General features: G+C 41.4%; 1 protein-coding gene and 2 pseudogenes across 1 annotated transcript; 2 read left to right on the top strand and 1 right to left on the bottom strand.

Annotated features, from left to right (window-relative positions):
* Positions 1 to 33,926: 33,926 nt before the first annotated feature.
* LOC147606656 (uncharacterized) lies at positions 33,927 to 34,689 on the top strand. The gene is made up of 2 exons (XM_086792247.1): positions 33,927 to 34,264; positions 34,305 to 34,689. The coding sequence occupies exons 1-2, from the start codon at positions 33,927 to 33,929 to the stop codon at positions 34,687 to 34,689; spliced, it is 723 nt and encodes a 240-aa protein (XP_086648373.1).
* Positions 34,690 to 34,878: 189 nt separating this feature from the next.
* LOC147606655 (uncharacterized) lies at positions 34,879 to 36,638 on the top strand (annotated as a pseudogene).
* A 1,659-nt stretch (positions 36,639 to 38,297) lies between these two features.
* LOC147606654 (V-type proton ATPase 16 kDa proteolipid subunit-like) lies at positions 38,298 to 141,733 on the bottom strand (annotated as a pseudogene).
* Positions 141,734 to 144,179: the final 2,446 nt, after the last annotated feature.

The raw sequence follows: 144,179 nt of genomic DNA, 5'->3' as shown, positions 1-144,179 counted from the left end.
ATCCAATCACATCATATTATATCTATTCCCATCATCCTTAATCCATTCTCATCCAATCACATCATATTACATCTCATCACATCTACCGACATCACATCACATTCATCCACATCACATCACATTCATATTACATCTCATCACATCTACCCACATCACATCACATTCATCCACATCACATCTTATCACATTCATTTACATCTATTCAGATCCTCGTCACATCGTGTCGCATCCATCCTCATCACATCTCATCCATTCATATCTTCCCATATCCACATCACATCCATTCACATCACATCTCATCCATTCACATCTACCCTGATCCACATCACATCCATTCACATCTACCTAGATCCACATCACATCCCATTCATCCACCTTACATCTCATCCATCCATTCACATTACATCACATCCATTTATATTCTTCAGATCCACATATCATCACATCTCATCACATCCACTCACATCTCCTCACATCACATTCACATCTTATCACATCACATTCACATCTTATCTAATCGCATGGCATTCATTTACATCCCATCACATTCATTTACATTCATTTAGCTCCACATCACATCTTATCACATCCACTTTTAGTATCGTTTTCTACTTTAGATATACCGATAGGACTTCTAAGTTTTTGCAAATTGCTTGGCCTAGTTAAGGGTAATTTTTCTCGATATATATTTTCATATTCTTTCTCAAATTTCTCAAGTGAAATATATTCAATATTCTTCTTTTGAGTAAAAGATTCATGGGATTTACAAAAATCAATTCTACCCATATTTCCTAGTAAAATTAATAATGCTCAAATTTCACTTTTGAATTATGCCAAAATTTTCTCTTTTACCATTTAATTACTTGGATCTCCATTATCATGGGAATTCCTCTTTTTGGATAAAATAAATTTACCAAAAAATTCTCTTTTTTGCATAAATTTTTTCCCCAAAATTTACTCTTTTCTCATAATCAATTAATTATGCATAATTACAAAAATTTATTTCTCATGAATATGATGAAAATCATTCTTTTTGCATAGGATGTCCAATCCTAGAATATGGTAGGAAGTCCTCTTTTAGCATTATGCATAAAAATAAGATGTATTTTTTTCTGAAAATTTTACCATAGCTTTGTTTACTCATAATTCTCAATTTTGTCTAAAGAATAAAAGCTTGTAATGAAAATAGGATAGTAGATCCTCTTTTATGCTTAAATTCAAACTATGAATTTAAATCATAATTTTAATCATAATCATAAACTTAATTATGATTATCCTACTAGATTAAGCTAATTCCATTATTTCTCTTTTCCCAAATTGACAGGGTAATCTATTTCTAATTTAGAATCAATCAAAGTAGTTTTTAACTACTTATAAAAAATCTAAAAGAATTACCATTATTTTGTTAACACAAATTCATAAAAATACCATTTTCTTAATCTGTAGCTTATCAAGCCTAGAGTTTAGCTTTGAATTAAGAGACTATCATTGAGACACATCCTTTTTCAAGGGATTAATCCATAAATATGGCTATTCTTTTAGAGAGAGAGATTTTAAAGAAAGCATTACAAATAGGCATAAAGATTAACTTTCTCTTAATTAAGCATTAATACTTTAAGGTAAAGCTTGATTTGAATTAAAATAGTTATTTAGAAAGCTTCTCAAGCTTGAGAGGGGTTGAGAAGAAGAAAGTCATTGAGATAAATTGGAAAAAACCATAATTTGATTTTACCTCCAAGTTTGGCTTGATTCTCTATTAGAGCAGTGAAGCCCCCAACCAATCAATTGGTCCACCAAGAGGAGAAGACCAACTCCAAGAGTTGTTGTAGAGAGAGAGAGCTCCAAGCTCCCAAGAGAGAGAAAAATTTAAAGAATAATAGAAAATATGATTATTTTAATATAATACTAGCATGGTATAGCTCCCATATTCTTTTACAAATGACTAAGGGTCTATTTATAGGTGAGGGAGGCCACTAACCAAGTCCAACTGGGTTCTAGAATTTTTTGGATTGTATAATTTTCCAGGTTCAGTTTGACTCAATTTGGACAAGATTTGGACCAGTTTGGCTCCCTTTTTTATTTGGTTTGATCCAAGAGAGAGGATAGATAAAAATATCACAAGATTTTTGAATTAAAAAACCTTCCACACATGTGAAATAGGCACCTACCTCAAGAGTCCCCCTCTCCTTACCAAGGTGTCAAAAATGCATCATTATTTTAAAATATCTTATTTTTTTAGTGATACCTTAGGTTCTTTAATTAATAAACCTTGTACTCAGTCAACTCTTCATCTTATGTGAGAATTTACTCTTTTTTGGGTATTTTATTTTATTCTTTTAGATTTATCCCATCCCAACACTTAGATTAATCCAATTGGCCCATTAGAGCCTTAATTAGACCATAATCCAAAAATTATCTGAAAATGTAGACCCTTAGGCTAAGGTCCCTTATACCATTTTCAATTAATTCCTAATGCACATTGGAAAGTTCATTTTGAGCTTCTATTTTAGGGGAATCCATTTTAGACACTAGGAGGATTTTTATATCCAAATATATCTCAATTTTGGATTATCTCTCTCTAGATATTTTCTCTCTCTAGGCCAAAACAGGGTAAAACAAGATCTTTCTTCTATTTCAGAGAGGGGAATAATTACAAGAACAGAAGGGGAGGTTCTTACACCTTTACACCCCAAAAGGTGGAGGGAGGAATCTTACAAGATGGTACATCATGAGATTCATGTAGGATTTGATATTTTAACTCTCTATTGTTTGGTATACACATCCTTCGTTGATATAATAAGCATCTATCACTAAGTGTAATCCTTGATTATCCTACTCTCTTTCTTAGAGTGAATTTTTTGGGCCATGAGTTGTAAAATGTGTCCAAAGTACTCATCCAAATCCATTTTTTTATTTACTTCCGTAAGTAAAGGGTTTTGTGGCATAGAGATTGTGGCTGGAAAGGATTTCCTACTCAATGCATTTGCAACTACATTATATTTTCCTTGTTTGTAAATTATTTCAAGGTCAAATTCTGATAAGATCTCTATCCACAACACCTTTTGTCTCATGGTTGAGATCTGACTGAGTAAAAATCCGCTTTAAGCTCTTATGATCTGTACTAGTAAGTATGAACCTTCTACCTAGTAGGTAGTGTAGCCATTACTTAATAGCATGAATTACAACCAAAAGTTCTAGATCATGAGTAGCATAGTTCCTCTCATAATCCTTGAGTTTCGTTGTTTGAGTACTCTACCAATAGCCAAACCACTATCATCCGTGATTACTTCAAAATCTGCATCAAAATTTGGTAGTTGAAGGATGGGTGCAGTTGTGAGAGCCACTTTGATTTTATCAAAACTTTGTTAATGCTCCTTGGTCTAAACTTTTTTTATATTATTTTTAAGTAGTTTGGTTAAAGGTATGGCTATCTTTGCATAATCCTAAATAAATATACAATACGACCCTGTAATCCCAAGAAATCCTCCAATATCCTTGATGTCAGATGGTTGAGGCCATTCCACTATATCTTGTACCTTTGCTGGATCTATTGAAATTCCATCCTTGGAGAGACAATGAATCCCAAATATTTAATTTTATCTATAAGGAAGGTACACTTACTCTTTTTAGCAAAGAGTTGGTGTTCTCTTAGAATTTCTAGAACTTATCTAACTTGGGCTTCATGCTCTTTCTCATCCTTAAAGTAGATCCGAATATCATCAAAGAAGAAAAGACATAATTGTCAAGCTGCTTCCTGAATATATCTTGCATTAGCCTATTAAATTTTGCTGGGGCATTAGTATATCCAAACTTTCTCACGATGTATTCGTAATGCCCATATCTGGAGTTGAATGCTATATTTGGGATGTCTTCCTCCTTGACACTAATCTGATAGTACTTAGATTTTAAATCAATCTTTGTGAAGGACTGACATTTTATATGTTTGTTTGCCACCGGTTGAGCTCCATGAATAAGCTCAATCTCATAGTCAATTTTCCTTTGTGGAGGCATTTGGGTAAGCTCCTCTAGAAAAAGATCTTTGTAATCCTATAGCCAATTAGGTTCATTCACTATAGCATCTTTCTCTACCTTGTTGAGCTTTCCTCAGACCCTTTAGTAACTTACTACCCTTTACTAGCTGTAAGTTAGGCCTACCAGTCCTCCATGAAGCTGTGAACTCCTCGTTTTTGGCATCCTTGAATGAGATTTGTCCAGTCTCACAATGGATAGTGGCCTTTTTTTCTTTTAGTCAATCCATTCCAAGAATATCATCAACATAAGTTCCCAGGGCCATCACATGGAAGTTGCAGTTGGTTGGTTTACCATCGAGGTCAAACTCTAGATCCTCTATGGTGTGTCGGGAAATTACTTCTTTGTCACTAGCTAGCTCAATGACCATTTTCTTGGATGGTTTTTGATTAAGACCCGAGAATAGACTGATCAATGACCTCCGCCCCAGCAGTGTATTCACTTTGTCGACAGTGGTGGCCAGGGCCGTGGGTAAGTCCTTTGCTAAGCCCTTCAAGAAATAGTCATTCAAGACATCCTGGGCTAGCCACTGCGCCTGAGAGGAACCCGCTGCAACATCACTTGGAATTTCATAGCATAATCCTCCGCTGTGCGCTTGCCTTTCTTGAGGAGCCATAGCTGCTCCAGCGTTTGGGCTACTGTCTTCTCCACACGGAACTGGCGCAGGAACGACAAACCCACCGCATCATAATCCTGAAAATGCCTGACGAGGTATTCTGCCAGCCATCTAGATGCTTTTCCGCCGCTGAGGGTAGACTTGAAAACTGGTGGTACTCTATCGCAGCATGAACATGGGCTCTAACTTCATCTTTAAGGGTTGCTTCTTCCTCTTGGATCATAGTAACTCTTTATCTTCCATGACCTCGTCCATGATATGCACCCCTGGTGCTTTGAACTTTGTTTCTTACTCGATTGGGTTGTTGAATGGAAGTAGCTCTCCCCATAGGATTAACTTGAGGGTTCCTAGGAGAGTGTAGGGGAGGTAATTTTGAAAGGTTAAGAACCTTGGGTGGATGAGGGCATTCAGCATGGCGATGACATGGTTGATGGCAATTGTGGCATACTCCACTTCGCCATGCTAGGTCATTTTGTAGGGTCTTCAAGCGAGGAAATATTGGTCATGAGTTTTGACCACTGATTGAACACTTAAAGGATAAACCAGAAGCTCTTCCTGAATTGGGTGATTTGGGGTAAGGTCTCTTCCTGAAGTTGTTGCTATTTTTATCCTTTAGTTCTTCTTCTAAAGGTTTGGCTCGAAAAAGTGCATCATGAAGGCTAGTGAGCCGCATGGATTCTAGCCGATGGTTGAGGGGAGGGTTTAGACCTTGCACAAATTGACTAATGGATTGAGCCAAGGCCATAATTGGAGCATACTTCTTGAGTTCAACAAACTGGGAGGTCCGCTGATGAATTATTTTGGGTCAAGCTATAGAACTCATTCATCTTTAGAGCTTCAAAGTCTAAGGGCAATTACCTTTCCTTGACATCTCCCTTGATTTGTACCTAGGTGATAGTGCTTTCTTGGACATCCTCTACCCTACATCATTATTTTCACCATATCGCTTAGCATCCCCACTTAGTTGAAAATGGGCCAACATAGATTGGTTGGCTTCACTAGTACCAACAAGAGAGAAATAATTGGTCATGGACTCTATCCATGCCCTGCATCTTTAGCCACATCTTTTACTTCTCCTGAGAAGGAAGAGAGTTACATCTAAGCAAGAATTTCCTTTCAGCTTCGTCATCTTGTTGGCGTGAAAAGATAGAACATGCTTTAATGCCAATTTAAGGAATCCCAAAGAGAGGAAAGAGATAATATTCACTTTTTATTACATTTTGTGAATAAAGTTTCATGTTGATTTACAATACTTAAATCCTGAAGATTGTTTATCCTCCCTAGGACAAACTTGGGAGGTTATTTATTAAGATCCAATGCATATTTTTTTGTGGAGTCAATGATCCCTGAGAATCCTGGGTGAAATCTACCACAACAATAAACTCTACTCTTAGGGATGAATTTAGTGATGAGATCGTAGATATGCTCAGATGCGTAACGAGGCTCTCCATCTACAATGATAGTCTGATTAGGGAAAAGAGTCCCATATAATACAAAGTATTTTAGTACTCTAAGCTTCTCAAAAATCTGAAGGATGCACAGCTCGACATCCATAAGTTAGAATCTACTAGTGAATATACATTCACGGGTAGTGAATATACATTCACGGGTAGAGGGAAACTATAGAAACTTCATCCTTGATACTTTCGGTCAATAGAAGTCTAAAAAGTGACTTCCCAAGATCTCCATTCATCAAATTTTTTAACTCTAGAAAGTCAATTTGAGTATTTCTATTGTTTGATCAATTCCCAATATAGAGTCCTACCTCTAATTCGATTGTCTCAATTAATTATAACTATTATTATTACTTTCTACTCCTAGCATCTCTCTGATACCACCTACAAGATACCTCCCATTCCCTTTGATCCTTCGCAGTAGAGAGGAATCTCAATGGTAAGTAACAACCCAAGATTTCTTATGAAGGTTGCCTAATCGGGAGAACTCCTAACTATCCGATATACGAATACATTCATGGTCTTGGGAGTCTTACCTAATGTCTATCTATTATTTTTTTCATTGGAAAGCACCCAACTAACTGAGTCCAACCTACCACACACTTTCCATATTTGGGATATGATAAACTATGAGGTTTTTTAATTACTAAGCACATTTGTTGGTACACAGATGCATCACATAACAGAGTTCCTTAATTTAATTTCCTTCACAGGTTCCTTTATCCTTTAATGCCAAAAAATAATTTTAAATACAATACATATATAATCATAAACTAGAATTACAACACAATCGAAAAGAAAGACATCCCTCAGTGCACCGAGTTACATACAATGTAGTGCTTGTAACCGTCGTGGAGCGATAAGTTACCACGTACTAGTAAGGTAAAATGTCCCCTCACTCACCTACACTAACATGAAACATATCAAGCTTTCGTCTACAATCCTGGAAGGAACCCTTGCCCTGCTTTGTGGTGGGTTAACCATCATAAGGACTTTCCCCAACTCCATAATACTCAAGAGTTGGTTGCCCTGGGTGGGAGAATACCCAGTTGCCCCAAACCGATCACTTTGGAATGGTTATTCACAAGAGAACATGTCCCTTGATTTAATTTTACAAAAACTTTAAAATATGTTACCAATCTTGTCAAAATCTTGCATCCACATTTCCCATAACAATCATGCAACAAACATACTCACATGAGAGAGATTTACTTTGTCTATTTTCTTCAAGAAAAAGTTTCCTAGTTAAATGCATCAGACAATTCTCTTTTCTTAATCAAAGCTTCTAGGGTTTGTCCACTTACACGACGAGGTGGAGATCCAATATTCATGGCTACGGGAAGGCGGGCTAGTCCACCACTTCCTTGGGGGACATTTATAACTACCGATTTTTGAGGTTTAGTGGCATCCTCATCACGAATTACCCTAGGACACCTATGTCCTCCGCGTTCTGCACATCCTCGATGAGCCATTATTCTTTGTTGTGGTTGAACCTTTTCTTGGTGCCAAGAATAAACTCATACAGCTTGGGAGTTGAATGGAAATCCTCTCTTAGGTAGAATATATTGAGAACCTTGAATGACTGAGAGAGGAATATGGGAGTGAGACAAAAAGAGGTGTGGAAGTAGTCTAAGATGAGATCAAGAGAGGGAGAGATATGGTAGTAGGAAAACAAGGGAGGTGGAGGTGTTTGGAGAAGATACCACGAGAGGGAGAGTGGAACTAGAGATTAGAGAGAGAGAGAAAAAGATATTAAGACCAAGAGTTTCGGAGGGAGAAGGAAGTATGTGAGTGGTAGTGATGGGTGGTAAGGGAGGTGGGTTGGTGGGGGGGTTCGCTATAGCAATAGAGTATAAGGGGTGTAAGTGTTGTTATAACCCTCACTATATCTACACTATTTTCGTCGCTCAACAGCGTTGTCCAAAAAAATTAGCATCGCTATTTTTGTCTGCAGATCTGTTAAAAACATTAGCGTCCCTATTTTTGCTACTCAACAATGCTAAAAAATAAAATCTACGTCATTATTTCTGTTGCTAAGCGAAGCTGATAAGAAATATGAAGGTCGTTATTTCCGCTAGTTTGTAAAAAATATTTTTTTGGGGTAGATTGGGGCGAATGCCCCTTATCCCCAATTTGCCTCCCAAAAAAATTAATTCAATATATTAAAAACATTTTCAATTTGTATGAATAGACATATCCACATATTAAAATACAAAACAAAACATAGTAACTCGTGAAATCTTAATTGTATTAAATCTTAAACACCATAAAAGACGAGCTACATAAAAAATGCCATAACAAAGGAGTTACATTAAGTATGAAGTTACAAAACACTAAACACAATAGGCTAATCTCTACTCATCCTCCTTCTCCTCTTCATCATCATCATCCTCCTCATCCTCCTTGCCTATTGCCTCTTCATCATCTTCCTATATCACACAAGATCAAGTAATGTTAAAACACAAACTAGTTAAATTTCTAAAAGATGATAAAATTAAAATAATATAAACTTACCAGCAGTAGACATAGCTTCATAGTTCAATGTGACACCGTGTTGTTGCAACCATTCAAATGTGGTGGAGGTCCCATTGTGATAAGAAAAGTCGTACTCCTCACGACAAGGAGAACGGCCCACCACATTTTCCTACGTTAAACATATATTTAAAAATGAATAATTTATATAAGATTTAATTCTTTGGAACCATAGTTTTGAATACAAAATCTTAAGAGTTCAAATACTTACAAACTATGCGAGGAAAGATGGTCTTCCACCTTATCCACAAGATGAGACGCCCCTCTTTTATGCATGCATACTTGGGATTCTTCTCTTTGTTGCTTGAATAGATCGGGATTTTCCTAGTACGTCTTTTTGGCCTTCTTCCAATCCTTTTCTGATTCTCCTGGTGGCTTGATGCCACCATGCTTTTGATGGCCTTGGAAATCAATGATTTCTTGTGACTTACATGACCTCGTATAGGATCCAACATCTTAAGGTCATTAAATTGTAAGGAAACTCTGTCTTCAATACTTGCACAATGTATTTCTTCTTTGCATTGTCTTGAGTTCTCTAGTTAATTCCCTAAATGTTTCTGAACTCAAGATTTACAAGGTGATGCATGCGTGCTATAACATACTTCCCCTTGCTATACTCAATGATTTACCCATCTATACTCCTCACACGGTAAGGAAGCGTCACTAGGTCGTAGGCATTTGGATCCACCACCTTCTGTACTGACCTATCCTCTGCTGATGTGGAGAATTGGGAGCAGCTCTATTACTATCGCCAAAACAACCCCCGCATCCACTCCCACTAGAAGGATGAGAAGAGACCTCGGGGGGGTCACTATATGTAGAATACCCCTATCGCGTGCGTTCAAGGCCTATATTTTAAATCCTTTATCTATGAATTTTTCTATCCATATAATGTCCCCTTTTCTTTATGAATCTGTAAATTTTTTTGAAAAAATTCTAAATCATACCCTTATGTATATATATTTCTGTAAGTTTCATAAATTAAAAATATGCTTCTGTTGAACACACGTGATATTTACATTTTTTTGTGAGTGACCCCCCCGAGGAAGAGATAGACTTCCTATTTGATGAGGTCGTGGACTAGGTGCCACAGAAAAGAGTGGAGTGGCCTCGTCTCGTCGCAACCTCCACATGAAGTCCCAGGACTAGATCCTCTAATCAGAGTGGACATGGGTATAGGAGTGCATAACCTAGGAGTAGAACCACCCATTGGAGTACCCCCCATTGGTGTAGGGTTAATTGTGGAAGGAAGAAAGGGTGGAGCAAAAATGTTCCACACACTCTCTCTTTCATACCTATGGGACAGTCTAGCGGCCAACTATGAGAGATTCTCCATGTTCGGTACATTGGGCTTCTCGACTCTGGATCATCCCCCCACATGCCCACATTATAAAAATAAGGCATGCTTAAACTTAAATAACACAAGAACACATTAGAAATATTATACCTTATGCATGCGCAAACTTAGAATTATTATACTACTCATGTGATATTAGAAATTTATTGAGTCCTTCTAGAATATGTCTTAGACAAGCAGGGTAGACAGTGCCCCTTTTTAGATGATAGCCTCTGAGGACTTTCCACATGCTCCCCACTATGAAAGCCAAAAGCAACTTCTCTTTTAGAAGAGAAGGATAGTGAAAAGATCGAGGAATCCCCGTCTACTATAACCACCTACTCGTGAATAACCACTCCTTACTCTATGTGTTATTCTCTAAGTTTAAGAGAATAGAAAAATTGAAACCCGGCAAAGCGAATAAATGCGAAGAATAAGAACATTGGAGAGTACCTCAAGAGGTGGAATGAAACTGGAGTCGTTCTATGTAGAAGGATGGTATGAGGAGGCCACCACAAGCAGTACCTATAAAACATAACATGAAAAAAAAAACTAACACATTTATGAGCTTAAAAAACATAACATGCAAAAAACGCTTATGGTCTCCATCTATGCATAGAGCTTAATGCATTAATGGATGCATAAAGCTTTAATGCATTGAGATTAATACGTAAACCTTATGCATTGAGCTTAATGCATGAATCTTTATGCATTAAGATTAATGCATAAGCTTTATGCATTAATATTAACGCATTAAGCTTAATGCATGAATCTTATGCATTATGCTTAACGTATTAATAAAAAAGTGTTATGTAGAGATGAGGGATAACACAAATCATCCTATTGTTCACAGTAGGAATTTGCCATTGGCTATACATGATTACAGGATGAGGTACTTGGCTGATTTACTTCACGTGCCTAAATTAACTTACTTTTTTGTTGGGAAGGTTATTGAGTAGGGTTTATAGGTACGCTTTAACCCTCAGGGCTACTATGTTAAGGAATTCAATAATAAATGTTGTTTGGTTACAAAGGGCAAAAGAGGGGGCCAAATGTTTACTTTGGATGTAAGCATGCATGAGGTGAAAGTTGCTATGTTTGTACAAGGTGCAGGTGTTGTGGCTGATATAGATATCTAGCATAAATGTATTGGTCATGTGAATGAGCACAACAATTGAAGTCTATAAAAAATGTTACATGTAAAGTTTAAGGTGGATAGATTGCATAATGTATTAATGTGAAGCATGTTAATTTAGAAACCAACAAAGAATTTATTTGCAAGTAAGAGAGAATTTGATGTTGTGCACTCATGTGTATAGGGGCCAACAAAGACAGCAGCAATTAGAGGATGTTGTTACTATGTATCTTTCATTGATGAACATACAAGGTGTGGGTCTATTTCATAAAAGAGAAAACTCACTTTCTAAATTTGAGAATGTTGGCTAAAAGGAAAATAAGTTTACAAGTTAAGTTCCTAAGGTTATATGGAGGGAAGAGTACTTCTCCAATGAGTTTAGTGGAGAAAGCATGGAATTTAGAGAAAATTCACATGCAAGTAAAATGGTGTTGCTGAGAGGAAGAATAGGCACATTTATGAGGTTTCTTGTGCATTAATGATCTACAAGAGCATGCCTTACCATTATTGGGCTAAAGTAATTGCGAGAATGCAGTTTACATTATTATGAGCACGATCCTCAATAGTGTATGGTGTGACTCCAGAGGAGAATACTTCCAAAAAACTAGATTTATCACATATGAAAGTGTTTGCATATGCATTGTCTATATACACATTCCTGAGATGAGCTACATGGTAAGTTCAATACTACAAAGGTTGAAAAATGTGTATTCATTGGTTACTCCCTTGAGAAAAAGGGGTATAGATGTTATAACCATGTCACACATGAGACGAGGGTAAGCAGGGATGTTGTCTTTGATGATATAAGCACTTGGTATGCTAATGTAAAAAAGTCGATTGGGTCTAATGATGCTGCACACGTCTAGGTGGTTGTACAAAATACATGCCCATTTAAAGAGACACTTACCAAGTCATTGTCTTTCACTAAGACATTAATTTATCTAAGGGATTCAACAATACCATTCATCTTGAATGCATACTCATCGATGTGGCATGTTCTTTTTTAATGTATACTTATTGATTGTGGATGTGTTCTTCTTTCCACTATATGCAGCTTCTATTCTAGCTGTAACTTCATTGCCTTTATGTTTGTTTGAAAAACTTTCACTAGGTTTCTCTATTCAACTACTAGAGTGTTGGCATCCTCTGTATATTACCTATCATAGTGTATATCATACTGATTGAAAACTAATACATAACTTTTCTTGCACCTTGGTTTTGGTATTTGCACGCCTTATCTCTGTTGGAGTTGCATTCTCTTTAGGAAATTCCAAAGGCTCCTCTCATTGTCTCCTTCAACAAATTCCCAAAATCCTTTTCTTATCAAGAAATTGATCATTTTTAACTTCCAAGCATAGAATTTATTCTTGTCAAGATTCCCACTGACGATTTTCTTGATGTTTTCCCAAATTTTTAACATCTCTAAACCACTCACCATGACAGGTCGTGGTGGTTAGAGGCTCCCAAATCTATATACCATACATTAACCACATTTGTGAGTACATATATAGTCACAATAAATTCAACATGTACTGTATAGCAAATAAATTCAGCATGTGATGTATAACAAATAAATTATTGCATCTATATTCAGCATACTTGCTTGAAGATGCATAATTATTTTGTAGCTTCGTACCACTTTTTATGGCACTCTACTTCTTGCAACATTTTGATCTATAAAGTGACTTGGTTTTCCCCCAATAAAAGCAATCCTTTGAACCTGATCCTGCTTGTTGTCTTTGGCAATCGCTTGAGCCTTTCTAGCTCCCCTTTCCTTGAGAGTGGCCTCTTCCACTTGTGTGTGTTTGCTATTGTGAATCATTGGACTGTTTGCTGTCCATAATTCTGATTTCTAAACTTGCCACCACCTTGGCCTCAATTGCACGACCTCTACCTCTTTCCCTACCTAAATTTGAGTAGAAGTCCTATTTTTCTAAAGTGTTCTTGGCTTTGGGAGAAAGATTCTTCACCCAAAGATTTCACTTCTATGATTAACATAGACACCAAATCTTGAAACCTGGGAACATTCTCTCTTACATTAATGTAGGTCTTGAATTACTTGTATAGACCATGGAGTGGCAAGCTACGTCACTAAATCAGTCCTGCAGGTTCAACAAGTGCATCACACAAAGGTAAAGAAAATGTTAATGAGTCTCTTGGTATGCTTGGCATTTCAGCAGGATATTCATATGTTGAGATAGACATTCTAGTGGCTCAGAGCAGAGCCTGGATGAGGAGTTTGGGATTCCAGCTATCAAGACACTTGGTGCAAGGAAGGCTAAGGCACTTCAAGGACAACAAGGATAGATCCAACACCACACAGGATAGGTAGGGTAAAAAACTATGAGGGAGACCCCCTCCATAGCTGTGTGAGGGAGAGAGGAGGTAGCCAGGTCAAGTTCACCACCCTTCCATAGAGGATAAGATTGGTGTGGTTACACACACCTCCCACTAATATGTGACCTACCATCCACATTTTCCCATCCAGTCACCTGGTCGCTTAGCTCTACTACGAGCGACAAGCTAATGCTCCGATTGAGTTATCCTAAATCCTAAACCTTGGATGAAATTACCATTTTCACTATGATATTCGGGCTCTACGACTAGACAATGCTCCGACTTAGTTATCCTCACCCCAAAAGCCTGGTTGAACTCACCGTTTGCACTACGATATTCGGGATCTACAGTTGGTCGAGCTCTCACGTGCCATTATAGGCTACATGACAAAAATTAGATTAAGAGTTTGATGTATGATTGTAAGCTACATAACCATCACTCTGGATTAACACCAATCTATTGTGGTTTGTGGTTTATCTTTGCTCTTTTTGGATCAACAACTCCAAAACTTGAGTTTATTTTAAAACCAATATGTTCATCCCTAACAAAGACAATCGTGGTTTATAAAACTACATTGTCTCCAGAGTTTAGTATTTCTCACTTCTCATACTGGTAACGCTCCACTCATTTCCTAATGCCTTAGAACAACTGGTAGGTTCTACAAGGACATGAACTTTGCAAAACTAAATATCCCAAGAAAAATAAGAAATTACTTTCTTATTCATGAAAGTCATTATGATTGTTATGTAGCTCACCATTATACATACATGGAAAAGGTTGTGTAGGAGGTTAAACCTACACAACCATTATACATACATGGAAAGGTTGTGTAGGAGGTTGTAAAAGTCATTATGAGTGTTATGTAGCTCCCCATTATACATACATGGAAAAGGTTGTGTAGGAGGTGAAACCTACATGTTTTAAGGATGATGTTGGTCATGTAAGTTGGGAGAAATCCATGAATGAATAATTGGCTACAATGGATGCAAATAAAACATGGGAATTGGTGTCTTTGCCTCAGGTTAAGAAGGCTAATAGATGTGAGTGGGTCTACAAAGCAAAGTATAACTTAGATGGAAGCATTCATTTGGTATAACCATGAGACATATGGCATTAATTTGTATGAGGAGACATTCAGCCTAGTGTTGCTATGATGGCAATAATCATGATAGCTGTTATTATAGTGGTGGTGCCTAAAATGGAATAATTGTATTGATCATGTGAATATACAACAACTAGAGCCTATAGAGGCACAAATATTGTGAAAGCATTGAGTTCATCACCTAAGAGTATATGGCTATCACAAAGACAATATTGGATATGATTTACAAATATGGTATGGTTGGTTGTAAGTCCATTTTTGTACCATTGGATCATACACTATGTAAAGGAAGATAGTGGGCATCTTGATCTATATGACAATCACACCTAGCTAGACATAAACTATATAGTTGGGTTTGAGAGCTATTTTATTTAGGTTCCTTAAAATCCATGCACATTTGGATAGTGTGAGGTGCACACTATGCTACATGTCCACAATGAACTATGGCCTCTTCGATGAGGGTGGTATATAGTTGCAGGTGGATACACTGATGTAGATTGAGCTCGTAGCATCTTTAACAAAAGATCCACTATTGGGTTTATGTTTTCCTTTAGGAGTGGTTGTCTGTTACATGGAGAAGCTACCACCGATAATTTTCTTCTCGAGTATATAGAGGCAAAGTATAGGGAGTAGCTTGGTTATGTAAGATTCCTCCCTCAAGATTTTGTGACGTAAAGGTGTGAGAACCTTCCCTTCACTCTCTGTAATCATCCCCTATTTTAGAATGCAAGAAAATATTGTTTTCCCTTTTGTTTTGGTCTAGAGAGAGAAAATATTCTAGAGAGAGGTAATTCCAAATTGAGATATTTCTGGATATAAAGTTTCTCCTAGAATCTAAGATGAATTCCCCTGAAACAAAAGTTCAAAAAGAATTTTCCAATGTGCATTAGGAATTAATTGAATATGTGTATTAAAGGCCTTAGCCTAAGGGTCCACATTTTCAGAAATTTTTGGATTAAGGTCCAAATAAGGTTCCAAAGGGCCAATAGGATTAATCCAAGTGTTGGGATGAGAAAAATGCAAAGAATAAAAGACCATATTAGATAATTTGGGAAAAATCCCATTCCCATTTGAAAAATGGGAGCATGGTGAACTTGTCAAAACCCCCTCATGTGACATATCATCGGAAAGATCTTGAAGAGTAGAATCTAAATCTATGATCTCCGACAAATTTGGAGTAAGTGTGTTTAAGATATGTCCAAAACTATATGGAGTAATTGATTCCCAAAATGTGAGAGTTTTTCCAAATTACCTAATATTGACTTATAAAAGAAAAAATCCCAAAAATGAGTAAATGCTCACATAAGATAGAGTTGACTGAATACAGGGTTTATTAGTTAAAAATTAAGGTTTATTAGTTAAAAAAAAGGGATATTCTAGTAAAATGATAAATTTTTGACACCTGAGTAAGAAGGGAGAGACACATCAAGTAGGCACCTTTTTTATCATAAAAACTTATATTTTTTAATTCAAAAAAAATGACATATTTTTATCTCTCCTCTCTCTTGATGCAAACTAGATAAAAAAGGGAGCTAAACTGATCCAAATCTTGTCCAAATTGAGTCAAACTGAAGCTAGAAGCCTCTAGAACCCAGTTAGACTTGGTTAGTGGCCTTCTTCACCTGTAAATAGACCCTCATTCCTTTTTTTTTCATCTTTGAGTAATTACATGCCAATATTATCTTCATTTTAGTGTAATTTCTATTATCCCTCTATTTTTTCTCTTCTTTTGAGAGCTTTGGAGCTTCTCTATTCTCCATCCTCTCTTGAATATTACCCTCCCCCTCTTGGTGGCCAAGGACTTGCTTGTAGGCTTCACTTCTATCCAAAGAATCAAGCCAAAATCAAAGATAAACCCTAATTTAATGGTTTTTTTTTCTATTCCTCTCTCAATGATTTTCTTCTTCTCAACCCCTCTAAAGCTTAAGAAGCTTTCAATGGAATGGTTTTCTCTTGAAATCAAGTTTTCTAATGATTCATAATGTTTAATTAGATTAATGCTAGTCTTTATGCTTAATTATAATGTTTTCTTTAAGAAAGTCTCTCTTTTCGCAAGATTAATCATCTTTATGATTAGATACTTGTTAGAAGGATGATTCTCAATACTAATCTCTTTATTTTAATCAAAACTCTAGGCTTGACAAGTAGAGAAAGAGATTAGATATTTTTATGATTTTTTATCTAGTAAAAATGATGGTTAATTATTTTTAGCTTGATTATGAGTAAGAAAAATCATACTAACTCATTCTAAATTGAAAGAGGGTTATGCTAACATTTTTAGAAATGAGGAATGGTTACTTTAGAATAATCAAGAGATTTATTCATAATTATGCTTATAAATATGATTATAATCATGTTATGTATGCATAATTTAATTTTAGTCTAAAAGAAGAATTGCTATCATATTCCCATTACAAGTATTCATTTTAAAATAGAAAATTGAACATTCTCAATAATTGTAGTGAAACTATGGTAAAAATTTTCAAAAAAGAAGATAAATATTATTTTTATGCATAATTTGAATAAAGCAAAAAGAGGAACTCCTATCATATTCTAGGCATAGATATTTTATAAAAAGTGGAGCTCTTAACATTATTAAATAGTAAGAAACATAAAGAAGGTTATGCACAAATTATATAGAATCATTCAATTTTTGATAACTATGTAAATGATTCATTTAGATAAATGGATTAGTGTTTATACTAAAAGACAAAATATGGGTATAATTTTGTAATCCCATGAATCTTTTATTCAAAAAGAAGAATATTGAGCGTATTTTATTTTGAAAAATTTGAGAAAGAATGTGAAAGTATTGAATGGATGTGAATAAATGTAGGGATGATGAGAATGAATGTGAATGAATGTAGGGATGATGAGAATGGATATGAACGGATGTGAAGAATGTAGGAATGATGAGAATGGATGTGAATGAATGTAGGAATGATCAGAATGGATGTGAATGAATAAAGGAATGATGTGAATGAATGCAGGAATGATGTGAATGGATGTGAATGAATGTAAGAATGATGAGAATGGATGTGAATGAATGTAGGAATGATGTGAATGAATGTAGGAATGATAAGAATGGATGTAGGAATGATGTGAACAGATGTAAATGAATGTGAACGGATGTGAATGAGAATGGATGTAGGAATGATGTGAACGGATGTGAATGATTGTAGGAATGATGTGAATAGATGTGAATAAATGTAGGAATGATGAGAATGGATATGAATGGATGTGAATGGATATAGGAATGATGAGAATGGAGATGAATGGATGTGAATGGATATAGGAATGATATGAATGAATGTGAATGGATATAGGAATGATGTGAACGGATGTAGGAATGATGTGAATAGATATGAGTGGATGTGAATGGATGTAAGAATGATGTGAATAGATATGAGTGGATGTGAATGGATGTAAGAATGATGTGAATGAATGAGAATGGATGTGAGTCTATGTAGGAATGATTTGAATGGATGAGAATGGATGGAAGTGGATGTAGAAACGATGTGAAGGGATGTGAGTTGATATAGGAATAATGTGATTGGATCTGAATTAATGTAGAAAATATGGAGTAATGAGAAATGACGTGGAATAATGCGAAATGACATGGAATGGGATGATGATAAACGATGTGGGATGGGGAGATATGATAAGGAATAATGTGAAAGGATGTGGGATGATGAGAAAAGATGGGAATTCTGTTTGGAATTGTAATTGTAGATGAAACCTATTTTTTTAAAGATTGTTTTATGTCAAGAATGCTGGGGAAGCATTTTGACCATCTTGTGAATGAGCTCGTGTGGACCTAAGTAAAAAAATTACAACAATTAGAGTCAATGAAGGACGTCTCACGTGGCAAAGGTCAACCGAGTTCTTGACCAGCCTCGGTTCGATTAAAATGGTGAGCTTCCGGCATGGTGGATGAGGGACCAACAAGGAAGCGGCCTATGAGTGAAGCGCTAGGTCACCTACTAAAAGGAACCTAGAGAGTGCTGACCATATGGTGCTTGGGCTCTGGGTCTCACCCAGGATACCCACGCATGCATCTAGGAAGAAAAAGAGTTGGAGCTGTTTTCTGAACACAAACATGGATCTGGTTGATGGGCCTTCCTGGTCTTCAAAATGGATGAGTTCATGGCTCTTTACATGGATCTTGTTGGTTGATCTTGCTGATCTCCAACTGAGAGTCCATATGGTTTTTATGTGATTAAACTCCTAGGTACTATGGGCTAAGAACTATTGAAAAGGCCCCTGAGTGAGCAGGTGGGTTGCGTTCTGGTCGATGATGCCATAGGTACGCTGAGGACGGAATGACTGAAATTTGATTTTATGGTTGGAAAGTGGAAAAGTTGGAAATTGGATCTTGATATTTTGGAGGATTATGATTCGAAATACTCAAGTTTCATTTCAAGTCTGCTTTAAAGATAGTTGAATCTGTAAAAGGCAATTTCATATTGGGTGCGTAAGTGGTGTGTCTAAATTGTATTTTGCATGAGTGTGATAGAATTTTGTGGTGCTCATGCTAGATCATTATGTGGAGGAGAGAGACTCACAAAATACAAGAAAATATCTTGCTTATTAAGTTGCTCAAAATACAACTAGGCTTCTTGCTCAATACAAAAATGCCTCCTAGCTTCACCTTTAAATAGGTGAGCTAGTGGACCTTAAGTCCCTTCACACACACACCCTTCTCCTCCCCTTTTACATAACCTTAGTCTCTTAATACCCCCCCTCAATACCAACTATGAAAGAAATTGGAATAGGTGGTATTGGACATAGGATGCCTTTATAACATTAGGCATACAAGGTTAGGAATATAGGTGGTATTGGACATAGGTGGTATTGGACATAGGATGTCTTTATAACATTAGGCGTACAAGGTTAGGAATATAGGTGTGGTTACATTGAGATTTAAAACAATTTCTCAGTGGAGTTAGAGGCTGATACAAAGTTAGCCTCTGACTCTTTGCTAGGACATTTAGAAGTGATATGTCCCATTTGTTTACACTTGTTACATTTAACTTTGTTGGGATATTTGATCCAACAATTATTTGCCAAATGACCCACCTTTTTGCAATGGACACATCTTACTTTGATCACTTGATGTGACAAAGCTTGTTCAATATTGGATGAAGTTGTTCCATTTGCAGATTCAGCTCCTCCCTTTGGCCTCTTTTCTTCATCAAGACAAGATTGAATGACTCCTTCAAGGGTGGGATTAGGTATGTTCTTTAGGGTGGTGACTAAGGTGGGGTACACCTTCTTGACTACTTTTAGCAAAATAGCCACTGCATCATCTTCATCCATTCTCGCATTCACTGATGCAAGTTGAGCCATAAGGCCCTTCAAGTGAGAGATGAAGGCTCCAATGTCGTCTCCCTCTTTGAGTTCCAAGCTGAAAAATTCAATTTTAAGTGAGATCTTGGAATTCTTACCACAAGCTCCATAGAGCTTATCAAGCTCATCCCATTTCTCCTTTGTAGTCGGAAGCTGGTTTACATGGTGAATGAGAGCCTCATCAAGATGAAGCATGATGATGGCTTGTGCCCTCTCATCATCTTCAATATCTTCAGCCTTAGTTCGATCTATAACCTTAGTGCCGGAGATGAATGGCCAAAAGCCTTTGGACATCATCTTGTACTTGACAAGGACTTGCCAAGTGTGGAAGCCCTCTCCTGAGAACTTCTTAATTTGGGTGTTGCCCTTTGACATTGGGTATTGAAGGAGATTACTAGAGAATAATGGGCTGATTTATGAAGAGGAAAAAACCAAAAATTTTTGATATTTTGGCTTAAGTAGAAAGAGAAAGGCTTATGAGAGTGTAACAACCCTTAATCAAGCCAAGGATGTTGCATAAAAAGGAGATTAAGATGGTTAAGCTTATGGTTTAGCACTTAGGGTTTGTGCCCAACCACTAATTCTAATGGGGAGAGCTTCATTAGTGTTAATGAACACTTTGTTTGGTGGTTAAGATTACCATTAATGTTTTAAAAACATGATTAGTGCTTAAGAGCACATTTTTAGCATCTAATGACACTTGCATTGGTGATTAGATTAACCATTAGTGTTTAAGAACACTCTTAGTGTCTAAAAATACTTTGGAATGACTCCCCTTTGCTGGATTAGAAGCCTCATTAGTGTTAATCAACACTATTAGTACTCATAAGCACACTTTGAAAAGCTTTATGCACTTAAAGATGATGTTGAAGATGGAGCTTGATGAGATTCAAACTCAAAAATAGGATCAGTAACAACAAGCCCTCACAAGAGCACTTAGATGATTAGAGCAAAGAAGAGGAGATTAGTGAAAGAGAATCACAATTAAACAAGCTTAAGAAAGCTTTCATGGAGAAGTGAAACAATAGGCACCTGGTTTTTCTCTTATTGTGAGAGCATGGAGCAGCCATTAGGGCTAAAAATGAAGCTGTAGACTCCTGAGGCTATGGGCTTCAAAAGCCCTAAGCCCACGCAACCCTATTATGTGCTGCCGACATCGAATTCATGTACGATATCGACGGCAGCCAGGAACTATCGTCGGCTTGCAGAGGCGGCAATGCCGCGACGACGGAGAGACGGCAATTCGGCTGATGAGCTGTACATGTCCGCTCGGATGTCCTCTTCACTTTCTTAGTTGAGAGCTCCCCAAGATTTTGCCTCCACAAGCTGCTAGAGCTCCTCCACTGGCAGGAGGTTCAGCTCCACACAAGAAAAAGTGATAAATTTGACCTAGTCTACACCACAAAAAGGCCTAATCAACCAAAGCTCTCATACCATAATAGAATTTCGTGGTACTCATGCCAGATCATTATGTGGAGGAGAGAGACTCACAAAATACAAGAAAATATCTTGCTTATTAAGTTGCTTAAAATACAACTAGGCTTCTTGCTCAATACAAAAATGCCTCCTAGCTTCACCTTTAAATAGGTGAGCTAGTGGACCTTAAGTCCCTTCACACACACACCCTTCTCCTCCCCTTTTACATAACCTTAGTCTCTTATAATAGAGTGCCACCTAGGGGGCCTAGGAACTCTTTCCCCTGGTACCCGAGACAAAATATAACCAAATTTTCATATTGGATCCTATCAATATAGTGGTTAAGTGGTTGCCTAACCCATGGAACTCGATGGGGTTACGCTGGACTGATGGATCCCTATAATTAAAATTCAATTCTGTTCAAGTTACGATAGTTGAAGTAAATCACGGATAATCCTTGTTCTATGGAGAAGAATCAATGGCTGTGCCTCTTTGACAAGGAAAAAAGCGTTGGTCTCTATGATCCAAGTACAAGTTCCTCGCTTGATCCGGTCATGTAATCTGCGAGTTGGGATAAAAAAGGGAAGTTAAGGCCCTTGACTATGTTAGAATAATTCTCCTCAAGGAATCGCCTATGCTATTTGGATGAACCGAGAGATTAGTCTCTTGACCAGACATTCGTGGGTGAGGCCCCGAGTGGGAAACTCTACCCTGCGTGTAAGGTTGCTACTTTCACTGCTAGCTCCCTGGATTCCGGTGCGCGGAGGGGTCATAGGTCTCATAGTTGGTATCAGAGCTTTGTTTGAAAGCTTAAGAAGGAAAAACAAATTTTTTCAAAAATTCACAATTAGAAAAAAAACTCAGAAAGAGCATTTACATGTGGGTGTTTAGATGGAAGTACCGCAATTGTGTGGAATCCTTAACTTGCTTGAGGCCTAGACATGATGGTATTTACCTTATAGCTCCAAGGACTGTGATTACCCGTAAATACCATGGGTATAATTGCAACTCTTTATTGATAGTATATATGAGTGAATCTAAGACCTTGATAATGTTATAAGCAAAAATGCTATCCTAGATGATAATTTCGGATGTTGGTTGATATGATTTTAGAATTCTGGTTGAGAATTGATGAAATGATTTGGATTCTGATTAAAAGATGATGATTTCTGAATTCTCATTGAAAGAAGATAAGTTGAATAAATCCACAATGAGGATGAATGGAGAGAATCCCAGTAATGATGTTGGTAACTAGGAAGACGATCAAGTCTTTCAGTAGGAAGACGATCAAGTCTTTCAGTAGATCACTACTATGAGATTAGTGGATTGTGCTGACAGATTGTTTGCAGCTTGACCTTTGGCCCAGTAGACCCAATTGTGGAATGACAAATTAAGAACCTGTATAACTGAAATTCTCCTGGGGAATGTCCAAATGATAATTGGAAATTACTGGTCTGATGGAGCATTTTTGTGTTAAGGATATGAATGAACTATTTTCTGATGATGAGTTCTGAATGTTTCTTCTTGTAGAAGGGATATTTATCCTAGGATTCTCTGAGGGTTGACCAAACTTTAAGGAACCCCAAAATCCATTGGATCTAAAGTTTAACTCCTTTCTGATTTGAAGTGATCTTTTCACTTGAGCGTTTTGGTTAAGTTGAAAAAAGGGAATTAATAAGGAATTTTTGTATTAATAAGATCATGGATCAAGGTCGTCGTAGTAGAAATGTTAGCCCCCAAGGCGATGAGGAAGAGCTTGACCTGGATGTTCATAAAGCTCTTCATAGATCTCAGCTTAGACCTTTCAAAGGTGAAGGGGAGCACTTGGGAGAAACAGTAGAGAAGTGGATCAAAGCTATGGAGGAATTCTTCGATGTCTCAGGGTACACCAAAAAGAGTAAGGTGGCTCTTCCCATGCTAAAGATCGTAGAAACAGCCAGGGTAGTGTGGAGGAACCACTGTGAGACAAACCGTTTGGATCGAAACACCCAAACGTGGAATGATCTCAAAGCTTACCTCAGGAAGAGATTCTATCCTCCTGACTTCCTAGAAACAAAGATGAACGAGTTCTTGGAGCTAACCCATGGAAGCCAAACCATGGAGGAATATCACCAGGCATTCGCTCTCCTCCTCAAATACTCGCCACACTGCTGGATGAAGAACAACTGATGGGCCAGGTTCATTCAGGGAATGAATGAACCCTTGGATACCTTGGTGAAGAATGCTAAGCCAATTTCTATGGCTGAAGCAGTGCGGATGGCAAAGGATTTTGCTAAGGCCTTTGATGTCAAGGTCCCATCAAAGCCAACGCCATCATCTTTCAAAAGATTCCTAGCTCTGGAAGGTGATTCCAACTTTCCACCTCCTAAGAGACAACAAGGTCAAACTCAGGATACGGGAAATTCTAGAATGGAAGAAAGGTCTTTTTTCTGGAACACAATCCCCTGGAATTCAACTTCAAAAGTTCCACCCTTGAATAAATAAGTTAAATGCTTTAACTACCAAGGATATGGTCATCGTAGTATGGATTGCCCAACTCCTTTTGGATAAAGGTTTTCAGGACAAGGAAGTCAACGACCAAGATTCCAATGCAAGGGATAGCACAGTTATGTGCTTGGGCAAGAACCAAGGAAGTGCTGAAAAAGCCAGCAAGTACACGTCAATTTTTTTCTCGGAGGAAAAGTCGTGAAACCAAGGTGCATAGAGGCCAGCCAAAAGCTACTCTGCCCCCAGGTTAGTGATGCGTGGACTGCCCCTTTTATGTTCCCCTGCTACTCTCACTTTTATTTACAATATGCTCTAAAAATAACAAGCATGTATTCTTAAAAAAACACCAGGTCTTTAGATCAGCTAATTTTAACTTAAATCTCCCCCAAAAGCTGGACTTAGCTGCTGTAAAAGAGATCTTGCCAAGTCAGCATAGACTGCCACATATAAAAGCGGCTATGCCATGCCAACCAACTTTGTTGTTCTACTGTCCATACAGCCTTTTCCCACGCCTCAGCTGCCATGGTTGAGCCTGATGCTCATCATGTTCATGATGTACATAGACTTCATGTTTACCATGTCCAGGAAGTACATGGTCTTCTTCCTCGCGCTCCAACACTATAGCTGCTCTAGGTTCCAATTGTGCAAGATGCACCATGTGTACATGCTCTCTCTCAGTTCCATGTATGCTGGCCCTTCATCCTGTATAAAGATGTCACCAACCTGTATTAATCAAATTTAATACATACATTAAGGACAATTACTAGAAGAATCATGGATGGACACCAGAAGCTCCTAAGCTATTTAGTGAGAGGTAGTCCTAAAGATATTGTAAGGCTCTGATATGAGCACAAGTACAGCGAGATGGTATGGCTACAAGTAGCTAGTGAAGGATAGATAAGTTCAATACCAGCCAGCTGTGGATTGCTGAAGAGACGGAAAACTCTCTCACTTGTAGCAAGAGTAGTATGATCCACATGTAGCTCAATCCAGCCAGCTGTGGATTGCTGGAGAGACGGAAAACTCTCTCACTTGTAGCAAGAGTAGTATGATCCACATGTAGCTCAATCCAATGGGATTTGCATCCCTTTCGGAGCTAGGGATTCAAAACGTACCGGTGCACAAAAGCTTATCCATTTGATGGAGAGAATGCCAAGAATACTACTACCATTGACATAGACTTAACACACACACAAGCTTAATCTTGCCATGCTCACTCACTCATCATTCCACTCATTCATACATTCAACACAAGAAGAAAGCTAAGCTATTGCATACACAAGATCAAAGCATTCTTCATTCTCAAACACTCACTTCCCTAGCATGCACACAAACCTTGAAGCTATCAACAAGAAACATGCACACTAGAGAATAGACATGAGAAGAGAGACAAAGAAACATCATCTCATTGCATTGCATTGAATTAAAAAAAGAACATTGCATTGAATTAAAAAAAGAACATTGCTCATACCATAATGTAGATGGGGAGAGAGAAGAGCTTGCACCTCTATGGAAAAAGAGGGAGACTAGTCTCAAGAGAGCTTAAACATGAGTTTAGCCCAATGTGTCCATAAGCTCTCAAATGAGCCACTTTTTATACAAAAACTCTAAAACTCCCAAAAGTTCCCATGTGGCATTATTGTCAAGCCCACTCCCACACTCATCTACAACTTGGAACTCTTTACAAGAGCCCTAAGCATATTTTTGTTGCATCCTTGCATTGATCTTCACTCGTCACGCAACACTCCCTCCTTCCTATTTTGCGCATGTCCTCGAGCGCGGTAGAAGCAAAAGCTGCAAAAAAAAAACAATGGATACAAGTAAAGCTTTTTATTGAAGAAAAGAAAAGAATGAGCAATGATAATCTCACACGTGAGCATACAAGTGAAAGGCTGATTAGAGTTTTAAAGAGTGCTAAAATAGGTGAGTAAAGACTAGTCAAACAAAATAGCTTGCACGATACCCATATCCATCTCCTTTGTCAACCTTTTATGCATGGAGGGTATCCTCAAGGTTTGAGAACAGTTCTCATATTCTCCCAAATATGATGGTAAGGTTTTCATTGTATGCTTACTTCTAGGAGAAACAATTGTTTGAACTTCCTCCTGGATGCTTGGGCGTCTAAAGTTGTTTTCTGTGCCCCTGGTAAAATCCACCTCAGAGAATGGAGGTGAACTAATAGAGGACATATTCTCATTAACTTTCTCATGAACTGCTGCCCACATCTCATTTGCCATGTCCTCGTTAGCATCAATAACTTCATCATTGCATGGGAAGGCAAGGCTAGGTGGTGGCAGAATACCTTCTTTCAATGGGGTGGCAATTGGTGCAGACTTCTCGCTATGAGATTGTGAGATGAGCTCACTTTTCATTTCCCGACTTGATGACACTTCTGGTATGGTTTCTAATGTTGGCTTAAGAGAGGTTGGGCCTCGACGAGGGATAGGTGGAGGTGGTCCCTCAAGTATTGATTGAGCTTCCCTAATGAGTTACTGATGTACAGCTAGATTGATCTTCTCCTCACGAGGGTTTGGGTATTCTTGAAGCTTCTTGGGTAGCTCAGATAAAGCTGCAATGCGACTTCTATGAGCATCAATGATGGCATCTAGAGTCTCATTCACCTTATCCACAAAAATAGAACCCCCAGAACTATCCTCTGTCGTACTAGCCTCATCTTGTTTAGCACTAGTCCCAAGTTGAGGTTGATGCTCCTCATGCACTTCTTGGGATGTAAAAGTTTGATCCTTCATGTTTTGTTTAGAGACTTCTTGAGAACTAGTGGATGCACTTTTAGTTCGCTTGTTTCGGTTCTTTTTCCTCGTAGTGGTCCTTTTTCTATTGGAATGTAGGGTCTTGTCCACTAGATTTGCCTTTGCATCCCTAGTTCGAGGTGTCTCATCAATTTGCATTTTGGTATTTCGTGTTTGTGATCTAGTCATGACTCTAAGTGGCACGACATCCTCATTCTCTCATGAAGGTGGTGATGGAACTGCCCCTACAAGATTGAGTGAGACCTTTGGTTGTTGAGAGGTGCCTTCCTCATGTGGTTTCAGCAAACAATCCTTTGGGAAGTGTTCTACACAACACCCTAGACAATATCTTTCAATTGGTGAAAACTGTGGTACTGTTGTATTGGATCCAGCTGCTTGCCTTGAGCGATGTGGACAATCACGAGCCTAATGGGGTTCTCCACACTCATAACAGGGGCCCATTAGTTTGGCTTCTACTTTCCTTTACTGCCATTGGCCTGAGGGGCCTGGAGTCCTAGGTTGGTAGCCGCCTAGCAACATCAAAGAATTTTGTTCCCCTAGTTGAGCCTCCACTGCTTGGCTTGGATATGCGGGACTTTCAAAGAGATTTTCCTTGGATGAATATGATGCATATTCCTCCTCCACATAGCCTGGGTTTACCAAGTCTTTACACATATTTGAATTGTCGTAGTCAACAACCCTCACAGGAGCAGTCCCAGGAGCAAGAGGTTGAGCACCAAGAACAGGTCGTGCTTGCCCTTGTGCCATCGGTGGCTTACGTTCAAAATTAGTATACTGTTGATGCATTTGTGGAGTAACTCCACCCCTTTGCTGCTCACGCTCCTGTCTCATTCTTGCAATGCGAGTACATTCCTATGTGGTGTGGGTAAAGTTCCAAGCACAGGCTTAGCACCACTTCTTTGTGGGTTGGTTTGTGACTAGAGGAGAAAAGGTATTACATTCTTCGGTTTTATGTTTACCACCACATGCTCCACAAAGATGAGGACCTGTAGGTAGTACACTCCTCATTCGCTGCTGCTGTTGTTGTGGCTGCATGGGTGGGCGATAGGTCTGTCCCAATCTCCTTAGTACTAGGTTAGCTATCTGGTCTGGATTTACTAGCGCACTAGACCCTGAACTTTGGTCATCACCCCACTGATCTCTAGGTTTCACCTCAGCACCAGTACCATCTTGGAATTTGAAGTTATCTATGGAATCCATAGCATCATGGCAACATTCATTGAAATTTGTATGCTTCTTTGCATAGAGATGTGTATGCAATGTTGAATTTTTGAGTCCTTTTAAGAAGAGAGAAATTAATCGACTCTGGGTGGGCTTCTCATCTTCTGGGCAACGATTAATGTACTGCTTCATTCTATTTACACAATCTCTAACACTCTCAGTCTCGCCTTGCTTGAAAGAGTAGATGTTTGCTACCGTGTCATGTTGAATCCCCACCATCAAGGAAAAAGCAGCAATGAACCTCTCTTCCAGAACTTGTAAAGAAGATTTGTCTGAAGCCTCTAGTGCCTGAAACCAAGCAAGGGTCTTTCCCTCAAGAGTGAGCCCAAATCCTTCAATTTGAGTATGCTTGTCAGTCACTTGCTCAGCTCGAACTGCTTGCCTAAATGCTGCTACATGGTCATATGGATCTCCCGACCCTTCGTACTTCTTTACCAGTTTCTGAAGAGTTGATGGCCTTACTTGTCTTGAATACTCATCATACGGCCTACGGCCTCTCACTCTCAGTGGGAATTGTTCCTCTCTTTGGTAAGATGGTCCACATGCATCCCAAATTGGTGTGGGTCCCCTATTACCTGCCTCACGAACCCCCTCCAAAGATCTTGTTACTCGCATTTCAGGAGGTGCATTTATGGGAGGCCGAGTTGGCTCCCCTACCCTCCGATTGTCATACTGAGTGAAACGTTGTTGTGGTGTGATCTGTGGTCGCACTTTTGGTGTAGGATAATATCTTGGTGCTAGAGTTGGGCTACTTACAGTGGTCCACTTTGATGTTGAGGGTCCCTCTCTAGTGAATTCTCGTAGGGGAGGAGCAACAGTTTCTCCAAGAAAGGCTGTCTCTCCTAGTTTAGCTGTATTTGTTGAGAACACTTCCATGAATAATGGTTGTCCTTTCCACGTGAGCTCCCGAATCTCCTTCCAATCTAAGGTTCGGTATTCATTGGCCCATTTATCAACGATTCGGTTCATGTGTCCTACAAGCTTCTCAACTACCACCACAAGTGCTAGAGGAAGATCTAGCTCTGGCAATCTAGTTGTGGCATAATATCCCTCTAAAGAGTCCTTATAGACCTCTTGAAGTGGGTCATCCTGTACGACCTTTGTTACTGGAATTTGTCGTACAAAATCCCATTGGTTCTCAGCCCCCTGATCCATTTTGCTCTTGCCTTTCCTATCCCTTTCCAAATTTAGATCTACAAGAAGTAAATCATCTTTGGATATCTTTGAGGACTGGGCATTGGATGGTCCTGGCATGTCTGGCTCAATGAGCCAATCATCTCTAGACTCCCTTGCTCTGGAAAGCTTTGATAAGTCTAAGAATTCGCTTTTAGAGAGCTCCCCTAATTTGTCTACATTCTCTGGATGATAGGTGACTTCGTAGCGAACACCATCTCCACCCATGTACATGCTACCCTGGTCATTGATTAGAGGTGCTCTATCAAGTTCTGAGAAAAAGTCTGCGATCTTAACAAGATACCGTTGTTATGGATCCCTAAAGATCTCAGCTCCTTGAGCATTCGTGTAGACATATTGGAGTCTCACATTGAGTGTTAACCCCATGGTGTCGGCTTCAAATGGATTAAAAGATCTTGTGGGTGTCCTATTTGGGGCTAAGGGATGACTATTTGACGGCCCTAGATTGTCCATGGACAATGAGCTAGTTGTTCTAGAAAGGGTATCAGATTGGGACTCGAAAAAGGTTTCAGCAATATCTGCCAAATTTCCTACCGATTGGGTCCCACTTTCCTGCGTAGGTACTCTAGAAGGTGCCCTAGGCCCTATGGTAGTGTCTATAAGACGTCCCGACCGCAAGTGCATAAGATCAAATTTTTTTTGTTTTTTTTTGTTTTTGTTTTTTTTTTGAAATCCTACCTATCCACTAAATGCAACTAAAATAAATATGTGTGTAACTATCTATCCTCTTTTTTTAATTTTTTTTCCTAATTACACAAAAATATGAATTACGCTAAAAAATACTAATTATGCACAAAATTATAAAAATTTAAAAAAAAATGCAAGTTACTCTAATTATGCAAAAAATTACAGAAATTTAAAAAAAAAAGTTGCAAAATATGCAGAATATGCAAAAAAATTGGATTCCTAAAAAAATACATAATTTACAGAATTTTTCTATTTCTATTTCTTTCCTTTTCTTTTCTTTTCTTTTTTTTTATTTTTTCTTATATATATATATATATATATATTTTATTTCTTACTAATTACATAAAAATACTAATTATGCACAAAATTACAAAAATTTAAAACAATGCAAGTTACACTAATTATGCAAAAATTACAGAAATTTAAAATAATGAAAAATTACAAAGTATGCAAAGAATATGGACTCCTAAACAAATTTACAAAATTTTTCTTTTTCTTTTTCTTTTTTTTACTAATTACACACAAATACTAATTATGCAAAAAATTACAAAAGTTTTTTTAAAAAATACAAATTATACAAAAAATTATATTTTTAAAAAAATACAAATTATACAAAAAATTATATTTTTATTATTTTTGTTTTTCTTTCTTTCTTTCTTTCTTTCTTTCTTTTCTCTTTTTTTTTAAATTATATATATATATATATATTTTTATTGTTTTATTATTTTTTTTATTTTTTTTTAAAAATATAATTAACAAAAATAAATTTAAAAAATAAAAAAAATAGAAAAAATCACTAACCTTATCTGCCGCCTCCGGATCGTGCGCTCTGCTTCGCCTCCTCTGCTGACACGTCAACCTTATCTGCTTTCGCCTTCGCTAGTTGCTGCAGGTTCCTTCACCGCCTTCGTCTCCTACGTTGGCCACTTCGCTTCCACGCTGGCCACTCCCAACGCCACCCGCCAGTCGCGTCTCCACTCCACCGGCCACTCTCCTCCACAGCCACCTCCTTCCACACCACCCTTCATCGTCTCTTTCGTCTGCAGCCACCTCTCGCTTTCTTTTAGCTTCGCTCGCCTCCACAGCTACTCAACCGCCTTTTGCTGCTGCGCCTCCAGCTGCCAGCCGCCCCGCCTTCACAACTGCCTTTTGCTGCTGCGCCTCACCGCTGGCCAGTAGAGCTGAAGCTTGTGCTTAGCCCTCTCCACGCGGTCGCCCTTCGGCCACCTCACCCGCCGCAGGTCTCGCCTGGGCCTCCCTTCTCTTCTCTTCAACGGCCACCACTCGTGGCCTTTGCTTTCGTGGCCTTCAGCGGCCTTCGTTTTCTCTTCCACACAGCCTTCACTTCCTTCCTTTTTTTCCAGCCAGTTTTCCACCTTCGCAGCAGCGACTGTTTTTTTTATTACTGCCGACTACTAACATTCATGTTGTTAGCCTTAAAGTTATCGGCTTATGGTAGTGGTTGTAGCGTTTAGTTTGACCTATTTAGAAAAATGTTTTTTTTAACTCTAATCTATGAACAAAACACGAATACATCAATGACAACAACCATGGAAAGCATATACATGAATGAGAAAACATTAGCGGGAGTAGATCTCAACCGCACAAGTAAGTATTAATCTATTTTTTTCTCTTCTAATCACTAGCTCCAAGATTCCACACTCATGCTAACCCTAAACCTAAAAACAAAAAGAAATAGTGGTAGTAATGCAAGCTTCTCAACCGGTTTTGAGTCTTATCCCCGGCGGCGGCAATGGAGAGACGGAAAACTCTCTCACTTGTAGCAAGAGTAGTATGATCCACATGTAGCTCAATCCAATGGGATTTGCATCCCTTTCGAAGCTAGGGATTCAACCCGTACCGGTGCATAAAAGCTTATCCATTTGATGGAGAGAATGCTAAGAATACTACTACCATTGACATAGACTTAACACACACACAAGCTTAATCTTGCCATGCTCACTCACTCATCATTCCACTCATTCATACATTCAACACAAGAAGAAAGCTAAGCTATTGCATACACAAGATCAAAGCATTCTTCATTCTCAAACACTCACTTCCCTAGCATGCGCACAAACCTTGAAGCTATCAACAAGAAACATGCACACTAGAGAATAGATATGAGAAGACAGACAAACAAACATCATCTCATTGCATTGCATTGAATTAAAAAAAGAACATTGCATTGAATTAAAAAAAGAACATTGCTCATACCATAATGTAGATGGGGAGAGAGAAGAGCTTGCACCTCTATGGAAAAAGAGGGAGACTAGTCTCAAGAGAGCTCAAACATGAGTTTAGCCCAATGTGTCCATAAGCTCTCAAATGAGCCACTTTTTATACAAAAACTCTAAAACTCCCAAAAGCTCCCATGTGGGATTATTGTCAAGCCCACTCCCACACTCATCTACAACTTGGAACTCTTTACAAGATCCCTAAGCATCTTTTTGTTGCATCCTTGCATTGATCTTCACTCGTCACGCAACAATTGCTGTGGATTAACTCCTCGCAGCTTGCTGTGGATTAACTCTTCTACAATTTCCTAAGTATGGAAACCTAAAGGCCACTAGGGCAGCCCATGTCCCTAAGGCATATGATAGAGAGAGAGAGAGAGAGAGAAAGAGCATAAGGGCTGGGGGTGCATGTTAGAGCTAGATCTAGCCTACAAAGGAAATCGCACACCAAAACTGTCTAAGGTCATTTATATCAGCAGAAAGGCATATGCCAAAAGTGATTCGCTGCTCTAAAAGTGAGGGGAAAGGCTCCTTTTGCTCAGCGCAAAAGGAAGGAGGCCAGCCAAGCTAAGAATCGCCTTTAGACAAAGGCACTTTACTGGATAAAGAGAGCAGCTCTTTGGTATGCGCAGCTTTACTGGCAAAAAGGTGAAGCTCTTCTTCTAGCTTGCGTAGCCTAGCTGAGCATAAAGTCAACATGGCTGGTCCGGGTTTAGCAGATAAAAGAAATCGCAGATCTGAAAAAGCTATTTTTTTGCCTCTTCTGGTAAAAGTGAGCTCTTTCTAGCATAAACCTGGCACCCACGATAGGGTCAGCTGTACTTTATTATGCGCTTTTTTTGGTAGAGCTTGGCTCTTTCTTGCCAAAGGTCACTTAAGTGTGAACTTGCATCCAAGCGACTTAGCTTCTTTTTGTCCAGCCCATCTGATTTATCACGCCTGCATAGTCAGCTACTACAGATTAGGGTTTTATACCCTCTCTCCCATGCTCATCTCAATCAAGAGAGAAACCTTTCATCAGGTGTTTCCCCTGCTTAAGCTGACTACTACTAATCATACCATCATACTGCACTTGTACTCATACAGAGTTTACAGTACCTTCAAGTATATGTATTCAATAGATTTAATACAGGTTGGTGACACTTTTATACCCAGATCAGCCATGCACCCTCTTCAGCTGATTAGTCTTTGCCTTTTTTCGATTTTGGCTTTTTGACCAAGAAAGTTGTTCTTTTCCCAAAATTGCAACTCTCTTGTCTACTAATTTGAGGACCAGCCACCAGCAGCCTATATAAGGGAATCCCTCACTCCTTGCGGGAGACGCCAGATGCCCTAAGGCCCTCACGCGGCTGGTGTGTGTGTGCATGAGCATACTTTCAGCTGAGGCTTGCTCCAAGAGAACTCCCATGCCAGATTCAGTTTCTGGAATTGTTCTTCTGCTTGCATCTTGAGTCTCCAAGATCGATTCTTGTGCACATACTTAACAATTCCTCTGACTAGTGTCCTAGTCGATGTGTTGGTCTAAACCCTCCATAAAGGCTGTGTACATCTCAGCCCATAAGGCTTGTACTTCTAAAAGGGTTGTGCTTCTTCAATTAGGTCGCCTTCTTCTTGTATATTATTGCCTTCTGCTTGTGTGTACACTAGACAACTGGTCTGGAACTGTAGGTGTTCCCTTGCTACCCCTGGCCCCCTTGTTGCTGCTGCTGCGCAGAAGACTTCCTGTACTTGAGTGAAGAGCTTCCGCAGGTATGCTCGTCGACCTGCCCCCCAAAGAAGGACTGCCCTTTTCTCTGGGTAGAGAGCCGACCTAAAAAAAATTGGGTCCCTTTTACCCTAAAGGAGCTGCGCCATCTTAGCCTTCTTTCCTTTCTCTGCTAGCGGCTTCTTTGCCTCCTAAAAAAGGAGAGGTACAGGGACAAGTATAGGTACAGGTACAGGTACAGGAACAAGTACAGGAGCAAACAAAGCACAAGAATGCCATGTAGATGAAACGACCAAGGGACATGTAGTGATGGGCTCCATGCAAGACATATGGGGGTTCATCACCTCAATGCAAACTATCATGATGAACCAAAGTGAAGAAATAAAAAACCTTGCACTTAAAAACCAAGAGCTTGAGCAAAAGCTACAAATGCAAGATATGTGGGTCCTTAACCAAGAGAAGAAGTTGCAAGAACTACAAGAAGCCTTCAATAAACAAACCAACATGATGCAGGATACATTGGCCTCACATGACGAAAAACTTACACGTATCAGTGAGAGAACCCAACAAAATGTACCAGGAAATGTGGGATCTTGGGCAAGCATAGTAAAGAATGGGCACACAAACTCGGCCACCACTACCACAAATGATGAAATGTATGTCATTGAGGATGAAAAAGAATACAACGAGCTAGAGGAAAGAATACAACGAGCTAGAGGAAAGGAAGATGAACATAGTAGTGCGAGGCATTCCAGAAACGGACACAGAACAAGTGCTTACATTGAACACGGACATCACGGATATCATTTCCACTAAATTTGGTATGCATGATGTTGTGGTATACGGCGCGCACAGAGTAGGGAAGAAGAAGCCCGAAACCAACCGAGAAATTGTATGCACACTCCTATATGCACGAAAGAGGGCCATTATCCTTGAAAATGCTCGCATATATCTAAAAGACAGCCCATTATACATAAGTGAAGATAGAACGCCGAACCAACAGAAGGCAAGAAGGGAAGCCTATGAAGCACGCACCAATAAGAAAACACCCACCACGGAAGGGGGAGAACAGGAAAAATGACAAGAGGAGGCCCATGGGACCATAGAACTACATGTAATAAGCTAGAATTACCGCGGCTTCCCCTGGCACAAAGGGGAGGGGCTCACAGAATTCTTACCACACGCGGATGTACTTTTCCTATTGGAAACATGGGAACACGATACATGCAGGATACCACATGTTGATGGGTATGTCACACACTCTCTATGGATGCCGAGTACAAAGACGAGAGGACAAGGAGGGGTGGCAGTGATGTACAAAGAAGAGCTTCAAAAAGTGATTACAATATGCAAAAAAGATGCTCATAAGCGATACATATGGGTCAAGATTGACACAGGAGGTAAACCAGTGTTCATAGCAGGGTGCTACATTCCCCATAGGGAATCACTGTTCTATAATGCTTTCAACATAGAGAAGAACAACCCCTTTGAAGATTTGTATGCAGATATTAACACTTACACGCAAGAAGGGGTAGTGATGCTTACTGGGGACATGAATGCCCGCATAGCACATGCACAAATGCAAGTCATAAATCTCATGACACCTCCGGGTCTAGAGCATCAAATGGATGTGCTTGACCACATGTGGAAGCGATGCTCAAAAGACCAAGTGAAAAACCCACAAGGAACAGCATTACTAAGCATGATGACAGCTATGCAATTAATAGCTATAAATGGAGTGAACAAATTTACCAACTTAGGGGAATGCACATGCTACACCGCCAACAAGGGAATGAGTGCTATTGATTATTTATTGATCCAATATGAGGCATCCCACATGGTGCATAACTTTGAAATTGGGGATAGATCAACAAACTCGGATCATACACCCATTCATGTATGGTTACGGGTACCCATTCAGAGGAGAGGAAAACAGGCTCAAATTCGAGCATGGGCATACAAAATGCAAATTGAAAAAAAGAAAACCTATGCCGCTTCCCTTGATGATAAACTAGCAAGAGAATGCATGCCAATAAATGTAGATCAAGCATGGAACAAATTCAAGCAAGCAATGAGTGAAGCAGTAGAGGAAACAATGGGGAAAACTCATAGACAAGAAACAAAGGTGAAAGGGTTGCCACACAACTCATGGTTTGATGAAGAATGCAAGATTGCTAAAAGACATTTGAGGTCAACCCCCAAAATAGCCATAGAATGGACAGCTTTGGCAAAAACATACACAACTCTCAAGAGGAGAAAAAGAGAACATGAACTACACACCGAGACACAAGCCCTAATAAACTTCAAGAAAAACCCCAAAAGGAATGGATGAGGATGAAAGGCAAAAGACAAGACATTACCGGAGACATAAGCCCAGAAGATATGTATGCATATGTAGAAAAGTTATATGTACACAAAGATGCAGAAGGGATGCCTAATATGCAAGAGACAAAACAATCAGAAGAATGCTTTGACTTTTCGATGGTAACAAAGAGCATAAAAAAACTAGCCAATGGCAAAGCACTAGACATGCTTCAGTTCAACTCAGAAATGCTCAAATGGTCAGGCAGTACTGCACGGCAATGGATACATGGACTCCTCAATAAATCCATAACACAAGGGCTGCCCATTGATTGGCAAAAGAATTGGATCAAAGCACTTTTCAAGAAAGGGGATGCAAATCAGCCCACTAATTACCAAACCATCATGGTGGGATCTTGCATGTCTAAGCTTCTAGGGAGCATCCTAGAACAAGCTATAAGCGTATGGGCCGAGACAAATGGCAAACAGGCTAAAGGACAAGCAGGTTTTAGACCTAAACATAGTACCATTGATCATCTTATATCGCTTAGGGTTCTCATGGAAGAAAGCCGGCTAAAAGGGAAAACTTTGCATTGTTGCTTTGTGGATTTTACAAAAGCATTTGACACGATCCCAAGAAGTGGGCTATGGCAGAGAATGGAATATATAGGGGTCCCGATGCATCTTAGAGTGGCAGTAGCACAACTTTATCAACAAGTTAGATGCTAGTTAAAGACACAGACCGGCTTATCTAAAGAATTCTCAAGCAATATGGGAGTCAAACAAGGGTGCCCCCTATCCCCCACTCTCTTCGGACTATGCATTGACCAACTAGAAGACTTCATCCCTCAAGCACTAGTGGAAGAAACAGACGGACCAGCCATTGGAATGCTCACCCTCTTGCTGCTAATCTACGCAGATGATGTTGTACTTTTTGCACATGACATGGCATCTTTACAGAAATTGATGAATGCTATACACACCTTTTGTGACACTACGGGTCTCTCCGTCAATGTAAACAAGACGAAGTTTATGCTCATAAGAACTCATCCACAAGAAATTCAGCCATCACTCACATATCAAGGGCAGCCAATTGAGAAAGTGGACAGCTTCAGGTACTTGAATTGATATTCCATCCAATTATGCCTGGGGACAATGCGTAAGAAATAGGATTGATGCCGGCCACGCCAAGTACTATCAATTTGAGAACATGTGCATGCAAAAAAACATCAGAAGATGGGAGATAAAGAACATAATCTTTGAGACATGTGTAGTGCAGGCCATTCTATATGGAGTAGAATTGTGGGGCACAAGCATTTCAGCTCATACATGGAATGAGATTGAGAAAATACAAAAGAAGTTCCTATGTAGACACTTGGGCATTAAGAAAACCACACCTTACTCGGTACTATTGCTAGAAATAGGAAACATGCCTCTAGAGATCAAAGCCTTAAAAAGAATGCATGCATACATATTGAAAATCAAAATGATGCCCGCTACTCGAATCCCCCGCATAGCATGGGAAATTGGATGCGCACCACAAAAGACAACGAAGAGTAAATTTCTTTCCTCTAGTCTTGTTCAAGACATCAGAAAGTGGTTCACCAAATGGGATGTGGAGGCATATGTAGACATGCCGATTGACACGGGGAAAGAAAGAGAATGCATGCTGAATTTTGACATAGCAATACTTGATTGCCTTCACAATAAATGGCAAACGACTATACATAGATCCAAGTATGAGTACTACTGCAAAAATGTAAACCCATGATATTGGGAGACATACAAAATGAGCCAACCGGAAGCACAAGTTCACATCCGCATGCCCATGCCCCATATGGCAAGAAGAGCCATAACTTTGATGCATACAAGATCACACATGCATAAGATAGAAACGGAAGGATGGCTGAAAATTGATGCTAAAAAAAGGATATGCAAAGCATGCACTATGCAAGCCCTTGAGGATGAAGCTCACGTGACACTAAAATGCCCCGCATATGCACACATTCGAGCTAATTTTCAGCAGCTCATCCATGGATGTCACACTTTTGCAGATTTGCTTCTAAAAACAAAACCCTCTCCTACAGGTCTAGGGATATATCTTACCCGCATCCTAGAACACCACAAACTACTAATGGAAACATCTACAAATGACACGGATCACACCCCCGCAAGGGGAGACTATTTCTAGACACTCTCTCTCTCTCTCTCTCTCTCTCTCTCTCTTTCTCTCACACACACACACACCACACACGCACACACACTCGGCAGCCCCCCCTCCCTCTCTCTCTCTCTCTCTCTCTCTCTCTCTCTCTCTCCTCTCTATCTCTCACTCACACACACACACACACACACTTGGCAGCCCTTCTCTCTCTCTCTCTCTCTCACTCACACACTTTTTTTTTTGATTTGATAGGATGATACAGCCTCTGCAAAGATGAGAATAAGAATCATGCCCACAAACAGCTTTGGCTGCTATGCATTAGCTCCAACGCCCGCATCCCCGACAATGCCCGATGGCCATTCCAGCAGAAAGACCAGCTAGCCCGCAAGCAAGACCAGATGATAGATGCGCGTAACCATCAAACAGATAGTAGTAGGCAGTGTTTTTAGGATTGATACCCGTGCTTATAATGACAGCAATAATAAGGCCATAAGTACCCAGCACACCAGCCATGACAAGTGGTACAGCAATAATAAGGCCATAAGTACCCAGCACACCAGCCATGACAACTGGTACAATAGACTTCATCTCACTAGCTCAGGCCTCATCATGCCATGCGGTTAATGAATGTTAAGGAGGATACCTTTTTGTCTGCACCGCTTGAAGAGCTGAACTCGATCATTGGGAGTGAAAAGGAACAAAAGAAAGCTTCAAAAACTAAATGTACGTAGAGCTCCTGGTGGGTAGGTTAAGGCTGAAGTGCCATTGGTTGCCCAGCAAAATGTTGCACCTGGTACGCCCATGGATGCGCACCCAGTTCTATTTTCCAAGATAGCTTAGAGTATGTGGACCTATCCAAAAACCTACCCACATTGCAAAATTGTTCTTCTCTTACTACATTGCTAATGTCCAACAACTTGTTAGGTAGCCTTCTAATTAAGCTTCATGAAGCATTGCAGAAATGCCCCTTTCTATCTGAACTTGACCTGTCCAGCAATAGATTCACTCCAACCCCACTCTTTGCAGTTCCATAAGCAGCACCCATATAGGAGAAGACAAGCGTTGCAGCAGCTCCAAGGAAGCCGAAGAATGCAGCCGTGGTGTTTCCATTAAACTCTATGGTCGAAATCTCTCTCTCTCTCTCTCTCTCTCTCTCTCACACACACACACACACACACACACACACACACCACACACACACACACAAACACACACAGAGCATCGATACCCCAACACACACACACACGTTACCTGTGCTGGCCGTGAGCTTGGGATTGTGAGAGGAAGTCGATTGTTTGAAGCTGCTACAGTGCGCGCGAAACGAAATTGACTACACGCTGAAGTTTTTTTAAAGAAGCTTGGTCTCATAAACGACCCGAATAAAAACGTGGGTTATGCATCACAATTTCGATGCTTATGCCACTCAACCCCAGTTTGCTATGGTCGCTACTACGGTGGCATATAAGACTACATTTTAAAGGTCACATAAGCATCCACGAAAGCGACCCTCGCTATTTTCTTCATATTTGTATGAGGGTCACTATGTATAGACCATTCTTGTAGTGGTAGCCGGCACAGCCTCCTCGACATGCACAACAGTCTCGATGCGCACGTCGACCAGTAGTTAGAGATGACAATTTTGATTGATAGTGACTAAACTCAGACTAGCTGGGTTAGCTCACTTACATTGTACTTAGATTTATGGGCAGTGACTAACCTCAGACTAGCTGGGGTAGCTCATTTTCATTCTGATGTACTTATTTGATGTCTATATCATTATGAGTTTTTTCATTTATTGAGTATCATTACATTTTAGTTGATGTTCTTGATTTTTTTAAATTTTTTAACACTTTGGCTATCATATTGTTTGTTGGAAATCTCCATGCCATCGTACCCAAACATGCTCCGAGGGGGGGAACCACACTTTGCAAGCATGTGGGGGGGAGCCCACCCCCAAATGCTTGCAAAGTTTGGTCATGATCGGAGCATGTTTGGGTTAGTAATTAGTGCCCACTACTCTGGATTTTTCAAGTCTCTTGGTGCTTAAGAGGCCATGGAAAATTCGGGCCTTCCCCACACCATCATACCCAAACATGCCCCGATGTGGGAACCAAACTTTGCAAGCATGTGGGGGGAGCCCACCCCCACATGCATGAAAAGTTTGATCATAATCAGAGCATGTTTGGATTAGTAATTAGCACCCAGTGTGGATTTTTCAAGTCTCTTGGTGCTTAAGAGGCCATGGAAAATCCATGCCTTCCCCATACCATCCTACCTAAACATGCTCCGATGGGGACCAAACTTTGTAAGCATGTGGGAGGGGCCCACCCCCACATGCTTGGAAAGTTTGGTCACAATCGGAGCATTTTTGGATTGGTAATTATCACCCAGTGGGGATTTTTCAAGTCTCTTGGTGCTTAAGAGGCCATGGAAAATCTGGGCCTTCCCCATACCATCCTACCCAAACATGCTCCGATGGACACCAAACTTTGCAAACATGTGGGGGGGACCACCGCCACATGCTTGCAAAGTTTGGTCACAATCACAGCATGTTTGAATTGGTAATTACACCCAGTGCGGATTTTTCAAGTCTCTTAGTGCTTAAGAGGCCATGGAAAATCCCGGCCTTCCCCATACCATCATACCCAAACATGCTCTGATGTGGGAACCAAACTTTGCAAGCATGTGAGAGGGGCCCACCCCCACATGTTTGCAAAGTTTGGTCACAAAATCGGAGCATGTTTGGATTGGTTATTAGCGCCCAGTGTGGATTTTTCAAGTCTCTTGGTGCTTAAGAGGCCATGGAAAATCCATGCCTTCCCCAAACCATCGTACCCAAACATGCTCCGATGGGAACCCAACTTTGCAAGCATGTGGGAGGGGTCCACCTCCACATGCTTGCAAAGTTTGGTCACAATCAGAGCATGTTAAGATTGGTAATTAGCGACGGCCAGTGTGGATTTTTCAAGTCTCTTGGTGCTTAAGAGGCCATGGAAAATCCGGGCCTTCCCCATACCATCATACCCAAACATGCTCCGATGGGGACCAAACTTTGCAAGCATGTGGGGGGGACTGGGTGCTGATTACCAATCCAAAGATGCTCCGATTGTGACCAAACTCTGCAAGCATGTGGGGGGGGACCCCCCCACATGCTTGCAGAGTTCGGAGCATGACCAAACTCTGCAAACATGTGGGGGAGTACCCCCCACATGCTTGCAGAGTTTGGTCACAATCGGAGCACCTTTGGAGTGGTAATCAGCACCCAGTGCGGATTTTTCAAGTCTCTTGGTGCTTAAGAGGCCATGGAAAATCCGGGCCTTCCCCATACCATCGTACCCAAACATGCTCCGATGATGGGGACCCAACTTTGCAAGCATGTGGGAGGGGCCCACCCCCACATGCTTACAAAGTTTGGTCACAATTGGATTGGGAATTAGCGCCCAGTGTGGAGTTTTCAAGTCTCTTGGTGCTTTAGAGGCCATGGAAAATCCGAGCCTTCCCCATACCATCATACCCAAACATGCTCCGATGGGGACCAAACTTTGCAAGAATGTGGGGGCGACCCCCCCCCACATGCTTGTAGAGTTTGGTCACAATCGGAGCATGTTTGGATTGGTTATTAGCGCCCAGTGCGGATTTTTCTAGTCTCTTGGTGCTTAAGAGGCCATGGAAAATCCGGGCCTTCCCCATACCATCATACCCAAACATGCTCCGATGGGAACCAAACTTTGCAAGCATGTGGAAAGGGCCCACCCCCGCATGTTTGCAAAGTTTGGTCACAATCGGAGCATGTTTAAATTGGTAATTAGCAGCCAGTGTGGATTTTTCAAGTCTCTTGGTGCTTAAGAGGCCATGGAAAATCCGGGCCTTCCTAATACCATCATACCCAAACATACTCCGATGGAAACCAAACTTTGCAAGCATGTGGGAGGGGCCCACCCCCAAATGTTTGCAAAGTTTGGTCACAATTGGAGCATGTTTGGATTGGTAATTAGCGCCCAGTGTGGATTTTTCAAGTCTCTTGGTGCTTAAGAGGCCATGCAAAATCCAGGCCTTCCCCATACCATCGTACCCAAACATGCTCCCATGGGGACTAAACTTTGTAAGCATGTGGGGGAAACACCCCCTCGGACATGCTTGCAGAGTTTGGTCACAATCACAGTATGTTTGGATTGGTAACTAGCCCAGTGCCGATTTTTCAAGTCTCTTGGTGCTTAAGAGGCCATGGAAAATCCGGGCCTTCCCCATACCATCATACCCAAGCATGCTCTGATGGGGATCGAACTTTGCAAGCATGTGGGAGGGGCCCACCCCTACATGCTTGCAAAGTTTGGTCATAATCGGAGCATGTTTGGATTGGTAATTAGCGGCCAGTGTGGATTTTTCAAGTCTCTTGGTGCTTAAGAGGCTATGGAAAATTCGCGCCTTTCCCATACCATTGTACCCAAACATACTCCGATGGGGACCAAACTTTGCAAGCATGTAGGGGGGACCCCCCCATATGCTTGCAAAGTTTGGTCACAATCGGAGCATGTTTGGATTGGTAATTAGCATCCAGTGCAGATTTTTCAAGTCTCTTGGTGCTTAAGAGGCCATGGAAAATACGAGCCTTCCCCATACCATCATACCCAAACATGCTTCGATGGGAACCAAACTTTGCAAGCATGTGGGAGGGCCCCACCCCCACATGTTTGTAAATTCTGGTCACAACAATCGGAGCATATTTGGATTGGTTATTAGGGCCCAGTGTGGATTTTGCAAGTCTCTTGGTGCTTAAGAGGCCGTGGAAAATCCGGGCCGTCCCCATACCATCATACCCAAACATGCTCCGATAGGGACCCAACTTTGCAAGCAAGTGGGAGGGGAAACCTCCACATGCTTGAAAAGTTTGGTCACGATCGAAGCATGTTTAGATTGGTAATTAGCGGCCAGTGTGGATTTTTCAAGTCTCTTGGTGCTTAAGAGGCCATGGAAAATCTGGGCCTTCCCCATACCATCGTACCCAAACATGCTCCGATGGGGACCAAACCTTGCAAGCATGTGGGGGGGACTCCCCCCCACATGCTTGAGGAGTTTGGTCACAATCAAAGCATGTTTGGATTGGTAATTAGGGCCCAGTGCGGATTTTTCAAGTCTCTTGGTGCTTAAGAGGCCATGAAAAATCCGGGCCTTCCCCATACCATCGTACCCAAACATGCTCCGATGGGGACCAAACTTTGCAAGCATGTGGGAGGGGCCAACCCCCACATGCTTACAAAGTTTGGTCATAATCGGAGCATGTTTGGATTGGTAATTAGCGCCCAATGTGGATTTTTCAAGTCCTTGGTGCTTTTAGAGGCCATGGAAAATCCGGGCCTTCCCCATACCATCGTACCCAAACATGCTCCGATGGGGACCAAACTTTGCAAGCATGTGGGGGGACCCCCCCCACACATGCTTGTAGAGTTTGGTCACAATCGAACCATGTTTGGATTGGTAATTAGCGCCCAGTGCAGATTTTGCAAGTCTCTTGGTGCTTAAGAGGCCATGGAAAATCCGGGCCTTCCCCATACCATCATACCCAAACATGCTCCGATGGAAAAGCAAACTTTGTAAGCATGTGGGAAGGGCCCACCCCCACATGTTTGCAAATGTTGCTCAACATCGGAGCATGTTTGGATTGGTAATTAGCGGCCAGTGTGGATTCTTCAGGTCTCTTGGTGCTTAAGAGGCCATGGAAAATCCGGGCCTTCCATATACCATCATACCCAAACATGCTCTGATGGGAACCAAACTTTGCAAGCATGTGGGAAGGGACCACCCCCACATGTTTGCAAAGTTTGGTCACAATCGGAGCATGTTTGGATTGGTAATTAGTGCCCATTGTGGATTTTTCATGTCTTTTGGTGCTTAAGAGGCCATGGAAAATCCGGGCCTTCCCCATACCATCATACCCAAACATGCTCTGATGGGGACCAAACTTTGCAAGCATGTCGGGGGGACCCCCCTTCACATGCTTGCAGAGTTTGGTCAAAATCCCAGCATGTTTGGATCGCCCAGTGCTTTTTTTTCAAGTCTCTTGGTGGTTAAGAGGCCATGGAAAATCCGGGCCTTCCCCATACCATCGTATCCAAACATGCTCTGATGGGGACCCAACTTTGCAAGCATGTGGAAAGGGCCCACCCCTACATGCTTGCAAAGTTTGGTCATAATCGGAGCATGTTTGGATTGGTAATTAGCGGCCAGTGTGGATTTCTCAAGTCTCTTGGTGCTTAAGAGGCCATGGAAAATCTGGGCCTTCCCCATACCATCGTACCCAAACATGCTCCGATGGGGACAAAACTTTGCAAGTATATGGGGGGAATGCGTGTAGAGTTTGGTCACAATCGGAGCATGTTTGGATTGGTAATTAGCGTCCAGTGCAGATTTTTCATTTCTCTTGGGGCTTAAGAGGCCATGGAAAATCCGGGCCTTCTCCATACTATCATACCCAAACATGCTTTGATGGGAACCAAACTTTGCAAGCATGTGGGAGAGTCCCACCGCCACATGTTTGCGAAGTTTCGTCACAATCAGAGCATGCTTGGATTGGTAATTAGCACCAAGTGTGGATTTTTCAAGTCTCTTGGTGCTTAAGAGGCCATGGAAAATCTGGGCCTTCCCCATACCATCGTACTACCCAAACATGCTACGATGGGGACCCAACTTTGCAAGCATGTCGGAGGGTCCTACCCCCACATGTTTGCAAAGTTTGGTCACCACTGGAGCATGTTTGGATTGGTAATTAGCACCTAGTGTGTGGATTTTTCAAGTCTCTAGGTGCTTAAGAGGCCATGGAAAATCCGGGCCTTCCCCATACCATCGTACCTAAACATGCTCCGATGGGGACCAAACTTTGAAGCATGGGGTGGGGACTCACCCCCACATGATTACAAAGTTTGGTCACTATCGGAGCATGTTTGGATTGGTAATTAGCACCCAGTGCGGATTTTTCAAGTCTCTTGGTGCTTAAGAGGCCATGAAAAATCCAGGCCCTTCCTATACCATTATACCTAAACATGCTCAGATGGGAACCAAACTTTGGAAGCATGTGGGAGGAGCCCACCCCCACATGTTTGCAAAGTCTGGTCACAATTGGAGCATGTTTGTATTGGTAATTAGCGGGGCCAATGTGGATTTTTCAAGTCTCTTGTTACTTAAGAGGCCACGGAAAATCCGGGCCTTCCCCATACCATCGTACCCAAACATGCCCCGATGGGAACCAAACTTGGCAAGCATGTGGGGGGAGCCCACCCCCATATGAATGCAAAGTTTGGTCATAATCAGAGCATGTTTGGATTGGTAATTAGCGCCCAGTGTGGATTTTTCAAGTCTCTTGGTGCTTAAGAGGCTATGGAAAATCCGGGCCTTCCCCATACCATCGTACCGAAACATGCTCCGATGGGAACCAAACTTTGCAAGCATATGGGAGGGGCCCACCCCCACATGTTTCTAGAGTTTGGTCACCAATCAGAGCATGTTTGGATTGGTAATTAGTGCCCAGTGTGGATTTCTCAAGCCTCTTGGTGCTTAAGAGGCCATGGAAAATTCGGGCAATCCCCATACCATCGTATCCAAACATACTCTGATGGGGACCAAACTTTGCAAGCATGTGGGGGGTCCCACCCCCACATGCTTGCAAAGTTTGGTTACAATCAAAGCATGTTTGGATTGGTAATATTAGCGGCCAGTGTGGATTTTTCTAGTCTTTTGGTGCTTAAGAGGCCATGGAAAATCCGGGCCTTCCCCATACCATCGTACCGAAACATGCTCCGATGGGAACCAAACTTTGCAAGCATATGGGAGGGGCCCACCCCCACATGTTTCTAGAGTTTGGTCACCAATCAGAGCATGTTTGGATTGGTAATTAGTGCCCAGTGTGGATTTTTCAAGCCTCTTGGTGCTTAAGAGGCCATGAAAAATCCGGGCCTTCCCCATACCATCGTACCCAAACATGCTCCGATGGGAACCAAACTTTGCAAGCATATGGGAGGGGCACACCCCCACATGTTTCTAGAGTTTGGTCACCAATCAGAGCATGTTTAGATTGGTAATTAGTGCCCAGTGTGGATTTTTCAACCCTCTTGGTGCTTAAGAGGCCATGAAAAATCCGGGCCTTCCCCATACCATCGTACCCAAACTTCCTTCGATGGGGACCAAACTTTGCAAGCATGTGGGAGGGGCCAACCCCCACATGCTTACAAAGTTTGGTCATAGTCGGAGCATGTTTGGATTGGTAATTAGCGCCCAATGTGGATTTTTCAAGTCCTTGGTGCTTTTAGAGGCCATGGAAAATCCGGGCCTTCCCCATACTATCGTACCCAAACATGCTCCGATGGGGACCAAACTTTGCAAGCATGTGGGGGGACCCCCCCCCACACATGCTTGTAGAGTTTGGTCACAATCTAACCATGTTTGGATTGGTAATTAGCGCCCAGTGCTGATTTTGCAAGTCTCTTGGTGCTTAAGAGGCCATGGAAAATCCGGGCCTTCCCCATACCATCATACCCAAACATGCTCCGATGGGAAAGCAAACTTTGTAAGCATGTGGAAAGGGCCCACCCCCACATGTTTGCAAATGTTGCTCAACATCGGAGCATGTTTGGATTGGTAATTAGCACCCAATGTGGATTTTTCAAGTCTCTTGGTGCTTAAGAGGCCATGGAAAATCCGGGCCTTCCCCATACCATCGTATTGAAACATGCTCCGATGGGAACCAGACTTTGCAAGCATATGAGAGGGGCCCACCCCCATATGTTTCTAGAGTTTGGTCACCAATCAGAGCATGTTTGGATTGGTAATTAGTGCCCAGTGTGGATTTTTCAAGCCTCTTGGTGCTTAAGAGGCCATGAAAAATCCGGGCCTTCCCCATACCATCGTACCCAAACATGCTCCGATGGGGACCAAACTTTGCAAGCATGTGGGAGAGGCCAATCCCCACAGGATTACAAAGTTTGGTCATAATCGGAGCATGTTTGGATTGGTAATTAGCGCCCAATGTGGATTTTTCAAGTGCTTGGTGCTTTTAGAGGCCATGGAAAATCCGGGCATTCCCCATACCATCGTACCCAAACATGCTCCGATGGGGACCAAACTTTGCAAGCATGTGGGGGGACCCCCCCCACACATGCTTGTAGAGTTTGGTCACAATCGAACCATGTTTGGATTGGTAATTAGCGCCCAGTGCAGATTTTGCAAGTCTCTTGGTGCTTAAGAGGCCATGGAAAATCCGGGCCTTCCCCATACCATCATACCCAAACATGCTCCGATGGGAAAGCAAACTTTGTAAGCATGTGGGAAGGGCCCACCCCCACATGTTTGCAAATGTTGCTCAACATCGGAGCATGTTTGGATTGGTAATTAGCGGCCAGTGTGGATTCTTCAAGTCTCTTGGTGCTTAAGAGGCCATGGAAAATCCGGGCCTTCCATATACCATCATACCCAAACATGCTCTGATGGGAACCAAACTTTGCAAGCATGTGGGAAGGGCCCACCCCCACACGTTTGCAAAGTTTGGTCACAATCAGAGCATGTTTGGATTGGTAATTAGTACCCACTGTGGATTTTTCATGTCTTTTGGTGCTTAAGAGGCCATGGAAAATCCGGGCCTTCCCCATACCATCGTACCCAAACATGCTCTGATGGGGACCAAACTTTGCAAGCATGTCGGGGGGACCCCCCCCCACATGCTTGCAGAGTTTGGTCAAAATCCCAGCATGTTTGGATTGGTAATTAGCGCCCAGTGCTTTTTTTTCAAGTCTCTTGGTGGTTAAGAGGCCATGGAAAATCCGAGCCTTCCCCATACCATTGTATCCAAACATGCTCTGATGGGGACCCAACTTTGCAAGCATGTGGAAAGGGCCCACCCCTACATGTTTGCAAAGTTTGGTCATAATCGGAGCATGTTTGGATTGGTAATTAGCGGCCAGTGTGGATTTCTCAAGTCTCTTGGTGCTTAAGAGGCCATGGAAAATCTGGGCCTTCCCCATACCATCGTACCCAAACATGCTCCGATGGGGACAAAACTTTGCAAGTATATGGGGGGAATGCGTGTAGAGTTTGGTCACAATCGGAGCATGTTTGGATTGGTAATTAGCGTCCAGTGCGGATTTTTCATTTCTCTTGGGGCTTAAGAGGCCATGGAAAATCCGGGCCTTCCCCATACTATCATACCCAAACATGCTTTGATGGGAACCAAACTTTGCAAGCATGTGGGAGGGTCCCACTGCCACATGTTTGCAAAGTTTGGTCACAATCAGAGCATGCTTGGATTGGTAATTAGCACCAAGTGTGGATTTTTCAAGTCTCTTGGTGCTTAAGAGGCCATGGAAAATCTGGGCCTTCCCCATACCATCGTACTACCCAAACATGCTACGATGGGGACCCAACTTTGCAAGCATGTCGAAGGGTCCTACCCCCACATGTTTGCAAAGTTTGGTCACCACTGGAGCATGTTTGGATTGGTAATTAGCACCTAGTGTGTGGATTTTTCAAGTCTCTTGGTGCTTAAGAGGCCATGGAAAATCCGGGCCTTCCCCATACCATCGTACCTAAACATGCTCCGATGGGGACCAAACTTTGAAGCATGGGGTGGGCACTCACCCCCACATGATTACAAAGTTTGGTCACTATCGGAGCATGTTTGGATTGGTAATTAGCACCCAGTGCGGATTTTTCAAGTCTCTTGGTGCTTAAGAGGCCATGAAAAATCCAGGCCCTTCCTATACCATTATACCTAAACATGCTCAGATGGGAACCAAACTTTGGAAGCATGTGGGAGGAGCCCACCCCCACATGTTTGCAAAGTCTGGTCATAATTGGAGCATGTTTGCATTGGTAATTAGCGGGGCCAATGTAGATTTTTCAAGTCTCTTGTTACTTAAGAGGCCACGGAAAATCCGGGCCTTCCCCATACCATCGTACCCAAACATGCCCTGATGGGAACCAGACTTGGCAAGCATGTGGGGGGAGCCCACCCCCATATGCATGCAAAGTTTGGTCATAATCAGAGCATGTTTGGATTAGTAATTAGCGCCCAGTGTGGATTTTTCAAGTCTCTTGGTGCTTAAGAGGCCATGGAAAATCCGGGCCTTCCCCATACCATCGTACCGAAACATGCTCCGATGGGAACCAAACTTTGCAAGCATATGGGAGGGGCCCACCCCCACATGTCTCTAGAGTTTGGTCACCAATCAGAGCATGTTTGGATTGGTAATTAGTGCCCAGTGTGGATTTCTCAAGCCTCTTGGTGCTTAAGAGGCCATGGAAAATTCGGGCCTTCCCCATACCATCGTATCCAAACATACTCTGATGGGGACCAAACTTTGCAAGCATGTGGGGGGTCCCACCCCCACATGCTTGCAAAGTTTGGTTACAATCAAAGCATGTTTGGATTGGTAATATTAGCGGCCAGTGTGGATTTTTCTAGTCTTTTGGTGCTTAAGAGGCCATGGAAAATCCGGGCCTTCCCCATACCATCGTACCGAAACATGCTCCGATGGGAACCAAACTTTGCAAGCATATGGGAGGGGCCCACTCCCACATGTTTCTAGAGTTTGGTCACCAATCAGAGCATGTTTGGATTGGTAATTAGTGCCCAGTGTGGATTTTTCAAGCCTCTTGGTGCTTAAGAGGCCATGAAAAATCCGGGCCTTCCCCATACCATCGTACCCAAACATGCTCCGATGGGAACCAAACTTTGCAAGCATATGGGAAGGGCCCACCCCCACATGTTTCTAGAGTTTGGTCACCAATCAGAGCATGTTTGGATTGGTAATTATTGCCCAGTGTGGATTTTTCAAGCCTCTTGGTGCTTAAGAGGCCATGAAAAATCCGGGCCTTCCCCATACCATCGTACCCAAACATGCTCCGATGGGGACCAAACTTTGCAAGCATGTGGGAGGGGCCAACCCCCACATGCTTACAAAGTTTGGTCATAATCGGAGCATGTTTGGATTGGTAATTAGCGCCCAATGTGGATTTTTCAAGTCCTTGGTGCTTTTAGAGGCCATGGAAAATCCGGGCCTTCCCCATACCATCGTACCCAAACATGCTCCGATGGGGACCAAACTTTGCAAGCATGTGGGGGGACCCCCCCCACACATGCTTGTAGAGTTTGGTCACAATCGAACCATGTTTGGATTGGTAATTAGCGCCCAGTGCAGATTTTGCAAGTCTCTTGGTGCTTAAGAGGCCATGGAAAATCCGGGCCTTCCCCATACCATCATACCCAAACATGCTCCGATGGGAAAGCAAACTTTGTAAGCATGTGGGAAGGGCCCACCCCCACATGTTTGCAAATGTTGCTCAACATCGGAGCATGTTTGGATTGGTAATTAGCACCCAATGTGGATTTTTCAAGTCTCTTGGTGCTTAAGAGGCCATGGAAAATCCGGGCCTTCCCCATACCATCGTACCCAAACATGCTCCGATGGGGACCAAACCTTGCAAGCATGTGGGGGGGACTCCCCCCCACATGCTTGAGGAGTTTGGTCACAATCAAAGCATGTTTGGATTGGTAATTAGCGCCCAGTGCGGATTTTTCAAGTCTCTTGGTGCTTAAGAGGCCATGAAAAATCCGGGCCTTCCCCATACCATCGTACCCAAACATGCTCCGATGGGGACCAAACTTTGCAAGCATGTGGGAGGGTCCCACCCCCACATGTCTCTAGAGTTTGGTCACCAATCAGAGCATGTTTGGATTGGTAATTAGTGCCCAGTGTGGATTTTTCAAGCCTCTTGGTGCTTAAGAGGTCATGAAAAATCCGGGCCTTCCCCATACCATCGTACCCAAACATGCTCCGATGGGGACCAAACTTTGCAAGCATGTGGGAGGGGCCAATCCCCACAGGCTTACAAAGTTTGGTCATAATCGGAGCATGTTTGGATTGGTAATTAGCGCCCAATGTGGATTTTTCAAGTCCTTGGTGCTTTTAGAGGCCATGGAAAATCCGGGCCTTCCCCATACCATCGTACCCAAACATGCTCCGATGGGGACCAAACTTTGCAAGCATGTGGGGGGACCCCCCCCACACATGCTTGTAGAGTTTGGTCACAATCGAACCATGTTTGGATTGGTAATTAGCGCCCAGTGCAGATTTTGCAAGTCTCTTGGTGCTTAAGAGGCCATGGAAAATCCGGGCCTTCCCCATACCATCATACCCAAACATGCTCCGATGGGAAAGCAAACTTTGTAAGCATGTGGGAAGGCCCACCCCCACATGTTTGCAAATGTTGCTCAACATCGGAGCATGTTTGGATTGGTAATTAGCGGCCAGTGTGGATTCTTCAGGTCTCTTGGTGCTTAAGAGGCCATGGAAAATCCGGGCCTTCCATATACCATCATACCCAAACATGCTCTGATGGGAACCAAACTTTGCAAGCATGTGGGAAGGGCCCACCCCCACACGTTTGAAAAGTTTGGTCACAATCAGAGCATGTTTGGATTGGTAATTAGTGCCCACTGTGGATTTTTCATGTCTTTTGGTGCTTAAGAGGCCATGGAGAATCCGGGCCTTCCCCATACCATCGTACCCAAACATGCTCTGATGGGGACCAAACTTTGCAAGCATGTCGGGGGGATCCCCCCCACATGCTTGCAGAGTTTGGTCAAAATCCCAGCATGTTTGGATTGGTAATTAGCGCCCAGTGCTTTTTTTTCAAGTCTCTTGGTGGTTAAGAGGCCATGGAAAATCCGGGCCTTCCCCATACCATCGTATCCAAACATGCTCTGATGGGGACCCAACTTTGCAAGCGTGTGGAAAGGGCCCACCCCTACATGCTTGCAAAGTTTGGTCATAATCGGAGCATGTTTGGATTGGTAATTAGCGGCCAGTGTGGATTTCTCAAGTCTCTTGGTGCTTAAGAGGCCATGGAAAATCTGGGCCTTCCCCATACCATCGTACCCAAACATGCTCCGATGGGGACAAAACTTTGCAAGTATATGGTGGGAATGCGTGTAGAGTTTGGTCACAATCGGAGCATGTTTGGATTGGTAATTAGCGTCCAGTGCGGATTTTTCATTTCTCTTGGGGCTTAAGAGGCCATGGAAAATCCGGGCCTTCTCCATACTATCATACCCAAAAATGCTTTGATGGGAACCAAACTTTGCAAGCATGTGGGAGGGTCCCACCGCCACATGTTTGCAAAGTTTGGTCACAATCAGAGCATGCTTGGATTGGTAATTAGCACCAAGTGTGGATTTTTCAAGTCTCTTGGTGCTTAAGAGGCCATGGAAAATCTGAGCCTTCCCCATACCATCGTACTACCCAAACATGCTACGATGGGGACCCAACTTTGCAAGCATGTCGGAGGGTCCTACCCCCACATGTTTGCAAAGTTTGGTCACCACTGGAGCATGTTTGGATTGGTAATTAGCACCTAGTGTGTGGATTTTTCAAGTCTCTTGGTGCTTAAGAGGCCATGGAAAATCCGGGCCTTCCCCATACCATCGTACCTAAACATGCTCCGATGGGGACCAAACTTTGAAGCATGGGGTGGGGACTCACCCCCACATGATTACAAAGTTTGGTCACTATCGGAGCATGTTTGGATTGGTAATTAGCACCCAGTGCGGATTTCTCAAGTCTCTTGGTGCTTAAGAGGCCATGAAAAATCCAGGCCCTTCCTATACCATTATACCTAAACATGCTCAGATGGGAACCAAACTTTGGAAGCATGTGGGAGGAGCCCACCCCCACATGTTTGCAAAGTCTGGTCACAATTGGAGCATGTTTGTATTGGTAATTAGCGGGGCCAATGTGGATTTTTCAAGTCTCTTGTTACTTAAGAGGCCACGGAAAATCCGGGCCTTCCCCATACCATCGTACCCAAACATGCCCCGATGGGAACCAAACTTGGCAAGCATGTGGGGGGAGCCAACCCCCATATGCATGCAAAGTTTGGTCATAATCAGAGCATGTTTGGATTGGTAATTAGCGCCCAGTGTGGATTTTTCAAGTCTCTTGGTGCTTAAGAGGCCATGGAAAATCCGGGCCTTCCCCATACCATCGTACCGAAACATGCTCCGATGGGAACCAAACTTTGCAAGCATATGGGAGGGGCCCACCCCCACATGTTTCTAGAGTTTGGTCACCAATCAGAGCATGTTTGGATTGGTAATTAGTGCCCAGTGTGGATTTCTCAAGCCTCTTGGTGCTTAAGAGGCCACGGAAAATTCGGGCCTTCCCCATACCATCGTATCCAAACATACTCTGATGGGGACCAAACTTTGCAAGCATGTGGGGGGTCCCACCCCCACATGCTTGCAAAGTTTGGTTACAATCAAAGCATGTTTGGATTGGTAATATTAGCGGCCAGTGTGGATTTTTCTAGTCTTTTGGTGCTTAAGAGGCCATGGAAAATCCGGGCCTTCCCCATACCATCGTACCGAAACATGCTCCGATGGGAACCAAACTTTGCAAGCATATGGGAGGGACCCACCCCCACATGTTTCTAGAGTTTGGTCACCAATCACAGCATGTTTGGATTGGTACATAGTGCCCAGTGTGGATTTTTCAAGCCTCTTGGTGCTTAAGAGGCCATGAAAAATCCGGGCCTTCCCCATACCATCGTACCCAAACATGCTCCGATGGGAACCAAACTTTGCAAGCATATGGGAGGGGCCCACCCCCACATGTTTCTAGAGTTTGGTCACCAATCAGAGCATGTTTGGATTGGTAATTAGTGCCCAGTGTGGATTTTTCAAGCCTCTTGGTGCTTAAGAGGCCATGGAAAATCCGGGCCTTCCCCATACCATCGTACCCAAACATGCTCCGATGGGGACCAAACTTTGCAAGCATGTGGGAGGGGCCAACCCCCACATGCTTACAAAGTTTGGTAAATCGGAGCATGTTTGGATTGGTAATTAGCGCCCAATGTGGATTTTTCAAGTCCTTGGTGCTTTTAGAGGCCATGGAAAATCCGGGCCTTCCCCATACCATCGTACCCAAACATGCTCCGATGGGGACCAAACTTTGCAAGCATGTGGGAGGGGCCAACCCCCACATGCTTACAAAGTTTGGTAAATCGGAGCATGTTTGGATTGGTAATTAGCGCCCAATGTGGATTTTTCAAGTCCTTGGTGCTTTTAGAGGCCATGGAAAATCCGGGCCTTCCCCATACCATCATACTCGAACATGCTCCGATGGGAAAGCAAACTTTGTAAGCATGTGGGAAGGGCCCACCCCCACATGTTTGCAAATGTTGCTCAACATCGGAGCATGTTTGGATTGGTAATTAGCACCCAATGTGGATTTTTCAAGTCTCTTGGTGCTTAAGAGGCCATGGAAAATCCGGGCCTTCCCCATACCATCGTACTTAAACATGCTCCGATGGGAACCAAACTTTGCAAGCATATGGGAGGGGCCCACCCCCACATGTTTCTAGAGTTTGGTCACCAATCAGAGCATGTTTAGATTGGTAATTAGTGCCCAGTGTGGATTTTTCAAGCCTCTTGGTGCTTAAGAGGCCATGAAAAATCCGGGCCTTCCCCATACCATCGTACCCAAACATGCTCCGATGGGGACCAAACTTTGCAAGCATGTGGGAGGGGCCAACCCCCACAGGCTTACAAAGTTTGGTCATAATCGGAGCATGTTTAGATTGGTAATTAGCGCCCAATGTGGATTTTTCAAGTCCTTGGTGCTTTTAGAGGCCATGGAAAATCCGGGCCTTCCCCATACCATCGTACCCAAACATGCTCCGATGGGGACCAAACTTTGCAAGCATGTGGGGGGACCCCCACACATGCTTGTAGAGTTTGGTCACACTCGAACCATGTTTGGATTGGTAATTAGCGCCCAGTGCAGATTTTGCAAGTCTCTTGGTGCTTAAGAGGCCATGGAAAATCCGGGCCTTCCCCATACCATCATACCCAAACATGCTCCGATGGGAAAGCAAACTTTGTAAGCATGTGGGAAGGGCCCACCCCCACATGTTTGCAAATGTTGCTCAACATCGGAGCATGTTTGGATTGGTAATTAGCGGCCAGTGTGGATTCTTCAGGTCTCTTGGTGCTTAAGAGGCCATGGAAAATCCGGGCCTTCCATATACCATCATACCCAAACATGCTCTGATGGGAACCAAACTTTGCAAGCATGTGGGAAGGGCCCACCTCCACATGTTTGCAAAGTTTGGTCACAATCGGAGCATGTTTGGATTGGTAATTAGTGCCCACTGTGGATTTTTCATGTCTTTTGGTGCTTAAGAGGCCATGGAAAATCCGGGCCTTCCCCATACCATCGTACCCAAGCATGCTCTGATGGGGACCAAACTTTGCAAGCATGTCGGGGGGACCCCCCCCCCCACATGCTTGCAGAGTTTGGTCAAAATCCTAGCATGTTTGGATTGGTAATTAGCGCCCAGTGCTTTTTTTTCAAGTCTCTTGGTGGTTAAGAGGCCATGGAAAATCCGGGCCTTCCCCATACCATCGTATCCAAACATGCTCTGATGGGGACCCAACTTTGCAAGCATGTGAAAAGGGCCCACCCCTACATGCTTGCAAAGTTTGGTCATAATCGGAGCATGTTTGGATTGGTAATTAGCGGCCAGTGTGGATTTCTCAAGTCTCTTGGTGCTTAAGAGGCCATGGAAAATCTGGGCCTTCCCCATACCATCGTACCCAAACATGCTCCGATGGGGACAAAACTTTGCAAGTATATGGGGGGAATGCGTGTAGAGTTTGGTCACAATCGGAGCATGTTTGGATTGGTAATTAGCGTCCAGTGCGGATTTTTCATTTCTCTTGGGGCTTAAGAGGCCATGGAAAATCCGGGCCTTCCCCATACTATCATACCCAAACATGCTTTGATGGGAACCAAACTTTGCGAGCATGTGGGAGGGTCCCACCGCCACATGTTTGCAAAGTTTGGTCACAATCAGAGCATGTTTGAATTGGTAATTAGCACCAAGTGTGGATTTTTCAAGTCTCTTGGTGCTTAAGAGGCCATGGAAAATCTGGGCATTCCCCATACCATCGTACTACCCAAACATGCTACGATGGGGACCCAACTTTGCAAGCATGTTGGAGGGTCCTACCCCCACATGTTTGCAAAGTTTGGTCACCACTGGAGCATGTTTGGATTGGTAATTAGCACCTAGTGTGTGGATTTTTCAAGTCTCTTGGTGCTTAAGAGGCCATGGAAAATCCGGGCCTTCCCCATACCATCGTACCCAAACATGCTCCGATGGGGACCAAACTTTGAAGCATGGGGTGGGGACTCACCTCCACATGATTACAAAGTTTGGTCACTATCGGAGCATGTTTGGATTGGTAATTAGCACCCAGTGTGGATTTTTCAAGTCTCTTGGTGCTTAAGAGGCCATGAAAAATCCAGGCCCTTCCTATACCATTGTACCTAAACATGCTCAGATGGGAACCAAACTTTGGAAGCATGTGGGAGGAGCCCACCCCCACATGTTTGCAAAGTCTGGTCACAATTGGAGCATGTTTGTATTGGTAATTAGCGGGGCCAATGTGGATTTTTCAAGTCTCTTGTTACTTAAGAGGCCACGGAAAATCCGGGCCTTCCCCATACCATCGTACCCAAACATGCCCCGATGGGAACCAAACTTGGCAAGCATGTGGGGGGAGCCCACCCCCACATGCATGCAAAGTTTGGTCATAATCGGAGCATGTTTAGATTGGTAATTAGCGCCCAGTGTGGATTTTTCAAGTCTCTTGGTGCTTAAGAGGCCATGGAAAATCCGGGCCTTCCCCATACCATCGTACCGAAACATGCTCCGATGGGAACCAAACTTTGCAAGCATATGGGAGGGGCCCACCCCCACATGTTTCTAGAGTTTGGATTAGTAATTAGCGCCCAGTGTGGATTTTTCAAGTCTCTTGGTGCTTAAGAGGCCATGGAAAATCCGGGCCTTCCCCATACCATCGTACCGAAACATGCTCCGATGGGAACCAAACTTTGCAAGCATATGGGAGGGGCCCGCCCCCACATGTTTCTAGAGTTTGGTCACCAATCAGAGCATGTTTGGATTGGTAATTAGTGCCCAGTGTGGATTTTTCAAGCCTCTTGGTGCTTAAGAGGCCATGGAAAATTCGGGCCTTCCCCATACCATCGTACCCAAACATACTCTGATGGGGACCAAACTTTGCAAGCATGTGGGGGGTCCCACCCCCACATGCTTGCAAAGTTTGGTTACAATCGAAGCATGTTTGGATTGGTAATATTAGCGGCCAGTGTGGATTTTTCTAGTCTTTTGGTGCTTAAGAGGCCATGGAAAATCCGGGCCTTCTCCATACCATCGTACCCAAACATGATCCAATGGGGAGCCAATTTTTCAAGCATGTGGGGGAGTCCCACCTCCACATGCTTGCAAAGTTTGGTCATGATCAGAGCAAGTTCGGGTTAGTAATTAGCGCCCAGTGTGGATTTTTCAAGTCTCTTGGTGCTTAAGAGGCCATGAAAAATCCGGGCCTTCCCCATACAATCGTACCCAAACATGCTCCGATGGGGACCAAACTTTGCAAGCATGTGGGAGGAGCCCACCCCCACATGCTTACAAAGTTTGGTCATAATCAGAGCATGTTTGGATTGGTAATCAGCGCCGAGTGTGGATTTTTCAAGTCTCTTGGTGCTTTAGAGGCCATGTAAAATCCGGGCCTTCCCCATACCATCGTACCCAAACATGCTCCGATGGGGACCAAACTTTGCAAGCATGTGGGGGGAACCCCCCCCACATGCTTGTAGAGTTTGGTCATAATCGGAGCATGTTTGGATTGGTAATTAGTGCCTAGTGTGGATTTTTCAAGTCTCTTGGTGCTTAAGAGGCCATGGAAAATCCGGGCCTTCCCCATACCATCGTACCCAAACATGCTCTGATGGGGACCAAACTATGTGGGGGGTCCCACCCCCATATGCTTGCAAAGTTTGGTCACAATCGGAGCATGTTTGGATTGGTAATTAGCGGCCAGTGTAGATTTTTCTAGTCTTTTGGTGCTTAAGAGGCCATGGAAAATCCGGGCCTTCCCCATACCATCGTACCCAAACATGATCCAATGGGGACCCAATTTTTCAAGAATGTGGGGGGGGCCCACCTCCATATGCTTGCAAAGTTTGGTCATGATCAGAGCATGTTCGGGTTAGTAATTAGTGCCCAGTGCGGATTTTTCAAGTCTCTTGGTGCTTAAGAGGCCATGAAAAATCGGGGCCTTCCCCATACCATCGTACCCAAACATGCTCCGATGGGGACCAAACTTTGCAAGCATGTGGGAGGGGCCCACCCCCACATGCTTACAAAGTTTGGTCATAAATCAGAGCATGTTCGGGTTAGTAATTAGTGCCCAGTGCGGATTTTTCAAGTCTCTTGGTGCTTAAGAGGCCATGAAAAATCGGGGCCTTCCCCATACCATCATACCCAAACATGCTCCGATGGGGACCAAAATTTGCAAGCATGTGGGAGGGGCCCACCCCCACATGCTTACAAAGTTTGGTCATAAATCAGAGCATGTTTGGATTGGTAATTAGCGTCCAGTGTGGATTTTTCAAGTCTCTTGGTGCTTTAGAGGCCATGGAAAATCCGGGCCTTCCCCATACCATCGTACCCAAACATGCTCCGATGGGGACCAAACTTTGAAGCATGGGGACCCCCCCCACATGCTTGTAGAGTCTGGTCACAATCGGAGCATGTTTGGATTGGTAATTAGCACCCAGTGCGGATTTTGCAAGTCTCTTGGTGCTTAAGAGGCCATGGAAAATCCGGGCCTTCCCCATACCATCATACCCAAACATGCTCCGATGGGAACCAAACTTTGCAAGCATGTGGGAAGGGCCCACCCCCACATGTTTGCAAAGTTTGGTCAACATCGGAGCTTGTTTGGATTTGTAATTAGCAGCCAGTGTGGATTTTTCAAGTCTCTTGGTGCTTAAGAGGCCATGGAAAATCCGGGCCTTCCCCATACCATCGTACCCAAACATGCTCCGATGGGGACCAAACTTTGCAAGCTTGTCGAGGGGACCCCCCCCACATGCTTGCAGAGTTTGGTCACAATCCCAGCATGTTTGTATTGGTAATTAGCGCCCAGTGCATTTTATTCAGGTCTCTTGGTGGTTAAGAGGCCATGGAAAATCCGGGCCTTCCCCTTACCACTGTATCCAAACATGCTCTGATGGGGACCCAACTTTGCAAGCATGTGGAAAGGGCCCACCCCTACATGCTTGCAAAGTTTGGTCGTAATCGGAGCATGTTTGGATTGGTAATTAGCGGCCAGTGTGGATTTTTCAAGTCTCTTGGTGCTTAAGAGGCCATGGAAAATCCGGGCCTTCCCCATACCATCGTACCCAAACATGCTCCGATGGGGACAAAACTTTCCAAGTATATGGGGGGAATGCGTGCAGAGTTTGGTCACAATCGGAGCATGTTTGGATTGGTAATTAGCGTCCAGTTCGGATTTTTCATTTCTCTTGGGGCTTAAGAGGCCATGGAAAATTCGGGCCTTCCCCATACTATCATAACCAAACACGCTCCGATAGGAACCAAACTTTGCCAGAATGTGGGAGGGTCCCACCCCCACATGTTTGCAAAGTCTGGTCACAATCGCAGCATGTTTGGATTGGTAATTAGCACCCAGTGCAGATTTTTCAAGTCTCTTGGTGCTTAAGAGGCCATGGAAAATCTGGGCCTTCCCCATACCATCATACCCAAACATGCTCCGATGGGAACCAAACTTTGCAAGCATGTGGGAAGGGCCCACCCCCACATGTTTGCAAAGTTTGGTCAACATCGGAGCTTGTTTGGATTGGTAATTAGCGGCCAGTGTGGATTTTTCAAGTCTCTTGGTGCTTAAGAGGCCATGGAAAATCCGGGCCTTCCCCATACCATCGTACCCAAACATGCTCCGATGGGGACCAAACTTTGCAAGCTTGTCGGGGGGACCCCCCCACATGCTTGCAGAGTTTGGTCACAATCCCAGCATGTTTGTATTGGTGATTAGCGCCCAGTGTATTTTATTCAAGTCTCTTGGTGGTTAAGAGGCCATGGAAAATCCGGGCCTTCCCCTTACCACCATATCCAAACATGCTCTGATGGGGACCCAACTTTGCAAGCATGTGGAAAGGGCCCACCCCTACATCCTTTCAAAGTTTGGTCATAATCGGAGCATGTTTGGATTGGTAATTAGCGCCCAATGTGGATTTTTCAAGTCCTTGGTGCTTTTAGAGGCCATGGAAAATCCGGGCCTTCCCCATACCATCGTACCCAAACATGCTCCGATGGGGACCAAACTTTGCAAGCATGTGGGGGGACCCCCCCCACACATGCTTGTAGAGTTTGGTCACAATCGAACCATGTTTGGATTGGTAATTAGCGCCCAGTGCAGATTTTGCAAGTCTCTTGGTGCTTAAGAGGCCATGGAAAATCCGGGCCTTCCCCATACCATCATACCCAAACATGCTCCGATGGGAAAGCAAACTTTGTAAGCATGTGGGAAGGGCCCACCCCCACATGTTTGCAAATGTTGCTCAACATCGGAGCATGTTTGGATTGGTAATTAGCACCCAATGTGGATTTTTCAAGTCTCTTGGTGCTTAAGAGGCCATGGAAAATCCGGGCCTTCCCCATACCATCGTACCCAAACATGCTCCGATGGGGACCAAACCTTGCAAGCATGTGGGGGGGACTCCCCCCCACATGCTTGAGGAGTTTGGTCACAATCAAAGCATGTTTGGATTGGTAATTAGCGCCCAGTGCGGATTTTTCAAGTCTCTTGGTGCTTAAGAGGCCATGAAAAATCCGGGCCTTCCCCATACCATCGTACCCAAACATGCTCCGATGGGGACCAAACTTTGCAAGCATGTGGGAGGGTCCCACCCCCACATGTCTCTAGAGTTTGGTCACCAATCAGAGCATGTTTGGATTGGTAATTAGTGCCCAGTGTGGATTTTTCAAGCCTCTTGGTGCTTAAGAGGTCATGAAAAATCCGGGCCTTCCCCATACCATCGTACCCAAACATGCTCCGATGGGGACCAAACTTTGCAAGCATGTGGGAGGGGCCAATCCCCACAGGCTTACAAAGTTTGGTCATAATCGGAGCATGTTTGGATTGGTAATTAGCGCCCAATGTGGATTTTTCAAGTCCTTGGTGCTTTTAGAGGCCATGGAAAATCCGGGCCTTCCCCATACCATCGTACCCAAACATGCTCCGATGGGGACCAAACTTTGCAAGCATGTGGGGGGACCCCCCCCACACATGCTTGTAGAGTTTGGTCACAATCGAACCATGTTTGGATTGGTAATTAGCGCCCAGTGCAGATTTTGCAAGTCTCTTGGTGCTTAAGAGGCCATGGAAAATCCGGGCCTTCCCCATACCATCATACCCAAACATGCTCCGATGGGAAAGCAAACTTTGTAAGCATGTGGGAAGGCCCACCCCCACATGTTTGCAAATGTTGCTCAACATCGGAGCATGTTTGGATTGGTAATTAGCGGCCAGTGTGGATTCTTCAGGTCTCTTGGTGCTTAAGAGGCCATGGAAAATCCGGGCCTTCCATATACCATCATACCCAAACATGCTCTGATGGGAACCAAACTTTGCAAGCATGTGGGAAGGGCCCACCCCCACACGTTTGAAAAGTTTGGTCACAATCAGAGCATGTTTGGATTGGTAATTAGTGCCCACTGTGGATTTTTCATGTCTTTTGGTGCTTAAGAGGCCATGGAGAATCCGGGCCTTCCCCATACCATCGTACCCAAACATGCTCTGATGGGGACCAAACTTTGCAAGCATGTCGGGGGGATCCCCCCCACATGCTTGCAGAGTTTGGTCAAAATCCCAGCATGTTTGGATTGGTAATTAGCGCCCAGTGCTTTTTTTTCAAGTCTCTTGGTGGTTAAGAGGCCATGGAAAATCCGGGCCTTCCCCATACCATCGTATCCAAACATGCTCTGATGGGGACCCAACTTTGCAAGCGTGTGGAAAGGGCCCACCCCTACATGCTTGCAAAGTTTGGTCATAATCGGAGCATGTTTGGATTGGTAATTAGCGGCCAGTGTGGATTTCTCAAGTCTCTTGGTGCTTAAGAGGCCATGGAAAATCTGGGCCTTCCCCATACCATCGTACCCAAACATGCTCCGATGGGGACAAAACTTTGCAAGTATATGGTGGGAATGCGTGTAGAGTTTGGTCACAATCGGAGCATGTTTGGATTGGTAATTAGCGTCCAGTGCGGATTTTTCATTTCTCTTGGGGCTTAAGAGGCCATGGAAAATCCGGGCCTTCTCCATACTATCATACCCAAAAATGCTTTGATGGGAACCAAACTTTGCAAGCATGTGGGAGGGTCCCACCGCCACATGTTTGCAAAGTTTGGTCACAATCAGAGCATGCTTGGATTGGTAATTAGCACCAAGTGTGGATTTTTCAAGTCTCTTGGTGCTTAAGAGGCCATGGAAAATCTGAGCCTTCCCCATACCATCGTACTACCCAAACATGCTACGATGGGGACCCAACTTTGCAAGCATGTCGGAGGGTCCTACCCCCACATGTTTGCAAAGTTTGGTCACCACTGGAGCATGTTTGGATTGGTAATTAGCACCTAGTGTGTGGATTTTTCAAGTCTCTTGGTGCTTAAGAGGCCATGGAAAATCCGGGCCTTCCCCATACCATCGTACCTAAACATGCTCCGATGGGGACCAAACTTTGAAGCATGGGGTGGGGACTCACCCCCACATGATTACAAAGTTTGGTCACTATCGGAGCATGTTTGGATTGGTAATTAGCACCCAGTGCGGATTTCTCAAGTCTCTTGGTGCTTAAGAGGCCATGAAAAATCCAGGCCCTTCCTATACCATTATACCTAAACATGCTCAGATGGGAACCAAACTTTGGAAGCATGTGGGAGGAGCCCACCCCCACATGTTTGCAAAGTCTGGTCACAATTGGAGCATGTTTGTATTGGTAATTAGCGGGGCCAATGTGGATTTTTCAAGTCTCTTGTTACTTAAGAGGCCACGGAAAATCCGGGCCTTCCCCATACCATCGTACCCAAACATGCCCCGATGGGAACCAAACTTGGCAAGCATGTGGGGGGAGCCAACCCCCATATGCATGCAAAGTTTGGTCATAATCAGAGCATGTTTGGATTGGTAATTAGCGCCCAGTGTGGATTTTTCAAGTCTCTTGGTGCTTAAGAGGCCATGGAAAATCCGGGCCTTCCCCATACCATCGTACCGAAACATGCTCCGATGGGAACCAAACTTTGCAAGCATATGGGAGGGGCCCACCCCCACATGTTTCTAGAGTTTGGTCACCAATCAGAGCATGTTTGGATTGGTAATTAGTGCCCAGTGTGGATTTCTCAAGCCTCTTGGTGCTTAAGAGGCCACGGAAAATTCGGGCCTTCCCCATACCATCGTATCCAAACATACTCTGATGGGGACCAAACTTTGCAAGCATGTGGGGGGTCCCACCCCCACATGCTTGCAAAGTTTGGTTACAATCAAAGCATGTTTGGATTGGTAATATTAGCGGCCAGTGTGGATTTTTCTAGTCTTTTGGTGCTTAAGAGGCCATGGAAAATCCGGGCCTTCCCCATACCATCGTACCGAAACATGCTCCGATGGGAACCAAACTTTGCAAGCATATGGGAGGGACCCACCCCCACATGTTTCTAGAGTTTGGTCACCAATCACAGCATGTTTGGATTGGTACATAGTGCCCAGTGTGGATTTTTCAAGCCTCTTGGTGCTTAAGAGGCCATGAAAAATCCGGGCCTTCCCCATACCATCGTACCCAAACATGCTCCGATGGGAACCAAACTTTGCAAGCATATGGGAGGGGCCCACCCCCACATGTTTCTAGAGTTTGGTCACCAATCAGAGCATGTTTGGATTGGTAATTAGTGCCCAGTGTGGATTTTTCAAGCCTCTTGGTGCTTAAGAGGCCATGGAAAATCCGGGCCTTCCCCATACCATCGTACCCAAACATGCTCCGATGGGGACCAAACTTTGCAAGCATGTGGGAGGGGCCAACCCCCACATGCTTACAAAGTTTGGTAAATCGGAGCATGTTTGGATTGGTAATTAGCGCCCAATGTGGATTTTTCAAGTCCTTGGTGCTTTTAGAGGCCATGGAAAATCCGGGCCTTCCCCATACCATCGTACCCAAACATGCTCCGATGGGGACCAAACTTTGCAAGCATGTGGGAGGGGCCAACCCCCACATGCTTACAAAGTTTGGTAAATCGGAGCATGTTTGGATTGGTAATTAGCGCCCAATGTGGATTTTTCAAGTCCTTGGTGCTTTTAGAGGCCATGGAAAATCCGGGCCTTCCCCATACCATCATACTCGAACATGCTCCGATGGGAAAGCAAACTTTGTAAGCATGTGGGAAGGGCCCACCCCCACATGTTTGCAAATGTTGCTCAACATAGGAGCATGTTTGGATTGGTAATTAGCACCCAATGTGGATTTTTCAAGTCTCTTGGTGCTTAAGAGGCCATGGAAAATCCGGGCCTTCCCCATACCATCGTACTTAAACATGCTCCGATGGGAACCAAACTTTGCAAGCATATGGGAGGGGCCCACCCCCACATGTTTCTAGAGTTTGGTCACCAATCAGAGCATGTTTAGATTGGTAATTAGTGCCCAGTGTGGATTTTTCAAGCCTCTTGGTGCTTAAGAGGCCATGAAAAATCCGGGCCTTCCCCATACCATCGTACCCAAACATGCTCCGATGGGGACCAAACTTTGCAAGCATGTGGGAGGGGCCAACCCCCACAGGCTTACAAAGTTTGGTCATAATCGGAGCATGTTTAGATTGGTACTTAGCGCCCAATGTGGATTTTTCAAGTCCTTGGTGCTTTTAGAGGCCATGGAAAATCCGGGCCTTCCCCATACCATCGTACCCAAACATGCTCCGATGGGGACCAAACTTTGCAAGCATGTGGGGGGACCCCCACACATGCTTGTAGAGTTTGGTCACACTCGAACCATGTTTGGATTGGTAATTAGCGCCCAGTGCAGATTTTGCAAGTCTCTTGGTGCTTAAGAGGCCATGGAAAATCCGGGCCTTCCCCATACCATCATACCCAAACATGCTCCGATGGGAAAGCAAACTTTGTAAGCATGTGGGAAGGGCCCACCCCCACATGTTTGCAAATGTTGCTCAACATCGGAGCATGTTTGGATTGGTAATTAGCGGCCAGTGTGGATTCTTCAGGTCTCTTGGTGCTTAAGAGGCCATGGAAAATCCGGGCCTTCCATATACCATCATACCCAAACATGCTCTGATGGGAACCAAACTTTGCAAGCATGTGGGAAGGGCCCACCTCCACATGTTTGCAAAGTTTGGTCACAATCGGAGCATGTTTGGATTGGTAATTAGTGCCCACTGTGGATTTTTCATGTCTTTTGGTGCTTAAGAGGCCATGGAAAATCCGGGCCTTCCCCATACCATCGTACCCAAGCATGCTCTGATGGGGACCAAACTTTGCAAGCATGTCGGGGGGACCCCCCCCCCACATGCTTGCAGAGTTTGGTCAAAATCCCAGCATGTTTGGATTGGTAATTAGCGCCCAGTGCTTTTTTTTCAAGTCTCTTGGTGGTTAAGAGGCCATGGAAAATCCGGGCCTTCCCCATACCATCGTATCCAAACATGCTCTGATGGGGACCCAACTTTGCAAGCATGTGAAAAGGGCCCACCCCTACATGCTTGCAAAGTTTGGTCATAATCGGAGCATGTTTGGATTGGTAATTAGCGGCCAGTGTGGATTTCTCAAGTCTCTTGGTGCTTAAGAGGCCATGGAAAATCTGGGCCTTCCCCATACCATCGTACCCAAACATGCTCCGATGGGGACAAAACTTTGCAAGTATATGGGGGGAATGCGTGTAGAGTTTGGTCACAATCGGAGCATGTTTGGATTGGTAATTAGCGTCCAGTGCGGATTTTTCATTTCTCTTGGGGCTTAAGAGGCCATGGAAAATCCGGGCCTTCCCCATACTATCATACCCAAACATGCTTTGATGGGAACCAAACTTTGCGAGCATGTGGGAGGGTCCCACCGCCACATGTTTGCAAAGTTTGGTCACAATCAGAGCATGTTTGAATTGGTAATTAGCACCAAGTGTGGATTTTTCAAGTCTCTTGGTGCTTAAGAGGCCATGGAAAATCTGGGCATTCCCCATACCATCGTACTACCCAAACATGCTACGATGGGGACCCAACTTTGCAAGCATGTTGGAGGGTCCTACCCCCACATGTTTGCAAAGTTTGGTCACCACTGGAGCATGTTTGGATTGGTAATTAGCACCTAGTGTGTGGATTTTTCAAGTCTCTTGGTGCTTAAGAGGCCATGGAAAATCCGGGCCTTCCCCATACCATCGTACCCAAACATGCTCCGATGGGGACCAAACTTTGAAGCATGGGGTGGGGACTCACCCCCACATGATTACAAAGTTTGGTCACTATCGGAGCATGTTTGGATTGGTAATTAGCACCCAGTGCGGATTTTTCAAGTCTCTTGGTGCTTAAGAGGCCATGAAAAATCCAGGCCCTTCCTATACCATTGTACCTAAACATGCTCAGATGGGAACCAAACTTTGGAAGCATGTGGGAGGAGCCCACCCCCACATGTTTGCAAAGTCTGGTCACAATTGGAGCATGTTTGTATTGGTAATTAGCGGGGCCAATGTGGATTTTTCAAGTCTCTTGTTACTTAAGAGGCCACGGAAAATCCGGGCCTTCCCCATACCATCGTACCCAAACATGCCCCGATGGGAACCAAACTTGGCAAGCATGTGGGGGGAGCCCACCCCCACATGCATGCAAAGTTTGGTCATAATCGGAGCATGTTTGGATTGGTAATTAGCGCCCAGTGTGGATTTTTCAAGTCTCTTGGTGCTTAAGAGGCCATGGAAAATCCGGGCCTTCCCCATACCATCATACCGAAACATGCTCCGATGGGAACCAAACTTTGCAAGCATATGGGAGGGGCCCACCCCCACATGTTTCTAGAGTTTGGATTAGTAATTAGCGCCCAGTGTGGATTTTTCAAGTCTCTTGGTGCTTAAGAGGCCATGGAAAATCCGGGCCTTCCCCATACCATCGTACCGAAACATGCTCCGATGGGAACCAAACTTTGCAAGCATATGGGAGGGGCCCGCCCCCACATGTTTCTAGAGTTTGGTCACCAATCAGAGCATGTTTGGATTGGTAATTAGTGCCCAGTGTGGATTTTTCAAGCCTCTTGGTGCTTAAGAGGCCATGGAAAATTCGGGCCTTCCCCATACCATCGTACCCAAACATACTCTGATGGGGACCAAACTTTGCAAGCATGTGGGGGGTCCCACCCCCACATGCTTGCAAAGTTTGGTTACAATCGAAGCATGTTTGGATTGGTAATATTAGCGGCCAGTGTGGATTTTTCTAGTCTTTTGGTGCTTAAGAGGCCATGGAAAATCCGGGCCTTCTCCATACCATCGTACCCAAACATGATCCAATGGGGAGCCAATTTTTCAAGCATGTGGGGGAGTCCCACCTCCACATGCTTGCAAAGTTTGGTCATGATCAGAGCAAGTTCGGGTTAGTAATTAGCGCCCAGTGTGGATTTTTCAAGTCTCTTGGTGCTTAAGAGGCCATGAAAAATCCGGGCCTTCCCCATACAATCGTACCCAAACATGCTCCGATGGGGACCAAACTTTGCAAGCATGTGGGAGGAGCCCACCCCCACATGCTTACAAAGTTTGGTCATAATCAGAGCATGTTTGGATTGGTAATCAGCGCCGAGTGTGGATTTTTCAAGTCTCTTGGTGCTTTAGAGGCCATGTAAAATCCGGGCCTTCCCCATACCATCGTACCCAAACATGCTCCGATGGGGACCAAACTTTGCAAGCATGTGGGGGGAACCCCCCCCACATGCTTGTAGAGTTTGGTCATAATCGGAGCATGTTTGGATTGGTAATTAGTGCCTAGTGTGGATTTTTCAAGTCTCTTGGTGCTTAAGAGGCCATGGAAAATCCGGGCCTTCCCCATACCATCGTACCCAAACATGCTCTGATGGGGACCAAACTATGTGGGGGGTCCCACCCCCATATGCTTGCAAAGTTTGGTCACAATCGGAGCATGTTTGGATTGGTAATTAGCGGCCAGTGTAGATTTTTCTAGTCTTTTGGTGCTTAAGAGGCCATGGAAAATCCGGGCCTTCCCCATACCATCGTACCCAAACATGATCCAATGGGGACCCAATTTTTCAAGAATGTGGGGGGGGCCCACCTCCATATGCTTGCAAAGTTTGGTCATGATCAGAGCATGTTCGGGTTAGTAATTAGTGCCCAGTGCGGATTTTTCAAGTCTCTTGGTGCTTAAGAGGCCATGAAAAATCGGGGCCTTCCCCATACCATCGTACCCAAACATGCTCCGATGGGGACCAAACTTTGCAAGCATGTGGGAGGGGCCCACCCCCACATGCTTACAAAGTTTGGTCATAAATCAGAGCATGTTCGGGTTAGTAATTAGTGCCCAGTGCGGATTTTTCAAGTCTCTTGGTGCTTAAGAGGCCATGAAAAATCGGGGCCTTCCCCATACCATCATACCCAAACATGCTCCGATGGGGACCAAAGTTTGCAAGCATGTGGGAGGGGCCCACCCCCACATGCTTACAAAGTTTGGTCATAAATCAGAGCATGTTTGGATTGGTAATTAGCGTCCAGTGTGGATTTTTCAAGTCTCTTGGTGCTTTAGAGGCCATGGAAAATCCGGGCCTTCCCCATACCATCGTACCCAAACATGCTCCGATGGGGACCAAACTTTGAAGCATGGGGACCCCCCCCACATGCTTGTAGAGTCTGGTCACAATCGGAGCATGTTTGGATTGGTAATTAGCACCCAGTGCGGATTTTGCAAGTCTCTTGGTGCTTAAGAGGCCATGGAAAATCCGGGCCTTCCCCATACCATCATACCCAAACATGCTCCGATGGGAACCAAACTTTGCAAGCATGTGGGAAGGGCCCACCCCCACATGTTTGCAAAGTTTGGTCAACATCGGAGCTTGTTTGGATTTGTAATTAGCAGCCAGTGTGGATTTTTCAAGTCTCTTGGTGCTTAAGAGGCCATGGAAAATCCGGGCCTTCCCCATACCATCGTACCCAAACATGCTCCGATGGGGACCAAACTTTGCAAGCTTGTCGAGGGGACCCCCCCCACATGCTTGCAGAGTTTGGTCACAATCCCAGCATGTTTGTATTGGTAATTAGCGCCCAGTGCATTTTATTCAGGTCTCTTGGTGGTTAAGAGGCCATGGAAAATCCGGGCCTTCCCCTTACCACTGTATCCAAACATGCTCTGATGGGGACCCAACTTTGCAAGCATGTGGAAAGGGCCCACCCCTACATGCTTGCAAAGTTTGGTCGTAATCGGAGCATGTTTGGATTGGTAATTAGCGGCCAGTGTGGATTTTTCAAGTCTCTTGGTGCTTAAGAGGCCATGGAAAATCCGGGCCTTCCCCATACCATCGTACCCAAACATGCTCCGATGGGGACAAAACTTTCCAAGTATATGGGGGGAATGCGTGCAGAGTTTGGTCACAATCGGAGCATGTTTGGATTGGTAATTAGCGTCCAGTTCGGATTTTTCATTTCTCTTGGGGCTTAAGAGGCCATGGAAAATTCGGGCCTTCCCCATACTATCATAACCAAACACGCTCCGATAGGAACCAAACTTTGCCAGAATGTGGGAGGGTCCCACCCCCACATGTTTGCAAAGTCTGGTCACAATCGGAGCATGTTTGGATTGGTAATTAGCACCCAGTGCAGATTTTTCAAGTCTCTTGGTGCTTAAGAGGCCATGGAAAATCTGGGCCTTCCCCATACCATCATACCCAAACATGCTCCGATGGGAACCAAACTTTGCAAGCATGTGGGAAGGGCCCACCCCCACATGTTTGCAAAGTTTGGTCAACATCGGAGCTTGTTTGGATTGGTAATTAGCGGCCAGTGTGGATTTTTCAAGTCTCTTGGTGCTTAAGAGGCCATGGAAAATCCGGGCCTTCCCCATACCATCGTACCCAAACATGCTCCGATGGGGACCAAACTTTGCAAGCTTGTCGGGGGGACCCCCCCACATGCTTGCAGAGTTTGGTCACAATCCCAGCATGTTTGTATTGGTGATTAGCGCCCAGTGTATTTTATTCAAGTCTCTTGGTGGTTAAGAGGCCATGGAAAATCCGGGCCTTCCCCTTACCACCATATCCAAACATGCTCTGATGGGGACCCAACTTTGCAAGCATGTGGAAAGGGCCCACCCCTACATGCTTTCAAAGTTTGGTCATAATCGGAGCATGTTTGGATTGGTAATTAGCAGCCAGTGTGGATTTTTCAAGTGTCTTGGTGCTTAAGAGGCCATGGAAAATCCGGGCCTTCCCCATACCATCGTACCCAAACATGCCGATGGGAACAAAACTTTGCAAGTATATGGGGGGAATGCGTGCAGAGTTTGGTCACAATCGGAGCATGTTTGGATTGGTAATTAGCATCCAGTTCGGATTTTTCATTTCTCTTGGGGCTTAAGAGGCCATGGAAAATTCGGGCCTTCCCCATACTATCATACCCAAACACGCTCCGATAGGAACCAAACTCTGCCAGCATGTGGGAGGGTTCCACCCCCACATGTTTGCAAAGTTTGGTCACAATCGGAGCATGTTTGGATTGGTAATTAGCACCCAGTGCGGATTTTTCAAGTCTCTTAGTGCTTAAGAGGCCATGGAAAATCTGGGCCTTCCCCATACCATCATACCCAAACATGCTCCGATGGGAACCAAACTATGCAAGCATGTGGGAAGGGCCCACCCCCACATGTTTGCAAAGTTTGGTCAACATCGGAGCTTGTTTGGATTGGTAATTAGCGGCCAGTGTGGATTTTTCAAGTCTCTTGGTGCTTAAGAGGCCATGGAAAATCCGGGCCTTCCCCATACCATCGTACCCAAACATGCTCCGATGGGGACCAAACTTTGCAAGCTTGTCGGGGGGACCCCCCCACATGCTTGCAGAGTTTGGTCACAATCCCAGCATGTTTGTATTGGTAGTTAGCGCCCAGTGCATTTTATTCAAGTCTCTTGGTGGTTAAGAGGCCATGGAAAGTCTGGGCCTTCCCCTTACCACCGTATCCAAACATGCTCTGATGGGGACCCAACTTTGCAAGCATGTGGAAAGGGCCCACCCCTACATGCTTGCAAAGTTTGGTCATGATCGGAGCATGTTTGGATTGGTAATTAGCGGCCAGTGTGGATTTTTCAAGTCTCTTGGTGCTTAAGAGGCCATGGAAAATCCGGGCCTTCCCCATACCATCGTACCCAAACATGCTCCGATGGGGACAAAACTTTCCAAGTATATGGGGGGAATGCGTGCAGAGTTTGGTCACAATCGGAGCGTGCAGAGTTTGGTCACAATCGGAGCATGTTTGGATTGGTAATTAGCGTCCAGTTCGGATTTTTCATTTCTCTTGGGGCTTAAGAGGCCATGGAAAATTCGGGCCTTCCCCATACTATCATACCCAAACACGCTCCGATAGGAACCAAACTTTGCCAGCATGTGGGAGGGTCCCACCCCCACATGTTTGCAAAGTTTGGTCACTATCGGAGCATGTTTGGATTGGTAATTAGCACCCAGTGCGGATTTTTCAAGTCTCTTCGTGCTTAAGAGGCCATGAAAAATCCAGGCCCTTCCTATACCATCATACCCAAACATGCTCAGATGGGAACCAAACTTTGCAAGCATATGAGAGGAGCCCACCCCCACATGTTTGCAAAGTTTGGTCACAATTGGAGCATGTTTGTGTTGGTAATTAGCGGGGCCAATGTGGATTTTTCAAGTCTCTTGTTACTTAAGAGGCCATGGAAAATCCGGGCCTTCCCCATATCATCATACCCAAACATGCCCCGATGGGAACCAAACTTTGCAAGCATGTGGGGGGAGCCCACCCCCACATGCATGCAAAGTTTGGTCATAATCAGAGCATGTTTGGATTGGTAATTAGCGCCCAGTGTGGATTTTTCAAGTCTCTTGGTGCTTAAGAGGCCATGGAAAATCCGGGCTTTCCCCATACCATCGTACCGAAACATGCTCTGATGGGAACCAAAATTTGCAAGCATGTGGGAGGGGGGTATCCCCTCATGTTTCCAGAGCTTGGTCACAATCGGAGTATGTTTGGATTGGTATTCAATGCCAAGTGTTGATTTTTTAAGTCTCTTGGTGCTTAAGAAGCCATGGAAAATCCGGGCCTTTCCCATACCATCGTACCCAAACATGCTCTAATGGGGACCAAACTTTGCAAGCATGTGGGGGGTCCCACCTCCACATGCTTGCAAAGTTTGGTCATAATCGGAGCATGTTTGGATTGGTAATTAGCGGCCAGTGTGGATTTTTCTAGTCTTATGGTGCTTAAGAGGCCATGGAAAATCCGGGCCTTCCCCATACCATTGTACCCAAACATGATCCAATGGGGACCCAATTTTTTAAGCATGTGGGGGGGGGGGCCCACCTCCACATGCTTGAATAGTTTGGTCATGATCAGAGCATGTTCGGGTTAGTAACTAGCGCGCCCAGTGCTTGCAAAGTTTGGTGATTTTCAACAAACAATATGGTGATGGTGATTTTCAACAAACGATATGATAGCCAAAGTGTTAAAAAATCAAAAAACCATGAACATCAACTAAAATGCAATGATCCTCAATAATGAGAAAACTCATGATGATATAAACATCAACTAAGTACATCAGAATGTGAGCTAACACAGCCACTCTGGGTTTAGCCACATCTGCCCATCCTCTCCAGGCACAATGTGACCAATCGCCATCCATACATGCTCCACAGAAGCATGCAAACCGTCGTGTGTAAATCGTGGGGGCCGCCATGCACGTGGTCTTGATGGAATGTAGGCCCAAGGTGCCAGGTACTATGTCACAATCATGGGAGGCTCTACGGTCAATCAAGCCACCATCCACATGCCAAAAAAATCTCCTGACAATCCGAGCATCACGTTTGGGATACAATGATGCTGCACTGCCACATAAATGTTGGGAGCACCACTCAACTACATGGCACACATCTCTAAACCGCTCAGCTGATGACGCCTCAGGGCACGTTTCACACATGCGCCTGCACCATCATGCTCTCCCTTCCCGTGACTAGTCTCAAAGAATGACGAAATCAGTGGGATACTAAACTGCACATGCCACCTATAAACCCATAAAAGATAGTCTTAGTTATTGTTTTCTTTAAGATGTTCTAGTGAATTTAGTTTGATTGCGAATATAAGAGAACCATAAATACTACCTGTAGAGCCAATAGAATTGTCATGATGACTTGAACTGTGCACCACAACCATCCGACCAAACCTATTGCTGGCCACGTATGATCCCACAATCTCCTAAAAAATTGTCATGGAGACGAAAACAGTGTTGCACATGTGCATCATGTGAACGATCATCCACTGATATAGAAATGATACTCTCGAATAATGACACGGGTCTCGAGGGTACTCGCTATCCCATCTGCATGAGCCTCTGCATGTTGATAGCTAATGTGGACCATAATAGCAACCTGGTGAGGTAAGCAATACAGATGTTTAGGACACAAAAAATCAAATAAGTAATATAGCTCAAACACGAAACAAATATTATGAAATATAACCATTACCTGCTCTGAGAAGTAATACTCAGATTGTATCTCCTGAAAAGGTGTGAAGGTGTAGTTCTCTGCAAAATCAATCACAGAGACGACCACACCAATAGGAAACTCTGCCAGGCATGCTCAGAACTAACGATCCTACCACTTGGCACAATGATTATGCCGTATATAGGGGTAGATCTGCTCCCTAAATGTGGGGTGAAGTGAACGTGGTGTATGTTTGTCCACGAGCTGCAACTTCTTGGACTGTCCCACCACTCTGGAGCTGGTGTGTCACATACTCATAACATTGCCATTGCACTATCTCTTGGTCACTTGCATCAAGATCTACCATCTGTAGATGTGCAAGTGAACCACATGATGTGCAATTGCTCTCCACACAAGGCATCCTATGGAACTGGGCATCCTCCATGCGTGCACACAAAAGAGAGTGGATGAAATCACGAGGACTACGAGGCAACTCTCTATGCCCACTAAGAGAACGGAACACATCATAAAAAAGTTTGAACTCAACATGGTAGCGACAACAACATGTGTCACGCTGACGTGAGTACCTCACAAACCAAGGCTTACACCCCTCAAATGACCTTTACCCAATTTTAAGCTCTGGATACGAAGCCACAAACTGAGAATACAACTCAGTTTGGGTCATTTCAAGAAAGCAAGCACTGTGCTCAATGAAAACTCCTCTTGTCACTCTCTTACGCAAAGCTTTCTTGAAAACTGGCGAGGCACAACAATTCTCCTCCCAAAAACTTTCTATCAAGGTTCTAGTGGTTTCATCTAGTAGGCGATCATGCCTAGCTACACGACCACTACTCGCCCACAAAGCACCAACCTCATTGGCATCTAAACTTTGTCGTCTAATAGACCCAACTCTAAGTGCGTGTGGTGCTATGGAAAGGATGTGAGATGTGGCACTAACCTTACCCTTCATCTGGGAGCTACTTATGGCTGCCACAATAGCCTGTCGAGCAGCCAAAGCGTCCGTAGAGTTCCTCTTCTTGTTAACTATATAGGAATGACGAACACTTTGTAGCACCGCCATGCCAGCTCTCCTCTCTCTTCGACCTCCAATGTCAGAAAGCGCCTTGCAGTTGGCCATGTTGGGCAAATCGATCAAAGCAGCACACATGCCTGTGATGAAGGCGTGAGGTCTTTGAAATAGGAATGGAAGATTGCATGGGCACGACGATGTGCCCCTGACTTTGATAGTTCTTTCCTATCCACACGATGGGCGCCCAAAGGAGGGGGGGTGGGTTCTTGTAGAAGAGAAGGGGACTCAGGAAGGGCGGGTTCATGTGGACTATCAAAACTAAGGGATAGTGGGGGGGAAGAGGGCGGAGGGAGAGGAAGTGGAAGTGGAAGAGGAGGAGCAAGGCTTGGATCATCGCCAACGAAAGGTGTTGCTCCTTGACGTGCTCTCCACTCCCTCTTTCTCTCATGAGCTACCCTTTTCCTCTCCTCCTCTTGAACTTGGTGGATGGGGGGAAGTCTAGTTCTATCATGTTTTCGACTCCTACGACTTTGAGAACCCATTCTCAAGGAAGCTAAGAGAGAAAAAATTATAAAGGCTCAATGAATGGGATAGTACTAGAGAAAAGTGTGGGATAGTACTAGAGATGTGTGATTATATAGGAAAAATAGGTTATCCACTTCAAATTTCATTAGATTTCCTATCTAAGATTGATTGGATAATTAAGATAAACATAAAGATAATTAAAGATAAACTATTATCCACTTAAAAATTAATATTATTAATAATATTTATTAACAAGTCTAAATATTTATCATTACTAGATATATAAATATATCTTTTATTTTATAATTATATATATATTTTTTTAAAAATAATATATTTTTTTAAATTTTTTTTCAAAGGTTTATTCTACACAAAATATTTTCAAGAAATATTAAACTTAAAAATTTATTTTTTTAAAATGAATAATATGAACTTTAATAATAATATTATTGATCTAATTCTAAAATATAATCCTTTAAAATTAGTGATTTTAAATTATTTTATCTAATAAATTATATATATTTTATTATTTAAAATTCTATATTCTATTTCTCTAAATTACTAAATTAACTTTTTCAAAAATATATTTTTGAAAAAAAAGGGGAGGTGGGAAGGAGGTGCCACATGTCATATGCGTGCATGATATGTGGCATTCTCTTGACACGTGACACTATTATGGTTGATGTGGTAATTCCATGATGTGGCATGCCATGTCACTAAGTGCGAGGTGGCATACAAAGGTGGCAAGAAGATGTGGCATTGATGATGACTAGGATGATGAGGTGGGGAGTAAACTAGGTTGACCATGTTGACATGGAGGGTGGAGGTGGCAAGGTGAGGTAGCAAGCTGCTTATGTGGATCCTCTCGAAGCTCATGTGGACATAAAGTGGCATGCATATATAAGATTTGTGCCTACCCAAGCCTCACACATGGAATGATATCTAAGCTTTGAAGTTTACCAAGCCTAGATTTCCAAACCTAACTAGGATTGGTTTTAGACTTGAAAAGGGGAGTGGACACAATATGGGAATTTTCACTTGGGAGGATTGAAAATGGACCTTTCCATACTCAAATTAAGCCATTTTTTTAAATAAATTCATGGCAAACAAGCGTATTGATCCCTAGAGTTTTTAGATTGAAAGATTCAATATTTAATTTTTTAGAATTAAATTACAATTGATTTAATGGGCATCTATCAATCATAACAAATTTTCCAAAGTAAATCTACAAAAATCCAACCGTTAGATTTGTAATTTTACCTTATACCCATATTATACTAATCTTTCCCAATCTAATCATCACTAGATCCATACAATTTGAGCATTTTAAATGGTAGATGTGGTGGGAGTATAGAATAGTATGCTTTTAATAATTCTAATACATTTTAAATAATATAGAAAATAGTAGAACACATCAAAAATTATTCAATAAATCAACTGAAGCTCTATGTTATTTGTATTTGTGATATGCAAAGTGGGAACATCATATGAGTAATAATGTAAAAGTTATAGGTAATTTACTCACATTCACTGTACTCGTCTAAACCTTCGACAGGGCCTGTATACAATTTTGGTTCCCAAAGAAAAGGGGATTTGAAATTATTGGATATTCGATCAGATTATAGTTTTAGATGCCCAACTTTGCATATGATGTTTCATTAGAAGACCTTGAAGTGAAACTCCTTGGCTAACTAGGAGAGATTGGCTATTCTTCTTGAAAAAATGCTTGTTTTCCGGCTAAAGCCAAGGGCGCCCACTACATGAAACTAGATAACCTCATCTTGTAACCACCCTACTATATTGTAAGAAGTTAAAAAATAGTCTAGTTTTATTTTCTTTATGTTGATACTAATCTTGATTTATTGATGCTTATCAAGGTATTAAAATCATTAGTGTTTTTAAAACATGAATCATTTCATGGAATGCACAAGAAAATATAGTAGTTTGCAAAGTATTAATACTTTAGTATTGTTATGCATGGATTTTTCTATGAAGGTTATATTAGTGTGTATGCATTAAAAATATTCTACGAGTAAAAGTTTAGCTTGATAGGGTGTATCATAAGGGTATCTATTGCACATCTAATAAAGTGAGTGCATGTGATATACATTTCTCCTTGTACATCTAGCCATTTTTCACAAATTGAGACCTAAGATGGTAAAGAGTCCCACACAAAAACCTTTTATTTGAAATGCACATAGGGGCTTCAAGTTATGAAGTTAGCGTATATACCTTTTGTGGGGCAAGTGACTAAGAGACATTTGGTAGTAGTGATGTTGAGTTCGTGTCATCACAAACCTTAATAATGGCTAATATTCTTTTAAGTTCTTGTGCAAATGAGGTATTCTTAGAGGTGGGGAAGTTATCTCAATAGTGGAGCTCTGGCTTTCAAATTTATGCACGGGTTCAATACTCCCCCCCCCCCACACACACACCCTCTCGCAACCCCTCCCACTCCATACAAGATGTGGGATATAAAGAAATGAACCTCCTCACAATACAATACAAAAAAAAAGAGATGTACTTGACCCCACCCCCCAATTCCATATAAGATGTGGGATATAAAGAAATGAACCTTCTCACAACACAATAGAATACAAAAAAGAGAAGGTCTTTTCATGTTGTACTCTAATGTCATGCATCAATTTAATATTTTTCTCGTAAACACAAGTAAGCCTTGTATGATGGAACGCACAATCTAGCCAAAGAGTGAGGGAGAGGGGGGGAGAGGGGGGGGATGCACCAAAATCTCATGGTGATGATATTCTTTTTAGCTGCTGTTGAGCATATTCTTTTACAAAGCTCATGTGTATATAAACTGCCTTCTCTCATCAAGCACGCAGTTCACAACCGGCATAGCTTGAGTTAGAGATCATGCGCCCATTGAAAGGCAAGATCATAGCTTGAGTCATGAAAGGCAGCTTGTGATTTACATTTGCATGCATAGAGAGGACCTCCTACTGGCTCATCGGAGGTCCCCGACTGCCTGGTTCACGCATTTCAATTAAGAATCTAATCCATCTTATAAGTTCCAACTCGTGTATTACTTTATCCGCCGATATGTGCTCTAGTCCAACTAATAATTAGTTCCTTGATGATCCTTGCATTCATGTGAAGGAACGAGGGTAGCCGGTGATATTTTGATGAGTTGGTAAGAGTTCTTCTATTACATGCCAAAGCGCTCGGCGATTTGAAGTTCTCTCTCACTTAGTGATTGGTTTGTTGTTCCTAGCATCTTCAGCTCTTACCAAAAAACAAACATAAAGTAACCCTAAACCTCTTAAACTTTTCAGTTAGCACTCTCTTTTTAAAAGATTATGATATTATATTATACAAATATTTACAAATTTAGGCATTAATGGACTAAAGAGGGACTAAAGAGCACTCAATAGAAGGATATTTAAAGTATGCTGATGGATTCAAGCATGGCTTTTGTGGTTGATTCAAACATGTCTTATGGTTGTTGTTGTTGTTCCTTTCTTCAGTCCTCACAGGATTTCTAGAAATGATGCAATAGCTAATGTCTTTTTGCTACTACCAGGACTTCATTAGTTTTATGCGACACAAAGTTAGCACTCTTGAACAACCACTTGGTGTAAAAACCTTGTCTTCTAGCACTCTAATTAACAATGGCTGGGTTAACCTCTTAGTGTTCTAAAATTATATCACTAAACCGGTTGGTGCCACACCCTCATCTCTTTACACTAACTAGGCTCTAGGTTCTTTGGGGTTGCATACTACAGATATTGATATCCAATAAGGATGGACAACCATGATTCATGTTTTTAATCGATAGGGGTGTGATTTGTAAATAACAATGTAGCTTTTCACGTCATGAAAAAGCACCTCTAGCCATGGACAACAAATGGGTGAGCCATTTCCCCTTACTCACATTTGTAAATGGCCATGGACAACAAGTGGGTGAGCCATTTCCCCTTACATTTGTAAACGGCCATAAATTGTTTTCTTGTCGTAAGAGCTTCTAGGTTACCATTATATAGTTTCTCTTACTTCTCATCAAGAATAGTCTCCTCTCTTTTTCCTTATTATATTGTGGTCTTTCTTATTTCTCAATAAGTTGGCATACTTTTTCATTAAAGAAATAGATGATTGTTTTGTTTTTACATTTAGTAAGAACATACATATGCATTCGGAGATTGTCTATTTGTATAGTGACCATGTTGCCTTCATTTGTAAGATACCTTTATTTTAAACTACTACAAAATGATAAAAAAATGATATTTTTATTTTAAATAGTACAAAATAATGGAAAACTGACATAGAAACAAAATCATTAGTTAATGCATCAAAGCTAAGGCAACATCCAACTCATTAGTACAAAATAATGGAAAACTGACCTAGAAACAAAATCATTAGTTAATGCATCAAAGCTAAGGCAACATCCAACTCATAGTTTTTTAAGTTTGAATTGTACATGGGAAATTTTTTATTGCTTATAGTATATCTACATAAACGTGCTTATCAAGTGTAGGAAATCACCATATAAGTAATGTTCCTAAAATTTGTAAACCCTTCATCGTTTTTCAATTTTTACGTTAAATTGCCACTATAAGTTTAAATTATAATATATTTACATAAACTTGCTTATCAAGTGTAGGAAATCACCATATAAGTAATGTTCCTAAAATTTGTAAACCCTTCATTGTTTTTCAATTTTTAAGTTAAATTGCCAATACAAGTTTAAATTTTGTTTAAACCCAAATAGCAAAGCCTTGAGTACCTCGACGATTCGCATGACATAATTACTTGATCTATTTTTCATAAGCACATAGTGTGCATGATATACAACCAATGCTAAGAATTTAAAGAGATCATCGCATAGGTGTGCAAAGGCATACTTCTATTCACACATAGGTGCATGATATACACCTATGCTAAGAGATCATCGCATAGGTGTGCAAAGACATACTTCTATTCACACACAGGTGCATGATATACACCTATGCTAAGAGATCATCGCATAGGTGTGCAAAGGCATACTTCTATTCACACATATGCAGAAGACGGCAACTATGGAGACTCTGAGTAAACCTAAGCATGTTAAAAGAATCGAAAATTGAAATCAATTTTAGAGGGACATCATATAGACTATAGGTGTAAATTTTGACCCAGGTAGGCATTTGTTATTATTAAACAAATGCTTGTTATGCAATATGGGTATATGGTGGTGAGAAGAAATTGTAGCCTATATCATGTACATATGTGTTAGTGGTAAAATTCAAAGTATGTGTATGTTCATGTTTAATCTAGATAGATTTGCCCATTATCATGAATTTCCGTGATGGTATGTCTAAGGGTAATGTGGCAATTGATCCTCCTCTAGCTACCACTTGTAATGGGTATATCTCATAATCAAAGTAATAAGGTCTAATACCTAGGCCCACTCTATCCCTCCACCTTTTTGTTGGGTTTACGAGATTAGAGAAAGGGGAGCATCGGCATCATTCGTGCACATCTCTATCAGCTTACATGCTATCAGAGTAGGGTCTACCTCGCTTTCTATCATCATTGCCATCAAGATCCTGGCTAGTCATCAAGATCCTGGCTAGTCATCAAGTTGTGTAGGGTGACCAAGACAAGCCAATGCACCTCTAGGCCTATCATGTGCCTCTGAGAGCGAAGTTGTGGAGCTAATCCAATCATTTATTAGCTCTAAGCTCAAGAATCTATAATCCTTTGAGCCAATCCCTCTTGTCAAAGCTACACCGCTGTCATAATATGAGCATGGACCAGAATTAGTCAATCGGGGGGTATTGGCAATCTAGCATTCACGTGTAATGGGTATATCCGATAAGCAAAGTAATAAGGTATATGACCTTAGTATAAAGGCTAGAAATATCCTGAGGCCCTCTCTATGCCTCCACATTTATGGTGGGTTTATTGGATTAGAGGAAAGGATGGCCCGCGACACCTACAGTTGGCCATTCATGCGTATCTATGCTAACTTATAGGTAGTGTAGGAATAAGATCTAGTTACAACTATTTAGAGGACATGTAAAGGATGGTGAGAGATAGTATGTCTACGGGTAGTGTAGGAATGAGCTCTGGTTACAATTATTTGAAGGGCATGCGAAGGATGTTGAGAGATACAATCTTCACTACGCGACATTCTCTTATGTACAGAGAGAAAATAAAGGAGCTTGGGGCTTCTTGAATGGTGGTAGAGAGGAGATTAATGCGAAAGAGATAAGCTTGGAGCTTTCACGTGATGATGGTAACTTCAAGGTCTCCTATGCTAGAGAGAAAACTACTACACATAGGTATGGCAAAGTCCAAGCTCACATGCACCCCCTTTTCTTGACATAGATTGTCCCCACCATGTGTATTTTCTTGTAGTTATTCACCTTTAAAACTAATTGTAGAACAAAGTTTCACCATGTGTATTTTCTTGTAGTTATTCACCTTTAAAACTAAATTGTAGAACAAAGTTTATGGCTGGCAAATTAGTTGATTCATGGTCTTCCAAATCAATGTAAAATTAGATGTGTGAACTAACAATCTCTCTAACCAATTTGACTAACTTACCTTTCAACCTAAACAATTTGGCATTACCAATCAAAACACTCTCCCTTAATGTAAATTACAATGTTCAACAAGTGTGTTTGCATGTGTCTAGTCAACCTAGAAACTTCAAGTCCTTTTTGATCATCACCAGTTTTCCTGGAGAGAGCCACCCAAGTTCTTTTTAGAAACCCATGGATCTAGGAAAAGGAAACAACCTACAAAGTGTGTTTTCCACGCATGCACAACTCTACACACACCATATTACAAACTATTTCGAGCACCCACAGGCTCCGAAAAGGAACCCTCATAATTTGAGTGAGAGAATACAATCCTTTTTATGTAGCAAGGTAAGGGTAGGGCACCCATATGATATGGTCAAAAATACCATGGCTTTCATGAAGTAGATATTTGCTCCATTTTTTTGCATTATAAGTAAACATTAGATATTTAATACATGACTCCCATGGTAACCTTGTAGCTCGATGTGACTATATCCATCTTCTTGTGTCTCCTATAAACACGCCTTGAGAGTCTTTTGGCCAGTGCTAGAATTGCAGCTCACCTAGCTTATCAAAGTGTAACTCTCATGGCCACTCATGATCTCAACCACATAATACATTTGAAGGGAGCCAAGGATAACTGTTTTGTTTTCCATATGAATTGGTCCTTATTCAAGTTTAGACCACAACCACCTTATCTTCTATGCCTCAATCCCTATCCTTTTAATTAAAGATTCATTGGTTGCTTTTATCTCTTGGCAATGGCGATGTGTTGTTCTTTACCACATTTAATGTTACAATGTTAACCACTTTGGTTAAAATCATTTTTCAAGCATGGTCATGCTTCTTGTAACCTATCATTTTGTAACTGCACAGAGTGCTTCTTGATAAAAGATATATGGGATGACTGAGCTTATGGCTTGTGTAATGTTAGTTGTAGGAATGCGCTAGATGTACATAGAGCTAGAAAGCCAATTTTTGGCCCTAATTATAAATGGGCGCCCGAACATTGTAAAAAGTGAGCTCATGTATATAAGTAATTTTATGGAATATGAAAAGGGACAATCCTATCTGTCTCAATTGAGTCTTTCTCTCTCTCTCTCTCTCTCTCTCTCTCTCTCTCTCTCTCTCTCTTTCTATCTCTCTCTCGCTTATGGTTGTATGCTTGTGTTGTGAATGCTTTCTTGCTTGATTGCTGTGTATGCATGGAGGGGATGGTGTTATTCTAGCTTCTCTTCTCCTCTACCTTCTCTTATCTTTTTATTAGAATCCCTCTTGCATGCACACTGACATTGAGTGGAAGTAGCACTTTCCATAGCTCCCTTCTTCTTTCCTCATTACCTAGCTTGTGAATCTCCACTTTGGTGAAACAAGTGGTGGTGGAGTGAGCCCCTAGAGGCCTCACATAAGGGTTAGCTAAATGCTAATCTTCGAATCAACCCTTGCATGGTTTCATTCCCTTCTTCTCTCCCTCTCTTGTGCAAGGTAGTATGTTTAGGTAAACATCTTTGGCGCTGCTAACTGATGGGTGAAAAGATGCAGGGGAAGAGAGCTTGAGTTCTTGCAAGCACACACACACTCACAAAAACCCTAGAAGTAGAACACACAAGGTGAGAGGTTAAAAATTCTTCTTCTTCTTCACACAACAAAAGAGGTATAAAAAGAAGATAAAGTGACTAACACAAATAATAGAGTATATACAAGCGGTCCATAATGTGAACACACTAAGTGGAGTGGGTAGATGTGGACTAGTCAATGTAGTCCAGCTGTAGAATCTCTGGCGAAGATATGTCGGTGCTGCCAGCTACCAAGCCCGCCAGTGATGTAAATGTCAAATGGTCATGGAGACGCCTCGTGAGTGTCAACTCATGTTGAGCTTGACATCACCAACTAGATCAAGATTTTGGGAGGGGTTGGAGCCACAAGTTCTTGCTTCAAGAGATGGAACTTCTAATGGGCCATCGGCAAGATAATGCATGATAATGTGTATTCTTTGTTTAATAGTGTATGTTACAATTATGTGCATCTCATGTGTTATGTGGGAGTTCACTCTTATATTTATTGCGGCATTTTATTTATTTGAAAAATTTATGTAAGTAGGGAAATACCCTCCGCCTTGTGAAACTCTGACAATTTAGTCAATCTATGTTAGCCGACAAGCATAGGTGCTTTCCAACTTGCCCATAAGCTAGTTGGACGCGTATTTTACGCTTCCAAATTTCTGATGGTTAAGCCAGCAAGCACCTATGCTATAAAGAGCCTTGAAATTAGCCCCAAATCATAGATAAAATGGTTGCACACCCATAGGAACATCTTTATTCAAATAGAACCTTTTACAATAAACCAAGCTGCAGGTGCATACATCACCATATTTTCCACAAAAAAACATGCAAGACTTATGACAAGGTCTCTTTCCATACACAAAGATAAAAAATCCTTAAAAAATATCCAAAAAATTATCTCAAAATAGTCCATAAATCATCCCCAAATAGTATTAAAATCAGCTCTAAAATATAGCCTGTTATATGGCTAGGTCTATGAGAAAACTTGTAGCTGTAAAACCACATGTGTGAGTAAGGTATAGCTATACAAATACTGAGAAGATGTTGAACAACCAACAGGACATTGTACAGCCAGCACTGAAGATAATAGAAACCAATAGACTATTGTGCGGCTAGAAAGAGAAGGAAAAAGCAAGGTTGCTATTGCCTACTATGTACGGTCAACATTGGAAGAAAGGGAACAAAAAGCAAATCGAATGCCAATTATATGGCCACAACATTGTAGGAGAGAGAGAGTTCCACAACTTCTCCCCTTCTTGACCTTCTACAAATTCATCCCCATTCCCCTTAGAATGGAATCAACTAGCCTTCTATAGTCCATGCTTTTCCCCTTTTTTCCAAAAATATCTGAACTTGCCCAAAATATCAACTGTATACTTTTCCCAATCTTAAAGTTTCTTGTAGGCACCTATTGTTGTTCACCTTTTCATGCCCCAAATATTAAATATGTCCAGCCTTCATTAAAGATATGTGAACACATTGACTTTTACGCATTATAAGTTACTTCGATAAATAAAATCCCACGCTTCTCACATGTACTATAGCTATCTTATAGGGAAAACTTTTCTAGTAAATGCTTCACCTTTTTTTTGTGGAAAATCCTTGTTTACTCCTTGGTTCTGCTTTGTGTGTGAAACACTGATCAAGATCGGTGAAGGGACCAAATAGTGACAAAAGTAAATTTTATGCTTGGCCAATGATGGGATAACTTGGTGGTCTGCATCCTCGAGTACGATAGAGACCATGCTATCAAAAAATCATCGACCTCAAGGAGTCACATGCATAATTTTCCACCATGGGCTTCCATCTAGGTTCTTGTAAAAGAACGCCTATTGTTGACAATGCATTGGACAAAGGTAAGGTTCTTTGAGGGTTTTTATGGTCTTCCTCCTCCAAACTAGAATTCTTTCATGTATCTGATACTTACTAGCACTTTCCAGCCACCTTTACCCATTATCAGTTCGTCCTCACGGAGGTCGAATTCTTCCCAAGACATTTGTAATTGCTTCTTACTTTGGCCTTTGTTAGGATCTCCAAAAGAGAGAACAACAATCATACTGCTGGGATCTGTGTGACTAGACTTGCTAATCATTCAGAACCACCCCTTGTGTGTCTTGCACCAACTTGGCAACTTGGTCATGGATAGGCTTTTGGTCCACTCAATCGATGGGTTTATCCTTTTCCCATGGCAAAGCATTCCTTTCTTTCATCACTAACTCTTGTGAACGTATCACTGCCAATACAACCATTGGTGGACTATCTTCCACTAGAATAGACTCAATGTACACCAAATTGTTGTCAAGCCTAAGAAGTAGACCCCCTCGCTTGATTTTGTTGTGACTTCCCTTGATGGCGCTTCTAGACAGGACATTCAAACTTACGGTGTCCTAGGGCTTTACAATAATAATAATAATGAAAATCGCCTCCGAGTACTCCACCCGATCTTTCATGCCCATAAGAACGATACGGAGGTGCATTAGCATTTGCTTGGTTGACGAGTACCACTTTTTATGGACGAAACCACTAGGTTCCCCTAGTTATGCGGCTCTTGGTGGGGATGATAAGCACAATTATTGTATCTGAAGGCTTCTGTGCTGTGTGCGGTGGTTGCATCAATTACACAATATGGGGTCACCTTATAGTCCTCCTTGGTATGCACTTCATTGGAGAACTTGACACAACAAACTCCAAGATAAAATCGGGATCCAGTATAACCCACACTTCCTCCGATAAGTTTTTCCAGTACTTCCAACAGTCGTTCTCATTGAATTTTTTATCCCACTTCTAGCTCCGCTGCTTTTGGTTTTGGTGCTTGGAATCTGCATCTTAATCCAAATATGAGTCCACATCCAAAGTGTCCTCTACTTCCTGGTCATCATCCAAAGAATATGAGTTCGACTTATTCTTTCCCTTATTTGATGTCACTAAAGTCCCAATGTAGATATCTAATTTCCTAAGCACAAATGGAGATTGAAGATCATTATCCATAGATCCAATTCCAGGATTTGTGTGAGTGTGTGTGCTTTCAAGAGTCAAGCTCTCTTCCTCCCTCCATCTTTTCAAACATCATATCTGTTGTGAGTAAAATCAATAATTTTATTTTAATATATCTACCCCTCTTGGTAACTTCTTAAAACTACTATGATGGAGAAATATTTTAGAATAACCTTCATAATTGAGACTAGATGCCTTAAAAATAAAGGTATTTCATCTACAAATGTAATGATCAAGTGAATCTTCTGTGACTCTTGAATATGAAATTGGTATGCTTACATACACACTCTCTCTGTCTCTCAATCTCATCTTGTGTGACTCTATGAAAATGGTATGCTTAACACATATGTAGACTCTCTCTCTCTCTCTCTCTCTCTCTCTCAACAATTAATCAATTATAGCAAGGGAAAAAGAAAATACATAATCATGCTGATATAGATCAACACTAGATAACCAAAACTTTGAACTTACAGTAACAATTCAATTGAGAAACTTAAGAACAACCATGGAGGGATTATAAATTTTAGGTACTTTACTTATATGGCGATTTCATGTACCAATTGATCGGCTCCCAATATTCATGTTTATATGGTGATTTCATGTACCAATTGATAGGTTCCCAATATTCATGTTTATATTCTTATAAGCACTCTATATTTCCTATATATAATTCATACTTCAAATTTTTTTGAAGTGGCAATTGTCTCAACTTTGATGTGCCAACTTATAATGTGTTTTTTAATAGTTTTTTTTTCTATCATTTTTGTACTAGTAGTTAAAATGAAATTATCTTACAAATGAAGAAACAACATGATCAGGATCCAAATTAAGAATCTTCACATACATAATTGTAACATACCCATTGTAAATAACAATGTACTTGCTTCATAGTCGAAAAAGATGTAACATACCCATTGTAAATAACAATGTACTTGCTTCAGAGTTGAGAAATATAACTTAGTTTGTCATTTTTACGATAAAAAAACTTCTATTTTTGAAAAATGAGCTATTTTTGCTTAGAAATTTGTAATTTTGAATCCAAATTTGGAATCTACGCGTAATTTTACGCTTAAAATAGTTTTTTCTGAACTAAAAACGGGTACCCGGAATGGGTTTAATTAAGCTTTTAAGCCTTTAATCTGCGAACTTCCGACCTAAAATAGTAACTATCTAGGCGTCTAATCAACGAACGAAACACGCCCCCATGGTCACGGGGCAAGGCCAGACATTTCCGTCAAAAAATTTTTTTGACCCCCCCGGGATGACGGCGGCGGGCGGCCAGCGTGGGCGCCGCCCGTGAAAAAACTGATAATCCACCCGGGACACCCAAGCGTGTACACGACCTAGACGCACCCTCCAGCACACCCCTACACGTACCCCCTCCTCCCAGAACCCTCTATCCACAGGTGTCGCGCTCTCTCTCTCTCTTGGGGACACCTCCACCCCCATGTGTCACACTTTCTCTCTCCTTGAGACACCTCCACCTCCAGGTGTCTCACGCCCACACTCTCTCCCGGACACCTACACCACCCAGGTGTCACCTCCTCGCACCCGAACGTCCACCCTCCAGCACTTATAAAAGGACCCTCCCAGTCCCCTTCTCCAGACAAGCCCCCAGCAAGGCCCTACGCGCAAGCCCTCTCTCAAGCTCTAGGACATGTCCTACACTCTTCTCCCCCCCGTGTGAATAGACTTAAAGTGTGCTTCTCCTCCAACCCTTGCCTTACTCTTCCCTAGGCCTCCCTAGACGTACACTCTTCTCAAGAGCTCTCCAAGTTAAGGACACCCTCTCAATTCCCCCCCATATGCGGCGACTTAAAATTAGGCTAAGAGGTCATTCCTACCCATAAGCCCAACAAGCTTTTCCTACCCCAAACGGACTCCGTATTCGAATCCGTTTGAACCAGTAGAATTCTCTCTTTTCTCTCCACGTTCCCAACCTCTTATATTCACCCCGTTTTCTCTCTATCCTCTTAAAACTCTAGTACTCCTATGGCGCCGAAATGCCGCCGAATTGAAGAACCACGTGCTGCCCAAGGAGGGAATGAAGCGAATCGCGTCCCTGCAATCGACTTCGCCCCTCTTGAAGCGAATAGGCACGAAAACGATAACCAGGTTGGTCATTTAACAAGTTTAAGTAAAATTCTTTCTTATGAAGCTTAATGCAAGATTTGAAATAATAGGAAAGGGACTAAGGTTAAACCCCTAGTATAGATGGCCTAAAGTACCTCTTAAGTAAAGTTATAAGAAAATAATCTTGCTTTTGAATCATTGTCTTTCCGAAATGATGGTTTTTGTTAATGTGTGAATTCATTGAATAAAGGCTATGTCTCTTTTTATTGGATACACTACTGGTTTATTGCTAACATGCAGGTACAGCTTCTCCCCCCCTTAGCTAACTCCGTGCTTGCCTGTGTAGCCGGGCGGAGGATATAGCGAGGCCGGGAGTCGGCCCAGGGTAATCCCCTCCTATGCCATTGGGAATTGGATTTCACCATCAGGGTGATGTATATATGCTGCCTAGTTTTGTGGGTCCAGGCTAGTGTGATGACTTAACCCCCACCTCATGAGGAGACGTCCCCTCCGAAGGGCGAGAGGGTTTGGTACAAGCGGTAGTACCTGAGGGGGTGACAGGACGGCTTGGCCCTCATCGGCTAGCTAACGACGAGGGGAGACGGTCCGTGAGGTTTACCCAGCTGGTTGAGGCTGGAAGATCGAATTCTAGATCATCGGTGTGGTTGTGGTTGTGGTTGTGATTGGATTGTGGTTATGGTTATAGTTATGGTTTGGACATGAAGTTTGGATTGGAATATCGGCCCGATTCCAGGGTCTTTGTAAATATTTTTCACTGTAAGTATGTTTGTTGATTTCAATATTGTGCTAAGGAAGATTTCTTTTAAGGAATCAAGTGTAATTAATTAACAAAGGAATTTGTTTTTAATTGTTTCACAGTGTGGTAGGACGTAATTAGAAAACAATTGAACGGGTGAGTGTGTGGAAAGTGGGAGAATGGATGCCCTGACGGTACCATTCTAAGGATGGGTGGACCCGATCAGTCAGGTAGCTTTCTACTAGTCGTAACTTACGATACTTAGGGAATAGTAGAGTCACGAACAAGACTTGTTTTAGGGGACCGAGCCAGCGGCCGTGCCTCATGAAATACGGGGAAAAAAGGCGTTGGCTTCCTTGAACCAAGTGTGGGTCTTGTTCCATCTCCACGCACATTCCGTGCTGGAGATTAGAATTTCCTTTAGGATGACTACGCTTTCCCTGTGAGATAGAGTTAGGTCCGTCCGTTTGCTCGTAATCTCGTATTTCTACGAGATCGAGGTGTCATCAATCGGAAAATAACACGAGACTTAACCGCCTATCAAAAGGATTCCCCCGCCCTACGGGTTGGGGTCCTTACATGTGGTATCAGAGCAGGTTTAGACCTGGGAGATTTCATATTGTATTCTCTTGTTACTCTAGGAATTCTTGTTAAACTAATCTAGTTACGGCTGGACGTAGGAGGACGAGATGGATCCCTATTCTCGCTTCCTGGTATTCCAATGCATGTTTATGACTGCTTGTCGCTCTTCCGAATTTGAGTTCCGTGACACTATGATGCACATTGTAGACAAGCTAATCCTTTCTCTTTACACTCGCATCGAAAGGGGATGGAATAGAGCTGAGTATTGGCATCGTCGATCTACCTATTTCATCATTCGAGCTGAGCACGTCGGCAATCTCACCAACGACTTGAGGCGGATCCGATATGCCGAGATGTTGCGGATGGTTCGCCTGTTCTGGTTTATTGGCACTCCTCGTAACACCTATGTCACTATCGATGGGAATCGCATGTTGCAGAATCGATGGGTTTATGATAGGGTGACTCAAGTTGTATCCCCTGATAGAGTAGCCGTTACCCATCTTTCTAGACGAGGTTTACCTCCCCTACCAGAGACTTATCGAGTTCTTGAAACCATGGGAGAACCCCCCTACTTTTTCAATGCTACCGCCGTAGATCTTTATTAGGTTCCCTAGAGGACTACCATGTAAATAAATAAGATTGGATTTAGTCCAATCCTTGTAAATGGCTTGGTTTACTTGTAAATATTAAAGCTTGGAATAAAAGGTTTTGATTTTCACACTCATTGTCTTATGTGTATTAAACCGCCTAAGTGACATGATTCTAAATTTAGCCTCATATTGATAACCAGGATTGTCAACTTCTTGCTCCCAATGCATTATATACAGATACACAGGAGAAGAAGCTTCTCCTCAAACAAATGCAACCTCCCTCATTTAATGGGGCAGGTTCAAAGATTGAAAGGGATGCAGAAGTTTGGATAGAAGCCATGGACGATTACTTTTCGGCTGCTGGTACAGGAATTGGGAATCAATCCATGCTTGCCAGATTCCGTCTTACCGGGGACACCAAACTTTGGTGGAAGCAATGGTGCCGAGATAAGGGCGTCACTGAAGATACCCAAACCTGGAGTGACATTAAGCAAGCTGTGAAGGGCCGTTATCTTCCCCCATCTCATGAATCTATTAAGATGAACGAGTTCTTCAGCCTCAAGCAGCTTAGCTTAACCTTGGAGGAATACTACTCAAAATTTGTCACACTTGGCAAATATGCTCCACCTATGTCGATTACTCAACAAGTGGCCCGATTTTGCCAAGGGCTGAATGAACCTTTGGATTCTCGCCTTGAAGCAATGAGGCCAACTACCCTGCAAGATGCTCTTACTCGAGCCAAACCTCTGGCTAAAGAAGTAAAGAGTGGTCAAGCAAAGAAGAGAGTCTATCCTGAGTCTAACCCAAGGGGGCGCCTTCAGAGGAATTACCAATCGAATTTCTGCCACAACACTATTGGTCAGTACCCCAATAATTTTATCCCCCGCAGTTATGCTAATTCCACTTCAGAATCCTATGGGGACCAAAGGTGCTTTTATTGCAATGAAGTTGGCCACTTCCGGAATGAATGCCCCAAACTTGCAAGACCCTCTCTCAATCCTAGTGTCACTGCTGCTCCACAAGGCGGCCGGGTAGTTCAAGGTCGTGGGATTCCTAATAACCGCCAGGCTGGACGAGGTGGTGGTGGACGTGGTAGAGGTCGTGGAGTGACTGCCCGTGTCTGCTCTATGATTGGTGAACCGACTTTAGAGATGGAAGAAGAAGAGCAAGCCACCATTCATGCAGCTATAGAACATCAAGGACCTAATCAACAGTTTTCTGTTATCCAAGCTCCGGCTACTTATCAAGGTAGATCTTTCCAGCTCTTGATTGATTGTGGTAGTACACATTCATTTCTTTCTCCAAAATGCTTGCGTAAGTTACAGTTAGATCAAAAACCAGCCCGAGCAATGATTGTTGAGTTAGCTAGTGGAAAAGAAGAAGTATCCCGACATTGTGTGGGAGATCTTGAATTTGAATTGGGTGGTGAATCAACCCACGGGTATTTCAGAAGCTTACCATTAGGGATTTATGATGGAATCCTTGGTATGGACTGGTTAATTGCAAACAATGCTGACATTCACTGTGCTGAAGGAAGCATCACCTTTAAGAATAGTCAAGGACAGGTAGTATCAGCCCAGGAAAAAACAGGTAAACCCAGATTTTATTTGGTCAAAGCTAATCGCCTTCTTAAGGGAGTGCGCAAAGGCCAACAGATCTTCCTTGTCAAACTCAACAAGGTAGAAGAAAGCAACCCAGATTTAGAACCCTCTTGGCTCCAGGAGTTTTCAGATATCTTTCCAGAGGAACTTACAAAACTACCCCCATCTCGAGAAGTAGATCATGGGATTGAGTTAATCCCTGGGGCTGAATCAGTTTTAAGGAGGCCTTACAAAATGTCTCTTCCTGAAGCCATAGAGCTCAAGGAACAACTTAGGCAGCTCATTGAGCAAGGATTCATTCACCCTAGTAATTCCCCATGGGGAGCGTCTGTTCTTTTCCAGAGAAAGAAGGATGGCATGCTTCGTCTTTGTATTGACTACCGAGGCCTAAACAAGGTCACTGTCAAAAACAAATACCCCATTCCTCGCATCGACGAACTTCTTGACAGACTTTATGGATCCAAAGTTTTCTCCAAGATGGATTTAAGGTCTGGCTACTATCAAATTAGGATCAAGGAATCAGATATCTCCAAAACCGCTTTCAATACCCGCTATGGCCACTATGAATTTACAGTCATGCCATTCGGATTAACCAATGCTCCCGCCACCTTCAACCGCCTGATGCAGGATATCTTCCTGGATGAATTTGTCCTTGTCTTCTTTGATGACATCTTGGTCTATTCTCAGTCAAAAGAGGAACATGAGGAGCATGTACGCAAAGTATTGCAAATACTGCGTGAACATAAGCTCTATGCCAAGAAAAGCAAATGTACCTTCTTCACTTCCCAAATTGAATATCTAGGGTTCATTGTCTCCTCAAAGGGCATCTCAGTAGACCCTGCCAAAGTCAAGGATATATTGGAATGGCCACCCCCTAGGACAGTCAAAGAAATCCGTGGGTTTCTAGGCATCACAGGATGGTATAGGATATTCATCAAGGATTATGCCAAGATAGCCGCACCCTTAACTGATCTCCTCAAGAAGGAATGTAAGATAGTATGGTTACCAATCCACCAAAGCAGTTTTAGCCAACTTAAGACTATCCTCACCTCAGCACTAGTTCTGAAGCTCCCTGACTTCACCAAAGAGTTTGAGATTGTCACTGATGCTAGTGGTCTTGCACTTGGTGGTGTCTTAATTCAAGAAGGAAGGCCTGTGGCTTACACTTCTCGTAAGCTTAAATCCTATGAAGTCAATTATGCCACCCATGATTTGGAATTCCTTGCAGTTGTTCATTGTTTCAAGTTATGGAGACACTATCTCCTAGGCCGTAAGTTTCTACTTGTAACCGACCACCAGAGTTTAAAGTGGATCTTCACCCAGCCCAATCTCAACATGAGGCAAAGGAGGTGGATTGAGATTCTGCAAGAGTTTGATTTTGATATCAAATTTCGTCCTGGAAAGGATAATGTTGTAGCAGATGCCCTCAGTCGCAAATCCTTCCTAAGTGCAATCTCTATGCCCAATAACCCCATCCTAGAGAAGGTAAAGCAGGTTTCTCTTCATGACCCTGATTACCAAAAGCTAGTAAGCCTAGTTCACAAGGAGGCACCCACAGAAAAGGAAAATATATTGATCAAGGGATACACCCTCGATGATGAATGCCTCTACTTCATGCATAGGTTATGTATTCCCAGGGATCTTGCACTGAAGAAGATGATCTTGTATGAAGCTCATGATAGCCCCGTAGCAGGACACCCAGGTTATGCAAAAACCTTGAATGCCTTAAGGAGAAGTTACTTTTGGCCTGGAATGAAGAGAGATATCCTTCAATACATCAGACAATGCCTTTCATGTCAAAGGATTAAAGCTGAAAGAATCAAAATGCCCGGGAAACTCCAACCTCTGGACATTCCTCAGATGAAGTGGGAATGTATCAGTATGGATTTTGTCACAAGTCTTCCCACAACACAAGGAGGGTATGATTCTATTTTAGTAGTTGTGGATATGCTTACCAAAGTGACCCATATTATCCCAGTAAAGAAGACATTTAAATCTTCTGATATTGCTCGCCTTTTCATCAAGGAAATCTTTAGGCTTCATGGATTGCCAAAAAGAATAGTCAGTGACCGGGACTCTGACTTCACTTCAAAGTTATGGACATCATTATTCCAGGCTATTGGAACACAACTTTGTTTCAGTACAGCTTACCACCCAGAAACAGATGGTCAAACTGAGAGAGTTAATCAGGTTATAGAAGACATCCTGAGAGCCTATTGTGGGCGTGAACCAAAGAAGTGGATTCAGTATCTCCCTCTAGTGGAATTCTCTTACAATACATCCTATCACCAAAGAATAGGGATGTCACCATTCAAAGCTTTTTATGGTCAGGAATGTTTGTCTCCCTTAAATTTCTCTGACCCCACACTAAAGGTTGAAGCCTCCAGGATAATGCTTGAGGAAATGGAAGAACAAACCAAAGCTATTCATAAGGATATTAAAGCCGCCCAGGATCGACAGAAGCATTATGCTGATACCAAAAGATCTGAAAGAATCTTTCAGCAAGGAGACAAAGTTTTTCTTCGAGTGCGGCCAAAGAGAAGTTCTTTATCTCTTGGAAAATTTAGGAAGCTGAGTCCAAGGTATTGTGGGCCTTATGAAGTCATCAAATGTTTGGGAAAACATGCCTACAAACTTCGCCTCCCAACCCACCTCAAAATCCATGATGTATTCCATGTAAGCTTACTAAAGCCATATGTGCCTCATCCTGATCATGTTCTTGATGATGAACAAACTGTAATGCCAACTTAGGGAGTCCTTGAAATGAGACCTAATAGAATCATCGACTCTAGGGAAAGAGTGCTTCGCAATAGAATCCTTAGGGAACATTTAGTGGAATGGAAAGATTACCCTGAGGAGGATGCCACTTGGGAGGAAGAGTCAACCCTCCAAAAGAATTACCTAGAGTTCGTGCCGAGATGAGGACATCTCGAGTTCTTTTAGTAGGGAAGGATGTAACATACCCATTGTAAATAACAATGTACTTGCTTCAGCATTAGGAACTCAATGGAGTCTTCTTGGGCCCTTTAATTTGCCATGAGGTTATGGAAACGTTTAACTTTTTGACAAATAGGAGCCCGCCATGTAAGCAAAAACCAATGGTTTGTAAGAGAGGTGTAAGAGTGGTCAAAGGGTGCACTTTTTCCCCCAAAAAGGGGAGGGGGCAATTTTACAATTTTCGGACCTCCATAACTTCTACATACAAGCTCCGATTTGAGCGGAGATTATAGATCCGTGATCTACGCATCAAGAGCTTTCCATAGATATGTTACATGATATGGTTTTATCCGCTAGATTTTAAATTCCATTTTTCTCCCAAAATTCAAATTCGAATAAAGTAGCCGTTTTGAAGCTTCTAATTAGAAAACGTTTCTTCTTAAGAGAAAAGGTTTGACTCCCTTAAACTGCCAAATAAAAGGGCCCAAGAAGACTCCATTGAGTTCCTAATGAGTCCAAAAAGATGTAACATACCCATTGTAAATAACAATGTACTTGCTTCAGAGTTGAGAAATATAACTTAGTTTGTCATTTTTACGATAAAAAAACTTCTATTTTTGGAAAATGAGCTATTTTTGCTTAGAAATTTATAATTTTGAATCCAAATTTGGAATCTACGCGTAATCTTACGCTTAAAATAGTTTTTTTTGAACTAAAAATGGGTACCCGGAATGGGTTTAATTAAGCTTTTAAGCCTTTAATCTCCGAACTTCCGACCTAAAATAGTAACTATCTAGGCGTCTAATCAACGAACGAAACACGCCCCCATGGTCACGGGGCAAGGCCGGACATTTCCGTCAAAAAATTTTTTTGACCCCCCCGGGACGACGACGGGCGGCCGGCGTGGGCCCCACCACGGGTGCAGCCCGTGAAAAAACCGAAAATCCACCCGGGACACCCAAGCGTGTACACGACCTAGATGCACCCTCCAGCACACCTCTACACGTACCCCCTCCTCCCAGAACCCTCTATCCACAGGTGTCACGCTCTCTCTCTCTTGGGGACACCTCCACCCCCATGTGTCACACTTTCTCTCTTCTCGTCGAGACACCTCCACCCCCAGGTGTCTCACGCCCACACTCTCTCCCGGACACCTACACCACCCAGGTGTCACCTCCTCGCACCCGGACGTCCACCCTCCAGCACCTATAAAAGGACCCTCCCAGCCCCCTTCTCCAGACAAGCCCCCAGCAAGGCCCTACGCACAAGCCCTCTCTCAAGCTCTAGGACATGTCCTACACTCTTCTCCCCCCCCGTGTGAATAGACTTAAAGTGTGCTTCTCCCCCAACCCTTGCCTTACTCTTCCCTAGGCCTCCCTAGACGTACACTCTTCTCAAGAGCTCTCCAAGTTAAGGACACCCTCTCAATTCCCCCCCCCATATGCAGCGACTTAAACTTAGGCTAAGAGGTCGTTCCTACCCATAAGCCCAACAAGCTTTTCCTACCCAAAACGGACTCCGTTTTCGAATCCGTTTGAACCAGTAGAATTCTCTCTTTTCTCTCCACGTTCCCAACCTCTTATATTCACCCCGTTTTCTCTCTATCCTCTTAAAACTCTAGTACTCCTATGGCGCCGAAACGCCGCCGAATTGAAGAACCACGTGCTGCCCAAGGAGGGAATGAAGCGAATCGCGTCCCTGCAATCGACTTCGCCCCTCTTGAAGCGAATAGGCACGAAAACGATAACCAGGTTGGTCATTTAACAAGTTTAAGTAAAATTCTTTCTTATGAAGCTTAATGCAAGATTTGAAATAATAGGAAAGGGACTAAGGTTAAACCCCTAGTATCGATGGCCTAAAGTACCTCTTAAGTAAAGTTATAAGAAAATAATCTTGCTTTTGAATCATTGTCTTTCCAAAACGATGGTTTTTGTTAATGTGTGAATTCATTGAATAAAGGCTATGTCTCTTTTTATTGGATACACTACTGGTTTATTGCTAACATGCAAGTACAGCTTCTCCCCCCCTTAGCTAACTCCGTGCTTGCCTGTGTAGCCGGGCGGAGGATATAGCGAGGCCGGGAGTCGACCCAGGGTAATCCCCTCCTATGCCACTGGGAATTGGATTTCACCATCAGGGTGATGTATATATGCTGCCTAGTTCTGTGGGTCCAGGCTAGTGTGGTGACTTAACCCCCACCTCATGAGGAGACGTCCCCTCCGAAGGGCGAGAGGGTTTGGTACAAGCGGTAGTACCTGAGGGGGTGACAGGACGGCTTGGCCCTCATCAGCTGGCTGACGACGAGGGGAGACGGTCCGTGAGGTTTACCCAGCTGGTTGAGGCTGGAAGATCGAATTCTATATCATCGGTGTGGTTGTGGTTGTGGTTGTGATTGGATTGTGGTTATGGTTATAGTTATGGTTTGGACATGAAGTTTGGATTGGAATATCGGCCCGGTTCCAGGGTCTTTGTAAATATTTTTCACTGTAAGTATGTTTGTTGATTTCAATATTGTGCTAAGGAAGATTTCTTTTAAGGAATCAAGTGTAATTAATTAACAAAGGAATTTGTTTTTAAGTGTTTCACAGTGTGGTAGGACGTAATTAGAAAACAATTGAACGGGTGAGTGTGTGGAAAGTGGGAGAATGGATGCCCTGACGGTACCATTCTAAGGATGGGTGGACCCGATCAGTCGGGTAGCTTTCTACTAGTCGTAACTTACGATACTTAGGGAATAGTAGAGTCACGAACAAGACTTGTTTTAGGGGACCGAGCCAGCGGCCGTGCCTCATGAACACCATATTAGTGAATTTGGGAATTTCCCAATTCCTATTTTTGAATACTTAAAAAAGGGGACATGGATAACATGTTTGTAAGTTTCTCAAAACCCTATCATATGACCTATCGTTGGAAAGCGCTTGAAAAATGGAATCTAAAGAGCTATAAAGCGCTCATTTTGGATTAGTGGTGTTCAAGTTATGGTTAATCCAAACTTTTGACCACGTGTCCCAAACTTGTGGGAAATTCCCATATTCTCCAATATGGTGTTCATGAAATACGGGGGAAAAAGGCATTGGCTTCCTTGAACCAAGTGTGGGTCTTGTTCCATCTCCACGCACATTCCGTGCTGGAGATTAGAATTTCCTTTAGGATGACTACGCTTCCCCTGCGAGATAGAGTTAGGTCCGTCCGTTTGCTCGTAATCTCGTATTTCTACGAGATCGAGGTGTCGTCAATCGGAAAATAACACGAGACTTAACCACCTATCAAAAGGATTCCCTCGCCCTACGGGTTGGGGTCCTTACAATAATCATAATATGTATATTTTTTCTAGATATTAAAACAAAACAATCATCTATTTTTTGGGAATAAAAAGTATTACAACTCATTAGAAACAAGAAAAGATCATAATATTAAGGAAAATGAAAGGAAACTATTCCTAAGACGTAAAAAAACTATACAGTGCTTTACAATCTTAACCTAGAATCTCAAAAGACAAGAAAGCAATTTAAAACCATTTGAAAAATATGACTAGAAATATGTATAGGGGTAATGGCTCACCCATTTGTTGTCCATGGCTAGAGTTGCTTTTAGAGGAAGTGAAAGAACATGTATATATTGTTTTTTGGTTTTTCTAGGAAGTGAAAGGCTACATATAGCAAGTGATACCTTTTTAGAGTGCCAACAACAAACCTTGTTAGAGTGCCAACAGACCTTATTAGAGTGCTAAGAGGCGACACTACGTTGTTAAGAATGCTAACCTTGTACATTAGAAAACTAATGAAGTCTTCGTAATTCCAACAAAAAGACATGAGTTACTGCATCAATTTTGGAAATCCTAGGAAGTGAAGAAAGGAACGCAACAACAACCATAACCCATGTTTAAATAAGGAACATACTTTAAATATCCATTGATTGAGAATTTTAGTCAACTTTTGACTAGAGGTGTTAGTATGTACAATATAATATTATAGTATTGAGAGTGCTAATCTTACTAGAGATTGAAAAGGTTAAGAGATTTAGGGCTACTATAATATAATATAGTATTGAGAGTGCTAATCCTGCCAGAGATTTAAAAGATTAAGAGATTTGGGGATACTATAATAATCTTAATAGTATTGAGAGTGCTAATTGTTCTAGAGATTAAAAGGACAAAAAGACATGAGTTGTTGCATCATTTCTAGAAATCCTAGGAAGTGAAGAAAGGAACACAATAAAAACAACCATAACCCATGTTGAAATTAGGGACATACCTTAAATATCCATTAATTGAGAGTTTGTTAGTCCACTTTTGGGTAATGTTTTTAGTACAAGTATAATATATTATTATACTATTAAGAGTGCTAATCTTGCTAGAGATTGAAAAGGCTAAGAGATTTAGGGCTACTATGATAATAATAATAGTAATGAGAGTGCTAATCTTGATAGAGATTGAAAATGTTAGGATATTTAGGGCTACAATAATATAGTATAGTATTGAGAGTGCTAATCTTTATAGAGATTGAAAAGTTTAGGAGATTTAGGGCTACAATAATATAATATAGTATTGAGAGTGGTAATCTTGCTAGAGATTGGAAAGGTTAAGAGATTTAGAGCTACTATAATATAAAATATTATTGAGTGTAAGATCCCTGTTCCCACCGCGCAACGGATTCGGGGTGCTAGCAGCGGAAGTAACACATCTTGTGCGGGTCAGGGTCTCACACTCGGGGCCTCGTCCACGGATATCTGGACAAGAGACTAATCCGTCGGTTTTTCCAAAACCGAACCCGAGAAAACTTCCCTTATCCGGAAAGCTCGGGCGATTCCACCAGGATAACTCTTTACTCTAACGTGAGTCAAGATCATTACTGATCCGACTGTACCTCTAACGGTACTTGGTCAGATCAAGGAATAAACTTGCATTTGGATCATTGGGATCAACGCTTTTTTTCCCATCAAGAAGCACAGCCGTTGATTCCTATCCATAGAACAATTACTATCCGAGATTTACTTCATCTATCGTAGTAATAGAAATTAAATCTCGATTTACGGATCCATCAGTCCAGCCTAACTCCATCCAGTCCCATGGGTTAGCCAACCTCCCAACCACTGTAGTGATGGGATCCAATTAGGAATTTGGTTAGGTTTTGTCCCAGGTACCAGGGAAAAGAGTTCCTAGGCCCCCTAGTCGGAAGTTCATACAAACATAAAACTAGTCACACCACTTACACACCCAATATGAAATTGCCTTTTTCTCAGCATCAATTAACTTTCAAACAATCCTTTAATGAAACCATTATGTCACTGATGACAATCCTCAAAGTCTCTGGTTAAATCCTTATATACCGTGATTCATTCATCGGTGTACTTATGGCATCATTGGCAACCAGAACGCTCACCACCTGTTCACTCAGGGGCCTTTTCCATAGTTCCTAGCTCATAGTAGTAACCGGCAATATATTCATATAATAGAATGGAATCTCCGTGGAAGATCACCAAGATCAACCCACAGATCTATATAAAAGAGCCATGGACTCATCCGTTGAGGACCAGCAAGGTCAATCAACCAGATCCATGCCCGGTTTCAGAAAACAACTCTTACTCCTTGTTCCAATATCTTCCATAACGCACGTGTGGGTATCTTCGGTGACCCAGAGCCCGAGCACCGTATGGTCAGCACCCTCTAGGATCCTTCGCAGGTGACCTAGCGCTTCACTCATAGGCCGCTTCCTTGGTCCCTCATCCACCGTACCGGAAGCTCACCATTTAAATCGAACCGAGGCTGGTCAAGACCTCGATCGACCTTGCTACGCGAGACGTCCTCCATTGACTCTCCATCAGCAGTTGCAATTTTATCACTTCGGTCTTCATGACCTTAATCCTCAAGACGGTCAAAATGCTTCCCTAGCATTCTTTGACATAAAACAGTCATTTACAAACAGTCACAAAATACAGTTTCTATAACGAACTCTCGTCTTTCCATATTATCCACTCTCGGACCACATTACTTATTCCACATTCCATTCAATGTGTACTCGTTCTCATCCATTCACTCATATAGACTACACATTATCTCACATACACCTTCATATTCATTATTCTACATACATATCCATGTTCGTACGTCCACATCATACATCCAATTTCACATTCATACATACGCATCTACATGCATACATCCACATCCATACTTCCATTTCCACATCCACACATCCACATTCACATTCATACATCCACATTCACATGCATACATCCATTTTCACATCCTCATTCATACATCCACATTCACATACATACATCCACATCAGGGATTTAATATTCACGTGATCACAAGATTTTTTGTGATAATAACACATGTGAACAAGTTATTCACATGTTCTCATGTTACCGTTCACAAAATAACAGGTCACTTGCCATTTGGGAACCCCTTAAAAGCTTGGCTACACATGGGAATAAGCTATTCACATGTTCTCATGTTACCATCTTCACATAATAGCAGGTTAGTGGCCACCTAAGAAGATTTTTTATGCCCGACAAAGATAATTTTTTTAGGCCCTTGTGAAAGCTTTGTGAATATAACATGTGATCACAAGATTTTTTGTGTTATTAACATATGTTATTAACATGTTCACATGTTCTCGTTTACGTCAGTAAAATCCCTGATCCACATCCGTATCTACATCCATACATCCACATCCACCTCTTCATTCACATTCACATCCATACATATACATCTACATGTATACATCCACATCACATTCATACAACCATATTGCATCCATTCTCGTCCTAACACATCCCATATATATCTTAACACATCCTAACTCATCTAATTCCATTTAAAGAGACTAACACTTTCGAAATAAAAATCAATCTTTTATGCATCTTCTTATGCATAAATTCAATTTGGTAGGAATTACACTTTTAGAATAAAATAATTTCTCTTATGCATCTAAGTTATGCATAAAATCCATTTATGATGAAAATCATACTTTTAGTATAAAAAGAATATCTTTTATGCATACCTCTATGCATGAAATCCAAATATAATAAAAGTTACACTTTTATAATAAAATAATCAACTTTTATGCATACCTTTATGCATGAAATTTAAATATAATAAAAGTCACACTTTTATAATAAAATAATCAACTTTTATGCATACCTTTGTGCATGAAATCCAAATATGATAAAAGTCACACTTTTATAATAAAATAATTAACTTTTATGCATACCTTTGTGCATGAAATCCAAATATGATAAAAGTCACACTTTATAATAAAATAATCAACTTTTATGCATACCTCTATGCATGAAATCCAAATATGATAAAAGTCACACTTTTATAATAAAACAATCAACTTTTATGCATACCTCTATGCATGAAAGCCAAATATGATAAAAGTCACACTTTTATAATAAAACAATCAACTTTTATGCATACCTCTATGCATGAAATCCAAATATGATAAAAGTCACACTTTTATAATAAAATAATCAATTTTTATGCAAACCTCTATGCATGAAATCCAAATATGATAAAAGAAACACTTTTATATTAAAATAATCAACTTTTATGCATACCTCTATGCATGAAATCCAAATATGATAAAAGTAACACTTTTACAATAGAATAATCATCAATTATGCATAACATAAAAATTAATTTCTCCATGATTACAATAAAATTCTTTCAATTAATCTAGGATGATAATTCCTAGAATATGGTAGGAAGTTCTCTTTTCATGCTTTGAATAAAATTATTTTATGTGTAATTTTTATAAAAAATTTGCCATAGCTCCGCTACTATGTGACTGATAAATCTCAATTTATTTTGAAGGATAAAGCTTATCATTAAGAAAATGATTAGAATGATCCCTAATTGGATCATTAATCCAATAATGGATTGAATCATCAATATTCATGAAATACATAAACTAAAAGCATAGAAAAAAGCCATTAATTTGGCCTCAAGCATAGATTAATCTTGGATTAAGGAAAAGCTTTATGAAAAGCTTCATTTGGATTGAGAATGGGTCATGAGTATGACCATTTCTTGAGTGAGAGAGAGAAATTACATAAAACCATTAGAATTAAGCATAAATAAAAATTTATGTAATTCTTAACTATCATTAATCAATTAACTTCAATAGCATTCATCATTAACTATCATTAATCAATTAACTTCAATAGCATTCATCATTAACTATCATTAATCAATTAACTTCAATAGCATTCATCAAATTATGTAACTCTTCACTACCATTCATCAATTAACTTCAATAGCATTCAAAAACCATTCCAATTAAGCTTCTCAAGCTTGAGAGGGGTTGAGAAGAGAGAAGCATTGAGAAATTATAGAAAAGATCAAAATTCACCATTTACCTTACAAATTGCTTGATTCTTTGTTCACGGTAGAGGCCCCCAACCAATCAATTGGTTAAGAATGTTGATGGAGCCACCAATGGGGATTGAAGAAAGAGGGAAGCTCCAATTTCTTCAATTTGGAGAGAATTTTAGAGAATAGTAGAAATTAGCATTATTTCAACATAACTCTAGTATAGTAAAATTCTTCTATTTTTTTCAAAGGACTCATGTTCTATTTATAGAAGAGGGAAGCTCTAACCAAAGCTAACTGAATTCTAGAATTTTCCAGATTCAGTTTGGTTGAATTTGGACTAGATTTGGACCTAGTTTGGTTACTTTTTGATTCGGTTTGGTTCTATTTTGATTTGGTTTGATTCAAGAGAGAGGAGAGATAAAAATATTACATTATTTTTGAGTTTAAAATTCATTCAAGCATGTGAAATATGCACCTCCTTTAATGGACTCCCCTTCCTTACATATGTGTCAAAATGGAATTATTATACCCAAAATATCTCATATTTTTAATATTGCTCATAGTTTTTTACTAATAAACCTTGTACATTTTCAACTCTTCATCTTATGTGAGCATTTACTCATTTTTGGATACCCAAAATATCTCATATTTTTGATATTACTCATAGTTTCTTACTAATAAACCTTGTACATAGTCAACTCTTCATCTTCTTTTACAAATTGGATTTATCTCCTCCCTACACATGGATTGATCTTATTGGCCCAAAGGAACCTTAATTGGACTATAATCTAAAATTTCTGAAAATCTAGACCCTTAGACTAAGGTCCTTTATACCCATTTCCAATTAATTCCAATTGCACATTGGAAAATTCTTTCTGAATTTCTGTTTCAGGGGAATTCATTTTAATAAGATGAGATATTTTTCTATCCAAAAATATTCAAAATTTGAATATTCTCTCTCTAGAATATTTTCTCTCTCTATGCCAAAACAGGCAGAGACAAGATCTCTTATATTTCTGAAGAGGAAATTGATTACAGGGGAATATGCTGGACATTTTGAGAGGATGGGGAGGAATCTTACATTGAGAATGCTAACCTTGGAAGTATTATAGTATTGAGAATGCTAACCGGGTTGGTAGAGATTGAAAAGGTTAAGATATTTACTAAGTTAGAGAGAATCACCGAAGCAATTTTGCATGTAACGGAGCATCTCTTATCAACTCATCAAAATATCACATGCTATTCTCATTCCCATGAATGCAAGGATCATGAAGGAGAGTAATTAGGAATTGGATTCAAGAGCATATTGGCATAAAAAATACTACACGAGTTGACTTAAGGTGGACCAGATTCGTAATTAAGATGTGAGTATTGAGCATTACCAGGCAGTTGGTGTGATTATTGAGTATTACTACTAGGTGCAAGTATTGAGGCATCAAATTTCTTGAATTTAGAAATTTGTAAATGAGTGTCTCTTTCATTAAAGGGGATGACTTGGTGAGGTTCTTTCTTCTAATAATTTTTGAGTGAGAAACTATGAGGGGGATGGCTAAGGTAGTACCATTTTTATTTCTTTCAATAATTTTACCTCCACGGTTGGGTTAGGGCACCATATGAAATTTTTACAAGCTTAAAAAAAATGTTTTGTTAACTTTATGCATGTTCAACTTAAATTACACAATAACAAAGATAGAGAAGACTATTACATTACTAAAGTGATACAATAGATGGAAAATCCCCACACCTATTTGCCCCTATAAAGAGAGCTTTGATGGCTAATCTAAAATTGCTAAGGTAGAGGCTATATGCCAGTAGAAGCTATGGAGTAAACTTAGAGTTATGAATGATGATTTTTATTGAGAAGGGGAATCTGGTTATATATCTATATAGGTTTGTATATGTGGAATAGCCTTGACAAGACTGCATAGGTCTATGGTCATAGTCAAGGCCGCCGTCTATAGTGTCACCCCATAAAGATGTACTAGATACTGCATACTAATTATCTCACCTCCTACGGCCATTCAGGTTCCTATTGTGGTCATGGAATGTAGGTGTCCAAGAGTAAAATTTACCTACTCCATGTGTGAATCATTATGAGATAATAGTCTAGTGTAGCATGTAGCATATTTGGTAGTATTCCAAATCTAATTCAAGCCATCTCTAGACCATCTAACTTTATAGGACACCTTCTTGTGTGAATACAAGTATGCTAGATGCCCACGATGCTCAGCCATGTCTACTTCTTATAATGGGGGTGATGAAAACATGAGCTAGCCCAATGCCTAGATAACATAATATGAGGGTGAAGGAGCAATTCATGCAACTCATGAGTTGCATGAGTTGTATTGGAGTTAATTCCTTTGTAATCCATATTTTTTTACCTTTGCATTTGTATTGCTATTTTAAAACCCCATTTTTTAAAGTTTTGTAATAAGTGATTATCAAACTATTTTAAAGCCCAAATCTTTTTGCATTTAATAAGTAATTATCACATAATTGCCTTATCACAAAACATTACAAATCCTAGTTTCCATTGAATCATTTAAACAACTTTATGCAATTTACACATCTAATTATCTCTCATTATCTTCATTCTTTGGGTCAACTATCCACCTAGATTTGAAGGGCATTTAATTACATCAACTCATTTTTTTGGGATTTTGATTGTGATGCTAGATATAATGTGTTACTTTTTTTCTCATATATTTCTATCTATACTCAAACATACGTGAGACCAACCCCCCCAATGCCCCTCGCATCCCCTTCCACCCTGACCATAATACTATCATAACTACACTTAACAACTTAGCAATAATAGAAATTGAGTCCTTCCCCCATGTGAGACCAACCCCCCAATGCCCCTTGCATCCCCTTCCACCCTGACCATAATACTATCATAACTACACTTAACAACTTTTATTTATATCAAACATATGTGAGACCAACCCCCCCCAATGCCCCTCGCATCCGCTTCCACCCTGACCATAATAATATCATAACTACACTTAACAACTTAGCAATAATAGAAATTCAGAGTCCTTCCCCCATGATTCTAGTTCTCCATAACCACTTGAGTTATGTTAGATTTGATATATTCTCTCAAACCTTCATTGAACCACAATCTTGAACTTCATCTCTTCTTTCATCTTTCTAGCCATTTCTTCTTTCTATGAGGTCTTAATTACCAAGCTAGGATTTATTTCTAGAGTTACCAATTGATGTTCTACTTTATGGAGTCATAACTTGATTGTGGAACTCTCTTCTAAAAATTTGTTCATTTATCCACTAGGTGTGAGTATTGAGCATTACTACTAGGTTCAAGTATCAATCACCATGTCTCGTGTGATAGGGTTTCGCTTTGGGATCTAGACTTGTTTGGATTTTGGTGGTGAAGGTTTCCTTATAATAGTCTTCTCTTTGTTGGAATTTAATATATTAAAGATTTGGTCAATTACTAAAGGAGACTTGAAAATTTGCAAATACTGGGAGTGAGGCTAATGGTAAACATTTATGTTTTGGTATCCAAATACAATGGTTACCCTCATAGTAGCCTATAAGCATTTGGGTATCCATTTTTGGGTAACTTGTAATTCGGACTTCCTGCGTTGATTGATGGTACCTAGATTAAGAGTGGGTGTAATTGAAAAGCTTGGGGATAATGAGTTAGTTGAACATTAACTCACTTTGGAGCGATAATGAGTTAGTTAAACGTTAACTCACTTTGGAAACGACTTGAGGAGGAGTGAAAACTAGTAGTGAAAACTGTGCTAGTTAAGGAAAACAAAAGAAGAAACATGTCAAAGATAAGAAAATTATCGTTGGAGATCTTGTACTTATGTAAAAGAATCAAAAATATAAAGAAAAAGATTAAATATACGAGGAAGGGACCATTTAGGGTATGTGAGATTATTACACCCCAAGGGACAATACGTGTGGAAACTCTAGATGGAGTTGAAATTGTTGGCTTCTTAAATGGGAGTTAATTTAGAAAATACTATGGTCCTCTCACTAAGGAAGCATTACGTGCTGCCCACCATGATAAGCAAGATCTAAAAGTAGGGGCTCGTAAAAGAAATTCAAGCTTGAGAAAAAGCTCAAGCTACATAAATCAAACTTTGGCAACAATGCGGAGAAAGGTTGAAAACTGCATAGGCCTACATAGGAGAGGTTGTTGGAGAAAACAAGATTACATTGCACCTCTCAAATTGCAAGTTGAATTACCTAGCCCTTATGGTAAAGTGCTCTACAATGCATTTCTTGATACTAGAGCAAGTCACAATTTACTCTCATTTAATGTATGGAACCAATTGGGACATCCACAGTTGGTAAACTCTCCTTTGCGAGTAAAAGCCATCAATAGAAAGAATAGCAGAGTGCTATGCATTCTTAAAACTATCATCTATGGTGCAAATGGGCTCTGGGTGAGCAATAGTTTTGTCATGCCTACCAGGGACAATGAAGGAACAAGTCATTCTTGATCAATCATGAATGAAAGCTACCCAGTGCACTATGGACTAGGCCACATTAAGTGTCTCCACTAACTCTAAACCGTTACATTCCACACATATTGCAACTATGCTACAACACTTTTAGCACTTAAATGCCGTAAGGATGAAGCCTTAGGATCGGCTCAACCCAAGGCTCAAATGGGTTCCCAAGGCTAGTCAACCTACTCTAAGTCGCAAACAAATGGCCTAAAGTCCTTGGAAAAGCTTCTTCTACCAAGGTAACAACTCAATTTGGGTTCTCAAACACACCCTCGTCATCCCAATAAAAGTTAATGTGCAAACCTCATCAACAACTCCTAGATCCATCCACCCAAAATTAGATAAGCAAAAGAAGGTCATGATTGAACCCTTACCATCCCTCTCTCAAAAAGTTTGGATTCCCGAATGCATTCCAACATTGGAATCAACCTTGGGAAGGGGGGAAAGAGAGGATGCTTCCACATCATCAACTTGTACTTCACTAAGAGAATCTCCACATGTAGCTTCTTCATCAAGCTCACCCTTATCTCCATAGGTTTTGTACGATGAATCTACTATAGTGAAGATGCTTGATGTACCGCACAAACTTCAAGTATCGACATCTCCTTTAAAAGAAGAATCCATAGGCCTAACTAGGTCTTATGAAAGTTCTTTTCCAACATTGGATACATTGGCTTAAATCTATTACATCACCCTGGGAGAAGTCCATGGAAGTTGAGAAACAGGATGGGGGGCGTACAACAAACTTCTGTATTTGTATCCCCAAATAAAAGTTACCTCCCTAACAACTTACATTCACGCAAGTGGGAGCATATTGGGAAAACATAACTCCCACAAGTATAGTACATATTAAAACCATACTAAAACATAGAACACACACAACATATTTCACAAAAAAACCCCTTAAAAGATGAAGAGTTGAACACACAACAATACAAAGAGAATGCGTGAAAGCACAAGGTTTTCATAACTCATTTGGCTAATGTACAGGCCTTGCGCAACAACGAATTTTATTTGGCACAACACCAACACACCAACATTCGATGGAAAAAATCTTCTTTTTGTGAGATTTTTAGCAAGATTTTTTTGACAAAAAAATTAAAACTGCAAGCTTTTGTTGAGCCCTTCTTAAACCACACATAATACTAACAAAAAAATTAAATGAATAATACCTTTTTCATTGTGGGTAAATACCTACCATCAACTTTAATTAGTCATCTTAAATTATACACTATCAACAATTTGAATAAATAATATAAAAATAGACACAGTGTGAATTCTTGCCAGAAGTTTCCAAACAAACATATCTGAGACATATCCACCCAAAAAGTTCTTCAAAGACCTTACAAAACGTTTCCTTCCATAAACATTTATGTGTTCATTCTAGGACACAGCAATGAGGTATCAGGCCTACTTGTGTTCTAGAAAGATTTTGCTGGTGGGCATATCCTCGTTCTTATTTATGCCAAAAACATGGAGGAGGATGAAATATATGTGTTTGAAACATAGGTAAGGTTTTGTGGAAAGCTCCCTCTTTTGGAAATCCCGACAAGTGCACATGGTGTGCACCTAATTTTAACCTTGTATGTAGTGCAATAAGCCCATAAAGCCATTATGAGTTTAAGCTCCATGTTATTGCGTCGAGCTTCTACTATCTTAGTAAGTATAGATAGGAAGACCTTGCTTGTGCTCTCTCTTTTTGACCATTATCTTGTGGGTAATAAGTTGTTGACTTATGATGTGAGATAATGAGAGTGCTAGTGAGATATTTGATCACATTGTATGATAAAATGACTCCTTTGATCACTAATTATCTGAAATGGGCATCCAAAGCATGTTATGATGTTCTCATAAATATATTTCGCAACTACACAGGCATCTGCCTTCCTTGAAACTTTTGCTTTATCCCATTTGGTAATGTAATCTATTGCAACAATGATATCTCTTGCTTGTGCTTCTCGTGCAGGAGGACTAATTGGTCCAACATAATCTATATCCCATTTTTCAAAATGTTGGTTTACTCAAACAGGATACAAGGGCATTGTGTCCTTCCTTTGTGGTTAGGCATAATGTTGGCGCACTAACCAATACCCCGATTGAAGTATTTTCTTAGCTGTGATTTTAGTTGCAAAATGTCCACCCACTATCCCTTGTGCACTTGTTTCAAGATGTACTAGTATTCATCCTCCTCGGAGCAGTGTCTTAGTGTATCATCTTTACTTCTCTTATAAATGGTTCTAGAGCTATTGGTAAGTCTTCAATTCTTTCAGCAATTTCCTTGGTAGATCGTGTCATAACTTTTTTAGTGTTGGGAAACCATTAAGTGAGAAAGTTAACAATTCTCTAACTCCACTGTAGTGTAGATCTGACCTTGCATAGTGTAGCATTAGGTAGATCGTCATCAACTCTAATTGGTGTTTCACCATTAGGTATGCATGATAGATGATCTGCCATGACATATTTTTTGCCAGGCCTCAAACTACGGTGAAATCAAATTCAAGAAGAGTCAATAACCACCTTGTTAACAAGGTATAAGAGGGCTTGTGGATAAACATTTTTAAAAAAAATTAGGCAATGTGTAAATTTCTTAAAAGCATAAACAATTGCTAATCCCTCATGCTCTATGGTGGTATAATTAGTTTCAGTCATTCAACTTACAGCTTGTGAAACGAATAGGGTAATCCAATGTATAATCACCTAGTCACTCTGGGACGCGTCCAATGGCATGAATCAATATGCAAATGGAAGACGACATGTCAATTTGTCACTCACAAGATTGGAGCACTAGACAAGGCTTGCTTTAATAGATCATAGGCTGCTTGTGACGCTCCTTGGTCCATAGAGATGCAATGCTTGTACAAAGGTCTAGATATCTCAACATAGAATAAGAATAATAGCCAACATGACCCATAAATCTTTGAACTCCCTTGTAGTTTGTGGGTGGCAATAAGTCCATAATGACTTTGATTTTCCCTCATCTTTATAAATACCATTTTTGGACAATATATATCCAAAGATCACTCCATGTTTGCCAACATTGGCATTTGAAAGGGATAAATGATATGTGATAAAGCCTAAACATTTTAAAGATCTTTCTTTATCCTGCTAGATGTTCTTTCCAAGATTAATAAGTGCATAAATCATCTAAGAAATTTTCAAGAAATATTATGGAGCTTTTAATCTCTAGAGCTAAACCGAAGCCCAAGAACACCTAGCAAATAAATTTTTTGAAATGGTGGCTATCCTCTAGAGCTAAACCGAAGCCCAAGAACACCTAGCAAATAAATTTTCTGAAATGTTGGCTATCCTCAACTCCCAATACCAAGCCACAAAGAAGAATGGTTCTATGGTTGGAGTGTATGATTATCTTCTCATGCAATGTAATCTCAATGCCACAAACTGAAAAGATGCAGAAGAGAGCTTGAGCTCTTGCAAGCACACACACACTTACAAAACCCTAAAAGAGAACACACAAGGTGAGAGGCTGAAAATCTTCTTCTTCACACAACCCTCAACACACCATATACAAAGATAAGAGTACACACCATATGAAAAGGTACTCAACCAAATACATACTAGGGTTCTCTATAGTGTGAACCCAACTAAATGAGCTGGCGCTATAACTATGCCAGTCTTTAGAATGGCTCTCACACAGCCTATCATCCCACTAGTCGCATATCACCCATGATCTCACCAGCCATGCCAGTGGTGTAAGTGTGGGGCCTATCCCCCAGGCGGGTCATCAATGTCCACCGCCTCACTAGATGAGCTCGATATCTCAACACTCCCCCTCGAGCTCAACTCCATCTCATGTACACCAAGCAAAGCCCTGCATCTGCGGAGTTTCTCTGTACCCAAAGCTTTAGTGAAGATGTCAGTGACCTGATCCTATGTGCTGACATAAACAAGCTCAACATCTCCTGCCAAAACCTTCTCTCTGACAAAATGGTAGTTGACCTCTATATGCTTTGTGCAAGCATGAAAAACTAGGATCCTGGCCACCTGTATACTGCTAATGTTGTCATAGAAAATGACAACTTGTCTATACTGATAGACCCAAATCTGCAAGTAGCTTTCTCAACCAAGTTACCTCACATGCTTCCATAGCAGCATCTCTGTACTCGGCCTCTGTACTGGATAGAGCAACTGTAGGCTGCTTCTTGCTGCTCCATGTCACAGCAGCACTCCCCAAAGAAATTATGAAGCCACTAGTAGATCTTCTGTCTGAGATACTACCAGCCCAATCTGCATCTGTGTACCCATGTACACATATCTCTGTCCCTGTTTCATAAAATAGTCCACAATGCAAAGTAGACCTCACATACCTCAGTATGCATCTCAATGCATCCAAATGCGGCTTCCAAGGAACCTACATAAACTGACTCAACAACCTAATAGCATAGCTCAAATCTCGCCTAGTGATCGTCATGTAGATCAAGCTTCCCTCTATGCACCTATACATAGTAGGATCCTCCAAAATCTCTCCTGAATCTGCACTCAACTTGCCATTCTGATCCAATGGCACTGAGATAGGCTTACAGCCTATCATACCATACTTAGACAACATGTCCAAGCCATACTGTCTCTGCAGTAATCCAATACCATGTGGTGACCTAATCACCTCAATGCCCAAGAAATATCTGAGCTCCCCCAAATCCTTTATCTCAAACTTCTGTCTAAGCAAGATTTTTACATCAAAGATATCTGCACCATTGTCCCGCGTAATGATCAGGTCATTTACATAGATGACAACAAGCACAACCCCTCTATCACTGTGTCTCACATACAGCGAGAAATCTACATTGGCTACATAAAAGCCAATAGTGACAAGATATTTAGAAATCTTTTCAAACCATGCTCTTGGTGCTTGTTTTAAGCCATACAAGGCTTTCTTCAACTTGCAAACATGCTCAGGGTGACTCACATCCTCATAACCAGGTGGCTGCAACATATACACCTCTTCCTATAAATCCCCATACAAGAATGCAGACCATTGCTTTGACACAGCCACTGCTATCACAACTCTCACTGTTGCCATCTTGGCAACTGGGCTGAAAGTTTTCTCATAATCAATGCCATATGTCTATGCATATCCTTTGGCTACCAATCTAGCCTTGTACCTGCTTATGCTTCTATCACTGTTATGTTTTACTTTGTACACCCTTTTGCATCCACTGGCTTTCTTGCCTTTGGGCAATTGCACTAAATCCCGTCTCATTTCCATATAGTGCATCCATCTCCTCATCCATAGCTTTCTCCCAACACACATTTCCAACAACCTCATCAATACATGTGGGCTCTACAACCTCTACAACTTTTGCCATGTATGCATAGTGATGTGCCACATAACCATCATAGGTAAACCTTTGCACAGGATTCTTCACTCTCCGAGATCTTCGCAGCTTTGCATTCATGGCTTCCATAGCCTTCTTTACACTAGGTGTTCTCATAGCTGGTATCCCAAGATCCTCATCAAGGCTCGTCTTTGAGCCACTAGACTCTCCATCAGCATGAGAATGCCCTACAGAAATGTCAGGCATACTAAGGGGCTCAACCACTTTCTCTTTGCCTTTATGTGATGTACTAATCACATTTTCAGGACTGGTATTATGTGATGTACTAATCACATTTGTAGGACTGGTATTATGATGCAGCGTGCCACTCCATGGTCTATCAATTGAACCACTAGATGAGGACTCTCCTAGGTCCACTCCAAGACTATGATTGCTGACTTGCATTTTGTGCAACCGCATTTCCACTCACATCAACCCCAACAACTTCTTTTCTAGCAGCATACCAGCTGCTCATCTCATCAAAAACAACATCCCTGCTTACCCTCAACTCACGTGTAGCAGGTTTATAACACCTGTATCCCTTTTGCTCAAGGGAATACCCAATAAACACACATTTTTCAGCTTTTGGATCCAGCTTAGTTCTCAGCTCATCTGGCACATGCACATATGTAATGCGTCCAAAGACTTTTAGATGAGACAAATCAGGTTTTGTGCCAGTAAACCTCTCCTCTGGAGTTACATCATGTATGGCTGCAGTTGGAGTCCTGTTCATGATGTAAACTGCTGTAGAAACAGCCTCAATCCAATAGCTATGCGGCATATTCTTCTCTCCCATCAATGCTCGTGCAATCTTAGCAATGTGCCTATTTTTTCGCTCAGTCCCAACTCCATTTTGTTGTGGAGTGTATCTGCATGTAAACTCTCTCTAAATACCATTCTTCTTCAAAAATTTAGAGAACTCATTGGAGAAGTACTCTCCCCCTCCATCTGACCTTAGGCACTTTACATATTTCTATGTTTGGCTTTCAACCATTACTCTGAAATTCTGAAAATGAGTGAACACCCTTCTCCTTCATGAAGTATGCCCACACTTTCCTTGTGTGGTCATCAAAAAATGTCACATAATACCTGTAGCCTCCCATAGACATGGTCTTTGTAGGACCCCATACATCTGAATGCACAACATCTAGTGCATTTCTGCTCACGTGGAAATACATCTGAATGCACAACATCTAGTGCATTTCTGCTCACATTTCAGTCACGTGGAAATACATGCTTTGTTTGCTTTCCAAATTGGCATGCTTCACATATTTTCTGCATACCTTCAACTTTAAACTTTGGCAGCCCTATCACAATTCCTTTAGTCTACATAGACTTCATTCTCTGCACATTCACATGTCCAATTCTTTTATGCCAAATGTCTGTATATGCAACAATTCCTGAACCATTTGCAAACATCGCAACACTCACTTCAGGCATGTTTACATTCAATGTAAACATTCTACCCACTTTGTTGCCTTTTGCAACCAACCTACACTTGTCTTTAAAGTCTTCAACATAACAACCACCATCAGGGTTAAACCAAATGTGCAAACCCTGCTCAATCATCTAGCCAACTAAAAACAAGATTCTTTGTTATGTTTAGAACATGAAGTACATCTGCAAGGTACTTCACTTTGCCATCCTGCATAGACAATGGCACATCTCTAACATGAGCAATTGGATGAGTAGTGTCATCCCTTATTTCCACAAAACTTGGTCTTTCAAGGTTTTTCATCTCCTTGAACCACTCCTCATGACTTCTCATGTGGAAGCACCTGAATCAACATACCATACATCATCTTTATGTGCTACTTCAACATTTTCAGACATGGCATTAACAACATGCTGCATAACAAACAACCTTTCATTATCCTCATTGTTTCTGCTCGAGGATGCATAGCTGTTTTGCTGCAATTTCCCATTTTGCATGTCAGTCTGCTTCTTATAACAATCTACCTGCACATGCCCAGGCTTACCACAATAAAAGCATCCACATGTATCATTATACTACCTTTGCCAATTTCCACAACCTCTTTGACTTCCCCTGCCTCTGAGTTAGCCTCTTCCACCTGCGTGTTGTTGTTCTTGTAAATTCTGGGACTGTTGTTGTTGCTGGTACTGGCCATAATTCTGATTACCTGTTCGGCTACCTCCTTGGCCGCGTCCACAGCCTCCTCTACCTCGTCCTCTTCCTGAACTTGTGTAGAAGGCATGTTGCTCTGAACTGTTTTTGTTTTGTGAAGACTGTTGGTCTTCACCCAAGCTCTTCTCTTCTATAATCAACATAGACAACAAGTCTATGAAATTGGGAATGTTTTTCCGAGTCTGAATAAACGTCTTGAGAGCCTTGTATTGTGGCCCGAGACGACGTAGACAGACTTCCACCTTATCATCATCAACTACTGAAACATAAATAGATGCAAGGGATTCCACAATACCCTTGATCTTCAGTGCATAGTCATTCACACAGACATACTCTTTTTCTCCACAGTATGAAGTTCATTCTTCAACTGTATCTTTCGTGCCTTGGTATTCATTTCATAAAGTTTTACCAAGGTGTCCCACGCCTCCTTGGGGGACTTGACATCTTATATGTGCCCAATCATGGTGTCTTGTATACTGATAGAGAGCCAATACGTAACTTTTCTAGCTCCTTGGTTCCAATCCTTGAAGCCTTTCACATTTGCAGCAGCAGTCGGATTGATCTTCAGTATCTCTGTTGCCTCTTCATGCTCACATTCTATGTAGTCCCAGTAACCCTTTCCCATCAGGAAATTTGTCAACCTGAACCTCCAAGCATGGAAGTTGTTCTTATCAAGCTTCTCAGCAACAATCTAGTTTATGCCATCGTTTGACATCTTGCCAGACACACAAATTTACCAGAAATAGCACTCTGGTTTGTCCTGCACAAACTGCTATAACAAAGGCCTCTTTTTTAAAATTCTTCAAGGCTCAATGGATATAATGAACTACTCTCTCTTTTAAGATCTAGCTGGCAACCTTTGATCAAGTTTTGTAGTTGGTAACCCCTTCTCCACGTGCTGGACTGCATTTATGTTGTGCTGCAATTTTGATACCCTAGGCTATAACATGCAGGGTTCATTTATTGGGGGTGAGGTGCAATTACGCAAGGTGGTGGAGAAGCAAGGTTCATTTACTGCTACTGCACTAGGTTAGCTGCAGCACAAGCTTATGTTGCTATGATAGGTGTCATTCACAAGGTTTCTTTTCTTATCTTAAAATTACTGCTCTGTTGTTGGTTTTTCTTCGTGCAAGGTGGCAAAGTGTTGGGTGGCCAAGCCCCCCCTCTTTTGCATGTGCAGGTGGAAACCTCTTCACATTCCCTTCTTCTTATTCATATTTTATAGTTCTCTTTGTGTCTTCATGCACAGAATCAGCTCCGCCTTCCCATTGCATAGCCGGCTCTACCTATTTTATATGCTTGTGCCCTTCTACTTCTTATATGGTGTCAATGCCAACCCCCTCTTTTTTGGTGTTGTGTCACCCCAAATCCAATCAAAAGATGTGCCCCTCTCATGCGTTGTTTTCTTCTAACTAGTTTCCCTTTGTTATGAGTGCGCCTCTCTAAGAAGCCTCATTTTGATCATTTTAACTTCCTTGTCTAGTAGATAATTCTCTCACTCTTCTTTATGGAGAATGTCTTTCAATAGTTGCATGGCCTCCTCATCACATATGGCCTTCTACTTAGCCATCCTCTAGTAGTGTGCAGGTGGTAGCCCTCTCTCAGCTTGGCTCTGGTAATGTCTAACAATGGGCATTGAAGGCCTCAACCTTGTGCTCTTGTTGCATTGTCGATCCACAAACCTGTCAAAACAGCTCCTCAAGGCCAACCAAGTGAGATCATCATGTGTGTGAGATAATTATTATGTGAGATGCACATAACGGCAGCAAATGGACACGTGCGGACAAACAACATATACATGCAATTCTCATACAATAACATGCATGCAATTCTCATACAGTAACATGCATGCATGCAATTCTCATACAATAACATGCTCCCAAGTCTCCAAAAAAAATGCAACAGTGGCATCCTGTGGGGAAACTATCCTGCTAGTGTAAACCCAGATTTCCAATTAGACATGTGCCTTATCCATTGGCAAGTGTTTTGGCTACCCCATTTTCTTTTCTTTGCCAAACACAAATTGTCTTCTTCTTTGGCCCCCTAGCCCTTTGATGAATATTTTTCCCCTTCTCAAGGCTCCCTAGAGCATCACTTTGAAAATGGCACACTTTTTATGATTGCTTGTTGCTCATTTTGGTTTCTCTCACCAAGTCTACAATTTGTCACATCTCTAGGACTTCCAAGCTTATTTTGAACTACATTTCGCTTTGGCTCTTGAATAGCTCTCAATCGTAGTGCTAAATTTGTATCCTGAATGCCTTTTTCTACCTCAGACATTTTGGTGAATGCTTCTTTAAGTGATGGTGGCCTTTGTAACCTCACATGAATTTGCAACAATGAGCCTACCAATCTCTTGATAAAGCTCTCCATCATTATTCTTTTATCGAAACTATGTGGATCATAATGTTTTCTTTTAAACTTGGCAAATATACCTAGATGGCTTTTCATTATTTCTTGCAAAATAAAAGTTTATTAATACAAGAAGGTTTGGAATCCCAAGTACAAGTCTGATGGTACATTGAATAAACACAAGATAAGCATTCTTGTTATCCTTATTTATGGGAGTTTCTTCTAGCATCTATTTGGTTTAGGAAGTGGTTCTTATGGCTCCCTAATTGTGATTTGGCACTCGTGTGGTGTTGAGTAGTTGGTTCTTGTGTCTACCACCTTTTTTAGGAGTGTAGGTGCTTTTGTCTATTGAAACCTTAGCTACTGGTACTTCAGAGAGTGGTTTCATGTAGATCATCTCTAGGGACATCTCTAATTGAAGCACTTCATTGGATGAAGGGATATTCAAGTCATCCTAGAGTAGGTAATTGGAAGGCCTCAATCTTGTTCTCTTGTTGTGCTAGATGTTGTGCATTACATCGTCCATTTGATCCAGGAGGATGCAGGATTGATATGGTTATGGGTCAAGCATGTCGTGGATTTCCATTTGATCCTCCAGGTATCATTATCTCTAGCCTCACCATCGACGACACCCTCCTATCCTTTCCATTCAATCCGAGCAGGTGTTGTGGACATGTTTTGATGGCAGATACATCTAGGCCATGAGTGAATTTTTGGCTTTTGTATATAGCCTTTTGTATATGCACGATCACTCTTCAATTTTGAGGAAAAATTTATTGTAGGAGTGGATGGTTTGTAACAAAGTAGATTTAGGGGTTATAGGATACGTTGGGCTCATAGGACAAAGTAGATTTGGTGTCACATGCACATGGAGGATGGGACCTAGGCACTTGGGTTTAGAGTCATTTACATATGTGCCTTTGGGGGCCTTGGGCTATAGGATACATTGGGATCATGAGCATTGTACACTTAAATCATGTAATAGTCTTTAAATTTGTGAAACCCTATACATAACATGTAGAATACCATCCTTCCACATATACAACTTATATGCATGAAACTCTTCCATGTATATAACTCATATACATGACACCCTTTTACATATACAACACCATATACAACACCATATATAGAACTTAGATATGTAGAATATCACCCTTCTACATATATAATACCAAGCATTAAGTCATGTATATAACTCATATACATGACACCCTTTTACATATACAACACCATATATAGAACTTAGATATGTAGAATATCACCCTTCTACATATATAATACCAAGCATTAAGTCATTAAAAAATATACACCACTATTTAATATACCGCAAAATAATATCCATATATATCAAGTGTAGGATAAATATCCCATAAAGCATTACTATCAAAAAGTGATGAAAAAAAGTATCTAGACTATACATATTAAAGAGTAGGCCTTGTCTAAGTTAAACCTACTTGGATATCACATAGAACATCTTGTCTAAGTTAAACCTACTTGGATATCACATAGAACATCTTGAAGAAGAGTGTGAGGCATGTACTCATCTTCTTTAAAAAGGCGACAACACCTTAGCATTTCCTTGACACAGAAGCACTAGAGGCTAACACACGCGAGTGCATGTGCATATAATTATTAGAGAAAGAAATTGTAGATCCTTGAAATAGATATATCATGTTTATCCAATGGAAAACCCTAATCCAATCCAGTCATTAGGTGAAATATGGACTATCATTTTTGCCCCTTAAGGATTTCCACACCTGCTCTCTCTAGAAAAATAGACTCATGGTGAAATTTTTACAAATTAAATGAAAAGTTAGCTTGCACATTTGGAATCTACTCCTCGAGACCTTTCCAATGATATATAGTATGATGGAAATTTTTGATTATTCAAGGAGTCCCCAAATTGGTGATGATGTGGCATGTAACATGCCACATCATCACCAATTTGGGGACTTCTTGAATATTCAAAATTGCTTATCATGCTATATATCATTGGAAAGTTCTCAAAGAGTAGATTCCAAATGTCTAAACTCCGCTCACTTTTGAGTTGATTTGTAAAAATCTCACTATGAGCCCATTTTTCTAGAGAGAGGAGGTGTGGAATCCTTAAGGGGCAAAAATGAGAGTACATATTTTGCCTAGTGACAACGATCAACACATATTGTAGATAAAAAATTATAGTGTGGCTAGCATAATGCCACTTATTTGGATCACAAGGAAGGTCTAAGAGGTGAGTATGGACTATGTTAGCATCTTCCTCAATACAGAGACATAGGTGCAATAAGTCCCCTGCTGATGCCCATCCCATTAATCCACAACTTGCAAAAGCATCGATTTCATTGAATCCCCCCTAGCTCGGTGAAGGTGAGTAGTAACCACCTGGCATAGCAAAATACAGTATTCATATCTCTCACATGCTACATATCAAGATCATGATAATGATGTTAATGTTATAGAAACACCATAGTGGAATCCACTCACCTATGTATGTTCTTGGATCTTTCAGAACCTCCCTAGACATAAGACCTACCTTGAATCATGCGTTATGTCATTCCATGATGACTCTCTCTCAAAACACTGCTTTGAGCTGGAAATAATGGTTTGTCTATCTCTTCTCCATCTTCTCAATTCATATCTTAGATTGGCCGGTATCCCTCCCGCCAAAAAGAGATCTAGGAGAAAATTTCTCACGTGGAACACATATCCATTAAAAAAATTCCACAACATGGTTAATAGGCAAGAAAGTAATAATGGGAGTTTCCATGTTACCTGTTCCCCATCCTCACGCACATATCCTCCGTCCCATCAACATATATGTCCGATGAAAATTAAATCCTAGATTCTTGGAATGGTAATGTATAAGAGGTAATTGGTCTACCAAGCTACGTGTAATGTACCATCCCTCATCAACAGTATAGTTAGCCGTGAACTTCTAAACCTATAAGAAAACAACCCTCGTAATGATGACCCTACATAAATAAAGTAGTGATTGAAGACGTTCCATGTAAACATTATTCTAACTTCAAATGCGAGATCACGATTAAACATATTCCATTTCGGAATCTCATTTGAATCCAATAGCTCGACTGGGGAAGTCAGGCCATACCAGGTTCACTAGCTCTTGACTACGTGAGCCATTGTATCATAGGTACTTTGCATCCACCTTGTCCAAGAAGTTAGATATTTTGAAAGAAATAATCATTTAATAACCTACATGTAATATAATTTGTTGAGATTACAAGCTCGAATGAGAGCTAGAGCCAGGCACGATATGTGCTGGAGTGGTAAATAGTAGCATGTGTGTGGTAATAAAAATGGCCACGTCTAGCTGGCCACAATGTGTGGACATTAGTTAGGGTTATTTGGTCTATGAACACAACACATGTATTGTTTTGTTGTGTAGTCTTCTTCTATTATGTATTGTGTGAGAGTGGATATGGATTCCCTCTATGGTCAGGGTTACATAAATATATTGGGGTTTTCTCTTGTGTGTGTGCTCTCCCTCACTATTTGTCTTTTATCATGGTATTAGAACCTGGTGCTCTCTTTTAGGGTTTTGTGAATGAGTGAAGAAGAGAAAAAATTCTATTTTGGAGCTACCCATTGGATCTTGGAGCTTGGAGCAAAGAAACTCTTGGAGCACACACCTACTCAACAGATCTGAAAGCTAAGGACCACAGGTAAGCAAAGCTAAACACCGTTGAGCAGATTGTAGGTGATTTGACACTAGAAACGCAAGATTTGAGTTGCCCAAAGCAAGTGGAAATTCTGGTTTTTTGCAAGCTTTATTGGAAAACTTGAGAGATTGAATGCAAGAGGAAAATGAATGTAATAGGTGAAGGACACATTTATGTGGCATTGGTGAATGGAATAGCAACTTATATGCAAACCCTTGATTGGTCCAGAGCAAATCTATGCATTATTGAAGAGTTCAAATTCTAGTTTTTTGAGCTACATAAGAATAGAGAATGTATACATGAAATTGGAGCCATTGGAGGGTCACCCTATGCACATTAATGTGATTATAGTATTGCAATAAACTAGGGTTTGCCACTCAAGGCATGAAGTTACAACATGGGTGTGGGTCACCATCCTCACATCTCATATGGGAGAAGTTCACCACTGAAAGCTTGGGCATGAGAGCTCCAAGAAAGTAATAGTAATAAATGATGATCAGTTTTGATATAAGGACATATCCCTATGAATGGGTCTTACAAAGAAGTGTACATGTTTCTTTTCTAAAGGAAATATCTCATGGAGGCTAGTATTGGTAATTATGGCATGAAGGTAGTGCATGGTGGAAACGTACGAGAGGTAGTGCATGATCTAACTAAACCCTTCAATATATTATGCAATGTAGTTGTTGCATGTTGGCCATGATAGTGCTATGCTATGAAAAGTGTGTGTATAGATTTGATGGAGTGTGTAAGCTTAAAATTTGTAGTTTAGAAGCTATTGGTTAGAATTTCTACAACACATCTTGGAATTGACATATGGGTTACAAAGATGTTGGCAAAAGCTCGCAGTTAGAAGATAGGTGTTATTTTTAAACTTTTTCTTTATCCTGAAGGGTCCTTCTCAGCTTCAAAGAAGCTTCTTATCTAGCCGTTTCTCCACATGGCATCATACCTCATGAGACTAAGCTTCCTTGCTTGAGTTTTGGCTTCTTCTTCTTCTTCGTGAGAGTGTCATGCCTTGCCTTGCGCCGTTGTTGTGCAGCCTCCAAATTTTGAAGTGCCTGAAGTCGCCTCTCATCCAAGGTCTCCAGTTATACTAGGCATTGGGCATGTGTTTCTTCTCCATTATTCAAGCGTGCAAAAGATGTGCGAAGGCTTGTGATTTCCAATTCTATTGGCAAAATAGCCTCTATTCCATAAACTAGATGCAAAGGTGTGAAACCAAGAGAGAGTTTGTGAGTTGTCCTCCTATAGGCCCATAGGACCTCTGGCAAATGCACATCCCACTTTCTCTTCATAGTATCCACTAGCTTAGACAAAGATCCACAAAGCAATCCATTAGTTTTTTCTACTAAACCATTACATTGGGGATAATAGGAAGTTGACATAGCATGCTTTATTTTTAATTTCTGCACCAAATATTCAATCAAGTCATTCCTGAAAGACCTCCCCCCATATAATGGGCACCCAAATCGGGCACATATGTATTCCCTGAGAAAGGATGCCACATCCACACTGCTTTACTATTGACCATGGCCTTTGCTTCTGCCCACCTTGTTGCATAATCTGTGGCCACCAATATGTAATACTTCCCATGTGAGGAAAGAGGAAATGGGCCCACAAAATCTAATCCCCACCTTTCAAATGGACCATATATGCTGGGATAGGGTTTAAGGGTCCAGGAACCAATTGCTTATGCTCATATCCCTGGCATACTTCACAGCTTTTGCACCACGCATAGACATCTTTGATGAGTCGAGGCCAATAATAACCTGTGTTAAGGATCCTTCGAGTTGTGCTGGCTGAGGCAAAGTGACTTGAACATTCATGACATATTTCCATAATCCTTTTAGATTCTTCCAGGCTCACTACCCTCTTAAGAATCTTATCCTTATCTTGCTTGTAAAGAACATCCCCTAGAATTGTGTAAGGATGAGCTTTCCTTATAAGCCTTTGCTTATATTGAGGATTCAATTCAGGAGGGAAGTATCGTGTATCTAAATAGTGTTGAACATCTTGGAGCTCAGGCCAACCTATATCCCCATTAATGCAAGAATAACTACTTTGAAAGAAGCCAAAGTTTTAGTAGCCAATTCATCAGCCTTTTGATTATCCTTCCTGTTAACATGCACAAATTTACAAAACTCAAAAGCTTCTTTTAACTCCATTGCCCTTTTATACAATTCTTGGAGATTAGGACTCCTTGCCTTATATTCTCCTTTCATTTGTCGGATGACCAATTGCAAATCTCCTTTAACCTCTACCTCTTTAATTTCATATTTTAGGCAAACTTCTAATCCCCAAATTAATGCATTGTACTGAGCCACATTATTTGATATAGCCTTTGGAAATTCCCTATCCTTGGCCCATATCTATTTTCCTTCTGGAGATCAAATAAAACTATCCCCCTAGCCCCACATTGCCTGGAAGGACTAAAGGCTCCATCAAAATGCATATAGTGAAAGCAGTTGGTGGTGTCTCCAAATCTTCATATACTTCTTCCTTTGTTCTCTTGTTCCTTCTTTCTCTTCCTTCCTTGTAAGCAAATCTGCAAGTGAGCAAAGGACTTTGACTCATGCATTCCTTGAGCAAACAAAAAGATTGAATTTGATCGGGCCCCCATTGGAAAGAAACATTCTTCTTTGTCAACAACAGATTTATAGGATACATCTTCTCAGAGAACATGTCAACAAAGCGTTGGTAATACTTTGTTTTACCCGAAATCCTCCTTACCTCCCTCACATTGGTAGGTGGTGGGAGGGCCACAATTGCCTGCACCTTCTCAGGATCCATCTCTATGCCTTTTTGTGAGATAACATGTCCCAAGAGAACCACCTTCCTTCGTGCCAAGCAGCATTTTCCAGGATTAAGACACCCTTTTGCATCATCAATACTTTGCAAGGCCAACCTCAACTTTTCCAAGTGATCCATGCGACTTGAATGAATGGAAAAATCATCCAAAAAGACCCTTATAAACTTTCTCAAGTAAGGTGCAAATACCTGACTCATGAAGCGTTGAAAAGTTGCTGGTGCATTGGTCAAGCCAAATGGCATCACCCTATAGGTATACACTCCCCCAAGGGGTGATAAATGAGGTTTTCCTTTGATCTTCTTCACAAATCCGGATTTGAAAGTATCCAGAGTATCCATCACACACTGAATACAACTCAAGACCTGCAATTTGATCCAAAATCTCATCCTAAAAGGGTAGAGGATAATAATCCCTCTTTGTGCATGCATTCAGAGGCGAAAGTCCACACACACAGGCCATTTTTCACCCTTTTTGGGAGTGAGTACAACTTCGGAATTCCACTCTGAATTCTCTATCGGAAAAATAAATCCAGCTTCAAGCAAATTAGTTACCTCATTCTTAAGCACCTCCGCTTGCACTACTCCCAAACGCCTTAGCCACTGTACCACTAGCTTACTTTGGGGCTTGAGATCAATCTTGTGCTCTACTAGGGTAACTTGGTGTACTTGTGAGTAGCTATTCGCAAAAAGGCTAGGAAATCCATCCAACATTTTTAAGTAATTCTCCCTTTAAGTACCTGCTATGGACTAAGATGAAGTTCATTCTGTTGGTGAAGACTAGTGAGGTCCACATCTCCTTTCTTGAACATGGTTGAAGAAGCTTCCCCTTCGAAGGCTCTATTGTCTTCAGCATCCCCTCGATCCCTTCCCAGGGAAAGACCAAATGCAACTCCCTCCACCTCCCCTTCTGAGATGGAATCCTCGGAGCTACCACTTGTCTCCTCTTCATCGGATGACTCTGACTCTGAGCTTTCGAAAGTTGAAGGTTCACCTCTTACCACTTTCTTGCGAGACGACTCTTGATGTTGTAGTGGACCTTCTTATTCTCACCTTGTAGAATAAGATCACCTGTCTCCCACTTTTGAATTGCCTTCACTTGGTGAAGCCATGGCCTACCCAATATCAATGGGTAAGCCCTAACATCAAGCTTTGTAGGAATGACTTATAGGAATGACCTGGAAAGTTGTAGGCATCAATGTTTCCTCTTCTTCTCCTGAGCATGTTTCCTCTAAAAGTGCTAAACTTTTATCGTCCCTTTTCTTCAATTTTGGACACTCAGTGTGCGATAGTGTCCCTTCTCTTGACATTCATAGAATGTGACACTACCTATATTCCTAGGTTTATCCTCAACTCGTGGAGCCCTAGGTGGCCTTGAGTTGACTAAGTGTAACTTCAAATCAGCAAATTCTGCCATAAGTTGTGCAATGTTATGATCCAAGGATGGAGCTTGCTAAGATGTTGAGGCTATCTCTACTCGTGGTGGGGTCGGCACACTTGGAGAAGATTGGAATGTGGACTAAATATGAAGAGTGGCCTCCTTCTTCAAAGCAATACGAAGAGCCTCTTTAAAATTAGTGGGATCTTTGCTAAGAACTTTTCCATGCAAGCAGGGGATCCAAAGCCATGATAAACTTGCTCATCTTGAGGTGTTCCATTGCTAAAGAACTCTTTGAATCTCCCATAGAAGGTGAAAAAGACAAAGCAACAACATGTAAGCAGCTTGTTGATATTTGATGAACAAGGCTTCATACCTCACTGAAAAGGCAGAAACTGACTCTCCTTCCGACGGAAAATCTGATCCAATTGCAATAGTAAAGCATTTGGTGACTCCACTGTCCCAAATCTCTCCTTCATTGTTTTGGTCAACCTTTCCCAATTATTCTTGGACTCCTCTTGGCAAAGCCTCATGGCAAGTTAAGGCCACACCCTCCAAGAAATCTAGAAGTATTTTTGCCCTCTCCTTCATAGACCAACCCGTCAAGCGGCATGCTCGATTAAACTCTCGGAGATAACTCCCCGGGTCTTCTCTTTCCGATCCTTGGAACACCGGAATGTTGAACATCTTGCACCAAAAGATGAGTAGCAACAAGGAAAATTTACTTATTTTAAAATAACTTTTCTTTAATCATGCGGGACCTTAAGGTTAAAATATAATAATTCTAAGTAAAACCTGCCTATCATCTCCACCAAAAGATGTGACACAAAGTTGGGGTTTTGACTTCGGTCACTTCTGAGAATCAAAACACACTTGTATGAAACCTCACAGCCTCCTCACCTCCCTTTCTCTCCCTAGGTTAAGATAAAGATAAATAAATCAAAGGTGAGATCATAATTCATGGAAGGAAAGATGAAAGACTCAGGAGAATCAAGAATTTCTGCCAGTCTTGCAGCTCTAAACAAGAGGGAAATTCTTTGTTGGAAGAAAATCTTCCGACTCAGGATTATGTGAACGAAAACATATGGGAAATGTTGGTAAGGCTCATCCATTCGAATTGGGAAATTTGGACGGAACATCTTAAAGTAAAAGAATATAGTAATCACTTATAAGAGGATAAGATACATGGGATTTGCTTTTTGATAAGAGATTAAGAGAAATTAATCATTATTAAGAAGAGATACTGGCCAAAAGTCTATAAAAACAGAGATACACAGAGAATTACAATTTTAAATTTGTATAGACTATACAAAAGAGGATTACAAGTATTTGTAGAGCTTGAAGAGAGCTTCGTGCCTATATAAAAAATTTTAAAAATGGGTAACCGAGTGAAAAGTTATGAGCATTTTACTACAAGACTATAAAACTGCCAAAATTTGCCTAAAAGTTAGCAACTTTGGGAGAAATTCTGATCATCAATGAAGTAAAGGATTAAGAAATTAGTTATATGAGTGGAAAGAGCATTTAAAGAGCTTCCTAGCCATATGATCAATTTTAGAAACCAATACCTGAGTGATGAGTAATTACCGGTTGTAACTTGGGTATTAAACCATAAAAACTGCACTTTCCTCTCTTTGCATGAAACCTCAATTTTCACATAGCCTCTTGCCTTTCATCGCCTTCATGATTCAAGCTAGCGGGTAAGGGTTAACATTGCTCAGTGGACAATCTTAAAGATTTACCTATGGTCCCCAAAGTCTTTCCGCATGCTCATTACCGCTAAAACCATTGGTACCTCCAAAGGAGGGCGGCAATAAGGCAAGGGCTACCTTGAGAAGTCATAAGCCCACCAAGATAATAACTCCTTATCCCACTTATCATGAATCATCAAAGAGATCCAAAATTGGGTTAAGCATGAGGAGCTAATGCTAAATGAGACATTAACATGTAAAGAGAGTGTTTGAAGATATGAGAATGGCAATGACACAAAATACTCAATTGAGGAGGTTCATTCATTGATTTGAAAGGGAGAGGAGGGCTCCTTTTATAGGTGGAGTATCACCCTCTCATCCATTGTTACAAATTATAACATAAAAATCTTCAATCCTTCAGTGACATAAGGGTAGATGTCACCATCAATTGTCCTCTTAGGCTAAGTCTTCTATTGATTATTAAATTGACTTTGAAAGTGTGATGATATAATAGCCAAGTCTAAGTGGCATGTAGGTGGAGATCCCACTTACACATGGCGGAATTCTCCTCTTCCATGTAGGCATTCTAGAAGAATCTTTCCAAATTATGCACCTACACACACTCCTCCACATGCCTTCCACACTCCCCAACTTTTAGCCTTATGGTGAATACTATATTAATAATACAATTAAAATCTATGTGAGCATGAAGACCCACTTTTATTTTTCACATCACTAGCCTATCTACCATACCAAAGTATTTATCAAGCATACTTGTGGCATTTACAATGTGTGCACCCTAAATCAAGTAAAACCATTATATTTGAAGCACGTTTCGCAAGCAAAGCAAGATTTTAGTTGCCCAAAGCAAGTGGAAATTCTAGTTTTTTGCAAGTTTTATTGAAAAACTTGAGAGCTTGAATGCAAGAGGCAAATGAATGTAGTAGGTGAAGGACACATGTATGTGGCATTGGTGAATGGAATAGAAAATGAATGTAATAGGTGAAGGACACATGTATGTGGCATTGGTGAATGGAATAGCAACTCATATGCAAACCCTTGATTGTTCGGAGCAAATCTATGCATTATTGAAGAGTTCAAATTGTGGTTTTTTGAGCTACATAAGAATACAGAATGTATACATGAAATTGGAGCCATTGGAGGGTCACCCTATGCACATTAATGTGATTATAGTATTGCAAGAAACTAGGGTTTGCCACTCAAGGCACGGAGTGACAACATGGGTGTGGGTCACCATCCTCACATCTCATATGGGAGAAGTTCACCATGAAAGCTAGGGCATGAGAGCTCCAAGAAAGTAATAGTAAAAAATGATCATACGTTTGTGTACAATGCTCATGATCCCAATGTATCCTATAGCCCAAGCCCCCCAAAGGCACATATGTAAATGACTCTAAAGTTCTTAGGCCCCATCCCCCATGTGCATGGGACACCAAATCTACTTTGTCCCATGAGCCCAATTAAACCAAATCGATGCCAGAAGAAACTCCCATAAACAAGGATAACAAGAGTGCTTATCTTGTGTTTATTTAATGCACCATCCGACTTGTACTTGGGCTTCCAAATCTTCTTGTACTAATAAACTTTTATTTTGCAAGAGAATGAAAAGCTATCTAGGTATATTTGCCAAGTTTAAAAGAAAACATTGTGATCCACATAGTTTTGATAAAAGAATGATGATGGAGAGCTTTATCAAGAGATTGGTAGGCTCATTGTTGCAAATTCATGTGAGGTTACAAAGGCCACCATCACTTGAAGAAGCATTCACCAAAATGTTTGAGGTAGAAAAAGGCATTCTAGATACAAATTTAGCACTACGATTTAGAGCTATACAAGAGCCAAAGAGAAATGCAAGTCAAAATAAGCTTGGAAGTCCTAGAGATGCGACAAATTGTAGACTTGGTGAGAGAAACCAAAATGAGCAACAAGCAATCATAAAAAGTGTGCCATTTCAAGGTGATTCTCTAGGGAGCCTTGAGAAGGGGAAAAATATTCATCAAAGGGCTAGGGGGCCAAAGAAGAAGACAATTTGTGTTTGGAGAAGAAAAGAAAATGGGGTAACCAAAACACTTGATAGAAGCCCAATGGATAAGGCACATGTCTAATTGGAAATTTGGGTTTACACTAGCACGATAGTTTCCCCACAGGATGCCACTATTGCATCTTTTTTGGAGACTTGGGAGCATGTTATTGTATGAGAACTGCATGCATGTATATGTTGTTTATCCCCACGTGTCCATTTGCTACCGTTATGTGCATCTTACATAATAATTATCTCACACCAATGATGATCTCACTTGGTTGCCCTTGAGGAGCTGTTTTGACAAGTTTGTGGATCGACAATGCAACAAGAGCACAAGGTTGAGGCCTTGAATGCTAAGAGAGGGCTACCACCTGCACACTACCAGAGGATGGCTGAGTAGAAGGCCATTTGTGATGAGGAGGCCATATTACTATTGAAAGACATTCTCCATAAAGAAGAGTGAGAGAATTATCTACTAGACAAGGAAGTTAAAATGATCAAAATGAGGTTTCGTAGAGAGGCGCACTCACAACAAAGGGAAACTAGCCAGAAGAAAACAACGCATGAGAGGGGCACGTCTTTTGATACAACACCAAAAAAGAGGGAGTTGGCATTGACACCATATAAGAGGTAGAAGGGTAGCGAACTGCACAAGCATATAAAATAGGTAGAGCCGGCTATGCAATGGGAAGGCTATGTCTCTCTGTGCATGAATAAGGAAATGTGAAGAGGTTTCCACCTGCACATGCAAAAGAGAGGGGGGGGAGCTTGGCCACCCAACGCTTTGCCACCTTGCGCGAAGAAAAACCAACAACAGAGCAGTAATTTTAAGAAAAGAAAAGAAACCTTGCGAATGACACCTATCATAGCAACATAAGCTTGCGCTGTAGCTAACCTAGTGCAGCAGCAGTAAATGAACCTTGCTTCGCCACCACCTTGCACAATTGCACCTCACCCCAGTAAATGAACCCTGCATGTAGCCTAGGGTATCAAAAAGGTGGCACAACATAAATGCGGTCCAGCATGTGGATGAGGGGTTACCGACTATATCCTATCCCCCCTAGAATTGATGAGCTTCTGGTGGATAGGCTAAGTGGAGCCCAGATCTTCACAAAGTTAGATCTCAAATCAGGGTATTATAAGAAAAGGATTAATGAGCAAGATATCCCGAAGATAGCCATCAATACTCGATATGGGCATTATGAATTCACTGTCATGCCATTTGGATTGACAAATGCCCCAGCTACATTTAATCGCATAATGAAGGACATTATCAGAGAATACTTGGATGATTTTGTTCTTGTTTCCTTGGATGATATTTTGATTTACTCAAAGAATGTAGCTAACCATGAAGCTCATGTCAGAAAAGTTCTTGAGATTCTAAGGAAGCACCAACTCTTTGCAAAAAAGAGCAAATGCACTTTCTCTGCCGACCATATTGAATACTTGGGCAATCTGGTATATCCAAAGATGGAATTTCTCCAGATTTTGCAAAAGTCCAAGCAATCTCATAGATTGGCCTGAACCAAAGACAGTGAAAGAAGTTAGAGGATTCTTGGGATTGACTGGTTGGTATAGAATTTTTATACCAAAGTACATGCTCTCATAGCTTCCCCCCTGAGTGATTAATCTTCTCAAGAAGAATATCCCGTTTCAATGGTTTGCCAGGTGCCATAGTGCTTTTGATAAGTTGAAGACCGCCATGGTAACCATCCCGTTCTGAAGTTGCCAGATTTCTCTCTACCCTTTGAGGTAGTAATTGATGCCAGTGGTTTTTGCCCTGGGAGGTGCACTCATGCAAGAAGGTCATGCAGTGGCCTATGAATCCCAAAAACGCAGAACGCATGAGAGAAATTATGCTCTCCACCACCTGGAACTACTTTCAGTAGTATATGCCCTGAAGTTGTGGAGAGATTACCTACTGGGTCAAAGATTCACTTTGATGACAAATCATGAGAGCTTAAAGTGGATCTTCACTCAGAAGGATCTCAACATGCGCCAAAGAAGGTGGATGTAGACCCTGCAGGAATTTGATTTTGAAATCAAGTACCGCCCAGGCAAAGAAAATCTGGTAGCAGATGCCCTCAGCAGAAAAGCCTCCTTGATTGCAATTACTGTAGTGTCAAATCCTTTGATTATTGAAGCAAGAGAGAAGATCATGCAGGATAGATTCTTTGGCCCTATTGCTACCCTACTTATGCATGAAAGCAAAACTCCACAGGAGTTGAACCGAGTTCAAGGGTACAACAGCCTGGATGATGGAATTATGTATTATAATTGTAAGCTATGCATTCCCAATGATGAGGGAACTAAGGGTTAAATTTTGAATGAGGCCCATGACAGCCTTATTTGCAGGACATCCAGGTTTCATCAAGACCTACATGTCTGTAAAGAAAAGCTTCTTTTATCATTTCACATCCATTCACATCATGTCACATCATTTCACATCCATTCATATCCATTAACATCATTTCACATCCATTCACATCCATTTCACATCATTTCACATCCATTCACAACATTCTTATATCCACTCACATCCAATCCCATTCATTCACATCATTCTTACATCCACTCATATCCATTCACATTCATTCATATCATTCCTATACCCATTCACATCATTCTTACATCCACTATACTAAACTGAAAATTACACTAGCATAAAGTTACTTCACATGAAAATACAAAGGAATGGGAGTCTAATTATAGGTGAGGGAGTCCACCAACCAAGTCCAACTCGGTTCTAGAGGTTTCCATCTTTAGTTTGACCCAATTTGGACAAGATATGGATTAGTTTTGCTCCCTTTTTGATCTAGTTTGCATATCAGGAGAGAGGAGAGATGAAATATCTTAATTTTTTGAGTTAAAAATGTTAAGCAATGATGATAAAAAAGGCACCCACCTCAAGTGGCTTTCCCTCCTTAACTGAGGTGTCAAAAATGCATCATTTAACCAAAATTTTTTCTTTTTTTACTAACATACCTTAATTGTTAACTAATAAACCCTATACTCAGGTCAACTCTTCATCTTATCTGAGCTTTTGCTCATTTTGGGGGTATTTTCTTTTATTCTTTGCATTCTTTTTATCCTAACACGTGGATTAATCGTATTGGCCCTTTAGAACCTTATTTGGACCTTAATCAAAACATTTCTGAAATGTGGACCCTTAGGCTAAGGTCTCTTATTTACATATTCAATTAATTCCTAATGCACATTGGAAAGTTCATTTTGAACTTCTGTTTTAGGGGAGTTCATTTTAGATATCAGGAAAATTTTTGTATCCAAAATATCTCAATTTTGAATTACCTCTCTCTAGAAATTTTCTCTCTCAAGGCCAAAACCGGGTAAAACAAGATCTTTTTCCATTTCTGAGGGGGGGATGATTACAAGAGATTGAAGGGAATATTCTTACACCTGTACATCTCAAAAATTGGGGGAGAGGAATCTTACAATTATTCTTGTTCTCTTCTTTCTAGCTTCCAGCTTATTATGGTGTTCGTGTTTTTCCTCTCACTCCCTTCTCACACTTCTTCCTTAATACTCACTTCCCTCTCACTCCCTTGTTACATCTATTCCTTAATACTCATTAGTCACTCTCCTTCTCTCACTCTTCTAAGTTCTCCTACTCCAATGCCACCTATCTTGCCTATCCACTCCTATTCATCCAATAATGCAACAAAAGCAAAGAGAGTTTTTGCTTTCACTCAAGAAGATCTTATACATGTGCAGGTGCTTTAGAGACATATAGAATCAACGACTGTGCCTCTTGTGACGAGGAAAAAAGCGTTGGTCTCTATGATCCAAGTGCAAGTTCCTCCCTTTATTTGGCCATGTGATCCGCAGGTTCGGTCGGAAAGAAAAAGGGAAGTTAAGGCCCTTGACTACATTAGAATAATTATCCTGGAGGAATCGCCTATGCTTTTTGGGTGAGGGAAGTTTTTTCCAAGTTCGGAACCGAGGGATTACTCTCTTGTGCGGACATTCGTGGGCGAGGCCCCAAGTGGGAAACTCTACCCTGTGCGTAAGGTTGCTACTTCCGCTCCTAGTTCCCTGGATTGTGGTGCGTGGAGGGGGCAAGGGTCTCACAATAATTTAGAGTTCTGGAAAACATATTGGGCTTAAAAGTGATTGCACACAAAATAGGTAGTCATAGGTCCACTACCAAAAGTCAAACATAGAGGGTAATTACAATGCCCCCTCAATGCAAAGGTGATTGTAGGGTGATCCCACGACCACACTACCAAGGGTTTACATAAGGGTTTCTAGATAGTAGAGACATCACAAAGGGATAATAGGCAAGGCAATCATCAGCCATGCCATGTTTTCGACAAAAACAAGAAGGTCTCAACATGTACATTAAGAACTTATAGTGGAAGGTGAAGCTTAAGAATCACAATCTCCATGAACGGTTACATTATTTAGGTAAAAAAGAGGGAAGGGGGTGTAAATAAGTAGGCCATGTCTAGTTGCACATCACAATAGTGTAGCTACTTGCAACTACACCATGAATCTTGGGTAGACATTTGTGTGCCCACAAAAGTTGGGTTAACAATATGCACTATATAAATCTAAATAATGTTGTATTAGACACACAAATAAAAAATATTGGTGATTCAAGAACCTTGTTGAATATCACCATTTTTTTAAGGAAGGTGAGGAATTAAAACACATAATGGTAGATTATCGTTTAATATGTGTGGATGTGAAATTTAAGTATTATTCTAGGAGACATGATTGAAGTTTGTTCTTATCTAATATTTGTTAATTTAGTGCATACATGCGTATAAAGCATGGTTTTTAATTTTTATTTGATTTAGCCTAACTCAAATCCATCACTATATGTAGGGATTCTTTTTGTGACTTGTCAAGATTATATTGGTGTTTATACATTAAAAGTCTTATGTGAGGGAGAGTTTAGCTACATATATGTAGTAGATCCATGTAGGTTGAATAAATCATACCATATACACAAGAAAGTATTTTGTAATGATTTTAAATATCATCATGTTATACATACAATGGATAGATCATTTATTGGTCTTGAGTGAGAGTATATTCTACATGTATTAGTCTAGTGTTAAAGTGTGTTCTACATGTATGTGTAGTTAAATATTATATAAGCTACCAAATTTTCCTTTAATTTATCACCCACAAAGGTGATATAGAATATTGATAACTTAAGAGATGCTCACATACCGTAAGGTATAGTAAAGGTCTCTGAAAAAGTAAAGAAAACTTGAAATATTTTAATAACAAATCTAATAGTAATTATTGAGAAAGGAATGTTAGGTTCCCCTCTTAAATGCAAAAGTTGTATCAAGTTAATACATTTTCTTTAAATAAATTTATAAAAGTTTTATGCACCTTATCAAAAGTATACTTTTATAAAAAACCAAATGATTCTAATTTTGTTTGTTTATTAGGAAGCTACACTAAACATTCCATTTCTGTTCATATGTTGGCATGCATTACCAAATGTTGGGAAACTCTTAATTGTTTAACATTAAAAAAAGTACAGTCTACCTGCATTTTTAAAGATAATGTATTTTCCAAATCTTTCTTGCATTACTCTAGAGGATATGCACATAAAGCCACATGAGACTTTATACATGCGAGAAGCATAGCTTATTAATAATTACTTCCCACTCATGTGATCAGTGATATATAGAAGCTTTTTATGTACTCTCCTTGGTTTGGCACTCCCTTTAGTCTACAATATCATTAAAAAGGCATAACTCACACTAGCTATTGTAGGTTTACTGATTCTCTCATATGATGTATTTAATACAATTTCTTACCGTTTGAGAAATGCAACTTGATTTAAACATCACTTACATAACAAGGTAAACAATACTTGGGAGAGTACTGACCTCTTATGGTACATAGAACACGAATGTGAATAACTTTAAAAAAAGCCACTTTTATAAAGAAAATTGCTTCCAAGCCGTGTATAAATATCAGCATAAAATCTCCACACGTTTCCATGAGAGGGAGGTAAGATGTCAGTGAGTTTCCCTTCATGGGAGTTAGTAATAAAGTCTTGGTCAACTTTCACCATTTACACACCAATGTAGTGCATGAAGTTCTTTGCCGATCTCTTTAGTATGATAGGCTGTATCATAAGGGTATATATTGCACATCTATTAAAGCGGGTGCATGTGATATAGGTATATATATATATATATATATATATATAATCTTCCTTGCACGCCCACCATTTTTCACAAATTTAAACCTAAGATGATAAAGAGTCGAGCACAACTGTTGGAATGTAAATAGGGGCTCAAACTTATCAAGTTTTTGAAATTTTTTGGAGGAATCGGAAGTGTTAGTATGGAATTGAAACCCCAAAGGGTGAGGCGCCAAGGGGATTTGAACCTAGGGTCAAGCCTTGGGACTCGAATCCCCAAGCCTCCAACAAGCTACACCCTGTTAGTGCAAATAGCTATAGTGACATGTTGGTAGTGACAAAACCTTAATAAGGTCTTGTGCAAATGAGAGGGTCTTTTCAAGTGTACTCTAATGTCATGCATTAATTTTATATTTTGACAAGTCGCACAATTTAGCCAAAGATTAAATAAAGTGACAAGTTACACCCAGTTAGTGCAAATAGCTAAAGTGACAAGTTGGTAGTGACAAAATCTTAATAAGGTCTTGTGCGAATGAGAGGGTCTTTTCAAGTGTACTCTAATGCCATGCATTAATTTTATATTTTGACAAGTAGGCATACGCACAATTTAGCCAAAGAGTAAAGGTGAGCATGCTCTTACAAAACTGTGTATATAAACTGCCTGCATGCTCGCTCTCTCAACAAGCGCGCATTTAACAGATCAGCGCAGCATGGAAAGGCAGCTTGATTAATTAGAGATCATGCGCCGCCCATGAAAGGCAGCTTGTGATTCACATTTGCATGCATAGAGGACCTCCTACTGGCTCATCGGAAGTCACCGACTTTCCCGTCCACGCATCTCAATTAAGAATCTAATCCAGCTTAATTCAACTCGTGTAGCCTTTTATCGGCCAATATGCTCTCTAATCCAACTTCTAATTACTCTCCTTGATCATCCTTGCATTCGTTTGAACGAGGGTAGCCGGTGTTATTTTGATGAGTTGATAAGAGATCCTCACAGGCGAAAGCGCTCGGCGGCGATTTTCAAAGGTGTAGTTTGTTCTCTCTAGCTTAGTAAATCTCTTAACCTTTCCAATCTGTAGCAAGATTACCACTTCAATACTTTATTATATTACAGTAGCCTTAAATCTCCCAACATTTTCAATCTCTAGCAAGATTAGCACTCTCAATAGTATGTTGTATTATTGTAGCCCTAAAACTCCTAACCTTTTCAATCTCTAGCCACATTAGCACTCTCAATACTATTATTATTATTATTGTAGTCCCAAATATCTTAACCTTTTCTATCTCTAGCAAGATAAGTACTCTCAGTACTATTAATATTATTATAGTAGCCTTGAATCTCTTAACCTTTTCAATCTCTAGCAAGATTAGCACTCTCAATACTATAATATTATATTATACTTGTACTAACACTTTTACTCAAAAGTGGACTAACAAACTCTCAATCAATGGATATTTAAAGTATGTCCGTGATTTAAACATGGGTTATGGTTGTTGTTGTTGTGTTCCTTTCTTCACTTCCTAGGATTTCCAAAAATGATGCAGCTACAAATACTTCATTAGTTTTGTAATGTACAAGGTTAGCACTCTTAACAACCACCTGGTGTAGTAGTGTTGCCTCTTAGCACTCTAACAAGGTTTGTTGGCACTCTAACAAGGTATGTTGTTGTTGGAACTCTAAAAAGGTATCACTTGCCATCACAAGCTCGTCTCTTTGCATAAACGAGGTTCTAGCTTCTTTGGGCTTAGATGCGTGACATCTTGGCCCAAGAATGATGGATAGCCAAGAAATGTGTTTCCTATGGCCTATGGGTGGGGTACAGTGTTTTGTAAAAACCAATGAACTAGTATATACATGTAGCCTTCACTTCCTGTAAAAGCAATATATAGATGTAGCCTTTCACTTCCTGTAAAAACTAAAAACCAATATATACATGTCACATTTCACTTCCTCTAAAATAAACTCTAGCCATGGACAACAAATGGGTGAGCCATTTCCCCTATACATATTTCTAGTCATATTTTTCAAATGGTCTTAAATCGCTTTCTTATCTTTTGAGATTTTAGGCTATTATTGTAAGGCACTGTATAGTTTTTTTTTACGTCTTACACGAATAGTTTCCTTTCTTAATGAGTTGGAATACTTTTCATTCCAAAAAAATAGATGATTGTTTTGTCTTAATATCTAGAAAAAATATACATATGATGACTATGTATGTGAAGATTCTTAATTTGGATCCTGATCATGTTGTTTCTTCATTTGTAAGATAATTTTATTTTAACTAGTACAAAAATGATAGAAAAAAAATCTATTAAAAAACACATTATAAGTTGGCACATCAAAGTTGAGACAATTGCCACTTCAAAAAAATTGAAGTATGAATTATATAAGAAATCTAGAGTGCTTATAAGAATATACACATGAATATTGGGAACCTATCAATTGGTACATGAAATCACCATATAAACTTGAATATTGGGAGCCTATCAATTGGCACATGAAATCTCCATATAAGTAAAGTACATTAAATTTGTAATCCCTACATGGTTGTTTATAAGTTTCTCAATTGAATTGTTACCATAAATTCAAAGTTTTGGTTGTATAGTGTTGATCCATATCACCGTGATTATGTATTTTCTTTTTCCCTTTCTACAATTGATTAATTGAGCGAGAGAGAGAAAGAGAGAGAGAGAGAGAGAGAGAGAGAGAGAGAGAGAGAGAGTCTAAATATGTGTTAAGCATATGATTTTCATATTCAAGAGTCACACAAGATGTGTGTGTGTGTGTGTGAGAGAGAGAGAGAGAGAGAGAGAGAGAGAGAGAAATAGAGAGAGAGAGTCTACGTACATGTTAAGCATACCATTTTCATATGAGAGAGAGAGAGACAGATTGTACACACGTGTTAAGCATACCAATTTCAGAGGATTACTAGAAACCGAGCGCGTAAGAACCGAGCGAGGACCAAAATCGAGTAACATGAGATGAAGCAAATTGTTTTGACATTGTCATTTGATCCATGGTAAACATGTGTTTTCATTAGAACTCATAGTCATAACTTGAAGTTTTAAATTTATAAAGAATGTGCATACATAAGCCTACAAAAACTCTGATTGTAGTTGCAAAGGAATTCTCATTCACAGACAAAATAGCAGCATCTTAAAGACATTAGCAAAAGAAAATTGTATTGTCTCGAGAAAGTGCAAACATAATTTCCTGCATTACATAATCTGCAATGGACATAAATCTAGAAGGCTTTGCATATCTGCAATGGACAAAAATATCCAACCAAAAGCCAAAAATCCCTAATACAATCCTTCTATATAACACCATAAAAGGAATATTGCGGTGTCCCGAGAGTGCTTGATTGATCTCCAAATTTGTATTTTGGCACATATGACTCTTTTTTCAGATCCCTCAAAGCAAACTCTGGACACAAGAGCATGAGCAGCAGATCTGAATTAGCTGGAGCAACAAAGAGCAGCAGGGTAAGCCAAGAGATAGAAACGCTCACCACCACAGAGGGCGTGGCGCTGTACTACTGGTACATGCAGAGAGTCGACCATGTTGCTCACAGTACACAAGCCGTGAGCTGAGGTGTATCTTAGAGAATCTAGCTATTTTGAGCAGTAGATCTGAATTAGCTGGAGCAACAAAGAGCAGCAGGGTAAGCCAAGAGATAGAAACGCTCACCACCACAGAGGGCAAGAGATAGAAATGCTCACCACAGAGCTACCATGGCACAGTCAGACTTGATGAAGCCAAGAGATAGATTAGAATTAGTTGATTGCCTACGGTGCATTTGAGGGCAAGGAAAGAAACGCTCACCAGAGCTAGGTCGATGCAAGGACCCGAGAAGATTGTGTACATGTTAGAGAAGCACACGAGACATGTTAGAGAAGCACACGAGACACAAGACTGAGTCCCCAAAGTGTGTAGAATACACACGAAAGATGAGTATATATAGAGGAGATCCTAGGGCTATATATATAGAGACATTCTATATATAGCCAACACCCCCACTCAAAGAAGGGTCTCTAACTGTGGATGAAAAAACCCTTGGGGGCTCAAGGGAAAAACCCACAGCTCTATATACACCTACCGCTATATTAAATTATTTTATAGTTATAAAGTATTATTCAAAGGAGCTACATCACTCCCATATATACAATAGCCATGGAGGCTGCGAAGGAGCTACATCACTCCCATATACACAATATCCATGAAGGAGCTACATCACTCCCATATATACAATAGCCATGAAGGAGCTACATCACCCCCATATATACTTCATTACTCTTATGTGTACAGTAGCCATGAAGGCTTTGAAGGAGTCATCGTCATCCATCTTCATGTTGTCTTGATCCATTCATGTGGAAGATCATCCAATCAATGTTAAATGAACTAGATTTGGTAAGAGAATCTGGTTACTTGGAGAAGTTGACTTGGAAGATTGACCTGTCAATAAACACTAAAATATAAAATGACACTCATTCTAGTTAGTAAGGATATCATGGAAAGCTAGAATCATATCTTTGCCATGGGAAAAATCTATGACATAAGATCAAACCTCCAATATTATGAGTCAAGATAATGAGACAACTATAACTTGGATCAAACCTCCAGGATGACATGATATGAAAGTAAACCTCATAAGATGACAGGACGAGAAATCAAACCTTTGACGTCCATAGGTAGGTTGACCAGACATGATGAAAAAGCGAACCTCTGACATGAAACAATAATTAAGATGTAGACACCTCTGACATGAAACAATAATTAAGATGTAGACACCTCTGACGGGACGAAAAGGCAAACCTCTGACATGACGTACTTGCAAGTAAACCTCGTAAGATGATAGGCCGAGAAATCAAACGTGTGACATTCACAATCAGGATAGTAAACCTCATACGAAAAGGCAAACCTCTGACATGACGTACTTGCAAGTAAACCTCATAAGATGATAGGCCGAGAAATCAAACGTGTGACATTCATAATCAGGATAGTAAACCTCATAAGATGACGGAACGAGAAATCAAACCTTTGACATCCGCAGGCAGGATGACATGACGTGAACATAAACCTCATAAGTTGATAGGACGAGAAATCAAACCTCTGACGGGAAGAGAAATCAAACCTCTGACATGTAGTCAGAGGAGGTGACATGACGTGAACGTAAACCAACCTCGTAAGATGACGTGAACGTGAACCAACCTCGTAAGATGACGGGAAGAGAAATCAAACCTCTGACATGTAGTCAGGATGACATGACGTGAACATAAACCTCATAAGCTGATGGGACGAGAAATCAAACCTCTCGGGAAATATGCTCCACGGAATTTCTTGTTAGTTGCCATAGATTGAATTCCAAGACTTGACCACCCTTACAGCCATTTAGACCTGCATGGTTGCATTGTCGACCATAAAAGACATTGATAGACTTAAATAAACCTAGTCAATCTGATGAGCCAAAGCCAAGGCACGGTGCATCCAATGACCATGGCATCATGGATACAATCCATGGAAACGTAGTCAACCATCATTGATGAAACATGTAACCATCAGCATGGAACAACACCATGGCATCATGGATAAAATCCTTGGAAACACAATCAACCAATATAGATTAGTCAAGTGAACCAACATCAACGAAACATGTAGCTTGGAATGACCACCATCAATGAAACATGTAACCATCACCATGGAACAACGATCCATGAAAACATAGTCAACCATCATCAATGAAACATGTAACCATCATCAGGGAACAACACCATGGCATCATGGATAAAATCCTTGGAAACACAATCAACCAATATAGATTAGTCAAGTGAACCAACATCAACGAAACATGTAGCTTGGAATGACCAACATCAACGAAACATGTAACCATCACCATGGAACAACGATCCATGGAAACATAATCAACCATCATCGATGAAACATGTAATCATCATAAAACAGTACCATGGCATCATGGACATTTTGAGGAAACGTGTAACCATCATCATGGAAGGAAACCAACACCAAAGCATTAATACAAAGGTAAACCAAGTCAATGGATGCACATTCCATCAATATGAAAGAAACAAGATGCATTTAAAAGCATCACAATCAATATGGGAGAAACAATTGACATACCTGAACATTGATCAAAGCCTTCCCATCCTCATTGTTACTAAAAGATGACCTGCTAATCATGTCGAAGAGCCTGTGTGCTGCAATTCTTCCTTGCTTGAAGGCATAAAAGTTTGTTGCTGCTTGAATACTTACAGAAGTATTCAAGCCACTTACAGAAGAAAAGTGCATACTTAGCACCTCATAGAGAACTGAGTCCACCAGAGCACACCAACAGCATTACTATAGTAGATGCATTTCATATTTGTGGTCAAGATGCGAGCTGAACATATTGATAATCTGTCCGAAGAAGTGCAAATAGACTGGCAAAGCAGCTCCATGAGCTGCAGCTGCTATGGCAGCAATGACCATCAGAAACTAGTCAAATGGGGTGGCATATGCAAACAGCCTGAAGAAAGCCAAACAAGCCCTTGGGCAGCATCATAAAGAAGAGTAAAGCCCTGAGGTCAATTGAGAGGGTAGCGCTGCTGCTGCTGCCAAGCTTTAGTATAAAGCTTGCTATATTTATAAAAGTTTGCTGCCAAAAAGTATGCAACGAGCCTGGAATTCGGGGGGGATCATGCACAAAGCGGAAACAGGAACATGCTGCCTGGTGGTATCTCATACGTATATAGTAGTGGGATAGCATAAAGAAACTATCCGTCTGATTGGCACCTCCCCTGCTACACTCTATGAGGTACTCCAGCACATATGCGGCCAGGGCGGATGCGATGGGGCTGGTATCTGGGGGCAGTGTATGAAAGAGAGAAGCACATGATCGAGGGAGTTGGGTCTCTCTCTATCCCACACCGTCTTCACCGACACAACACCTTCTGTGCTTCAAGAGGCAGAACAAATTTGGCATAGGTATCAACCAAAGTGCTGCCGACCATGAGATCTGTTTTGATAGCTCTTAACATAATTTCACCATGTATTCCTTAATTGGAGATCGTACAAGCTTTCAGGCATGAAAATCAATCAAGCTGCTGCCAATAAAAAAAGTTATGTCCCAGCAGCCCCCTTTGCGCGATCTCTGCATGCAGTGTGCATCCTCTTTGCGCATCTTCCAAGACAGAACAAGATTTCAACAAGGCCACAAAAGTGTAAGCACTAGGGTGTCGAGCATCTTCTTCTTGTATCCTCTGGTGAATGGCAAAAGCACGGAGCAAATCCCCATGTCTAACATAGCCTGTGATAATCTTATAATCTTATAATCAATCAATCAATCAAGTTGCTATAGTGCTAATGATAATTAAGCAAAACTTAATTACGAAATTAGCAAATTAAGCTTCAAATTTGGCACTTATCTGTGCATGTGTAGCATCCCTAGTGTTGAAGAAAACAGCCTGAAGAAAGCCAAACAAGCCCCTGGGCAGCAGCATCTTTAAGTAGGCAACCTTGCCCGATGAAGCTTTGAAACAAAAATATACTCCACTAAAATCCTTTTTCCCAGAGCATTCATGGCGCCCAAACGGCCCCTCTACCTTGGCGGAGGTTTCATGACCACAACTACAAAGCTGGCACCAAATTCCGTGTGAGAAGATGCTTCGTCAATCAAGCAGTTCGCTGCTGGTGGTGCAGCGTGCTTGCTTCCTTCCTTCCAAGCTCGCCATGGCTACCGTCATCGTCGAAGGCTACGCTGCCCACGACGCAGGTAAATCGATCTTTCTTTATTTCTTCTGCTTCTGTGTTTTCGCAAGCTTTCCTTCTGCGTAAGCTATGGTGTTTATCAAGGATCAGCTATTTCAAGCTTTGTTTGTCAAGGACCAGCTATTTCAAGCTTCTCTCCTGACTCTCAAGGGAGAAGGACGCAAAATCAACTGCCTTGCTTATCGTATGGAAAGAAGAAGAGAACCGTGATCGCCATGAATTGCACACGCTCTGATACCATGTTAGAGAAGCACACGAGACATGTTAGAGAAGCACACGAGACACAAGACTGAGTCCCCAAAGTGTGTAGAATACACACGAAAGATGAGTATATATAGAGGAGATCCTAGGGCTATATATATAGAGACATTCTATATATAGCCAACAGTACAGCTGTAGCTAAGTTATAGGAGGATAAGCCCAATAGCAAGATAAGCAACTTTATGAAAATTTGTGCAGCATGGCTATGAAACTTATATGATTATGAGCAACTACCGGATTCTTAAGCAATCTAGTTATGGGGTTCACAAAACCTCTGTCCAAAGCTGCTAAAGCCCTAGCAAAGCTTATGAGGAGGAAGAGTGCTGCTAGTGTTGAGGAAGAAGGATCTAATACTAAGTTGCGGCTGTGGAGGTGTGAAAGGGAGGAGCGGGTTCTGTCGGACATTGGCTGAAGAAGCAGCCCCCCAAAAGAGAGAGAGAGAGAGAGAGAGAGAGAGAGAGAGAGAGAGAGGAGCCTGTGTTTTTGTTTTGTGTTTTCCTCGTTCATCTAATGTTTTTGAGAGCTGGGCGAGTGAGAGAGAGAGAGTGAAAGTGAGGGGCCACTGGAAGAGTGTGAGCCTAAGCTAGAGAGAGAGAGAATGGTAAAGAGAGATATGAGAGAGAGGTTAGAGACCAAGTAGAGAGAGAGAGATTAAGAGAGGGAGATGGATAATGGTAGGTAGAGAGTCAGAGATATGATATGGGGTACAGAGAGAGATGAGGGAGAGATATTGTTAAAGAGAGGGATTAAGATAGGGATGTCTAAGAGAGATAGAGCGATAGAGTCAGAGAGATCGAGAGAAATATTGCTGGCTAAGAGAGATAGATAGATGGATAGAGATAGAGTCCAAGATAGAGAGAGGGGCCGCTCGGAGAGTTAGAGATAGGTAGAGATTAGAGAGAGAGAG

The sequence above is a fragment of the Cibotium barometz genome, chromosome 57, assembly GCF_041138505.1.
Source record: "Cibotium barometz isolate CiBa-2024 chromosome 57, ASM4113850v1, whole genome shotgun sequence".
Lineage (NCBI taxonomy): Eukaryota > Viridiplantae > Streptophyta > Polypodiopsida > Cyatheales > Cibotiaceae > Cibotium > Cibotium barometz.
Note: the sequence above shows the minus strand (reverse complement) of the source record. Positions and strands in the feature narration are given on the sequence as shown.

Bases quoted from the DNA above. Each gene is read 5' to 3' on its own strand.
- LOC147606656 (XM_086792247.1), top strand. From the start codon at position 33,927: ATGCAAGACATATGGGGGTTCATCACCTCAATGCAAACTATCATGATG. The intron at 34,265-34,304 runs GTATGTCATTGA...AACGAGCTAGAG, and splicing joins ACTACCACAAATGATGAAAT to GAAAGAATACAACGAGCTAG.